Source organism: Hyperolius riggenbachi, chromosome 4, assembly GCF_040937935.1.
Source record: "Hyperolius riggenbachi isolate aHypRig1 chromosome 4, aHypRig1.pri, whole genome shotgun sequence".
Taxonomy (NCBI): Eukaryota; Metazoa; Chordata; class Amphibia; order Anura; family Hyperoliidae; genus Hyperolius; species Hyperolius riggenbachi.
Genome location: NC_090649.1, coordinates 209,824,275 through 209,968,453, shown reverse-complemented (window position 1 = coordinate 209,968,453; position 144,179 = coordinate 209,824,275). Strand labels below are relative to the sequence as shown.

The following is a 144,179-nucleotide window of genomic DNA, read 5'->3' as shown; positions in this document are numbered from 1 at the left end:
CTTCTGCAAGCTCCTACTTTTATAGAGGTAGGATGCAATATGGCTGCCTAATCTGGAATTTCCCTGGATCCCAGGTTCTGATTGGCTAAAGCTTCCGTAGCTCGCTATCTTTGACATTTAAAATACCCATAACACTTTTTTGTTTTGAATGCCTTAATTATCTTAACTTTGTGAACTAACCTCATTTGGAGTGTTTACAAATTCTGATCAGGTCATTTCTGACGCAGTTAATTAAAAATGGTCGTCACCAGCCATCTTGTCTGCTGGCTGACTTTTTGCCCCAGACATTGAGACTAAACAATGTCATTCATGACGCATTTCTGATAAAGTGTTCTCTGCTAATTAGGTTGGAATGTCTCTGTACTTTCCCAGGTCAGGTTGACACTATAACACTGTACACAGACCTGTAAGAGCCTTCAGCAATTTAGGACTTATTGAAACATACAGGGCTTCTAATATACTCATTTAAATATAAAGCTTATTATATAATTCTTCTTAAAACAATCATATAAGATATAATTGCATAATAAATCTTAATAATATAAAATCATGTTCTATATATTTTCCTTTCTTATAAAATAAATATAATAATGTCCACCGGCAGAGGTCAGCATTTCATCATAAAAATAACAAGCAATATTAATATTAATTATAAGACTATAAAACCGCCAGGTGGCATAATTGTCCTAATTATGGGACAACCTTGCAAAGTTCAGTATTTACATTCCAGAATGTTTCATAGTCAAAACATGGCATTATATTCTTGCTGTCTGTAATGGCCTTGTTACAAGTACATGTTGTTAACCAGCTGAGCGGTCTGGACGAGCTCAGCTCGTCCAACACCGCCAGCGGCTGCCGCTCAGGCCCTGCTGGGCCGATTTGAATGAAATAAAAAGCAGCACACGCAGCCGGCACTTTGCCAGCCGCGTGTGCTGCCTGATCGCCGCCGCTCTGCGGCGATTCGCCGCGAGCAGCGGCGAAAGAGGGTCCCCCCAGCCGCCTGAGCCCAGCGTAGCCGGAACAAAAAGTTCCGGCCAGCGCTAAGGGCTGGATCGGAGGCGGCTGACGTCAGGACGTCGGCTGACGTCGATGACGTCACTCCGCTCGTCGCTATGGCGACGATATAAGCAAAACAAGGAAGGCCGCTCATTGCGGCCTTCCTTGTTTATTCTGGGCGCCGGAGGCGATCGGAAGATCGCCTCCGGAGCGCCCTCTAGTGGGCTTTCATGCAGCCAACTTTCAGTTGGCTGCATGAAATAGTTTTTTTTTTATTTAAAAAAAACCCTCCCGCAGCCACCCTGGCGATTTAATCAGAACGCCAGGGTGGTTAACAATCTTCTAGCTTACAAATTAAAATAATCTTATAAGCTTCACAGCCTGGAATATGCTGAGATGTCACAGAGCATAGAACATTAAAACTTAAAACCTATACATATGACAGCTTTTCCTGCATAAATAAAACCGCTAGAATTCTGACAGTTTAAAAGAAATAAGATGAGGTGGCTTACCTCAATAACGAAATTCTTGTATAAACAAAGATTTTTATTTAGTACAGGCTGTGCTAAATAACATTCTTTGTTTATACAAGAATTGCGTTATTGAGGTAAGCCACCTCATCTCTGTTAAACTGGTTTTAATCTATTTTATAAATACTAGGGCACCTCTTTCCCTTTTACTGTGCTACACGTACCCCTCAACCTTCCCTGGTGTAGGGTTTCAGGCAGAACATCTGTGGTTATACCACAGAAGGTTACTGTCTCTCCTTACCAAGGAAAGCGACCACACCTAGGTCCGGCTGGACCACCCTGAGCGGAGTCGGGTTCATTGTCTCCACCTGCTTCTCGTGGCCGGTTGCCTCTCCCTAGCAACCCACCTTTGGGAGTAGTAACTTTACATCTCATTATTACCCGTTTTGTCTTGACTTACTGCACCATTGGGCTTCTGCTTTTGTTTCCTGTGCTGCGAACCCTCCCACGTTGTGACCATGCAGAAGCAGTAGACTGAATATACCTCCCCAGGCATAGTGCAGCCCAGAAGCTATAAGCAAGGAGCAGGTACTTCCTCTGCTGACAAATACCCCAGATGCTCAGAATCAGTCAACAATTATTATTATAATAATAATTATGATGACAAACACGTTTTAGCATAGCGTGATTGGTTTAATGAAGTAGGTAGGAATCCACTTAACCACTTGCCGACCGCACGCTTATACCGTGCGTCGGCAAAGTGGCAGCTGCAGGACCAGCGACGCGCTGCAGGCTGATTAATTAGGATTCCTGTCAAATCACGGCGGGGGGCTCCGTGAATAGCCTGCGGGCCGCCGATGGCGGCTCGCAGGCTAAATGTAAACACAAGCGGAAATAATCCGCTTTGTTTACATTGTACGGCGCTGCTGCGCAGCAGCGCCGTAAGGCAGATCGGCGATCGCCGCCATGTGACAGGGGACGTCCCGTCACTGGCTGCACAGGACGGATAGCGTCCTGTGCAGCCTCGATCGCCGGGGGGGCCAGGTAGGAGAGGGAGGGGGAGAATTTCGCCGCGGAGGGGGGCTTTGAGGTGCCCCCCCGCAACACCCAGGCAGGCAGGAGAGATCAGACCGCCCCTGCACATCATCCCCATAGGGGGGAAAAAAGGGGGGCAATCTGATCTCTCTGCCTGCAACCTGATCTGTGCTGGGGGCTGCAGAGCCCACCCAGCACAGATCACTCAAAACAGCGCTGGTCCTTAAGTGGGGGGCAGGGCCGGCCCGCCCATGAGGCGGGGTGAGGCGGGTTCCTCAGGCGGCAGGAAGTGGAGGGGCGGCACCAAATGAAATGACTGCATAGACGAGAGAGAGAGTGCAGGCTGCAGTGCAGACTCTGCAGTGAAGTCCGGCTGCTCCTGTGTGGTGCCCGACCGTGCCTCCGACCCCGTGCCTGCACACACCGTGAGTGACTGACCCTCCCTCCCCTCCGGCTCCGCCGAGACCGAGTCCGCCCAGACTGTCTGTGCTCTGGCTGAGTCACCCGCCCCGCCGCCCCCCATTAGGCTATGCACCGCCGGGACCGCCCGCTGCCCTGGGCGCAGAAGAAGGGGGGGCGCTGTGATAGCGGTGGGAGCCAGAGCCGCGGTGAGGGCAGCCCGACCTCTCCCCGGGCCGCCCTCCATGCTCCCTCCTCGGACTGCAGGCAGCAGAGTTAGCGCGCAGGGAAGCGCTGCTGTACACAGTTGTTACTCACCTCCCTGGATCCGATCGCCGCTCCCGCCCTGCTGGTCTCCTCTCTGCAATGTAGCCGCTGATACATTACACACGCTGCGTCCTGTTTACACAGGAAGCAGCCACGTGTGTATCAGTGGCTAGGCAGAGAGGAGACCAGCAGGGCGGGAGCGGCGATCGGATCCAGGGAGGTGAGTAACAACTGTGTACAGCAGCGCTTCCCTGCGCGCTAACTCTGCTGCCTGCAGTCCGAGGGGGGAGCATGGAGGGCGGCCCGGGGAGAGGGAGGGAGAGGGAGGGAGAGGTCGGGCTGCCCTCACCGCGGCTCTGGCTCCCCCCTCCGCCATTATGAGGGGGCACCTACCTACTTAACCTATACTGGGCAAGCTACCTATCTATCCTATACTGGGGGGCACCTACCTAATCTAACCTGTACTGGGGGTAGCTACCTATCTATCCTATACTGGGGGGCACCTACCTAATCTAACCTGTACTGGGGGCAGCTACCTATCTATCCTATACTGGGGGGCACCTACCTAATCTAACCTATACTGGGGGGCAGCTACCAATCTAACCTATACTGGGGGGCAGCTACCTATCTATCCTATACTGGGGGGCAGCTACCTATCTAACCTATACTGGGGGGCAGCTACCTATCTAACCTATGCTGGGGAGCAGCTACCTATCTTTCCTATACTGGGGGTCAGCTACCTATGTAACCTATACTAGGGGCAGCTACCTATCTAACCTATACTGAGAGCAGCTACCTATCTATCCTATACTGGGGGGCACCTACCTAATCTAACCTGTACTGGGGGCAGCTACCTATCTATCCTATACTGGGGGGCACCTACCTAATCTAACCTGTACTGGGGGGCACCTACCTAATCTAACATATACTGGGGGGCAGCTACCTATCTAACCTATACTGAGGGGAAGCTACCTATCTAACCTATGCTGGGGGGCAGCTACCTGTCTAACCTATGCTGGGGGGCAGCTACCTATCTAATCTATACTGGGGGCACCTACCTAATCTAACCTTTACTAGGGGCACCTACCTAATCTAACCTATACTGAGGGGCAGCGACCTAATCTAACCTATACTGGGGGGAAGCTACCTATCTAACCTATACTGGGGGCACTTATCTAACCTGTTTGGGGGGCACCTACCTACCTAGCTAGCTAGCCTATACAGGTGGCAACTATACTGGCTACCTATACTGGGGGCACCTACCTAACTAACCTATACTGGGGGTACCTACCTATCTAACCTATGCTGGGGGCAACTATACTGGCTACCTATATTGGAGGCACCTACCTAGCTAACCTGTACTGGGGGCACCTACTTATCTAACTTATACCGGGGGGGGGGTGCCTGCCTATCTAACATATACTGGGGGCAACTATACTGGCTACCTATACTGGAGGCAACTACCTGGCTAACCTATACTGGGGGCAACTTTACTGGCTCACCTATGCCTGGCCACCTATACTCGGGGGGGGGGGGGGGACCTATAGCTGGCTACCTATACCGGGGGGGGGGCGCAATTTTTACACCCTCGTCCTGGGTGCATTTTAGCCTAGAAACTGCACTGTTGCCGCCGGCCTCCGAGTCCGACGACTCCGAGCTCTGCGGCCTCTCCTGTCTCCTCCAAGGCTGCACGCTGGTGACGCTGCCTAGTGCCTAAGCCTGCTGATTTGATGGCGGCGGCTGCCGCCCGCTCTGCTGCCCTAGCTGCAGCTGATTGTCACGGTCAGTCACTGAGCAGCGAGCGCCGCCGACGTGACCGTGACGATGATGAGGCTGGCTGGCTGCCGCCGGCCGCCGCTCACTGGCCCAGCGCGAGATCCCTCAGATCCGAGATGGAGCATGCCCGCCGCAGACCGCAGCCGTCTGTCCCCTGCCAGTGCAGGATGCATGCTGGATGCGGATGCCCGCCCTTCGCCGCCGCCAGACCCGGAGGGAGACCCAATCCCCGGTGAGTCAGTCACTCACTTTGCTGCGTCACTCAGGCTTTCCTTCACGGACACGGTCGGTTGTGTGGGGGATGTAATGTTATGTAGAAATATTGGGGGGGGGGGGGGGGGCGCCTTTACGATCTTTGCCTCAGGCAGCAGAAAGTCCAGGACCGGCCCTGGTGGGGGGTAAAGGGTGGGTCATCAAGTGGTTAATCAGGATGAGAAATCCAGTATACAACAAGCTCTAATGCCCAACACTTAATTTCATCCAAGGGGGAAGTAGAATATGTACAGTAGGTATGGTGTGTGCCTTTACCCCTCCACTGGCCATTTCTAAGGATGCAGAAGCAAGCCAAAATAGAGGCGCCAGATGGCAAGGTGTTTGACACAGCAGTTCTGTTTCAGATTTAATAGCTACACCTTAATGAATTATGCTGCTTTGTGAAGGAAAGTGTGTCTGCTAAATGGCTTAAAGCTGCAAGATGCTTTATAAATCTATTTGAGGGTAGAAAAACACACTAGGCAGAATCGCATATGTGCTATGGGGAAAACTCATCCAATTCTGCATTGTGTGTTCCTTAGCTAAAGCCCCATCTACACTATGGGACATTGCAGCAATCCGGCGGCTCGATTAGCCGCCGGATCGCCTCTTCCGCGTCCCCGCCGCGTCCCCGCCGCATTCGATTCCCCGCTCGTCCCCGCCGGCGCCACTAATCTTCCGCTCGATTCCCTGCCATTGTCCCCTCGCGGGGAGCGAGCAGGGAATCGGCGGTGCGGAGATCCGTCCTGTTGGATCTTCTCAATCGATGCGGCTTGATTGATAAGGAGCATCGCGGCCGCATCTACTCGTGTAGATGCGGCTTAACAGTGTTAAAACGCTTAAAGCAGACTTGAACTCTTGCACAGCACACAATGAAAAGTCTTTATTCTACATATAGTCGCTAAATAAATTCATTGCACTGTGTTCAGTGTTTGTTTAGCTAGATCAAAGGGTCCAATTAGCTATTATGAGCAGCTGTGAATCAGAGCACTGTTGCTTTCTGCTTGTACAGGAAACAATCATAATATTTTTAGTACCCCCAGGAAAGTGATACTAAGTTAAATCTTGGGGGTGGGGATAGGGGGGTTAGGATTTCCATAAATTGTGTTTTTTTTCCTTAACTATTTATTATGCTGTGGCTAGTCTTTGAGAGAAAAGAGAAAGTTCCAAGCTTGGATCCACTTTAAAGTGTCATCTGATATATACGAAAAGACACCTTCATGTGTTATTTTCTATGTGTGATTATTTATTGTGACATGCACCTGATAAAATTCACAATGCAGTACTAACATTAACAACATGAACACACTAATAATGCTGCTAGATTACAATGCAATACCAACTGAATGATTGAAAATAATTTGCTATTGAGTAGAGGTGTTTATCATCGTATCTGCTGTAGAGTTCCTGTGGTAATAATGAGTCAGTGGCCATATGACACAGACAATCTCCGTGGGCGTAAGCTGTTTTTTAAAGTACTGTAAACAGATCTAGGGAATTATGGTTTCTTTAGCAGAGAACTGAATAAACAAAAGCCAGATGGCACTTTGTTAAGTCAGGGCATGGTAATAAAAAAAATATATATATATATATAAATGTATTAATTAATCTCTGTTTTGAACATATACAGTGGTATGCAAAAGTTTGGGCAACGTTGTTAATCGTCATGGAAAGCCACCAAAAGAAGGAAGGCAGGCACTCAGTAAAAACAGTGGACAATGGCAGCTGTAAATTGATGGTAAACCCCAGCAGAAGCTACGTGCTCTAGACAAAAGGCAAAGTACTGCAAATTCTTCAAAAAAGAACAAAGCAAAAAAGTCTGGCACTGTAGCTTTAATGGGTGAGCAGCAAGTGTACAAACCAGGTGGTAGAAAGTTCATAAATCACAACATGAAAGCTTCATAAATGTGGATGTTACTTATCGTGCTCTGCTGGGGATGGGAGGCAGCTGTGGGCGCCAGTGGGTGCACGGCCTTACGACCGTTTCACAATAGGGTGAGCCTTGCTTCTTCGGAGGCTAAACGTGCACCTTGTTAATCGTCATGATTTTCTTGTATAAATCGTGGTTGTTACGATAAAAAATGTCAGTTAAATATATCATATAGGAGACACACACAGTGATAGTTGAGAAGTGAAATCAAGTTTACTGGATTTACAGAAAGTTTGCAATAATTGTTTAAACAAAATTAGGCAGGTGCATCAATTTGGGCACTACAAAAAAATAAATAAAATCAATATTTAGTAGATCCTCCTTTTGCAGAAATTACAGCCTCTAAACACTTCCTGTAGGTTCCAATGAGAGTCTGGATTCTGGTTGAAGGTATTTTGGACCATTCCTCTTTACAAAACATCTCTAGTTCATTCAGGTTTCATGGTTTCCGAGCATGGACAGCTCTCTTTAGCTCACACCACAGATTTTCAATTATATTCAGGTCTGGGGACTAAGATGTCCATTCCAGAATTTTGTACTTGTTCCTCTGCATGAATACCTTAGTGGATTTTGAGCAGTGTTTAGGGTTGTTGTCTTGTTAAAAGATCCAGCCCTGGCGTAGCTTCAGCTTTGTCACTGATTCCTGGACATTGGTCTCCAGAATCTGCTGATACTGAGAGTAGAATCCATGCATCCCTCAACTTTGACAAGATTCCCAGTCCCTGCACTGGCCAAACAGCCCCACAGCATAATGGAACCACCACCATATTTTACTGTAGGTAGCAGATGTTTTTCTTGAAATGCTGTGTTGTTTTTTCTCCATGCATAATGCCTCTTGTTATGCCAGAATAACTAAATTTTAGTTTCAGCAGTCCACAGCACTTTATTCCAAAATGAAGCTGGCTTGTCCAAATGTGCTTTAGCATACCTCAAGCGGCTCTGTTTGTGCTATAGGCGGAGAAAAGGCTTCCTCTGCATACAGCATCTCCTTGTGTAAAGTGTGCCAAATGGTTGAACAATGCACAGTGACTCCATCTGCAGCAAGATGATGTTGTAGGTCTTTGGTGCTGGTCTGTGGGTTGACTCTGACTTCTCATCATTCGTCGCTTCTGTCTATCCGAGATTTTTCTTGGTCTGCCACTTCAAGCCTTAAAGCGGACCCAAACCAAACATTTTTTTAATTAAAAATATTTAGTTGCTCCACTCTGACACATACAAAGATAAGTAAACACTCCTTCAAACCTATGATCATTTCAATGCATGCTTTTCACCCTTCTCTTTTCATAACTAGGGTTATACTGGGGGCAGCCATTAGCAATTCCTCCATTGCCAGACACCATCTACTCCACCAGTTTGCCGGAAAAATCCCGGCAATTTGAAAGGAAGGGAGGGGTTCCTCCAATAAATGTAAACTATTTTATATTTGTCATCATGCAGCTGAAAAAAGGCTGCTATTTATTATTATAATTTAGAAAATAGATTTTATTTCTGAAATCTTTTATTTTTAATTTGGGTCCACTTTAACTTGAACTGAGCCTGTGGTCTTCCATTTCCTCAATATGTTCCTAACTGTGGAAACAGACAGCTGAAATCTCTGAGACAGTTTTCTGTATCCTTCCCCTAAACCATGATGGTGAATAATCTTTGTCTTCCGGTCATTTGAGAGTTATTTTGAGACCCCCATGTTGCTACTCTTAAGAGAAATTTAAAAGCGGAGGGAAACGTACAATTGACCCCCTTAAATACTCTTTCTTATAATTGGATTCACCTGTGTATGTAGGTCAGGGGTCACTGAGCTTACCAAGCCAATTTGAGTCCCAATAATTAGTTCTAAAGGTTTTGGAATCAATAAAATGGCAACAGTGCCCAAATTTATTCACCTGCCTAATTTTATTTAAACAATTATTGCGCACTTTCTGTAAATGCAATAACCTTCATTTCACTTTTCAAATAGCATTGTGTGTGTCTAAAATATGATCTATTTAACTGACATTTTTTATCGTAACATCCAACGATTTATACAGGAAAATCATGACGATTAACAACGTTGCCCAAACTTTCGCACCCCACTGTATACGGCCCAAAAAGGAAATCAATGAGATCAGCTAGCATGAGAAAGCCTTATCAGGTATTCCACAGTGTCAGATAGTGTTGGGCGAACACCTGGATGTTCGGGTTCGCGAACATTCGCCGAACATGGCCGCGATGTTTGGGTGTTCGCGCCAAACTCCGAACATAATAGAAGTCAATGGGGACCCGAACTTTCGTGCTTTGTAAAGCTTCCTTACATGCTACATACCCCAAATTTGCAGGGTATGTGCACCTTGGGAGTGGGTACAAGAGGAAAAAAATATTTTAAAAAGAGCTTATAGTTTTTGAGAAAATTGATTGTAAAGTTTCAAAGGAAAAAATGTCTTTTAATTGCAGAAAATGTCATTTTTCTTTGCACAGGTAGCATGCTTTTTGTCGCCATGCAGTCATAAATGTAATACAGATAAGAAGTTCCAGGAAAAGGGACCGGTAACGCTAACCCAGCAGCAGCACACGTGATGGAACAGGAGGAGGGCGACGCAGGAGGAGAAGGCCACGCTTTGAGACACAACAACCCAGGCCTTGCATGAGGACAAGAAGCGTGCGGATAGCAATGCATTTTGTCGCCATGCAGTCATAAATGTAATACAGATGAGAGGTTCGATAAACAGGGACCGGAAACGCTAACCCATCACAGATATTCATTGTTCATGTTACTTGGTTGGGGTCCGGGAGTCGTTTCCAATCGAGGATTGATTCATTTTAATTTGAGTCAGACGGTCTGCATTTTCTGTTGAGAGGCGGATACGCCGATCTGTGACGATGCCTCCGGCAGCACTGAAACAGCGTTCCGACATAACGCTGGCTGCCGGGCAAGCCAGTACCTCTATTGCGTACATTGCCAGTTCGTGCCAGGTGTCTAGCTTCGATACCCAATAGTTGAAGGGTGCAGATGGATTGTTCAACACAGCTACGCCATCTGACATGTAGTCCTTGACCATCTTCTCCAGGCGATCGGTGTTGGAGGTGGATCTGCACGCTTGCTGTTCTGTGGGCTGCTGCATGGGTGTCAGAAAATTTTCCCACTCCTAGGACACTGCCGATACCATTCCCTTTTGGGCACTAGCTGCGGCTTGTGTTGTTTGCTGCCCTCCTGGTCGTCCTGGGTTTGCGGAAGTCAGTCTGTCGGCGTACAACTGGCTAGAGGAGGGGGAGGATGTCAATCTCCTCTCTAAAGTCTCCACAAGGGCCTGCTGGTATTCTTCCATTTTGACCTGTCTGACTCTTTCTTCAAGCAGTTTTGGAACATTGTGTTTGTACCGTGGATCCAGAAGGGTATAATCCCAGTAATTGGTGTTGTCCAGAATGCGCACAATGCGTGGGTCGCGTTCAATGCAGTCTAGCATGAATTGAGCCATGTGTGCCAGAGTCCTGCCAGAATCCTCATCATCCTCTTGTGAGCGTTGTGATAGTTGTGATGCATCATAGTCGTCACCTTTTTCCTGGTCTGCTTCTGCTGACCATTCGCGCTGAATTGTGGAAGTCCAACGTGCACCGCTCTGGCCCTCGTCAGTGGTGGCATGAAATTCCTGCTCCAACTCCAGCTGTTCCTCCTCCTCTTCTTCGTCATAGCTGCTGAGGCCAGCGTTTCCTGAGGCAGATGGCCTGATGTTGGTATCATCACGCTGATCGTTTTCTCCTTCAGATTCCACTAGTTGCATCATGACAGCTGTTTCCTTGATTTTCAACATTGACTTCTTCAGTAAACACAGCAGTGGTATGGTAATGCTGACTGAAGAGTTGTCACTGCTCACAAGCAACGTGGATTGCTCAAAATTTTGGAGGACTTGGCAGAGGTCCAACATGTTGGCCCAATCGGATCCACAGAAGCTTGGCAGCTGTCCGGATGCGCCTCGGTACTGCACCGTCATGTACTGGACCACTGCACTCTTCTGCTCGCAAAAACAGGCTAGCATGTGCAGCGTAGAATTCCAGCGCGTAGGGACATCACACAGCAAGCGATGGTGGGGGAGATTGAAGCGCTCCTGCATCTTGGCGAGTGCCCCCGAAGCAGTACTGGAATTTCTACAATGTTTGGCCACTCGTCGCACCTTCAACAGAAGATCGGCCACGCCTGGGTATGTCCTCAGGAACCGCTGAACTACTAGGTTCATCACGTGCGCCAGGCAAGGGATGTGTGTCAGCTTAGCCAACCTTAAAGCGCGAATGAGATTACTCCCATTATCACACACAACCATGCCCGGTTTCAGGTCCAGCGGTGCCAGCCACAAATCCGTCTGTTCCTTTATTCCCCTCCAAATTTCCTCCCCTGTGTGCTGCTTATCCCCAAGGCAGATCAGCTTCAGCAACGCTTGCTGACGCATGCCAACAGCTGTGCTGCACTGCTTCCACGATCCTACTGCTGCTGGGTTAGCGTTTCCAGATGAGGTACAGCTTTGAGATGCGTTGGAGGAGTAGGAGTCAGAGAGGTAGGTGCTGCTGTTGTTATCCAGTGGGAGGGACGGCGGTGCAGCTGTTTGCAGCGTGGGCAACACCCGCGCCGTAGCAGGTGAGGAATCGCTGCCAGGCTCCACAAGGTTCACCCAGTGCGCGGTAAGGGAGATGTATCGACCCTGGCCGAACGCACTCGCCCAGGTGTCAGTGGTGAGGTGAACCTTGCAGGCAACGGCATTCTTCAAGCTTCGGGTTATTTTGCTGACCACGTGCTCATGCAACTCAGGCACTGCAGAGCGCGCAAAGTGGTAGCGGCTGGGAACCACGTAACGTGGGATGGCCACTGACATCATGCCCTTGAAGCTGTTTGTCTCCACCACTCGATATGGCAGCATTTCGCAGGCCAGAAGCTTGGCTATGCTGGCTGTTAGTGCCACGGCCCGGGGGTCATTTGCTGGCAATTTCCTCTTGCGCTCAAACATCTCCGAGACAGACAACTGAACCGTAGGGCTGCACACTGAAGTGCTGTTGTGTTTGATGAAGACTGGGAGACCTCAAGAGCACTATTCCGGAAAGTGACAGTGTCAGCGTCGTCTGATGTTTGTGAATGTTGTTGTGAACCACGCAATGGCTGGGCTACTGCTGCTGCTGAGGAGGGTCTGGTGGTGAGTCTGGTGACCCCAAGGGAGGCAGTGTTGCTGGTACCCTGTCCTGCCGCGTTTGCCCACAGAGTGGGATGTTTGGATACTATGTGGCGGGTCATGCTGGTGGTGGAGAGGTTGTTAATATTTTTCCCCCTGCTCAGGCGGGTCTTGCACACCTTGCAAATCACCATGGTACCATCCTCACTGCAGTCTTCAAAGAAAGGCCAGACTTTGGAGCACCTGCCTTGCTGGCGATTTCTGTTTGCGCCTCTTTTGCGTCTCACTTGAACTTCTACGCTTGTGGTGCCTGAAATTTCGCGCCGCCTACCTTGTGGCACAAGGCGAACTCGTGCAGCAGTGGGTTCTTCAACAGACTCATCTGTGCTGCTACGACGGCGATGTTCTCCTTCACATACAAAATCTGGGTCTGTGTCCACATTGTCCAAACCCTCCTCTTCCATCTCCTCAAACTCGTCATATGTGATTGTGGGCTGCCGCCGTGGAGTAGAGCTCCCCAGAACAACCTCTGCGCAGCTCACTCCAACGTCGTCTTCCAGATCTTCTCGGCCGACCTCCTGCAATTGAAACCCCTCCTGCCCAACTTGCTCTGGGATTTGGGTTTCAAAGTCCTCGGACTCGCCTTGCATTTCAGTGCGCGGTGCATTTCCCACAGTAAATGGTTGTGAATCCGGGCACAACATTTCTGGCTGTTCCATTGACCTTTGAAAGGTGGAAGTTTGTTGGGCTGGGAATAGCTCCTGCGAATACCCCATTGTGTCCTGAGGAAATTCTTCGGACTGGTTATTTGGCAGTTGTGTGCGTGGTGTCGCTGCCGGTTGTGTCAGCTTTGTGCCCAATGGCTCCTTGTAACTGGCTGAGGACTCGGACCTCGTGCGTGATGTGCTGGTGCTGTGAGGGTTGATTCCCTGGACAACATGGGCGGTATTGAGTGGGTTTTCTTCGGTGCTCCACTGTGGCCTGTACGTGAACCGTCAGGGGAAACACCTCTTCCCTTGCCCCTCCCTCTTTCACAGGATTTCTTCTTCATTTCACTTATCCTTAAAGTACACGCTGACTGGCAGCAGTACAGTGGCAGTACAGAAATGCTATACAGTGGTGGGTGAGCGGTGTACTACTATACCCAGCAGCGACACAGAGCACAATGCTATACAGTGGTGGGTGAGCGGTGTACTACTATTCTCAACAGCGACACAGAGCACAATGCTATACAGTGGTGGGTGAGCGGTGTACTACTATTCCCAGCAGCGACACAGAGCACAATGCTATACAGTGGTGGGTGAGCGATGTACTACTATTCCCAGCAGCGACACAGAGCACAATGCTATACAGTGGTGGGTGAGCGGTGTACTACTATTACCAGCAGCAACAGAGAGCACAATGCTATACAGTGGTGGGTGAGCGGTGTACTACTATTCCCAACAGCGACACAGAGCACAATGCTATACAGTGGTGGGTGAGCGGTGTACTACTATTCCCAGCAGCGACACAGAGCACAATGCTATACAGTGGTGGGTGAGCGGTGTACTACTATTCCCAGCAGCGACACAGAGCACAATGCTATACAGTGGTGGGTGAGCGGTGTACTACTATTCCCAGCAGCGACACAGAGCACAATGCTATACAGTGGTGGGTGAGCGGTGTACTACTATTCCCAGCAGCGACACAGAGCACAATGCTATACAGTGGTGGGTGAGCGGTGTACTACTATTCCCAGCAGCGACACAGAGCACAATGCTATACAGTGGTGGGTGAGCGGTGTACTACTATTCCCAGCAGCGACACAGAGCACAATGCTATACAGTGGCGGGTGAGCGGTGTACTACTGTTCCCAGCAGAGACACAGAGTGGCAGTAAACACAATGCTATACAGTGGTGGGTGAGCGGTGTACACAGAGTGGCAGTAAACACAATGCTATATAGTGTGGGTAAGCGGTGTACTACTGTTCCCAGCAGCGACACAATGACTGGGGGGACCCTGGCTAGCCTGGCTGGAGAGAGAACTACCCTGCCTGCCTACCCAAAGCTAAACCTATAGACAAATGGTGGAGAAATGACGTGGATCGGGTATTTATTTACCCGAACCACATGACCCGTTTGGCCAATCAGAGCGCGTTCGGGTCCGAACCACGTGACCCGTTCGGCCAATCACAGCGCTAGCCGAACGTTCGGGGAACGTTCGGCCATGCGCTCTTAGTTCGGCCATATGGCCGAACGGTTTGGCCGAACACCATCAGGTGTTCGGTCGAACTCGAACATCACCCGAACAGGGTGATGTTCTGCAGAACCCGAACAGTGGCGAACACTGTTCGCCCAACACTAGTGTCAGAGTGTCTGAAGGACTCCTATGCCCACCAGCAGTAGTCTTGGTGCTTTGTGTAACGATTGGTGTCAGCAAAACAGATTTTCTGATTAATGGTGATCTGCAGTATCACCAATAATACAGATGCTATACCTGATTATGTGGTGATCTGCAGAATCACCAATAATGCTAGTATAGCCAGACACAGGACAACCAATGTGAGATAGTGTTTGGTGCAACAGTAATAAGTAGGAGGAGATCTCCCGAGGAGCGGGTGACTCAGACAGTACTGCAGCCAATGATCACCTGAGGAGCAGGTGATTCAGACTGTACTGCAGCCAGTGGACACCTGAGGAGCAGGGACCACTGACTGAGCTGCAAAGGATGATCACCTGAGGAGCAGGCGATTAAGACTATACTGCAGCTAGTGGACACCTGAGGAGCAGGTGTTACAGACAGTGCTGCAAAGGCTGATCACCTGAGGAGCAGGTGATTCAGACTATACTGCAGCTAGCGCACACCTGAGGAGCAGGTGTTACAGAAAGTGCTGCAGCTGAGCTTCACCTGAGGAGTAGGTGAAAGCTACTAGAGATCCCTCACCAGTGGCTAGGCCCACCGGTGAGGACAGGAAGGTCAGACAAGCAGAGTAGGCAATGTACGGACAGATAAAGTACAAAGACAGAAGGCTGATTCAGTGTCACGTTCAGGCAGAGTCGACAACAGGAATCAGATGGGCAGAGGTACAGAATCAACAAGCAGGAGAATAGTCAAAGAAAGCAGAAGGTCATAACAGATAATACAATGCAATTAGTACTTTAAGCTATCAACAGAATCTGGCTAAGTGTGGATCCCCAGCTCCAGCTGGTTCCAGCACACTTTGGGATCTGACTGGGGTCTGAGCGCTAAAACATTAGCATTCGCAAAAGCAGACACGGGGCAACTGACAGACTAGTACTATATACACAGAGATGCCCCGCAGCGCCGCCCCCATCACTCAGCCAATCCAAAGTACCGTTGGAGTCAGCTGACTTGGCCGATCAGCTGACTCCCCTTCTATTCGCATAAAGGTACTGTTGCCTGGCACGCGCGCGCACCCCTCAATCCATGTGCAATAGAAGGACCAGGCAGAGCAGCAGCATGTAACTGCACGGCAGAGGCCGCCGGCTGATACGCGGAGATAGCCGCCATGCCACTTGCCTCTGTGGCGGTATCTCCGCTATCTATTACACTTTGCAAGTAGGAGGAGGCTATGCCTTCTCTGCTGCTGATGGTTTGAAGAATTGGCGAATAGAGTGGAGAGGTACCACCACACCCTTAAGGTTTATTCTGTTCATTATCAGCTCCTATCGCTGGGGGGCAGGGTTGTAAAAGGTTCAGGGGGCTTCACCTTTTTATATTCCTTTGTTAAAGGACAACTGAAGTGAGGGGTAAGTGGAGGCTGCCATATTTATTTCCTTTTAGGCAATACCAGTTGCCTGGCTATCTTACTGATCCTCTGCCTCTAATACTTTTACCCATAGGCCCTGACCAAGCATGCAGCAGATCAGGTGTTTCTGACATTATTATCAGATCTGACAAGATTGGCTGCATGTTTGTTTCTGGTGTCATTCAGACACTACTGCAGCCAAATAGATCAGCAGGACTGCCAGGCAACTGGTATTGTTTAAAAGGAAATAAATACAGCAGCCTCCATATTCTTCTCACTACAGCTGTCCTTTAAATCAATGAACAGATTGAAGGTGCTGATCTGCTACCATAATTAACACCCACGTATTTTATTTGCCCCATTTGTCCTGGTTATTACACCATTTAAATGATGTCCCTATCACAATGTATGGCGCCAATATTTTATTTGGAAATAAAGGTGCATTTTTTCAGTTTTGCGTCCTTCGCTATTTACAAGCCCATAATTTAAAAAAATAACAGTAATATACCATCTTGACATACATATTAAAAAAGTTCAGTCCCTAAGGTAACTATTTATGCTTTGCTTGTTTTTTTTACTGTAATTTTTAAAAAAATGCAAAAGTTGTATTTGGACATGTAGGTCTCTATTAAAGTAAATGAATGTAGGTGTAATTTTACTATTTGGCCACAAGAAGTTATTAGCTTCCTGCACGTGCTTTTAGTAAGCGAACAGGAACTAATGCATGTAAGTATAACTTACAGTGTTTACAAATGACCGCAGGCATCTAATTGATGCCGTGATCATTGACACAGGAACTAGAACAATGAATGGGAACTGCGTTCTTCCTTGTGCAAGCCTTCAGGTAGACTTTAAAAATTGGCCCCGTGACATCACGCCGCCACTGCTGCACTAATTGACCGGAAACAAAGGTAGAGAGCTGGGAGTGGGGCGGGAGAAGCCTGAATCCCGCTGCGCAGCGCTGATCACGTGCGGGACCCAGTAATAACACTGGAGTGACAGTTTGGCGCAGCCCGAGCTGAGCTCGGGCTTACCGCTTCCAGCTCCTGCAAAAACACCCTGTCTCAGTTGTCATTCACATGTTATTCTGAAAATTAATGGAGTCCTGCCAATTGCAAACAGAAATATTGTACGTTCATTCTAACATTTGTTTTAGATCTTTGATATTTATAAATGTGTTTGATCATACTACAAAGATCTTGCATTCCTACCTTTCACCCACAGTCCACATAACAGTGAGTGCTGTAAAAATGTTGTACAATTTTCATTGCTTTGACCTAGTGCACTAAAACCTGCTTAGCCATGCTACACTGTAAATATAGTAACCTTTTTCATTCACAAGACTCGCTGGTATCGTCAAGTAAATGTGCGTATGTTTCATAGGAAGTACGGTATACCAAATCTCCTCCCAATCAGAAATGCTGTTATGATCCAATACTGATTTCGCCCCACCCAAGATATCTTAATTTTTAAAAAACAAAAAAAACTTTCCCTGGAAACAGAAGTCTGTACATGTACATTAAAACATCAGCCTTGCTGTGATAAGGGCTGCGTGGTGGATTGCTCACATATCTGTGATCTGTTTCTACAGGGTGGCTCTGATAATCAGTGATCAGATAGGAAAGGAATGGATTATAGGGTTGCATGGAATAGATAGATTAAAACTAGTTACACACAAGACTATTTTCTGACAGATTAACTGCCAGATCGATTATTACCAAAAAGTTCAATCTGACTTATGTTCGATTTTTCAAACAATTTTCCATAGAAGTGAATGGAAAATTGATTGGAAATCAGATTGGACCTGTTGGAAATAATCGATCTGGCAGTAAATCTGTCAAGAAATTTTATTGTGTGTACCTAGCATTACAGGCAGTCCTCTAATCACTGTCAGTTGTTAATCAGCACTACAAAGCTAGGAACATTAAGGGGCCCTTGAAAGGCTGGGGACAAAGTGTGAGTGACATTAGAAAGCTGCTACACAGCATAGTGTGTGCTGGAAGGCTGTGGCACACTACTGGGATTACTTAAACTCTGCAACATCAAGCTTTGTTGCAAGAGTGAGCTTTGAAAGTATAATAACCTTTGTGCGCTGTGCAACTGGGATAGATACTCAGATTATAAAAATACATATTTGTATTTGAATATGTATGCTCGATTATTTCTGACAGGAATGGAGATCTGTGGAAAACTGAATCGTGCCAACCTTGAACCTTCTGTGCAATGTAATTCTGCATTAACATGTACAAGTAGTGTCTGGCAAGTTTTAATTGCTGAAATTCTTATGTTTTTATACAATACAATAATGTGTAAAGAATTTTTGTCCCATAGGATTCAAAGTGCATAGATGTGTCTCATATCAATACATAGTTGCAGGGTGGACTGGGTTACAGAGAAAATAATCAGGTGTTCCTAAATGCCAGACTTAACAGTTTGCTTTTCAGTTTGGATTTAAATGTTTCCAGGGATGGAGAAGTCCTGATTGGGTGTGGCAGAGTTCCAAAGTGTATGGGCAGCATGAAAGAAGGCTCTAGCTCCAACAGTTTTGAGATGGACTGTGGGGGTGACCAAGTTATTAGATCCTTTTGATCTGAGATTGTGGGAGGTGTGATGCAGTTTCAACAAGTCTTTTTAAATGTAAATACGGTAAGCCAATCTTAAGTTAAATTCTCCATTTTATGGGTAGCCAGTGGAGTGAGCGAAGGATTGGTGTTACCTATGTGGCAATGGGGGGTTGGCTTATTAACAACTTTCCAGCGGTATTCTGTACTAACTCCAGTCAGTGCAGGTCTTTGTTTGGGAGGCCTGTATAGAGAACATTGCAATAGTCCAGCTATAATGTAATGAAGGTATGAACTAGGGTTGGAAGATCTGCTGGAGGTATGAGGTGCTTAATTTCTGCAATGTTCCTTAGGGGAAAGAAGAAATGTTTAACAACAGCTCAGATTTGATTCCTGAAGTTTAATTCCCCATCAATCTGTACACCAGACTGTGCACAAAGTCTGAGCTGTTCAGGTCTGAACTCTCTATCCTTAGTGGTGCTGATTGAAACTGGATCTGCTTTGCTTTTGAACGCTGACCTCTGATGACAATAAACCTCAGTTTTGTCAGCTTTTAGTTTTAGCCTGTTATTATTCATCTACTCCTGAAGCTCAGCTAAGCATGCATTTATTTGTAGGGTAGGGTCTGTCACACCACGGATCCCCTGCTGCAAAGAGCAGAACATAGAAAAGGGGTCTGCAAGATACGGAAAGGAACCTACTGTACTGGGTATTCTAGTAAGTGGAGTTTACTGAATGCTCCTCCAACACCACTCTGGTGGAACTTTTGAAGTGAACTGCCAAGTTCACAAATAAATGTCTCCAGTACACTGGCTTGATCTAGGTCTAAATCCAGTTTAGGTAAATCAATTACTTTATCAAACATTTGGTTGTAAATTCCAGCGTGTTCATTGCCTCTGTTTTCAGACCATAAATTCATTGTGTATGAACATGACACTTTAACAGATAATCAGTGAAAAACTACCTCCAGAAATCTGTAATGTTATCGCTCCCTTTGTGTATTATGCAAGAAAAAAACAAGGCTCAAAATTTATTGCGGTTAATATGCAGCCAGACTTTTCGAGCAAAAAAAGATAACAGACAGAACATGTTGGTATACACCAGCTATAACAAAAAAAGATAACATCATCAAACTCATAAGTTGAACATCAGTAGTATGCCAATTAGTAAAAATGTGTTCGATTTTTGTTGTTTGTGGTTAATACTGTATTTCTTAACTTGGTATTCCTTAAAAGGAGTATATTAAAGGACTACTGTAGGGGGAAAAAGAGTTGAAGTAATCTAAAGAAGATGAATAGAGCGCTCCATAGTGTAAAACCAAAAGAAAAGTTTAATGTTGCGCAAGTAGATTCTACTTACAAGAATGAAGTTAAAATGACACATGTATTGCAGTAAAAGGACACAATGGCCTCGATTCATAAAAGTGCTGTCGGGAAGGTAACGTCGAGCGGGGAAACACCGCTGTCGGTATTTCCGCCTTCAGGGTGGTAATTCATAAAAATTTTGCTAGTTGTGACAGGCGTGCGGAGATATTCCGCTGTAGGCAGGCGTTAGGCTGTCGGGAGACATGCGGAAACAGGATAAGCAGGCGGAATCCCTCCATGCGGTGTTCTCTCTGCAGCTGCTTGGGAGGTCTGTCCCATTCACTGCAATGTATTCCGCACGCTTCTCGCCACATCAGAGGTAGCGGTAATACCCGTCCGCATACCGCTACCTCTAATCTTTGTGAATTGACATTTGTTACTTTGGCTATGATAATCACCGCGCAAGGCGGTGATTGATCACTCTGCTCGCGAATGTCGGCTTTTTCTGCGGAAAAAGCCTTTATGAATACAGATTTTGCTGTGTGGTCGGTAAAGTAAGCAGTTTTCAGCATTTCCGAATGCGGGAATGCTTTATGAATCGAGGCCAATCTGAAGAAGGCAGTGATGCCGAAACGCGTCATCACGCTAGAGGCACGTTGAGACAGAGGCCACGCCCCCCAGTAGTGAGAGGACCTTCCCAACTAACAGACGCTTCGCTGCTGGCCACAGCCTGGCGGAGCCCACGCCACCGGAGGGAGGACGTGTCCTTTTACTGCAATACATGTGTCATTTTAACTCCATTCTTGTAAGTAGAATCTACTTGCGCTTATTAAACTTTTCTTTTGGTTTTACACTATGGAGCGCTCTATTCATCTTTTTTAGATTACTTCTGCTTGTTATACCCTAAAAGGAGAGCAGCTCCATAAGCTTTGAGACTAATTTGATCAGTGTGAACTGTCTACGGGACCGCCAGACAATTTGTTTGTTTTTTTGTGGAAAAAGAGTTGAACCCCGGAGCTTCTAATGGTCCCCTGCAGATGTCCTGTGCCCGTGCAGCCACTCACCGATGCTCCAGCCCCGCCTCCGGTTCAATTCTGGAATTTCCGACTTTAAAGTTGGAAAACAGACCGTACAGTGGTTTTCCGACTTTAAAGTTGGAAATTACAGAAGTGAACCGGAGGCGGCACCAGAGCATCGGTGAGTGGCTGCGCGGGCACAGGATGTCTGTGGGGGACCATTAGAAGCCCCTGGTAAGTTCAACTCTTTTTCCCCCTACCCCCCTATAGTAGTCATTTAATTTTGAGAATAGTTATTTTGTTTATTTTCATTTTTTGCTTAAACCTAAAAAGTAACTGTTTAAGAAATATTTTTAATTAGAGAATTATCTAAGCTTCCCAATATCTGAAAATTAGAAATAGACTAAAGACTCTCTTTGAAGCCTGAAGACCTACGACCAGTGCTGCTCGGATACCCCTTTTCAAAATCCGGATCCGATTCGGATCCGGATACCCCGCTATCCGATCCGGGTCGGATATCCGAATTCAAAATTTTCCGATCCGAATCCGATTCGGATATCCGACCCTAGTATCCGATCGGATTCGGATATCCGTGTTTAATCCCGGAAGTGGCCTTTAAATTGCTTTAAAAAGGTTTTTTAGGGTATATGAGGCATGTAGCATCATAATTTTGAAAAGGTAAACACTGATGATGTGGGGAGTGGACTTAAAATCCCCCCCCCCAAAAAAAAATGGCTGTCAATCAACATCAGAGTGGTATCAGGAAGCAGTCGTACTGACGCAGTTGGGGCCTCCCCACAACTCGGACAGCACAGACACCTCCAAAAAAATTACACAGCTATTGTGTTTAGATAGTTGACCATGGCACTGTTGTAGGTACCACGGCACAGTAAAAAATTAGGAGAGGTTCCAGGAAGCGGTCGTACTGCCGCAGTTGGGGCCTCCCCACAACTCGGACAGCACAGACACCTCCAAAAAAATTACACAGCTATTGTGTTTAGATAGTTGACCATGGCACTGTTGTAGGTACCACGGCACAGTAAAAAATTAGGAGAGGTTCCAGGAAGCGGTCGTACTGCCGCAGTTGGGGCCTCCCCACAACTCGGACAGCACAGACACCTCCAAAAAAATTACACAGCTATTGTGTTTAGATAGTTGACCATGGCACTGTTGTAGGTACCACGGCACAGTAAAAAATTAGGAGAGGTTCCAGGAAGCGGTCGTACTGCCGCAGTTGGGGCCTCCCCACAACTCGGACAGCACAGACACCTCCAAAAAAATTACACAGCTATTGTGTTTAGATAGTTGACCATGGCAGGTACCACGGCACAGTTCAAAAAATAAGAACCTGGCTTCATGAAGATGGAGTCAGGAGGTTGTGGTGGTAAAGGGTGGTGAAGCAGGCATAGTGATTACCACTCAGCCACTTCATTTCCCCCTCTTGCCAACAACAGGGGCCAGGAACTCACCAACCGCCCAAGCCTCGTTCATCTTTAAAAAAGTCAGTCTGTCCACAGATTGGCCTGACAGACAAGAGCGCTTCTCAGTGACCACACCACCGGCCGCACTGAAGCACCTTTCCGACATAACGCTGGAAGGCGGGCAGGACAGCACTTCCAGGGCGTATTGCGCCAGCTCGCCCCAGATATCCAGGTGCTTCACCCAGTACTCCAAGGGGTCCACAGGGGTGTCGGTGTCAAGCCCGCTATAGGAACCCATATAGTCGGCCACCATCCGGGTCAGGTGCTGGTTCTGGCTTTGAGAGCCGGATGCTGCTGCAGGCACCTCCTCTGTAGGCAGCGGTACTGGTGTGGCATAGAGCGCCTTTGTCAGAGACAGCAGGTTTGTTGGGCGCCTGCTGATGCTGGATGCAGGCACCTGCTGCTGTGCTGGCTGGACTGAGACAGCAGGGGGGGTGGGAGTCCGGGGGAAGGCTTCCTCCAAGCGCCGAACCAGAATCCGCTGCAAGTCCCTGATTCGGCGCACAGGGTCTCCTCCTACAGGCAGGAACTGAGCCAGCTTCCCCTTCAGCCGTGGGTCCAGCATCAGGGTGATCCAGATGTCCTCCCGAGCACTCATCTCCTTCACCCTTGGGTCTTTGCGCAGGCACTGCAGCATGTGCACTGCCATGGGGAAGAGGGCTGCCATCTCTGCTGACCTATCATCTTCTGCACCGCTGACAGTGCTGTCGTCCTCCTCTGATTCCGGAGCCTCATCTTGCTCTCTCCACCCCCGCACTACTGCAGCTGCACTCCGCTGTGCCCCCTCCTCTTCAAGGTCAGGGACCTCCAACTCCTCCAAGTCCTCCTCCAACTCCTCCGAATCCTCCTCCTGCTGCACAGAGGTGGACTGTGAAGTGTGCTGCTGCTGCTCCTGCTGGATCAAGGCTTCCTCTCCCACTTCCAGCAGAGCATCGAGGGCCTTGTCCAGCATGCACACAATGGTCACCCACTCACACAGCGACGCATGGTCCCTGCTGACCATGTTGGTGGCCTCCAGGAAGGGTGCCAGCACATAGCACACCAGCTGCATTTTTCCCCACTCAGCAGGGCGGATGATGTCTGGGAGGTGGGTGGTGCCGGTCCCCAACAAGTTGGCATCCATGGTGGCTCTGGCCAGGTACAGGTTGACAGCCCGCCTCTGTTCAACCAGACGTTCCAACATCGCCAGGGTGGAATTCCAGCGTGTTGGAACGTCTATAATGAGGCGGTGCTGTGGGAGGTTCAGCTCCAGCTGCACGGCTGTAAGGGTCGCTGTGGCACCACCCGAGCGGCGAAAATGACCCACCGTTTTCCTTGCCGCTCCCAAAAGAGTGTCCATCCCCTGGTAGGTGTGCAGGAATTTCTGCACCACTAGGTTCAGGACGTGGGCCAGACAGGGGATGTGGGTGAGGTTTCCCCGCTGGGTGGCGGCAACCAAGTTTGCCCCATTGTCGGCCACCACCTCTCCGACTCTGAGGCCTCTGGGGGTCAGCCAACTCCTCTCTTGCTCTCGGAGCTTGGCCAAGACGTGGTCTGCTGTCAGCTTGTTCTTGCCCACCGTGACCATCTGCAGCAGCGCTTGGCAGTGGTGGGCCTTCACGCTGCTGTTGAGGCGGGGTTGTTTGGCGGCGGATGGAACCGGATCAGAGCTGGAAGCTGCTGCACTTCCCCTGACCCTGCTGCGGGGTGGCACCACCCACCGGGGTGATGATGCTGCTGTCTCCTCTTAACCCCCTTCCACCAAACTGACCCAGTGCGCGGTGAAGGACAAATAGCGGCCTGTCCCGAACCGGCTGCTCCATGAGTCCATTGTCACATGGACGCGCGCACCAAGCGCATGATCCAGCCCACGCTCCACGTTGGCCTTCACAAAGCGGTGCAGTGCTGGGATGGCCTTGCGTGCGAAGTAGTGCCGGCTGGGGATTGGCCAATCCGGCGCTGCGCACTGCAGGAGCGCACGCATCCGGCTCCCCTCCTGCACAAACGAGTACGGGAGGAGCTGGGAGGACATGGCCTGTGTCAGCAAGCCGTTCAGCTGGCGTATGCGACGGCTGCCGGGAGGCTGAGCCCTGACCACAAAAGAGTCACTCAGCAGGGTCTGGTGGTGGGGGCGTTTTAGGCTTGCACGGGAAGCTGAGGAGGGAACAGAGGAGACCACTGAGGAGGACTGGCTGCCTGAACAGGCCTCAGTGTCAGCAGGAGTGGCAAAGCTGGTTATAGTGCTCTGACCTCTGCAAGGGCCAGCGCCAGCTTCCTTCAGCCTCTTGAATTCCTGATGCTCAGGTTTGTGCTTATTGCCCAGATGGTTTATGAAGCTGGAGGTGCCATAAGTAGAGGGGTGAGACCCTCTGCTCAGCTTCACATGGCATAATTTGCACGTTACAAATTTGCTATCCAGTGAGGGCAGATGGAAAAACTGCCATGTTGGGGATTGGAGTTTTCCCTTACGTGGCTCAGAACGGGATGCTGCTGTGGATTTTCTCCCGGTGGTGGTTGGGGCCTGGGGTTGAGTGGTGCGGCTGGTGGTAGTCGTGCCACTGACAGATGGAGCAGCAGCCTGCGGGTCACGTATTCCATGCCCACTGCTGCTCCTGCCAATCCCTGCAATGCTCAACCTGCGTGCCATACACACTGAATCCTCCTCCTCAGAGTCAGAGCTGACATGCCCCTCCGGTCGCTGGTAGTCCGGGTCCTTCACCTCATCATCAAACTCCCCTTCGTCAAACTGCTGGGATGATGAGCCCGCCTCAAACTCCTCTTCTGCTGACACATCATGGACGGGCTCCCCCCCAACAATTACTGTCAGCATCTCAGACTCTTCTGTAAAGCCAATTTTGCTGAGAATATTTTCTCTAGGGCTAGGGCTGGTGGTGGTGGCCTCACTGTCACTGGCTTGCTCCTCATCATGCGCCATCTGCTGCATCACAGACACGGCGTCCTTCTCCTCCAATCTGTGCCGCTGACCCTGCTTGAAAATTGATGCAACACGCTGCTGCGTCTCTGCAGCGTGACTGCCAGTGGGTAGCGGCGGAATGCCTGATGCGGCAGAACTGCTGCCAGAGGCCGCAATGTTGCTCACTCTCCTTCTGGCCTTGCCCCTCCCCCGTCTCACACTGCCAGTGCCAGACATAGTACAAGACTCACTGTCACTGATGAGTCGACGTCACAGATGATGTGTGTGGGGTACTTGGTGCACTTTTATTATTGGCGGGTGGCGGCGGGCTTGGAAATGATCAGCAGATTGACAGACAGGAGTACAACAACTAAACACACTGACACTGCTCACTCAGCAGCAGCACAGCAGCAATAATCTGTAGTACTAGCACTGTCTGCAACTACACAATATAAAACCACAGTAGCAATAGTAATAGCAGCCCAGCCAGCAGCAAGGAGCCTGGAGTGTGTGCACACAGACACAGCACACACAAAGACACAGGACCTAGTAGCAGGCACAGGCAGCTGCTGCAGCTGAAAGACTGACTGACAAGACTGACTGACACTAACAAATTACACAGACTAGCTAAGCTAACTACAACACAGTAAAACAGTAAAAACAGAAGGTGTTTTAGTGTTAAAACGCTGGGTTATCACTGGGATAATGTACTTGCTTCAGCCAAACACACTGGACAAACTATCTCAGTGGCAGTCACAAAGCAAGGACGAGATTCTTAACATGGCCCCCTCCTTATATACAGGAGGGACTGGCCAAGGTTCCCCTCTGTGATTGGGTGCTTGGGCTTAGGCTGGGAGCGCTCTGATTGGCCGAATGACGTCATGGACATTATGTCCATGGTTACAGTACCCGGATTCGGATATCCGACCGGTATCCGTGGATATCCGGGTTATGCGACCAACTATCCGCATAGAGCTATCCGGATTTCCGTCCAGCTATCCGGAATCCGGATCCGATCGGATAGGCCTAAAAAGTTCGGATATCCGAGTCTATTCGGATATCCGGTATCCTGATGAGCAGCACTGCCTACGACAGAGTTACAGATTGCCCAGCAAGCTCATGGTGAACCACAACTCGTAGGAGTGTGTAAGGGGCTGAAAGAGACCAAAAAGCCTCTTTACTAAAATGCTATGCAAAACAGAAATTTGCCTTCTTAAAACAGAAGGCATTTGCAGTAATTCAGTTTGGAGTCCTATGCCATAGAGCCATATTAATCCATGTAAAGTACTGATGAGGATCAACCAATCCAAAACAGTCTGTATGCATGTTGGATTAGTTTGGCTCTACAATATTAACAAGCATCATTACATTCCAGGCGTTCTGGAGGTGTGTTTAGTTATCGGGGACAACAAAGAGATGATTTGCATATCCAGCAGTGATGCACTGTGGGACACCTCAGTGCTCACTCCAACCTGAATTATCAAACATACCTTCTCTTTTAAGAAGGCAAACTTCTGTTTGGCCTAAGTCAGTTGAGGGAAAACACATTTCACAAATCCAATAACTCAAATATGATTGAAACCAACCCGAAGTTTCTAATGTGCTGGTACTTAACCACTTGAGGACCACAGTAGTAAACCCCCCTAAAGACCGGACAAATTTTTACTAAAATGGCCACTGCAGCTTCAAGGCCAAGCTGCAGGGCCGGACAACACAGCACACGAGTGATTCTCCCCCCTCTTCCCCCCACCAACAGCTCTCTGTTGGTGGGGTCTGATCGCCCCCAAGTTGTTTATTTTTTTTAAATAAATATTTGTTTGTTTTTTACTATTTTTTACTATTTGTTTTATTTATTAATTTTTCAATCCCCTCCCTCCCCCCAGCCAGCCAATCCTGGCGATCGGCTGTCATAGGCTTCTGCCTATAAGAGCCGATCGCTCTCTTGTCCCCCAGGGGGACAGCCATGTCACACGGCTGTCCCCAGTACAGCGCTGCTGCTGATCGCAGCGCTGTACTAACTGTAAAGACGGTGGTTCCGCCATATAACAGCTATCGCTGCTCGGAGACTGAACCCGCCCCCCGAACAGGAGATGCCTGCGCGCGATCTCCTGAAAAATGCAGCCCCAGGACTTGACGCCGATCAGCGTTAGGCGGTCCTGGGGCTGCCGCCGCGGCCACGCCCATGGGCGTGGAGCGGTCTTCAGGTAGTTAACACCTTTCAGGGTAACAAAGTCCTAGCAGTAATGGATGTCCAAGAAGCTGAGGTGAGAGGGGACTCTCATCTTCATACCTGGTGGACCATTATTATGGGAAAAATGAATAAGTCTACCCAATCATATATATCCTGTAAATTGTATTTTTTCTCAAAATGACTAGTAGAGGCTATTTAGAGTTAAAAAAAAAACTCCAGAAATTATGTTCAGGGAAGAAAAATGTATCTAGTTGACTTATTGTTCAATTAATAACATATGAATGCCTTTCACCCCAAGGGCTGATTCACACTGCAAGAGCTTTTTAAGCGCCAGTGATTTTAAAAGCTCTTGCTAATGCAATGCTATGGGGAATTTTTACAAAATTACATCCCTCCAGTGAGAACACAAACATAGGATAACATTAGCAAGAGCTTTTAAAATCACAAATCCCTCAGAAAAGCTCCTGTAGTGTGCACCAGCCCTTACCTAGCAGTTGGTTACACACTGCTCAACAAAAGTTAAAGTGAACGTGAACTTTTGCACAGGACTAAAGAAATACATAGAGGAATACACCCTGTATATATTTAGAGAGTTTAGCTTGTTTAATTCCCCCTCATTTGTGTCTAATCATAAGATGTAATCTGATCTCTCCCCTGTGTCACTTGACTGCCTATGGCAGAGATGGCAAATAAGGCCATATGAAAGCACAGAAGGTTAACAATATGTCTGATACCATGAATCAGGAAGTAGAAACATTGTAGATTTATTGCAGGATTTGTATCAGCTGTAACAAAGACATGTTTTTGTTTAAAGGTTATTATGCTATTGCGCATCTTTTAGAGCAGAGTTCTGAGTTCAAGTCCGCTTTAAAGGAACACTTTGAAAGCACATCAGAGAATTCATTGTGAAAAAAAACATATGCTGGATATCTATACTGGTATGAACTGGGTAATGTGTTAGGAATGAAAGGATTTCCATTTGACTCCATTTGATGGAAATGAAAATGATCAAACTAGAGTGCTGAATTCAAAGATGCCCTGAAAAATAATGCTGCAGTTCTTGTCCATTTCACCCAAATTTCATTGCAGCAAAGCGAAAACGTAGGCAAGCATTTCATCACGATACCTAATGGCAGTCAAGGTGCTACCATCTATGCATCTCTCCATGGATGTGCCTCCCCAGACCATCACTGACAACCACCAAGCGGTCATGCTGAATGATGCTACAGGTAGTATAACATTCTCCAAGGCTTCTCCAGTCACTTTCAGGTCTGTCACTTGTGCTTATAGTGAACCTGAGTGTCAGTGATGGACCTGCCAATTCTGGTAGTCTATGACAAATGCTAATTGAGCTCCACAGTGCTGGGCAACGGGCCATCCTTATTATGAAGTCTGTTTCTGTGTGTCCAGAAACATTCCCACCAGTGGCCTCCTGTTGGCATTTTGTGGGCTCTGGCAGCACTCATCCTGTTCGTCTTTGCCCAAAGCAACACATAATGGTTTTGCTGATGGGTTATGAACACTAGGAGGCACAGCAAACCTTCTGGCAATGGTACATATTGATGTGCCATCCTGGAGAAGTTGGACTAACTGTGCAACCTCTGTAGGGTCCAGGTATCACCCCATGCTACAAGCAGTGACACTGATGATAGCCAGAAAAGGGGAGGAGCCTTCATTTGGTAAAAAATTCCTATTTTCATGGTCATCTCATTGTTTCTCCTGTAGTGCACCTAGTGCAACTGTATTTTCACTAACACCAAACCAACTTTGTGTGAACGGTTTGGGGATGGCAATTAACTGGTCTATTTTCCTAATGCACACAGAATGCAATTTCCAGTCTGATCTACGGGAATCAGTCGATTATCTCTGACATGTCTGATCAATTTCCAATCGAGAAAGGGATTGTTTTTGTGAAGTTATCATCAGAAAATCGTTCCCTGTATCGATCGGGAGCAGTTCAAACATGTACACAAGCTACAACTTCCTGTCGGATCATCCGTCAAGCGGACTGGAAATTGCATCGTGTGTTCCCAGCATAAGATGTTTTTTCATGAGCTAGACAAATGGGTCAAGACTTGTTTGAGCCGGTTCATGTGCCATATTGAGTGAGAATGGCTGGACTAGCACAATGACTAGCACTACAATCTACAACCAACTGATTGGTATCACACTATGGGCCATATGCAATTCACATTTTTCTCCTGAGTTTTCTCCTAGGTGATATTTTCAAACCTTGTTATAAAATGCCTTTTAAACCACCAAATATTCAAAATAGTTTTCATAGTTTTTCACTTACTTTTTGGTACTTTTTCAATTGTAAAATGATTAAAAGTTATTTTAAAGATAATATGAAAATTATCTCCTGGGAGATAACTCAGGAGAAAAAGTGAATTGCATATGGGCCAATGCATCAATCTTGTATTACCCCATACAGGCTAAAGAAGTTGGCAGAAATCACAGCTCTGAATGTCCCAGATATCATTACGGTAAGCTGATGGCTGATGCTTGATTTTGAGACAATTTGGGCTTGCTCATTGCTGTAAAAGTTTTGATAGGAAGTGCTACAAATTCTGAAATTAGTGTTTGATATTCTTTGGGCTGATTAGATGATAGCTGAAATTGGATGTATGATACTGTATATTCTCTCCTATCAATCTTCTGTCTAGATAAGGCTATGAGACGACATAATAAGAATTCAGTTCAAAACAGTGGGTTCCAGATAGACTGGTTCAGGTTAGCAAAGAGAAAATTGTCTTTCACATGCAATAAGTGTGTAAACAAACGTTGTATGCTCTATTGAGTTTATTACCTTTCTTACTTATATTAAGGTCATAACCTTGGCAGTTAGCCAGATCATTTGGTAACCAGATACATGCTGTGATAAACAGCAGCAAAAGCAGCCAACAAACCCACCCAGCTATTCCACACAGTTGACAGTCCATACAGCCCATGTTGCCGTAAACATCACATCCTCAGAGGACCTATGTGAGAAATTTGCTCTCTTATTCACATGCAAAGTCTCATTTATACGGTCTGCCATTTAAATCTACAGCACCTAAAAAAACTTGTACTGCACCTAAACCATGTAGAGCCATATAATGGATGAAAAAACAACCTCATGCCAAAAACAACCTTATGCCAACCTCAAGGTCTGACTTCAAGGTAATTATGGAAGAAGACAAATATCCTTCTAAACCTTTGCCAGACTACTTGAGACTTGGACCCTGGCCCATCACAGTTCATGTTCAAATACTGTGATCTGTTTAGACAAGCATTTCTTTCACAAAATAGTAAACTGTTCCAGGGAAGTTTCTCACTTGTCTGCAAGAATCAATCATCAGGTCACTACTCAAGAAACCATCCTTAGATCTGGACGTTTTGAGTTGCTAAAGATCTGTCTCCAACCTCCCCTTTCTGGGGAAAGTGTTTGAAAAGGCTGTCTATCTCCAACTTGAAGCTAGGCTCTCAAGGAACAACATCTTTGACCCACTACAATCTGACTTTGAGAAGGACCAGTTCTGCAATGATCTGCTGATTGGCCAGACATGGGGATGAATGTTCCATCCAACTGTTGATACATGGAATCTTGCTTAATTGGCTGCAAGAGTGATGTGGCATTGATGGTATAGTCATCCAGTGGTTCTCCTCCTTCTTGACTTGCAGAGCACAAAGGGTAGCCTTGGAGCCTTTCCAGTCCAACCTTATACCTTGAAAATATCATGTGTAATAAGGGTTCAATACTATTCCCTTTGTTGTTCACTATATACCTGATACCACTTGGAAATATCATCCAAAACATGGTCTGACATACCACTGCTATGCTGATTAGGGTTGCTCGTCGGATTCCGCAGAATGGAGATTTCCGCGATTCCGGTCGGAAATTGGCAATTCCGTTCCGGTGAGCCGGAACGGAACATCTATAGCGGTAATCGGAAAATTAGCGGAATTTCTATGCGGAATTCCATCGGAATTTAATCAGAAGCGTGTAAAAGCTGCATTTACTGTTAGTCAGAATTTTTAAGCCAATCAGAAGGATCGGAAGGGATAGACCCATCACAGAAGCTTAAAACATGCTGATTTCTGCACCAATTAGAGTCTTAACAAAAACCAACCAATCCTATGTTGGCAACCAGCTCCTAGCTACCTATCATCAGCTATCCCACCCATTTTGTACATAAGAGAGGTGTGACAGTCACGAAACTTGTGGGTTTCAGTCTGGTGTTTTGGAGAGAGGAGAGACAGACCCATATTAGTTGTTTCAACATGAAACAATAGTCTTTTTAAAGACTGTTAGAGAGAATTAGACTGAGTGTAAGCTATTAGTAGTAATAGCTAGGTGTATTTGTGAGAGAGTGACAGTAGATTGTTAGTTTGAATGATAGATTGAGTGATAGATTGTAGTGTAGTGTAGTAGTACCGGTAGTTGCTGTGTGGAGAGGGTTAGAGAGTCAGCCAGGCCGCAGGCTTAGTGTTTGACAGAGTGAGAGAGTTAGGTGATTGATTAGTTGAGTGTAGTGCAAGTTTTTTTTTTGTTTTCTAAGTTCATTTTTTTTTGTTGTTTTCTTTATTTTGTTTTTGATTTATTTTCATTATTTCACCCCCTTATTTTCTTCTTTGTTTTTTAGTTCAAGTTAGGTGGATTTATTTTACTTTGGTTCTGTCGCTCATACCCCTTCCCCAATAAACTTTTTGGCCCCAAAACAATGGAGCGAGAGCAGCAGCAATTTCCTGCCACTCCTAAAAGAAAATGGAGTGATGGTGGTGTTGGTGGATCACATTAAGTACGTGATCAGGTTGAGGGTGGCAGCAGCAGCAGGAAGCATTCCGCCCTGGTCAGAGATGTCTTCCGTGTTTGCACGCAGGAAAATTTTGACAGAGCAGCAGGCGAACAGAGTTGTTGATTATTTTCGATCAGGAACCCTCTACCCAGTGTGAGGAACTTGAAGCTAGTTGCAGCAGCACCAGTAGTGGCCAGGTTCCTCATGACCAGAACCCGACCGCAGATGCTTATCTTGATGAGGTTGTTTCCTCCCAGTACTCTCCTCCAGAATTAAAGCACACCTATGTCGATGTGAGAGATGTGCAGAAGAATTGGGGTGAGGCATTGGAGGAGACCATGGACCAAGGTCCCAAGAAGTGGTGGGTTCTGTGGTGACAGAAATGGCCCCTGTGTTTTCTTCATCCAGTAATCCATCACAACTGGGAGCTTGTGTCACCACCAATCAACATCACCACCAGTCAACTACAGAGGTGTTTCGTAGCCAGGTGGAGGGTCCAGAAGAGTCACTTATGGGTTCCAGTGCTTTGGTTGAACTGGATGATGAGACAGCTGATCCAACGTGGTCGCTATCTGGTGGGTTAGGCACTAGCAGGCGTTAGCAGCATGGAGAAACAGAGCAGACAGTTAGACAGCAGCCTGCAAGTGCTTTCCCGTCTGTCAGTACCCAACAGTCCGATGCTGAGCATCGATGTGCTAGAACAGGTCGCACCACTGCTCCACATGCACGCACGTCCCCTGCATGGAATTATTTTACTGTTCTGGAAGAGGATGAATCCAGGGCAGTCTGTTCTGTGTGTCGTAAATCGGTGAGCAGAGGCAAATTGGTCAGCGGGTTCGGCACTTCAGGGCTGATAAGCCACCCGCGCAACCACCACAGATGGGAGTTCGAATATGTAAAGAATTACAATAAGATGGGTGAAGGAAAAGCAGCAGCAACAGGCCCCTCCTCTTCTTTATCTAGTCGTCCTGTCCCTATCAAACCTGCTGAGTCCCATTCTACTTCAAATCCCTCTGCATGCCAGGCTGGAAGAGGGCTCCAGACCTCGGCAAGCACCTCATCACCATTGTTGGTTTCCTCTGAATCACCAGTGTTCCAGTCTCAGGCCTCTGTGCCAGAAATGTTGCAGAGGAAGCGGATGCTCCCTTCAACTGATCCGTTTGTTGTCAAAAATAATGCGCTCCTGGCAAGGTTGTTGGGCCAGCAGCTGCTGCCCTACCAGTTTGTGGACTGTGCCCCCTTCCGCAGACTGATGAACAGTGTTGCTCCACAATGGCGGATCCCAAGCCGCCATTATTTTGCCAGGAATGGTATCCCTGCCCTTCACCAGCACATTGTGGAGTGTGTCGGACGGTCTATGGATCACGCTGTCGGTGGCAAGGTGCACTTCACTATGGATGGCTGGAGCAGCAGGCATGGGCAGGGAAAGTATCTAACTTTTACCGCCCATTGGGTCACCCTCCATGGTGCTGCTGAGGAGGGTGTAAGATCTGGGGCATCTCAGCTGGTGGTGCCGCCACGTGGGTTGAAGGGGAGGCCTGTTCTACTTCCCTCTGCTACCTGTTCTGTCCAAGGCCAGTCCGCCGTTGCTGAGCCTCCCAGCAAGTGGTCCCGCTCCTACACTGGTCTGCAGCACCATCAATGCCAAGCAGTGCTGAAACTTGAATCCATGGACGAGAACAGGCAAACCGGATCTGTAATCCTTGCAGCCTTACAGGATCAGATTCGGCAGTGGCTTTTCCCCCGAAAACTGGAGACAGGTGTAATGGTGCCATCATGCTGGCCGCTATTTCTGAAGGTGGCTACACTCACTTACCTTGCTTGGCCCACGTCTTCAACCTTGTAGTCCAGAAGTTCTTACGGACTTTTGATGGGTTGAAGGACGCTGTGGCCTCAGCACGAAAGGTGTCAGCCCACATCCTTCGCTCTGCAAATGCCACCTTGAAACTGCTGCAGCGCCGCCATAGCCTGCTGCAGCACAGGCTTACTTCTGATTGTCCGACGAGATGGAACTCCACCCTCCACATGCTGGAGAGGTTGTGGGAGCAGCGAATGGCAGTCAGGCTATACCTGTCTCAGACATCTTCCTCCAGAACAGGGCCACTGGACTACATTACTGGGGACCAGTGGCAGCTGATTGGACAGGTGTGTAAAGTCTTGGAGCCGTTTGAGCAGGCAACAAAATTGGTCAGTAAGGAGCACTGCAGCATGTCAGAAGTACTCCCTATTGTCTTCATGCTGGACAAGGCTCTTGACAAAGTGCTCTGATAGGGGGAGGAAGCCCTACTGAACAGTGGTCAGTCAAGTGGGGGAGTGAGTGAGCATGCTCAAGTCCTAGATGAGGAGGCAGAGCTTGTGGAAGCGGAAGAGCCCATTGTCCGGGGATGGGAAGAAGATTCTGATGATGTGGAGCTGGAGCATGACGACAGTTCTGACAGCCAGGAAGAGGTGATTAATGGCAGACAGCTCTTCCCTATGGCTGCGCATATGCTCCAGTGCCTCTGTAAGGACCCCCAGTTTAAAACTTTAAAATCAAGGCTCGACATGTGGGTGGCCACCATCTTAGATCCCCGGTGCAAGGGGAAAATGCGGCAGTTCATAACCCCCTCCCAAGCAGACGCCAGGATGAGCCACATCCGGGATGCCTTTCTTCGTTGGGTAGAAGATGCGTTTCCTGAACCTGTATCCCGGGCCCAAGCTACCAAGCCTCATCATACTCAGCAAAGGTCTGGTGGTCCCACTCCCAGCAGCAGCACCAATAGCCAATCTGTGAACCTGCTGTGTATGTTGAAGGAATTTTATCAGCCAAAGCACCACCAGTTGGCAAAGTAGTCACCGCCAGCGGCTGGCCCATATGGTGAATGATTACTTGGGGTCGGCCAGTGCTCCAGACAATATGGAGAGTAATGATGACCCCATGGAGTATTGGACAAAACAACTGGATACCTGGCCTGAACTCGCTCAGTATGCACTGGAGGTTCTTGCATGCCCCGTTGCCAGTGTTCTTTCTGAGCGAGTAGTTAGTGCTGCAGGTGGGGTGGTCATTGACCAGCGGACCCGTTTGTCCACAGACAATGTGGACATACTAACATTCATAAAAATGAACAAATCATGGATCAGTGATAATTACAAGGCCCCTTTCATTGATTCATGATGAAGATTAGACAGACTAAATTAAAATTTTGCTGTTTTTCAAGCCTCAAATGGTCTCCCTCTCAAACTCTGCTGCCTATCACTATCATCGCATATTTTTGCATTTTAAGATCATAAAAATGCAGCTTTTGCAGCTGTCCGACGTTATAGTCTATCCTAACTCTATGCTTTTGGCCAACGACTACTCCTGCTGCTCCAAAAAATAATTGTAATGATTGCCGTGGAACCACCTCTAGGTCCCTTGGCCTACGCCAACTCCTGCCGCTCCCAAAAAAATTATAATCACTGCTGTGAAACCACCTCTAGGTCCCATGGCCTAGGACAACTCCTGCTGCTCCAAAAAAAAAATTATAATGACTGCCGTGAAACCACCTCTAGGTCCCTTGGCCTTCGACAATTCCTGCTGCTCCAAATAAAAATTGTAATGACTGCCGTGGAACCACCTCTAGGTCCCATGGCCTACGACAACTCCTGCTGCTCCAAACAAAAAATTGTAATGACTGCCGTGGAACCACCTCTAGGTCCCATGGCCTATGACAACTCCTGCTGCTCCAAAAAAAATTGTAATCAGGATTGTGATTCAGCCATCACTAAAGCCAACGTTATCAGCAAAAGGAAACATCCATAAGGTTCCCTTTAACATTGTGGAAATTGTTCCACCGGAATGCAGAATTCCGTGGAATACTGCAGGGATCCGCCGGATTGTAGCGGTAGCGGAATTTCGTTATAGCGGAATGTGGAATTGCCGCGATATCGGAAATCGCCTTTTCTGATCATCCCTCATGCTGATGACACTCAGCTATATTTATCATTCAAACCTGTTGTGACAGACCTTATTTAAAAAAATAAATCAAAAAGATATGCTTGGCTGTGATTAAGGAGTGAATGAATGACAATTAGCTTAACCTTCCTAGCGTTCTGGATGAGCTGAGCTCGTCCAGAGACGCTGGAGGGTGCGCTCAGGCCCTGCTGGGCCGGTTTTAATAATTTTTTTAAAAAAAACACGCAGTAAGCACTTTGCTTGCTGCGTGTTGGAGACGATCGCCGCCGCTCGCCGCTGATGCGCCTCTATCCGTCGCGTAACGAGCGCCCCCCCCCCCAGACCCCGTGCGCTGCCTGGCCAATCAGTGCCAGGCAGCGCTGAGGGGTGGATCGGGTCTCCCTGTGACGTCACGACGTCGTTGACGTCACGACGTGCGTCGCCATGGCGACGGGGGAAGCCCTCCAGGAAATCCCGTTCAGAACGGGATTTCCGGATGGGCCAATGCGCCGGCGGCGATCGGAGGGGAGGGAGTGACGCCGCACAGATGGGGCAATCATGTAGCTAGCGCTAGGCTAGCTACATGAAAAATAAAAAAAAAAAAGTGCAAAAAACGTTCCCGCGGCCGCAGGGCCACGGGAATCAGAACGCCAGGGAGGTTAAACCAAATGCTGACAAAACTGAAGTTCATGTCATCAAAGGTTAACAATTAGAAGCAAAGCAGCTCCAGACTCAGTCAGCAACACTGAGGATAGGAAACTCAGACCTTATTAGTTTTTATTCTGTGTACAGCTTGGAAAAAATTTAGCACCTTATACCTTTAAGGGGCCCATACACTGGTTGATTTTAGCCATCAATTGATCGATCTATTCTATAGAATCGATCGATCAGAAATAGATTCTATCAAATTCCCCATTCGATCGATTTGTGCCGATTTGGATCGATTTTGATCGATTTGATCTATGTGACAGAATGGAAGATCTAGGTCGATCTGATGGCCCATAGAGTTGCATTAGATCTAATGGTCCAATAATGCATTTAGATCGATTTTCAATAGATTTCCAATAGAATTCATTCTGAAATCTATTGGAAATCTGTTCCTAGTGTGTGGCACACATCAGATAGATTCCTGTCAGATTCGACTTGACAGGCATCTGACAGAAATCTGATGGTCGAATCTGCTGTAAATCTTTAAGTGTATGGCCACCTTTAGAGGATCTTCCAACCCTAGTTAATGCCTTTATCACATCACAGCTGGACTACTGCAATGCCCTCTATGCAAGCCTTTGAAATCAGGGGCGGCGCCAGGGGGGTGCAAGGGGGTGCTCGAGCACCCCCTAGAATTGTCCAAGCACCCCCAAAGCACCCCCTGGAGTGAACTGACTTCAGGCGTCTAAAAGACGCCAAGTCAGTTCACAGCGGCAGCCCGAAGCAGCAGAGCAGGGCTACGGTAAGATGGCCGCCCGGAGCCCTGTTCTGCAGACTTCGAGTCTGCAGTGCATGGCTTCGGGCGGCCATTTTCCCGTAGCCCTGCTCTCTGCATGCAGGCAGGAAGTCTCGTCGTGACGTCGGGAAGGAAGAGGATCGTGGGCGCGCGGGCGCTGCGCGCCACAATGAGGTCGGGACTCGGGACAGGAGGTCGGGAAAGAAGGTCTTCTGGCTGTAGGTGAGTAAATGGGTTTTTCTTTTCTTTTTCAGGTGATGCTGATTGTGCATATTGGGGTCATATCTGCTACGGATTGTGCATATTGGGGTCATTTCTGCTACGGATTGTGCATATTGGGGTCATTTCTGCTACGGATTGTGCATATTGGGGTCATTTCTGCTACGGATTGTGCATATTGGGGTCATATCTGCTACGGATTGTGCATATTGGGGTCATTTCTGCTACCGATTGTGCATATTGGGGTCATTTCTGCTACCGATTGTGCATATTGGGGTCATTTCTGCTACCGATTGTGCATATTGGGGTTATTTCTGCTACCGATTGTGCATATTGGGGTCATTTCTGCTACCGATTGTGCATATTGGGGTCATTTCTGCTACCGATTGTGCATATTGGGGTCATTTCTGCTACCGATTGTGCATATTGGGGTCATATCTGCTACGGATTGTGCATATTGGAGTCATATCTGCTACCGATTGTGCATATTGGGGTCATATCTGCTACCGATTGTGCATATTGGGGTCATATCTGCTACCGATTGTGCATATTGGGGTCATATCTGCTACCGATTGTGCATATTGGGGTCATATCTGCTACCGATTGTGCATATTGGGGTCATATCTGCTACCGATTGTGCATATTGGGGTCATATCTGATAACGATTGTGCATATTGGGGTCATATCTGATAACGATTGTGCATATTGGGGCCATATCTGATAACGATTGTGCATATTGGGGCCATATCTGCTACCGATTGTGCATATTGGGGCCATATCTGCTACCGATTGTGCATATTGGGGCCATATCTGCTACCGATTGTGCATATTGGGGCCATATCTGCTACCGATTGTGCATATTGGGGCCATATCTGCTACCGATTGTGCATATTGGGGTCATATCTGCTACCGATTGTGCATATTGGGGTCATATCTGCTACCGATTGTGCATATTGGGGTCATTGGACGTTTTTTGTTAAAATCTGCTCACATTACGTGTATTTTCTTGAGAAAACCTGCACAATTATGTGAATTTTCTGGGAAAAGGGTCACCAAAACTTGGGCCCTCTGTCTTTGCGTTGCACTTTTAAAGGGAACCCGAGGTGAGAATAATATTGAGGCTGCCATATTTATCTCCCTTTAAGCAATACCAGTTGCCTGGCTGCCGTGCTGGTCCTCTGCCTCTTATTCTTTCAACCATAGACCCTGAACAAGCATGCAGCAGGTCAGGGGTTTCTGACAATATTGTCAGAACTGACAAGATTAGCTGCATGGCTTGTTTCTGGTGTAATTCAGTTCACTACTACAGCCAAATAGATCAGCAGGGCTGCCAGGCAACTAGTATTGTTTAAAAGGAAATAAATATGGCAGCCACCATATCACTCTCACCCTGGGTTCACTTTAAATTACAGTTAGCCCCGCCCTCATCCGGTCATGACCACGCCCATTTTTTTCACGCGCCGCAGGTTGTAGCCACACCCATTTTTTGCCGGTCGTCAGCTCCCCCGGAAATTGGTCCAGCACCTGCATAGCACCCCCTAAAAAAATTTCCTGGAGCCGCCACTGTTTGAAATAAACAACTGTACTGGATGCAGCTAGTACCGAATGCTGCTGCAAGGTTGTTATCAAGCTATCCCCACCATTGCCACATAACACCAATCCTTTGCTGATTCCACTGGCTCTCTAAAACAAAATGGAGAATCCTCTACAGCAGTGTTTCTCAACATATTATTGGTATGTACCCCTTTTAAAGCCCTGTCCTCACCAAGTACCCCCTAGCATAGGAAACATTATCACAAGTACCCCTTGACAAAAATAGATTTAATTGTAGTACATGATAAATGGTTCTAAGCAATTTCCAAACATTTACTATTGCTTTTAATTAGCTAAAACACTAATTTGGTGTTAAATAAGATTTATCATTTTCTAAAACTCTAAATTTCTTATTCTTGGTTAAGTATATCAAGCCCGAGTACCCCCTGGAACCATCAAGTACCCCCTGGGGTACATGTACCACACGTTGAGAACCTAGGCTCTACAGAATTGGTATACTAAAGGTAGCAATACACTGGTCGATTTGCCATCAGATTCGACCAACAGATAGATCCCTCTCTGATCGAATCTGATCAGAGAGGGATCGTATGGCTGCCTTTACTGCAAACAAATTGTGAATCGATTTCTGCAAGAAAACGATCACAATCTGTGATGGTGGTGCTGCCGCTGCCCGCCCGCACACATTACCTGCTCCGACCGGCGCGACTCCCCCTCTGTCCCCGCAGCTTCTTCTCCACGCTGGGTTCCGGACTGGCTGCTGCTTCATTGAACTTCCTGCTGGGTAAGTTTAAACAGTAGAGGGCGCTCAATGAAGCAGCAGCCGTCCGGAACCCAGCGCGGAGAAGAAGCTGCGGGGACAGAGGGGGAGTCGCGCCGGCCGGAGCAGGTAATGTATTGCCGCTAGCGTTGGTCGTCGGGCATCGAACGCCGCTATCGATGCACTCCCGACCCGCCGGCGATCGAGGGAAATCTTCCGCACGGACGGATCGACGGGAACGATTGATTTCAGATGGAAATCGATCGTTCTGTCAGCGTTTGCGCAACGATTTCACCGCAGATTCGATCACAGTGATCGAATCTGCTGTATATCGGCGGCAAAATCGTTAGGTATATGGGCAGCTTTACATTCAAATCTGTACATGATCTAGGCCCCAGTTACCTGAAGGACTTGTTGCAACTGCATCACACTTCTGATAACCTCAGATGAAGAGGATCTAATAACTTGAGCACCCTCGGAGTCATACTCAAACGTTTTGGAGCCAAAGCCTTCTGTCACACTGCCCCTACCCTTTGTAATGCCTTGCCACACCCTATCAAGACAGCTCCAATTCTAAAGGCGTTTAAATCAAAACTGAAAAGTCATCTGTTTAGTCTGGCATTTATGATCACGTTACTTTCTCCCCTGTAACACATCACCAACTGAAACTTTGTACTTATAAGGAATATACCTGTTTTTAATGTTGATTCCGCCGAGACCCGAATCCGCCGCTTCCAGGTCTTGGCGCTTGTACCCCGCCGATGACGCTGCCGGTGGCTCACAGGCCGCACATTCTGATAGGCGGAGGATGCGTTCCCAGTAGTGTTGGGCGAACATCTAGATGTTCGGGTTCGGGCCGAACAGGCCGAACATGGCCGCGATGTTCGGGTGTTCGACCCGAACTCCGAACATAATGGAAGTCAATGGGGACCCGAACTTTTGTGGTTTGTAAAGCCTCCTTACATGCTACATACCCCAAATTTACAGGGTATGTGCACCTTGGGAGTGGGTACAAGAGGAAAAAAAAATTAGCAAAAAGAGCTTATAGTTTTTGAGAAAATCGATTTTAAAGTTTCAAAGGGAAAACTGTCTTTTAAATGCGGGAAATGTCTGTTTTCTTTGCACAGGTAACATGTTTTTTGTCGGCATGCAGTCATAAATGTAATACATATAAGAGGTTCCAGGAAAAGGGACCGGTAACGCTAACCCAGCAGCAGCACACGTGATGGAACAGGAGGAGGGTGGCGCAGGAGGAGAAGGAGGCCACGCTTTGTGAGACACAACAACCCCGGCCTTGCATGAGGGCAAGAAGCGTGCGGATAGCAGGCTTTGTACCGCCATGCAGTCATAAATGTAATAAAGATAAGTGGTTCAATAAACAGGGACCACGCGGCAACGCTAACCCAGCAGCAGCAGACGTGATGGAACAGGAGCAGGCGCAGGAGGAGAAGGCCACGCTTTGTGAGACACAACAACCCAGGCCTTGCATGAGGGCAAGAAGCGTGCGGATAGCATGCTTTGTACCGCCATGCAGTCATAAATGTAATAAAGATAAGTGGTTCAATAAACAGGGACCACGCGGCAACGCTAACCCAGCAGCAGCAGACGTGATGGAACAGGAGGAGGCGCAGGAGGAGAAGGCCACGCTTTGTGAGACACAACAACCCAGGCCTTGCATGAGGGCAAGAAGCGTGCGGATAGCATGCTTTGTACCGCCATGCAGTCATAAATGTAATAAAGATAAGTGGTTCAATAAACAGGGACCACGCGGCAACGCTAACCCAGCAGCAGCAGACGTGATGGAACAGGAGCAGGCGCAGGAGGAGAAGGCCACGCTTTGTGAGACACAACAACCCAGGCCTTGCATGAGGGCAAGAAGCGTGCGGATAGCATGCTTTGTACCGCCATGCAGTCATAAATGTAATAAAGATAAGTGGTTCAATAAACGGACCACGCGGCAACGCTAACCCAGCAGCAGCAGACGTGATGGAACAGGAGGAGGCGCAGGAGGAGAAGGCCACGCTTTGTGAGACACAACAACCCAGGCCTTGCATGAGGGCAAGAAGCGTGCGGATAGCATGCTTTGTACCGCCATGCAGTCATAAATGTAATAAAGATAAGTGGTTCAATAAACAGGGACCACGCGGCAACGCTAACCCAGCAGCAGCAGACGTGATGGAACAGGAGCAGGCGCAGGAGGAGAAGGCCACGCTTTGTGAGACACAACAACCCAGGCCTTGCATGAGGGCAAGAAGCGTGCGGATAGCATGCTTTGTACCGCCATGCAGTCATAAATGTAATAAAGATAAGTGGTTCAATAAACAGGGACCACGCGGCAACGCTAACCCAGCAGCAGCAGACGTGATGGAACAGGAGCAGGCGCAGGAGGAGAAGGCCACGCTTTGTGAGACACAACAACCCAGGCCTTGCATGTGGACAAAAAGCGTGCGGATATAGCAGCAATGCTTTTTGCCGCCATGCAGTCATAAATGTAATACAGATGAGAGGTTCAATAAACAGGGCCCGGAAACGCAACACCATCCCAGATGTTCATTGGTCATGTTACTTGGTTGGGGTCCTGGAGTGTTGCGTAGTCATTTCCAATCCAGGATTGATTCATTTTAATTTGAGTCAGACGGTCTGCATTTTCTGTAGAGAGGCGGATACGCCGATCTGTGACGATGCCTCCGGCAGCACTGAAACAGCGTTCCGACATAACGCTGGCTGCCGGGCAAGCCAGCACCTCTATTGCGTACATTGCCAGTTCGTGCCAGGTGTCTAGCTTCGATACCCAATAGTTGAAGGGTGCAGATGGATGGTTCGACACAGCTACGCCATCTGACATGTAGTCCTTGACCATCTTCTCCAGGCGATCGGTGTTGGAGGTGGATCTGCACGCTTGCTGTTCAGTGGGCTGCGGCTGCATGGGTGTCAGAAAATTTTCCCACTCCAAGGACACTGCCGATACCATTCCCTTTTGGGTACTAGCTGCGGCTTGCGTTGTTTGCTGCCCTCCTGGTCGTCCTGGGTTTGCGGAAGTCAGTCTGTCTGCGTACAACTGGCTAGAGGAGGGGGAGGATGTCAATCTCCTCTCTAAAGTCTCCACAAGGGCCTGCTGGTATTCTTCCATTTTGACCTGTCTGACTCTTTCTTCAAGCAGTTTTGGAACATTGTGTTTGTACCGTGGATCCAGAAGGGTATAAACCCAGTAATTGGTGTTGTCCAGAATGCGCACAATGCGTGGGTCACGTTCAATGCAGTCTAGCATGAATTGAGCCATGTGTGCCAGAGTCCTACCAGAATCCTCATCATCCTCTTGTGAGCGTTGTGATAGTTGTTGTGATGCATCATAGTCGTCACCTTCCTCCTGGTCTGCTTCTGCTGACCATTCGCGTTGAATTGTGGAAGTCCAACGTGCACCGCTCTGGCCCTCGTCAGTGGTGGCATGAAATTCCTGCTCCAACTCCAGCTGTTCCTCCTCCTCTTCTTCGTCATAGCTGCTGGGGCCAGCGTTCCCTGAGGCGGATGGCCTGATGTTGGTACCATCACGCTGATCGTTTTCTCCTTCAGATTCCCCCAGTTGCATCATGACAGCTGTTTCCTTGATTTTTAACATCGACCTCTTCAGTAAACACAGCAGTGGTATGGTAATGCTGACTGAAGAGTTGTCACTGCTCACAAGCAACGTGGATTGCTCAAAATTTTGGAGGACTTGGCAGAGGTCCAACATGTTGGCCCAATCGGATCCACAGAAGCTTGGCAGCTGGCCGGATGCGCCTCGGTACTGCGCCGTCATGTACTGGACCACTGCACTCTTCTGCTCGCAAAAGCGGGCTAGCATGTGCAGCGTAGAATTCCAGCGCGTAGGGACATCACACAGCAAGCGATGGTGGGGGAGATTGAAGCGCTCCTGCATCTTGGCGAGTGCCCCCGAAGCAGTACTGGAATTTCTACAATGTTTGGACACTCGACGCACCTTCAACAGCAGATCGGGCACGCCTGGGTATGTCCTCAGGAACCGCTGAACTACTAGGTTCATCACGTGCGCCAGGCAAGGGATGTGTGTCAGCTTAGCCAACCTTAAAGCGCGAATGAGATTACTCCCATTATCACACACAACCATGCCCGGTTTCAGGTCCAGCGGTGCCAGCCACAAATCCGTCTGTTCCTTTATTCCCCTCCAAATTTCCTCCCCTGTGTGCTGCTTATCCCCAAGGCAGATTAGCTTCAGCAACGCTTGCTGACGCATGCCAACAGCTGTGCTGCACTGCTTCCACGATCCTACTGCTGCTGGGTTAGCGTTTCCGGATGAGGTACAGCTTTGAGATGCGTTGGAGGAGAAGGAGTCAGAGAGGTAGGTGCTGCTGTTATCCAGTGGGAGGGACGGCGGTGCAGCTGTTTGTGGCGTGGGCAACACCTGTGCCGTAGCAGGTGAGGAATCGCTGCCAGGCTCCACAAGGTTCACCCAGTGCGCGGTAAGGGAGATGTATCGACCCTGGCCGAACGCACTCGTCCAGGTGTCAGTGGTGAGGTGAACCTTGCAGGCAACGGCATTCTTCAAGCTTCGGGTTATTTTGCTGACCACGTGCTCATGCAACTCAGGCACTGCAGAGCGTGCAAAGTGGTAGCGGCTGGGAACCACGTAACGTGGGATGGCCACTGACATCATGCCCTTGAAGCTGTTTGTCTCCACCAATCGATATGGCAGCATTTCGCAGGCCAGAAGCTTGGCTATGCTGGCTGTTACTGCCACGGCCCGGGGGTCATTTGCTGGCAATTTCCTCTTGCGCTCAAACATCTCCGACACAGACAACTGAACCGTAGCGCTGCACACGGAAGGGCTGTTGGTTGTTGTGTTTGATGAACACTGGGAGACCTCAAGAGCACTACTCCGGAAAGTGACAGTGTCAGCGTCGTCTGATGTTTGTGAATGTTGTGAACCACGCAATGGCTGGGCTACTGCTGCTGCTGAGGCGGGTCTGGTGGTGAGTCTGGTGAACCCAAGGGAGGCAGTGTTGTTTCTGGTACCCTGTCCTGACGCGTTTGCCCAAAGAGTGGGATGTTTGGATAGCATGTGACGGCTCATGCTGGTGGTGGAGAGGTTGTTAATATTTTTCCCCCTGCTCAGGCGGGTCTTGCACACCTTGCAAATTGCCATGGTAACATCCTCAGTGCAGTCTTCAAAGAAAGCCCAGACTTTGGAGCACCTGCCTCCTTGCTGGCGATTTCTGTTTGCTCCTCTTTTGCCTCTCACTTGAACTTCCACGCTTGTGGTGCCTGAAATTGCGCGCCGCCTACCTTGTGGCACAAGGCGAACTCGTGCAGCAGTGTGTTCTTCAACAGACTCATCTGTGCTGCTGCTACGACGGCGATGTTCTCGTTCACAAACAAAATCTGGGTCTCTGTCCACATTGTCCATACCCTCCTCTTCCATCTCCTCAAACTCGTCATATGTCATTGTGGGCCACCGCCGTGGAGTAGAGCTCCCCACAACAACCTCTGCGCAGCACACTCCAACGTCGTCTTCCAGATCTTGTCGGCCGACCTCCTGCAATTGCAACCCCTCCTGCCCAAATTGCTCTGGGATTTGGGTTTCCGAGTCCTCTTCGGACTCGCCTTGTATTTCAGTGCGCGGTGCATTTCCCACAGTTAACGGTTGTGAATCCAGGCACAACATTTCTGGCTGTTCCTCCATTGACCTTTGAAAGGTGGAAGTTTGTTGGGCTGGGAATAGCTCCTGCGAATACCCCATTGTGTCCTGAGGTAATTCATCGGACTGGTTATCTGGCAGTTGTGTGCGTGGTGTCGCTGCCGGTTGTGTCAGCTTTGTGCCCACTGGCTCCTTGTAACTGGCTGAGGACTCGGACCTCGTGCGTGATGTGCTGGTGCTGCTTAACCCACTGCTGGACGCTTGAGAGGTCATCCAAGTAATTATCTGGTCCTGTTCTTTTGGATTTGTGAGGGTTGTTGTCCTGGACAACATGGGCGGTATTGAGTGGGTTTTCTTGGGTGCTCCCCTGTGGCCTGTACGTGAACCGTCAGGGGAAACACCTCTTCCCTTGCCCCTCCCTCTTTCACCGGATTTCTTCCTCATTTCACTTATCCTTACAGTACACGCTGACTGGCAGCAGTACAGTGGCAGTACAGAAATGCTATACAGTACCACTATTCCCAGCAGCGACACAGAGCACAATGCTATACAGTGACGGGTGAGCGGTGTACCACTATTCCCAGCAGCGACACAGAGCACAATGCTATACAGTGACGGGTGAGCGGTGTACCACTATTCCCAGCAGCGACACAGAGCACAATGCTATACAGTGACGGGTGAGCGGTGTACCACTATTCCCAGCAGCGACACAGAGCACAATGCTATACAGTGGCGAACGAGCGGTGTACCACTATTCCCAGCAGACACAGAACAGTACACAGAATGCTATATAGTGTGGCTGAACGAGCGGTGTACCACTATTCCCAGCAGACACAGAACAGTACACAGAATGCTATATAGTGTGGCTGAACGAGCGGTGTACTACTGTTCCCAGCAGACACAGAACAGTACACAGAATGCTATATAGTGTGGCTGAACGAGCGGTGTACTACTGTTCCCAGCAGACACAGAACAGTACACAGAATGCTATATAGTGTGGCTGAACGAGCGGTGTACCACTGTTCCCAGCAGACACAGAACAGTACACAGAATGCTATATAGTGTGGCTGAACGAGCGGTGTACCACTGTTCCCAGCAGACACAGAACAGTACACAGAATGCTATATAGTGTGGCTGAACGAGCGGTGTACTACTGTTCCCAGCAGACACAGAACAGTACACAGAATGCTATATAGTGTGGCTGAACGAGCGGTGTACTACTGTTCCCAGCAGACACAGAACAGTACACAGAATGCTATATAGTGTGGCTGAACGAGCGGTGTACTACTGTTCCCAGCAGACACAGAACAGTACACAGAATGCTATATAGTGTGGCTGAACGAGCGGTGTACTACTGTTCCCAGCAGACACAGAACAGTACACAGAATGCTATATAGTGTGGCTGAACGAGCGGTGTACTACTGTTCCCAGCAGACACAGAACAGTACACAGAATGCTATATAGTGTGGCTGAACGAGCGGTGTACCACTGTTCCCAGCAGACACAGAACAGTACACAGAATGCTATATAGTGTGGCTGAACGAGCGGTGTACCACTGTTCCCAGCAGACACAGAACAGTACACAGAATGCTATATAGTGTGGCTGAACGAGCGGTGTACTACTGTTCCCAGCAGACACAGAACAGTACACAGAATGCTATATAGTGTGGCTGAACGAGCGGTGTACTACTGTTCCCAGCAGACACAGAACAGTACACAGAATGCTATATAGTGTGGCTGAACGAGCGGTGTACCACTGTTCCCAGCAGACACAGAACAGTACACAGAATGCTATATAGTGTGGCTGAACGAGCGGTGTACTACTGTTCCCAGCAGACACAGAACAGTACACAGAATGCTATATAGTGTGGCTGAACGAGCGGTGTACTACTGTTCCCAGCAGACACAGAACAGTACACAGAATGCTATATAGTGTGGCTGAACGAGCGGTGTACTACTGTTCCCAGCAGTGACACACAATGACTGGGGGGGACCCTGGCTAGCGTGGCTGGAGCGCGAACTACCCTGCCTGCCTACCCAAAGCTAAACCCACAGACAAATGGCGGAGATATGACGTGGTTCGGGTATTTATTTACCCGAACCACGTGACAGTTCGGCCAATCAGAGCGCGTTCGGGTCCGAACCACGTGACCCGTTCGGCCAATCACAGCGCTAGCCGAACGTTCGGGGAACGTTCGGCCATGCGCTCTTAGTTCTGCCATATGGCCGAACGGTTTGGCCGAGCACCGTCAGGTGTTCGGCCGAACTCGAACATCACCCGAACAGGGTGATGTTCTGCAGAACCCGAACAGTGGCGAACACTGTTCGCCCAACACTAGTTCCCAGTACACCCTCCGCAAAGGTAAACAATAGTCAGCTGACTCCAGTCAGCTGACAGATCGGTCTCAGCTGACTTTACAGCTGACACCTAGGCAGGGCCTTGCTGTGTGATTGGATGTGCGGGTGTGGCCTGCAGAGTGCTCTCAGTCATCGCCCCCGTGATAAGCATAGCTTTGGCTAGTTGCTGGGTGTCCTCTGACTTGTTTGAGGATTATTGGATATTCTTGTTTGCTTCCTGATCTGACCACTGCCTGTTTACTGGATACTCTTGTCTGCTGCCTGAACCGACCACTGCCTGTTTACTGGATATTCTTGTTTGCTACCTGGACTGACCACTGCCTGTTTACTGGATACTCTTGTTTGCTGCCTGGACCGACCACTGCCTGTTTACTGGATATTCTTGTCTGCTGCATGGACCGACCACTGCCTGTTTACTGGATACTCTTGTCTGCTGCCTGGATTGACCATGGCTTGTCACTGGATACTTCTTGCATGCGATCTGGACTGGACGATAAGTATACTCATATTATCCCTGTCAGTATTGAACAACTTTGCATGCTGTCTTAGATGAACTGTGTCACATACTGGCTAGAGCATCAGTTGCCTATTGAATAACCCTGCATGAACTGTCTCGTAACTTGGATCATCTATTATCTGTGGAATAACCTTGCATCGAGTCTTGCTTGAACTGTCTCATATCTGGATTATTATTATTATTTAGTATTTATATAGCGCAGACATCTTACGCAGCACTGTACAGAGTATATAATCTACTTACTAACTGTCCCTCAGAGGAGCTCACAATCTAATCCCTACCATAATCCTATGTCTATGAATGTATCATGTAGTGCATGTATTCAAGTCTAGGGCCAATTTAGGGGGAAGCCAATTAACTTATCTGTATGTTTTTGGAATGTGGAAGGAAACCGGAGTGCCCGTAGGAAACGCACATAGACACGGGGAGAACATACAAACTCCTTGCAGATGTTGACCTGACTGGGATAAGAGCCGGGGACCCAGCTAACCACTACGCCACCATGCTGCCCATTACCTGTGGACTTGCTTGTCATCCCTGCCACTACTGACACACGACGCTGATAGCCTCATCCTTCTGAATCTGAATCCTTCTGAGTATGATTGATATTGTAGTTTCCTAGTAAAATCCACAAATCTACCAGTTATGTCAGTAATTTTGATTGTGTGTCTTTGATTGTGTCAGTTTAATTGCTCACTGGTGTCGGTTTAAAGCTGCGTTCACAGTACCCATTACATTGTGTTTCCTGTGACAGCAGGAACGCAACGGAACAGTTCACTTTTACTATTAACATGCATGTTTAGTAGTAAAGGTAACAGTGCATGAAGTGTGTTACGATGTCACAACTCATTATACTGCATTGCACCTGCCGCACTGAACGTCGCTAAGGTGGTGCATTGCAGTGCGGTAAGCCAGGTTACAAAGGGGCCATTAAACCGCACAGCAATTCACCACTGTGAATGGTCTGTGCAGTAGCAGAAAAGCATTTAGCATGGGTTAAACAAGTCACTGCCAGCCATCCGTCTGAACCAGTCCTAAGGTATAGGGTTTAATTGTTTTAAAGGACTTGAACTTTTTTATAAAATTTAAAACCACACATAGTGGTACATAAGCTCATCTATGGATACATCTGCAGAGGTGTCTGTATCCACCTGGGTCTGGTTCCTGTGTCTCTTCTCCTGAAGCTGGACTGGAAGTGCCCATGTTGTTGGCTGCAGTGCATCTGAACTGGGCATGCATGGGTCTCTTCATGTACAGGTCCTTCTCAAAAAATTAGCATATTGTGATAACGTTCATTATTTTCTGTAATGTACTAAAAAAATTAGCATATCATGAAAAGGTTCTCTGAACGAGCTATTAACCTAATCATCTGAATCAACTAATTAACTCTAAACACCTGCAAAAGATTCCTGAGGCTTTTAAAAACTCCTAGCCTGGTTCATTACTCAAAACCGCAATCATGGGTAAGACTGCCGACCTGACTGCTGTCCAGAAGGCCATCATTGACACCATCAAGCAAGAGGGTAAGACACAGAAAGAAATTTCTGAACGAATAGGCTGCTCCCAAAGTGCTGTATCAAGGCACCTCAGTGGGAAGTCTGTGGGAAGGAAAAAGTGTGGCAGAAAACGCTGCACAACGAGAAGAGGTGACCGGACCCTGAGGAAGATTGTGGAGAAGGACCAATTCCAGACCTTGGGGGACCTGCGGAAGCAGTGGACTGAGTCTGGAGTAGAAGCATCCAGAGCCACCGTGTACAGGCGTGTGCAGGAAATGGGCTACAGGTGCCGCATTCCCCAGGTCAAGCCACTTTTGAACCAAAAACAGCGGCAGAAGCGCCTGACCTGGGCTACAGAGAAGTAGCACTGGACTGATGCTCAGTGGTCCAAAGTACTTTTTTCGGATGAAAGCAACTTTGGATGTCATTCGGAAATCAAGGTGCCAGAGTCTGGAGGAACACTGGGGAGAGGGAAATGCCAAAATGCCTGAAGTCCAGTGTCAAGTACCCACAGTCAGTGATGGTCTGGAGTGCCATGTCAGCTGCTGGTGTTGGTCCACTGTGTTTTATCAAGGGCAGGGTCAATGCAGCTAGCTATCAGGAGATTTTGGAGCACTTCATGCTTCCATCTGCTGAAAAGCTTTATGGAGATGAAGATTTCATTTTTCAGCACGACCTGGCACCTGCTCACAGTGCCAAAACCACTGGTAAATGGTTTACTGACCATGGTATTACTGTGCTCAATTGGCCTGCCAACTCTCCTGACCTGAACCCCATAGAGAATCTGTGGGATATTGTGAAGAGAAAGTTGAGAGACGCAAGACCCAACACTCTGGATGAGCTTAAGGCCACTATCGAAGCATCCTGGGCCTCCATAACACCTGAGCAGTGCCACAGGCTGATTGCCTCCATGCCACGCCGCATTGAAGCAGACATTTCTGCAAAAGGATTCCCGACCAAGTATTGAGTGCATAACTGAACATAATTATTTGAAGGTTGACTTTTTTTGTTTTAAAAAACACTTTTCTTTTATTGGTCGGATGAAATATGCTATTTTTTTGAGATAGGAATTTGGGGTTTTCATGAGCTGTATGCCAAAATCATCAATGTTAAAACAATAAAAGGCTTGAACTACTTCAGTTGTGTGTAATGAATCTAAAATATATGAAAGTCTAATGTTTATCAGTACATTACAGAAAATAATGAACTTTATCACAATAAGTTAATTTTTTGTGAAGGACCTGTATATGCCCACTAGAAACTTTCTTGCATGCACAGTAGAGAACTCCCACATGCCCAGTTCAAATGCACTTGTTCCTGTGCATTTTGTGAGCTTGCAAATGTCCGGTGCTCATGAGCTCCTCCATGGACTCGGGCGACTGCATCCCAGTTGAAAAAACCTGCAGAGGGGAGCAAACGAGCACATCTCCATAGGTAAGTATACATATCACTGTATGAGTTTCGCATACCACTGTAGGAATGGCGTACCTAGGGCATTTGAAATCCAGTGCTGGGTATTAAATTAACCCCTCCCCCAAAAAAGGAAAGGAGTGAGCGCAGCATGCTTAACTGGGAATTAACTGGATCATCTCATGTTAATTCCAGTAAATTCAAAGCAAAAACAAAGCTGACAAGTCCAATATTATGTAACATCTCTAATACGCTCTTTGATTAACCTCTGCCCTGATAATACTGTTAATACACCAGCAAAACTGGTTGACCTTCAGAGTGCTGCTGTGTACTGCCTCTAGCCCAGGCACATTTTTATGGCTGCAGGCCACATTCCCCTAGAATGCGGGCCGCAGCTAGGGTGTCTCCCTCCCTTCGGAGAATGCATGCGTGGGGAGAGATTGGGTGGTCACTCACCCAGTTGCACTTTCCAACTGCAATTTCCATGGCAATAGCGACATTATGTTACACACTAGTATGTACTGACAGAAGGTCACATGACAACGCCATTGACATGGGGATAGGTGCTGGAGAGTGCGATTGGCTAAGCTGATTATCATACATGCTGTGCATGTATTTTTGAATGGACAATGGAAGGTAGAAGGCGAGAGGAGCCAGACCGGCTTTATAGCGTCTTTGGGCCAAATCCGACCCACGGGCCGTAGTTTGCACAGGCCTGTTCTAGCCTCTGCTATATAATGATATCATGCTTATGAACAATAGCTCTGCTACGGTACTTTAGATGATGCCATGCTCCATGCATTAATGAGGAACTGTAGAGAAAATAACGTAATTAATAAAAACGTTTTTTGCAATATTCATTTATAAATTATTTAGTCAGTGTTTGCCCACTGTAAAGTCTTTCCTCAATCCAATTTTTACTCCGAAATTTATCACAGGTGGCAATGTATTAAGTACTGGCAGGTGATCTCCGTGGAATGTTTGGTTACTGAGAGTTCTAATGCCAGTAGAAAATATTCCTGGTCTCCAAAAATGCTCTGGAGGGAGAATTCTGCATACCTAAACAGCCTAGGCTAAACATCACTGGAAGGGCAGGCTACATACAATGTACATAAATATGTAGCTATAGGAAGTATTTTTGATGCTGAAACAAGGAAAATTACTGTAAAGTTGGGTATCCTGAATAATTTGCTGCAATCTACTATAGTTTGTTACAATTCCTCTTTAGTTACTACATAACACTTCACTCTAAGGATCGTTGATATGATAATGTTGCTGCTCGATGACACTGTATACTATGCACTATAAACTAATTGGGAGCAATTTTGGTAAAGACTCAGCTATTTCTATGGATGTGGAGAGTAAAGGTGCCCATACACTGCTTCGAATTCCCGCCAATATACAGCAGATTCAATCACTGTATTCGAATCTGCTGTTAAATCGATAACGCAAACGCTGACCAATCGACTGATTTCCATCCAAAATCGATCGATCCAGTCAATCTGTCCCATCGGAAAATATCTCTCGATCGCCGGCGTGTCAGGACCGCGTTGATAGCGGCGTTCGATTGGCCAACGACCGACAAAGCAATACATTACCTCTCCGCCGGTGCGAATCCCTGCTGTCCCTTCTCCGGCTGGCCATCTTCTCTTCACTTCCTGTCCGGGGAAGTTCAAACAGTAGAATATCCCCTCTACTGTTTGAACTTCCGCTGGTCACAGGACGTGACAGGAAGTAAAGAGAAGATGCCCAGCGCGGACAAAAGGAGCAGCAGGGATTCGCACCAGTGGAGAGGTAATGTATTTCTGGGAGCGGCAGCTCCACAGATTGTGAATCAATTTCATGTTGAAATCGATTCAAAATCTGTGTGCGGTGTATGGGTAGCCAATAGATTCCTCTGTGATCTGTTGGTCGATCTGGTGGCAATCGACTAGTGTATGGCTGCCTTAAGGCTACGTTCACAATGGTGCATTGCAGTGTGCCATAATGGCCACATTGTAACACAGATTGCCGCATAGCAATGCACCACCTATAGCGATGTTCACAGTGCAGCAGGAGCATATGCATATGCAATATAAAGTCATGCGGTATCATAACGCACTGTTACCGTAAAATTGCGCATGTTAATTGTAAAAGTGAAGCATACTTTTCATTGTCTGTATACTTCACTGTATCCGATGCAACATGCGGGTAATGTGTGGTGCTGCTTTTCCAATCCGTTGCATTCGTGCTGTCACAGAGCAGGGATGATCTCTGAGCTTAATCATGAGTGATTTCTCGTGATTTAAATGAGGATTAATTACAGCAGCTGAGTGGCGGTGATTGGAAGGGTTATTTAGCCATAAATCTGCGTCCTCCCCGCGCTCCATATAGGTCCATGTGTCCTAATAGTAGCGTGCCAAGCCTCGCTGCCGTCACTTCCTCCTTCCGACTTGAAGGAGGAAGTGAAGGCAGCGAGGCTTGGAACGCTACTATTAGGACACATGGACCTATATGGAGCGCGGAGAGGATGCGTATTTATGGGCAAATAACCCTTTCAGTCCCCACCGCTCAGCTGCTGTAATTAATCCTCATTTGAATCACGAGTAATCACTCATGATTAAGCTCGGAGATCATCCCTGCCACAGAGAACGCAACAGCCACTGTGAACTAAGCCCAACTGCTTTATATGGATCTCCTTCCCTTAGCTATGGGCTCTCTAAACAACCTTTTGGCATTAGAGCAGTTGTTCTTAACAGCTTGGCTGATTCTGGATGCTGTATTAAAGGGATTCTGAAGTGAAAATACATTTATGAGATAATAATTTGTATGTGTAGTGCAGCTAAGAATAGAACATTAACAGCAAAGGTATGATATTCTTTACAGTACAGGAAAAGTTAAAGAGAATCTTTACTGTCAGATTTGTACAGTAAAAAAAAACATACCAATCGAGTCACTGTGATCTCCTGGAACCCTCTTTGCCGTTTCCACTGCTCCACGCCGCGATCCTGGCTTTTAATCGCCAGTTTTAGGCAGTGTTTACAAACAAAAAACATATCCGCTAACCAGGAAGTGATGTTTGTGTGTGTAACAACATGTTACAGTATACTACAAGTTTGTATTACATAGTGAATTATCTGCACTCCAGTCTGGGATGTGACAGGTGGCTCCCTCCCCCCCTCAGCCTCACAAACTGCATCACAGACAAGCTGAAACTGAGAGCAGAGACTGTCTGTGAGGAGTAAACAAAGCACACGGACCCTGCAGGGGGCGTGCATAACTTGTATTCATTACAACAATGGCAGCCCATTCCTCCCTGGGTCGACAAAGCTTGACAAAGAAAAGAAGATTAGATATATTACAGAGACAGTGCAACTAGAAAAGGCTGCAGTAATCCAGACCACATTAGAACAGGTATAGGAACTTCCAGGATAGAAGAAATAAGGCTGAAAATGTTGTTACAGAGTCTCTTTAAGAAACTTCAGATGTTATCTATGCGAAAGAGCTTCTCTGAGCTCTACGACTAATTTAGTAGGCTACAGTGTTATTTTCAGAAGCACTTATACATAAAAAAAATAGTGAAAGACAATTTCAGATAATATTTTACTGCAGGGAAGTTTGAAGGGTCATTAGCTCTGCTCTGTTTCATAGTTTAAAATTCAGAGTGTAGTTTGTAAACTGCAAATATTAGAGAATGCTGCGATTATAAAAAAAAAAACCTATATAAACAAAAATATGAGACTCTTTTCTTTGTTGCTAATTTTCTATTAATTATCCATACTACACATACAATTCATTATATCATAATTTGTTTTGTTTTTTTCAGTTCAGTGTCACTTTAAAGAGACTCAGTAATGAAAAAAAAAGTCCCCTGTGGGGTACTTACCTCAGGAGAGGGAAGTCTCTGGATCCTAACGAGGCTTACCCCATCCTGCTCGGTAACACGGTGGTAACGCTGGACCCCCCGAAACTACAGCGCCTGCAATATTTGTCTTCCCTGGCTCTAGCACAGGCGCAGTAGCGGCTCCACGATGGGATCAGGCTGGAATAGCCGATCCCAGTCTAGTAGAGCGGACAAAACTGGGATCGCTATTTCCGCCTGACTCTGATCAGAGAAAAACTACTGTGCCTGCGCTGGACCCGGGAATGTAAATATTTACATGCCCGTAGTTGGTGGGCTACTAGCGCTGCCACCGTGGGACAAAGGAGGACAGGGGAAGCCTTGTTAGAATCCAGAGGCTTCCCCCTCCCGAGGTAAGTACCCAACAGGGGATTTATTTTTTTTCGTTACAGATTCTCTTTAAGGATTTTTCTGCTAAACCTTGGCAGCTCACATATGCTCCAGCTTCCTGCTGCATGCCACTAACCTCTCTGCTTTGATTGCTGCTGGATACTGGCTGTTGTAGCGGACCTTCACTCAGTATCCTCTTAACACTGAAGTTTTTTGATGAGCTAAAAGTAAATAAAAATGTTACTTCAGCATTGCTATTCAGAAATGATTAGAGACGATGAAAATAATTCCAAGTTTGAAGTAGATATTCTGCTAATTTTAATGCATATTTAGGCAGCTTGAAAATGTACCTCTGAAATGAAGCCACGGCAAGATCTGAGGCACCCATTTTCAAGCTGTATAAATTTCCATTAAAATTAGAATAAAATCTGCATCAACTCAGAATTATTAGCATTTCATTGACCATCCCAAGATAATCAATAAACTGCTTATTTTATGAGTTGTTTCAGAATAGCATACAACTGTGCCAAATTCAGACCCCTTTTTGTTTTAAATTTGACCTACTTTTAATTTGCATACTATTTGCAGCAAGACTGGAAAATTAGCATCTCAGTCATGGCTCTATTTTGATTACTAAACTATTATCATGTCGTATTCTTAAATCTCTGCCTGGAGACAGGTACTGCAGAAATACTTTTCCTCCCCCCTTTCCTTTGAATAAACGATGCTACACGTTTACACGTTTGTATTCACATATCAGTCCACAGTGTAGTATTGAGTATATACCGCCCTACTGAGGACGAGAACAGGTCTCTGCAACGCTGTGATTTGTATTGTCTCCTGTATAATAAAGTTATCCTTGTTCGTAAGGAGCCTTCTGCTGGAACTCACGGGGAGAAATGGAATGGAAATAGGGAAGTGGGCGGGGCCAGTGTCACATGACAGACGGCCACAAGGATCAGATGCAGCCAGACAGAGCACAGTGGGACTGTGGGTGGGAGGCTGGGAGCTAGCTGAGAAGCATTGTGGCTTGCGAGGTTTATACAGTGTCATTAATTAATAATAATTAGGGAGACTAGGGCAATTACACAGTGAGCTTGTAACCTGGTAACCGTGTGCAAGACTGCATCTAAAGTACCTGATACGATAAGTGGAACTGCTTAGCATTGCTAAGGAAGGTGCATACAGAAAATCAGACATATGGGAAGCTGAAGACTATTTTTATATAGATGCTAGGTAATAAATGCAGCTTATATAATAGAAAAGAAAGGAGGTGCTGGGATAGCCTAGAAGATGATGAAAACGAATAAGATATCCTGATAATTAGCTGAAAAATCATCTGAAAGACAGTGCACATGGATCACCAGGCAGATAATGACAGTAAGATAAATATAATGTACTTTTTATTTGCATGGCCTAGCTTGTTTATTAGACAACTATAAAATAGTCTGCATTTCATCATGAATCAGTGAATATGGACTTTAACAGGTGGTTGCTAAATAGGCAGGTCTCATAACTCTGGAAAGATCATGAGACTGGCAAATATGCTACAGAAAGTTATCAAAAATAAGATTAGCTAATGTTTTACAATGAATGACTTGGGTAAATTTCCAGGACAAATTTGTTATCCTACTTTTGACAAAGAGAGCTACAGTACAGCAGATAGGTTAATAGCACTTGTCTTAGGGCTCGTTTCCACTAGTGCAGTGCGAATCCCTGGGATTCCACCGCTGACTAAATCGCATGCGGATGCGATTCCGCGTGCGTTTTTTGCCGCGAATTCGCATGCGATTTCGCATAGGCAGGGTCTATGCGAATTTAACCATGTCACTGCCTGACTCAATTTGTATTACTTTTCATGCGAATTCGCGGCAAAAAACGCACGTGCGTTTTCCCTATTAAATACATGGGCTGCAATTCGCCTGCATTCCTCACGCAGGCGAATTCTGCAGGCCCTACCGTGCAGAAAAATCCTGCACAGAAAAACGCAAGAAAACAATGACAAGTGGAAACAGTCCCATCCACTTTCATTGCCTATGCGAATTCGCATGCAGGCCACGCATGCGAATTCGCCCTAGTGGAAACGGGCCCTTATTGATATCGCTATGGTAAATAAGTTTGCCTCCTAGGATTATAGCAATTTGCACCTTATAACTGCTATTTATAGTGCTCAGTTAAATCTCTAGTCTGAGTAGTTCTTTGGGTGTATGTTTGTGGATAAAACAGGTTTAAATAAAACTAGAAATAGCTTTGTAAAATGTTCACACGTGGATGTGGACATTACTTTTTTTTTGTGTATTGCCTGGTACACACGACAGACATGTCAGATTGACAGTTGAATCGATAATTTCCATCTTGTCTGATCTGCTTTCCATTGAGGATGGGATTGAATTTCAGATCAGTACTGAACAAAATTGATCCTGTTCTTGATCAGGAGCAGATTGGATATTATCGTTTTGTCCTGTCGATCTGCCTTGATTTTTATTTTTTTTTATTGGAGTTCCATGTTTTGATATAGAACCATTTAGGCTAGGTTCACAGTGGGACATTGCGTTGTGGTGCGACGCTAACGTCACAATGCAAAATTACAACGATCAAAAAAGTCATAACGCACATTACCATTGCCGTTGCATATAGTAGGTACAGTGAAGCATACAGGTTATGAAAAGTATGCATCCCTGTATCTGTTAACGTTTGTATTTAGGGATGACGCACTGCAGCAGTGTGTTACCATACCGCAACGCTAACATCGCACTGTAAACGTCGCATAGACTTATCACTGCGCTAACCAGCGTTATTAGACTTTCTAACGCGCGACCATAACATCATATTGTGATTGTGATTGAATTTCAGATCAGTACTGAACAAAATTGATCCCGTTTGATCCTAGCCTTCCTAACAGCTGTTGCTACCAATGTCAACGTTTAGATTTTTTTCACATATTGAAATTCCATATAAAGAATAGGATATATATATGGAAATGCCAATATTCCTGAAACGGAATACAGCAAGGCTTGGTTCAGACTGCAACAGACCCAGCTAGCACAGTAGCAAATCTAACTGGTATGGATGTACTGTTCTTGAGGTCCATTGTATTGTCTGCTGTACTTAACATAATTTAAAGGAATACTATCGATACCCAAGTGTTCTAAAATGACATAAGTGTGCAAATAATGTCTAAGTAGCTGTGTAAACATTTTCCTACTTTTCATGTTAAATATCAGAGGCAAAAGCTGTAATTTATTGAGGGTAGGATTTAGCTATATTGGGACAAATCAATTGCAGATGGGGTGTCTGCTTCAATGCACAGCCAGAGTTGCATATCAGACTACAGAAAGCAAATATCAAACATATCAAACTCTGAAAGCAAAAACCATATGAAAAGCTGTGACAATTAGTTACATTTCCTCTGCTCTCTTCAGACACCTCAGTCAGAAGCACAGGACACAGGAGCTGCAGCTGTTCTCTCTGTCACACACAGAGCTACATATAGTTAACTGATCAAGTGTGAGGGGAATTTCCCCTCTACTCATGGCTCAGTCAGCCATCAGTTTGTCAGTAAAGTTTGAAAGTATTTTGCTAACAGTAAACAATGAAGTTGCTACTAAAATGTATACAACAGTACTTAGCACTGCAGCACTTCCCAAACAATTCCTGTGTCAATTGAAAAAAATATGTGAATCGATAGTATTCCTTTAACTACATAACACAGATAGGGAGCAGACTTGTCTCAATTTTGTGGCTGTATTTTGGGTTTGCGGTGCTCTATTGCTTTTTTCTGCATGCAATATTCTGCATTCATTTGTGATTTTTCAGATTGTGGGTAAACATTGGAATCGGGGATGCAGGCGCTGTGCAGGAAAAAGCAGAAAGCTATCAGATTTAAAATCTAAGAAAGAAATACAAAGGTGGAATGCAGAGAATATGCCATTAACTACAATGACCTGTGCGGCAGTGTCCATCTTGTCATGTGTTTGTATTGAATGAAAGGATTTAATTGACAGAGTGTGTGGACCAGCAAGTGCATTTTGCAGTGTGTAGCAAAACGCACAGGATCCAGAGTGCTCCCTGCAAGTCAGGTTTATTTACATACTGCAGAAGTCTTTTGAAGCCAAAATGCTGCACATTACACCCCTCTCTTGAGCTAATGGACCCATACAGGGCAGTTTCTAGGCTAAACTGCACCCAGGGCGAGGGTGTAAAAATTGTGAACACACACACACACACACACACACACACACACACACACACACACACACACACACACACACACACACACACACACACACACACACACACACACACACACACACACACACACACACACACACACACACACACACACACACACACACACACACACACACACACACACACACACACACACACACACACGTGAACCCTTACTGTTTAGGGACAGCCACAGGTCACAAGTAGATCTGCCTACTTAAAGAGAATCTGAAGCGAGTGTAAAACTCGCTTCTTCTCTTATATTCAGCAGGGGCATGTGTGCCCCTGCTAAACCGCCGCTATAGCGCCGCACAACGGGGGTCCCTTACCCCCCAAATCCCCTCCGTCCTCGCCGGGGATCTCTTCTGCATAGAGGCAGGGCTAACCGCTGCAGCCCTGCCTCACGCGCGTCTGTCAGCGCGTATCTCCGCCTCTTCCCCGCCCCTCTCAGTCTTCCTTCGCTGAGAGGGGCGGGGGAGAGGCGGCATTGCGCCGCTGATAGACGCGCTGTGAGGCAGGGCTGCAGCCATTAGCCGTGCCTCTAGGAGAAGCAAAATCTACGACCAAGTTGGTCGTAGATTTTGCAGAGGGGAATTGGGGGGGTAAGGACCCCCGTTCAGCCGTGGGATAGCGGCGTTTTAGCAGGGGCACACATGCCTCTGCTGAATATAAGAGAAGAAGAGAGTTTTTTTACTTGCTTCAGTGTCTCTTTAACCTCCTTGGCGGTAAAGTCGCGCAGGAGGTTTTCTCTGGCCCTGCTGGGCCGATTTGTTTAATTTTTTTTTTTGCTGGACGCAGCTAGCACTTTGCTAGCTGCGTCAGCACACCGATCGCCGCCGCCCCGCGCTCGATCGCCGCTATCCGTCGCGCCCCCCCCCCCCCTAACCCCGTGCGCTGCCTGGCCAATCAGTGCCAGGCAGCGCTGAGGGGTGGTTCGGGACTCTCAATGACGTCCCGATGTCGGTGACGTCATCCCGCCCCGTCGCCATGGGGACAGGGGAAGCCCTCCAGGAAATCCCGTTGTTTGAACGGGATTTCCTGATCGAAGCGGGCGGGGGATGCCGCTGAGCAGCAGCTATTGGATATAAGAAATTTTTTTTAAAAAAAAACTGCTGCGCTCCCTCCTGGCGGAATTTTTTATACCGCCAGGGGGGTTAATAGTGACCAGCCGCTCATCCAGGAAAACACACAGGCGACGAGAGCCCGGAAAACCGACTCCTCCATGGGGGCTGTGCACTGACAACCTGCAGTACCGCTACAAGACATCAAGTGTCATCACGTGGTGGTGACATGATGATGACTTGACGTCTGACGCAGGCAGCCCAGGAGGAGTCAAGGAAGGTGATCGCGCTGGTGATCGTCTCCTTCCATTTGGCTGCAACGTTACCAGCTTCCTAACTGTTATGTCCTTCTACCTGCGCCCCTCTTCTTCTACTTGCTGATCTGCGCCCAGGGCGGTCGCTCTGCCCAAGAAATGGCGCTGGACCCATACACATCAAATATTATAAACAACCTGAATAAGAAAATAAGTAAATGCATATTCTAGAAATCATTCATGACTAAACATCTCATTCAATTCCCTAGAGGCTAAACAACTCGGTTTCCAAATTCACCTCACTTCCTGAAAAACTTCCCTCCTCCCTATTGGATCTAGGCTTGTGGTTAATCACTTGCCATTTCAACTGTGCCACTACATGCCCATTCTGCCAGTAATGGCTAGCAGTTAGAGTGCAGTCATTACACTAATCCATGCAAGTTTAACCTGTTGAGTGCCTCCTCATCCTGCTCCTCATTTCAATCTCTGTGTGGAGGTGGTGAGCCACTATAGGGATTGTTCACTGGCTGCCAGGTTGCTCTACCTGAATTGATAGACAGCAGAAACATCTTCCTTGTTCATTAGTAGTTTTCAGTTAGAATTGTGTATGAATATGGTGGTTATTCTACATAGCATTTGGGTTTAAAGGTGAAACTTGAAACAGAACAGCAACACTACTACATGGACCTTTATGGGGAAAGGCACATACCCCTATCCCTATGGTCAGTGAGATGCAATTAATTATGACTTAAAGCAGATTTTATACAAAATTATGTAGTTTGAAAATTAACAAGTCAAGTCCTGCAGTGGCTTTATTCAATCGTTCCATTTTCAAGCCACATCAGTTTATTTAAAAATTAGCACAACATCTGTATCAGTTATTTGCATATCCCTAATTCCCAAGAAGACTGCGACTGGTTCCAACTCCTTTTTTATAATTTTGCAGTTGTCTTCATCTTTTCATCGCTGGGAGAGCAGTGCTAGTCCTTCATCTGCACCTCATGAGATGGTCACTACATCCTATCCCCTCTAGTAGTTATCTCCATGGGAAGGTAAGGGGAGTGATTTTGATTGACAGGGCCACTTCCCATTTAGCAAAACTGATATCTATTCTGTATTACCTGGCCCTATTCCAAGCTGCATACAGTTTGCATGCAAGCTGACATTATTGGTATCTCATTGCCCATGTCTAACCATTTCTATAAGTGACCAATTATCTTCTGCTACTTGAGGGAAAGGTTGTGCCACACCCCATTATCTGCAATTCCACTGGCTACTCAGCTGGTAATCTGACTCTTCGGGCCCCTTTTACACTTGCAGGTGAAGCCTACAATTCATTACCCTGTTTTACTGCAAGGGGCCGCAAAAGCAATGAAAGTCTATGGAGACTTTTACACCTAAAGTGGTCTGTTCTGGTGTGCGCTGGAAGTATCCGATCCGACATAAGGGCTGCAGTGTGTTACCGCAAGCAACGCAGTAAGAGTAAACAACGGAGCACGGTGTGGCGCGCATGTGTGGACCCAGGGACGGATCTAGACCAAGTTGCGCCTGGGGCAAGGTCAGGTTTTGGCGCCTAAAGGTCAGGTTTTGGCGCCTAAACTGCCATGCCCCATGCCAATTTTGTCCCCTTTTTATAAATTCAACAAACTGCGCCTGGGGCAAGAGACCCGCCTGCCCCCCCCCCCCCCCCCCTAGATCCGTCCCTGTGTGGACCAATGGGAATCCAAGTTCCACTTCCTGCCCAGGGAGCACATCACTGAACAAGGGCGGGCCTATGCATGTGACCCTGTTGCCACACCGTGGCTCAGGGTCATATGAAGAGAAGGATAAGTGCAGTGATCACATCGGTATAATGTAAAACTGGCCTCAAAGTTAAAGTTGTCAATAGATTTCATCTTATTCTCATCCAACTTCCTGCATGGATAATTTGGTGCACAGATTATGAAGTAAAATAATAGTAAACTCAGACATAATCTTTAGTTTTACTGACTTTGCCATTTCAGTTTGTGTTCATCTAAATAGTCAGAAGCCTTACACATGTGCTAAACTGAACATACAGTGAGGTGCGAAAGTTTGGGCAACCTTGTTAATCATGATTTTCCTGTATAAATCGTTGGTTGTTACAATAAAAAATGTCACTTAAATATATCATATAGGAGACACATACAGTGATATTTGAGAAGTGAAATAAAGTTTATTGGATTTACAGAAAGTGTGCAATAATTGTTTAAAAAAAAAATCTATTTACTAGATCCTCCTTTTGCAGAAATTGCAGCCTCTAAACGCTTCCTGTAGGTTCCAATGAGATTCTGGTTGAAGGTATTTTGGACCATTCCTCTTTACAAAACATCTCTAGTTCATTCAGGTTTGATGGCTTCCGAGCATGGACAGCTCTCTTTAACTCACACCACAGATTTTCAATTATATTCAGGTCTGGGGACTGAGATGGCCATTTCAGAACGTTATACTTGTTCCTCTGCATGAACGCCTTAGTGGATTTTGAGCAGTATTTAGGATCGTTGTCTTGTTAAAAGATTCAGCCGTGGAGCAGCTTCAGCTTTGTCACTGATTCCTGGACATTAGTCTCCAAAATCTGCTGATACTGAGTGCATCCCTCAATTTTGACAAGATTCCCAGTCCCTGCACTGTCCACACAGCCCCACAACATAATGGAACCGCCACCATATTTTACTGTAGTTAGCAGATGTCTTTCTTAGTGCTGTGTTCTTTTTCCTCTATGCATAACACCCCTTGTTATGCCCAAATAACTCAATTTTAGTTTCATTAGTCCACAGCACCTTATTCCAAAATGAAGCTGGCTTGTCGAAATGTGCTTTAGCATACCTCAAGCATCTCTGTTTGTGCTGTGGGCGGAGAAAAGGCTTCCTCTGCATCACTCTCGCATACACCATCTCCTTGAGTAAAGTGCGTTGAATGGTTGAACGATGCACAGTGACTCCATCTGCAGCAAGATGATGTTGTAGGTCTTTGGTGCTGGTCTGTGGGTTGACTCTGACTATTCTTACCATTCGTTGCTTCTGTCTATCCAAGATTTTTCTTGGTCTGCCACTTTGAGCCTTAACTTGAACTGAGCCTGTGGTCTTCCATTTCCTCAATATGTTCCATAACTGTGGAAACAGACAGCTGACATTTCTGAGACATCTTTCTGTATCCTTCCCCTAAACCATGATGGTGAACAATCTTTGTCTTCAGGTCATTTGAGAGTTGTTTTGAGACCCCCATGTTGCTGCTCTTCAGAGAAAATTAAGAGAATGGAAACTTTTACAATTGACCCCCTTAAATACTCTTTCTCATAACTGGATTCACCTGCGTATGTAGGTCAGGGGTCACTGAGCTTACCAAGCCAATTTAAGTTCCAATAATTAGTTCTATACAGTGGAGGAAATAATTATTTGACCCCTCACTGATTTTGTAAGTTTGTCCAATGACAAAGAAATGAAGTCTCAGAACAGTATCATTTCAATGGTAGGTTTATTTTAACAGTGGCAGATAGCACATCAAAAGGAAAATCGAAAAAATAACCTTAAATAAAAGATAGCAACTGATTTGCATTTCATTGAGTGAAATAAGTTTTTGAACCCACAGAGTGGTTAGACACTTCTACTCAATTAGTCACCCTCATTATGGACACCTGTCTTAACTAGTCACCTGTATAAAAGACACCTGTCCACAGAATCAATCAATCAAGCAGACTCCAAACTCTCCAACACGGGAAAGACCAAAAAGCTGTCCAAGGATGTCAGAGACAAAATTGTAGACCTGCACAAGGCTGGAACGGGCTTCAAAACCATTAGCAAGAAGCTGGGAGAGAAGGTGACAACTGTTGGTGCGATTGTTCGAAAATGGAAGGAGCACAAAATGACCATCAATCGACCTCGCTCTGGGGCTCCACACAAGATCTCACCTCGTGGGGTGTCAATGGTTCTGAGAAAGGTGAAAAAGCATCCTAGAACTACACGGGAGGAGTTAGTGAATGACCTCAAATTAGCAGGGACCACAGTCACCAAGAAAACCATTGGAAACACATTACACCGCAATGGATTAAAATCCTGCAGGGCTCGCAAGGTCCCCCTGCTCAAGAAGGCACATGTGCAGGCCCGTCTGAAGTTTTCCAATGAACACCTGAATGATTCTGTGAGTGACTGGGAGAAGGTGCTGTGGTCTGATGAGACCAAAATAGAGCTCTTTGGCATTAACTCAACTCGCTGTGTTTGGAGGAAGAAAAATGCTGCCTATGACCCCCAAAACACCGTCCCCACCGTCAAGCATGGGGGTGGAAATATTTTGCTTTGGGGGTGTTTTTCTGCTAAGGGCACAGGACAACTTAATCGCATTAATGGGAAATAGGACGGAGCCATGTATCGTGAAATCCTGAACGACAACCTCCTTCCCTCTGCCAGGAAACTGAAAATGGGTCGTGGATGGGTGTTCCAGCATGACAATGACCCAAAACCTACAGCAAAGGCAACAAAGGAGTGGTTCAAGAAGAAGCACATTAAGGTCATGGAGTGGCCTAGTCAGTCTCCGGACCTTAATCCAATAGAAAACCTATGGAGGGAGCTCAAGCTCAGAGTTGCACAGAGACAACCTCGAAACCTTAGGGATTTAGAGATGATCTGCAAAGAGGAGTGGACCAACATTCCTCCTAAAATGTGTGCAAACTTGGTCATCAATTGCAAGAAACTGACCTTTTTTATCGTAACAACCAACGATTTATACAGGAAAATCATGATGATTAACAAGGTTGCCCAAACTTTCGCACCCCACTGTGTCTGAGGCAGCTGTCTGGGGTTGTCTCAAGAGAATCTAGCATGTCACTGAAAGGCCCAGTTTGCTGATCTTTAAATCCTTTTTCAATCAAACTTTGTGATCACCAGATGTTGCCTCTCAAGTGATTTATACAGAGGGAGTAGTATACTAGCTTCTTAAGTTTTTATTTCCCATTTTAGGCATCCAGATTTTCATTGGCTTTAGCTGCCCACTGCTTGGCAGAATTAAATAAAGCTGGTGATCTTCATTCCTCTCACTACTGTGAACTAGTAAACTAGCCTCTTCCATGACCACAATGTAGATGGTTTTCTTCTGGTAGATTGCAAGGGACTTCTGGGTAGATCCCACACTGCCCACCTGAGCGATGTATGTGTTGTGCTCTGTCTTTGACATGGATGAGCTTTAGTGCAATATGCTGTTCTGTTTTGAAGTTTTGCACAGCAGTGTGGCGGATTGTGATGTTGCAAGGTGGGGAGCAGTACATTTACAAGCATTATGTGCTATTATAATTTTGCAAGACTCTGAGCATTATATTGTAAGCATGATATTGTGTCTCTATTTGCTCAAGCAATATTCTATTTGGCTTACTGCGGAGTACTCTATGATCTGCATCTAATTGACTGGTGGTTAGTGGTAATCGCTCATGTACTGCAGTTGTGGCTTGCATTTGTACATAGATTCTACCTGGCAGATCATTTTACAGTTCATAATTTTCAAAGTAGTTCTCAAGCTAAAAAAGTGTGGCCACCTCTGGCCTAGATATTTGGGAAGTGCTTTGTCAGTGCCTACTGTTAGTATAAACCAAGCCATAGACATGACCAGGCCCCATTAGTAAAAAATATTTTATACTGGTATTGTGTATGATTTTTCAATTGCTGCCTACTTCACCAGTGTGAAATCTGCCTACTTCACCAGTGGTGTGAACCATCCCTTAGGTGCACGCATACACACTTACTGTCACCCATAGGTAATGGGAATTGATCCCTAGGGTGACAGCTCTTGGCATAACCTCCTATAGAGATGTCCCTTGAGTAACGTATGCTGTTCCTGTTGGTGTTCCTTATCTTTAAGTGATCTTGTGGGTCACCTGTTACATACACTGGATTCTTTGCCAAGACATCCCGGAACCGCTGCTTTGGCTGTTTTCTGTCTAGAATGTGTAGGAGTTTATCTGTGACCTTTTTGAATTTGCTACAATACCACAACAAACTTGAACCATCCCTGCTTTGTTTTAATACCACTTTAAAACTCATTAGTGCTACTTGTTTGTGTTGATTAGTGTGCAAAGCCTCTTAAGATCAAATTGGATACGCTTGTTATTTCAGTCTCTGGTGACTTTGCATGCTCAGTGTTTTTAATGGGGAAATCTGAGGTAACTTTCAAGCAGCAAGTTATTTGAAGGGCATACAAAGCAAGTGTTTAAAATGTAATAGTGTACCTGAAGGGAAAAAAAAGTCCCTGTGGAGTACGCGCCTCAGGACCCTAAAGAGGTTTCCCCTGTCCTCCGGCTCCAGAGTGGATCCAGCGCTGAGACCCCTAAAGATCCGCTTGTTGCTGCTCGTTGGGAGCCCTGCTCAGGCGCAGTATAGGCTTCTCCTTGGGCTCCGGTGGAAATAGCTGAGCCTGATCGGGTCTGCTCTACTGTGCAAGTGAGAGCCGTCTGTGCAGTGTAGCAGACCCGATTGAGCTCAGCTATTTATCCCGGGGCCAAGGGGAAGCTGATACTGTATACAATAAGAGAAAGGCACTCCACAGGCAGGAACTTGCATTCAAGTTTAATAGCAATGTCAGTACACTACTTGTTAGAGGCTCCACCATTCACCCTGATGAAGGACGGAGCCCATAACATGTACTGTACTGTACTGTACTGATATTGCTATTAAACTTGAACGCAAGTTCCTACCTGTGGAGTGCCTCCTTCTAACGTATCTAGTATCACTGTTTGAAGCAGGGGTGGTGAACCTGCTTGGAGGAGCACCAGCGTTATTTAGCTCTCCTGACTGAGGATTGAGCTAACATAGGAGTTCCCAACTCACCTGAATTTGAAGCTGATACTGTGCCTGCGCAGGAGCTCCGATGTACAGTAAATATTATGGCCATGTGCTGTTGGGGAGCCAGCGCTGGATCGGGCTGACTGAGGTGGATAGGGAAGGCCTCATTAGGATCCAGAGGCTTCCCCTTCCCGAGGTAAGTACCTGATTTTATGTGTTTTTTATTTTAAAATACTCACAGGTGTAATAAGTTGTAATGAAGAATTTTTGCCAGCCATGTTGAATAAATAATTAATAAATGCTCTGTCATAGTCTCTCTGAGTTATTCCTAAGTACATTACAAAAAAAAAGTTAATTTCAGTTTGGAAATACCAAGAGGGAAAGTGAGGACTAGATATAAAGGGAACCTAAATAAGGGGGGCAAAAATAGATATTTTCCTCAGTAGTGGGATGGAGGCTTCTCTGATCCTACCACAGCCCACCATTCGAGTGCAGTATACCTCTATTCAACAAAAGCATGCCAAACAGGTTTCCTCTGGCTGTGGTGAGTGCATCTAGGCTGTGCATGAGCGGCTTTGTTCTGCTGGGGACATGTAGAAATGAACTCGCGCATGCCTTGTCCACGGCCGTGGATAAGCTGTGGCTTATCATTGTGGATGATGGCCTAATTATACAAGCTTCAGTTAAAGCTTTGTGAAACTCTGAATACTTCTAGTGACTGGACTGCAAACGGGGCCTCTGCTATGCTAAATTGCTTGCTTGCAATCTTTTATTACTTTGCATGTCACATTGTCACATAACCATCATAACCTGGCAGCTGAATTGACATTTTGCTTGCATCACTCTGCGACTAGGATTGCTTTTGATGATATTGACCTTTCTCAACCTGCTACGTGAATGCCATCTATTTGCATATCTGCTATCAATCTGCGAGTGGGATTGACTATATGTTGTGGAAGAACATCAGAGTTTCAGCTTATATGCCTCTCCCAATAGATCTGGATGTATCTTTCCTATATGTGCATCTCCATGGAAATTTCCATTAGGCCATTACACAATAGGACATAAGTACCAGGACCTTTATTAGTGCACCTTGAAAAATAGGACTTTTGCCAGAGCGGAGGACTGCAGCCTCCTGAATAAGGGTGTGGGTAGCTATGGTGTTACACTTCTCTTCTCTTGGTTTTAAAAGTAACCCTCTTGTTTGTGATTACATGTTGTTTGGTATAGGATTTGTTAGATGTATTTTGATATAATTAAGGATTTATTTATTTTTTTGCATGCACCCAAGAGTATATATATATATATATATATATATATATATATATATATATATATATATATATATATATATATATATATATATATATATATATATATATATATATATATATATATATATATATATATATATATATATATATATATATATATATACAGTGGAGGAAATAATTATTTGACCCCTCACTGATTTTGTAAGTTTGTCCAATGACAAAGAAATGAAAAGTCTCAGAACAGTATCATTTCAATGGTAGGTTTATTTTAGCAGTGGCAGATAGCACATCAAAAAGAAAATCGAAAAAATAACCTTAAATAAAGATAGCAACTGATTTGCATTTCATTGAGTGAAATAAGTTTTTGAACCCCTACCAACCATTAAGCGTTCTGGCTCCCACAGAGTAGTTAGACACTTCTACTCAGTCACCCTCATTAAGGACACCTGTCTTAACCAGTCACCTGTATTAAAGACACCTGTCCACAGAATCAATCAATCAAGCAGACTCCAAACTCTCCAACATGGGAAAGACCAAAGAGCTGTCCAAGGATGTCAGAGACAAAATTGTAGACCTGCACAAGGCTGGAATGGGCTACAAAACCATTAGCAAGAAGCTGGGAGAGAAGGTGACAACTGTTGGTGCGATTGTTCGAAAATGGAAGGAGCACAAAATGACCATCAATCGACCTCGCTCTGGGGCTCCACGCAAGATCTCACCTCGTGGGGTGTCAATGGTTCTGAGAAAGGTGAAAAAGCATCCTAGAACTACACGGGAGGAGTTAGTGAATGACCTCAAATTAGCAGGGACCACAGTCACCAAGAAAACCATTGGAAACACATTACACCGCAATGGATTAAAATCCTGCAGGGCTCGCAAGGTCCCCCTGCTCAAGAAGGCACATGTGCAGGCCCGTCTGAAGTTTGCCAATGAACACCTGAATGATTCTGTGAGTGACTGGGAGAAGGTGCTGTGGTCTGATGAGACCAAAATAGAGCTCTTTGGCATTAACTCAACTCGCTGTGTTTGGAGGAAGAAAAATGCTGCCTATGACCCCCAAAACACCGTCCCCACCGTCAAGCATGGGGGTGGAAACATTTTGCTTTGGGGGTGTTTTTGGGCACAGGACAACTTAATCGCATTAACAGGAAAATGGACGGAGCCATGTATCATGAAATCCTGAATGACAACCTCCTTCCCTCTGCCAGGAAACTGAAAATGGGTCGTGGATGGGTGTTCCAGCACGACAATAACCCAAAACATACAGCAAAGGCAACAAAGGAGTGGCTCAAGAAGAAGCACATTAAGGTCATGGAGTGGCCTAGTCAGTCTCCGGACCTTAATCCAATAGAAAACATATAGAGGGAGCTCAAGCTCAGAGTTGCACAGAGACAGCCTCGAAACCTTAGGGATTTAGAGATGATCTGCAGAGAGGAGTGGACCAACATTCCTCCTAAAATGTTTGCAAACTTGATCATCAATTACAAGAAACGTTTGACCTCTGTGCTTGCAAACAAGGTTTTTTCCACTACGTATTAAGTCTTTTATTGTTAGAGGGTTCAAAAACTTATTTCACTCAATGAAATGCAAATCAGTTGCTATCTTTTATTTAAGGTTATTTTTTCGATTTTCCTTTTGATGTGCTATTTGCCACTGTTAAAATAAACCTACCATTGAAATGATACTGTTCTGAGACTTTTCATTTCTTTGTCATTGGACAAACTTACAAAATCAGTGAGGGGTCAAATAATTATTTCCTCCACTGTGTGTGTGTGTGTATATGTATGTATGTATGTATGTATATGTATGTATATATATATATATATATATATATATATATATATGTGTGTGTATATATATATATATATATATATATATATATATATATAGATAGATAGATAGATAGATAGATAGATAGATAGATAGATAGATAGATAGATAGATAGATAGATAGATAGATAGATAGATAGATAGATAGATAGATAGATAGATAGATAGATAGATAGAGATATAGATAGATAGATAGAGATATATATATATATATATATATATATATATATATAGAGATATAGATATATATATATATATATATATATATATATATATATATATATATATATATATATATATATATATATATATATTATTCTCTTACCACAGAGCCTTGCTGTTGTAATACAAACAAAATGGGTTTGACAATGTCTTGCTTAAATAAGCAAGACCTTCCCTGGAAAAGAATCTCATCTGGGTGGCAGCCAGTGTGTCATTTTTAGCATTGATGGTGCCTTTTCAGATGTGCTTTCTACTCATGCCATGTGCATGCATCTCCTTACTATCTTGGTTCTAGCCTTTTGATCTGTATGCTGATAAGACCAAATTAAATTAACCCTCTACACACCACCATGTTTTTGCTGACCACTACCTCTGCATAGTACAGGGACTACAAAAACATTGGCTGTCTGATCCCTTCTGCTAAAAACAAAGAAACAGAGATTATTAGTACAAGTTGTATTCTTTATTTATTGTATTAATAAAGCGCCAACATATTACGCAGCGCTGGACATTAGTTTAGGTTACAGACAATATTTAGGGGTGACATACAGCAAAATGACAATACCTGAATACAAGAAAGACCAGATCTTGCAGCACAGTATGAGTACAAGGTAATGCTTAGTCACTGGAGGGGAGCATGGAGATTAGTCAAGTTAGGTTCACTCAGATGCATAGCATGGGTTCACAGTAATGGAGGTGCATGATCAGGTAGGACCCAAAATGAGGAGGACCCTGCCCAAAGGCTTACAATCTAGAGGGAGAGCTAAGGACACGAAAGGTTGGGGACCAGAGTTCAGCTGTGAGTTTAGAGCACTTGTGAGGGGTAGTAGGCCAGAGTGAAAAGGTGAGTTTTGAGGGCCTTCTTGAAGATGTTGAAGGAGGGGGCTGCCCTAATGGGTGGAGGTAGAAGTCCTGGAGGCATGCATGGGACTGGGTGAAAGCAGAGTGAGCGGCTAGGTGTGTACCTCTGAGTAAGATCGGAAATGTAGGTTGGACAGGTTTTGTGGACAGATTTGTAGGTCAGACACAGCATCTTGAATCTGATTCTGGACTGGATAGGAAGCCAGTGGAGGGGTTCAAGGAGGGGATCCGCCGTGGTGGAGCGATGGAAGCAGTGGATAATTCTGGCTGCTGCATTAATGATGGACTGCAGTGGGGCTGTTCGGGTCATAGGGAGACCAGACAGAAGGGCATTGCAGTAGTCAAGGCGGGAAATTATGAGGGCATGGGTGAGGAGTTTGGTGGTGGCAGAGGTCAGGAAAGGGCGAATCTTACAGATGTTACGAAGGTGGAAGTTGCAGGACTTTGTGAGGTTTTGGATGTGGGGAGTGAAGGAGAGTGCGGAGTCCAGGGTGACACCCAGACAGCGGGCTTGAGAGGTAGGGCGAATGGTAGTGTGGTTAACAGTGACATGCACATCTGGGAAGTTGATGGATGTCCGGGGTGGGAAGATCATAATTTCCGTTTTGTCTAGATTTAGTTTCAGGAACCTAGCGGACATAGCTAGGTTCTACAAAAGAAAGACAGAGGGACTACCGTAGGTCAAAAACTGGGACTAACTAAAGACTTCTGCTGGAAAATGGGAATTTTCATCACGTTTGCTGCAATAGCCACTAAGGTCACTAACTGTGAACAGTTTAGGGCAGTGATGGCTAACCTTGGCACTCCAGCTGTGACAAAACTACAAATACCATCATGCCTCTGCCTCCCCGAGTTATGCTTAGAGCTGTCAGAGTATTGCAATGCCTCATGGGACTTGTAGTTCCACCACAGCTGGAGTGCCAAGGTTAGCCATCACTGGTTTAGGGCCTGGAACCCAGTAAAAAGAGCTATCGCAATCGCTGGCGATTTGTGGTAGCATTTTGCAAACGATTTTGGGAGCGTTTTCCCTGTTCCAAGTGTTTTTTTTCACTGTGTGCATTGTCCTTGTAGGGGCATGGGCGGAGCGATCGCGTCATCCGTGACGCGATCCACCGCCGGCGCCTGTCTCCGCTCACCCGCCACAACATCCCGCCGGCCATACGGAAGCGCCGGCGGGATGTTAACCCGACGATCGCCGCATACAAAGTGTATAATACACTTTGTAATGTTTACAAAGTGTATTATACAGGCTGCCTCCTGCCCTGGTGGTCCCAGTGTCCGAGGGACCACCAGGGCAGGCTGCAGCCACCCTAGTCTGCACGAAGCACACTGATTTTCCCCCCCCCCTGCCCCCTGATCGCCCACAGCACCCCTCAGACCCGCCCCTGCCCACCCCCAAGACCCATGTTTACACCTAATCACCCATCAATCACTCCCTGTCACTATCTGTCAAAGCTATTTTTTTTTATCCCCCCCCCCCCCCTGCCCCTAGCTCCCTCCTGATCACCCCCCACCCCTCAGATTCTCCCCAGACCCCCCCCCCCCATGTACTGTATGCATCTATCCCCCCTGATCACCTGTCAATCACCCATCAATCACCCCCTGTCACTGCCACCCATCAATCAGCCCCTAACCTGCCCCTTGCGGGCAATCTGATCACCCACCCACACCAATAGATCGCCTGCAGATCCGACATCAGATCACCACCCAAGCGCAGTGTTTACATCTATTCTCTCCTCTAAACACCCACTAATTACCCATCAATCACCCCCTATCACCACCTGTCACTGTTACCCATCAGATCAGACCCTAATCTGCCCCTTGCGGGCACCCAATCACCCACCTACACGCTCAGATTGCCCTCAGACCTGTCACTGCTACCCATCAGATTAGACCCCTATCTGCCCCTAGGGCACTCAATCACCCGCCCATACCCTCAGAACGCCCTCAGACCCCAGCCCTGATCACCTCGCCAGTGCATTGCTTGCATCTATTCCCCCCTCTAATCACACCTTGAGACACCCATCAATCACCTCCTGTCACCCCCTAGCACACCTACCCATCAGATCAGGCCCCAATTTGCCCCGTGTGGGCTCCTGATCACTCGGCCAAACCCTCAGATCCCCCTCAGACCCCCTTCCGATCACCTCCCCAGTGCATTGATTGCATCTATTTTCCCCTCTAACCACCCCCTGAGACACCCATCAATCACCTCCTGTCACCCCCTAGCACTCCTATCCATCAGATCAGGCCCAATACAACCTGTCATCTAAAAGGCCACCCTGCTTATGACCGGTTCCACAAAATTCGCCCCCTCATAGACCACCTGTCATCAAAATTTTCAGATACTTATACCCCTGAACAGTCATTTTGAGACATTTGGTTTCCAGACTTTTTTTTTTTTTTTTTTTTTTTTTACAAAGTGTCATTTTTCACTAACTTGTGACAAAAAATAAAATCTTCTATGAACTCACCATACTCCTAACGGAATACCTTGGGGTGTCTTCTTTCTAAAATGGGGTCACTTGTGGGGTTCCTATACTGCCCTGGCATTTTAGGGGCCCTAAACCGTGAGGAGTAGTCTACAAAACAAATGCCTCAAAATATAATAATAATAATAATAATAATAATAATCCGAACATTTATATAGCGCTTTTCTCCTGTCGGACTCAAAGCGCTCAAGAGCTGCAGCCACTGTGACGCGCTCAGGAGGCCACCCTGCAGTGTTAGGGAGTCTTGCCTTGAACTCCCTACTGAATAGGTACTTGACCTAGCCAGGATTCGAACCCTGGTCTCCCATGTCAAAGGCAGAGCCCTTAACCAGTACTCTATTCAGCCACTACCAAAATGACCTGTGAATAGGACGTTGGGCCCCTTAGCGCACCTAGGCTGCAAAAAAGTGCCAATCGTGGTATCGCCGTACTCAGAAGTAGTATAATGTGTTTTGGGGTGCATTTTTTACACATACCCATGCTGGGTGGGAGAAATCTCTCTGTAAATGGACAATTGTGTGTAAAAAAAAATCAAGATTGTCATTTACAGAGATATTTCTCCCACCCAGCATGGGTATGTGTAAAAATACACCACAAAGCACATTGTACTACTTCTCCTGAGTACGGCGGTACCACATGTGTGGCACTTTTTTACACCCTAAGTGGGCTAAGGGGCCCAAAGTCCAATGAGTACCTTTAGGATTTCACAGGTCATTTTGCAACATTGTTGGTTTCAAGACTACTACTCACGGTTTAGGGCCCCTAAAATGCCAGGGCAGTATAGGAACCCCACAAATGACCCCATTCTAGAAAGAAGACACCCAAAGGTATTCCGTTAGGAGTATGGTGAGTTCATAGAAGATTTTATTTTTTGTCACAAGTTAGCGGAAAATGACACTTTGTGAAAAAAAACCAATTAAAATCAATTTCTGCTAACTTGTGACAAAAATAAAATCTTCTATGAACTCGCCATACTCCTAACGGAATACCTTGGGGTGTCAAAAATCAATTAACCCTTCGCACTCTCACATGCAAATGTTCAAACAAATGCATTCACAGATTTACTTATCCAGGCACAACTGTTATCCCTACAGCTAAATTAAAAGCCAGGGTTTTAGTTCACAGAAGAATGCATTCTTATGCTTAGTCACCTATACTGCGTAGAAGTACCCAGGTAAACATAGGTGTCCTAACTCTGGCCCTGTAACATGCAGGGCCAGAGTTAGGACACCTATGTTTACCTGGGTACTTCTACGCAGTATAGGTGACTAAGCATAAGAATGCATTCTTCTGTGAACAAAAACCCTGGCTTTTAATTTAGCTGTAGGGATAACCGTTGTGCCTGGATGAGTAAATCTGTGAATGCATTTGTTTGAACATTTGCATGTGAGAGTGCGAAGGGTTAATTGATTTTTGCTGTTTCTAGCCACACCCCCTTCAGCACCTCCCTTTCCTTAATAATTTATTTAATGTCCTAACTAGAGGCGATGTGCCTGGATATATGTATGTTTATTCTTATCATTGACCCCTGTGGCTAGGGTCCAATTCGGTGCACTCCTCCCTTCCCCTGTATGTTTGTCAGCACGCAGACAGCTTATGCTGGTGTATGCGCATGGTGCACATGGACACATAACGTTAGCTCCCTTGTGCGATTGGTAAGATGCACTGTCTTTCCCAGGAGAGGAAGTTAGGATGTGTGCTCCTAATCCATTGATAGGTTTGATGCAATGAATGTGTTTGCATGTCTGCACTATGCATGTTACAGGGCCAGAGTTAGGACACCTATGTTTACCTGGGTACTTCTACGCAGTATAGGTGACTAAGCATAAGAATGCATTCTTCTGTGAACTAAAACCCTGGCTTTTAATTTAGCTGTAGGGATAACAGTTGTGCCTGGATGAGTAAATCTGTGAATGCATTTGTTTGAACATTTGCATGTGAGAGTGCGAAGGGTTAATTGATTTTTGCTGTTTCTAGCCACACCCCCTTCAGCACCTCCCTTTCCTTAATAATTTATTTAATGTCCTAACTAGAGGCGATGTGCCTGGATATATGTATGTTTATTCTTACCTTGGGGTGTCTTCTTTCTAAAATGGGGTCATTTGCAGGGTTCCTATACTGCCCTGGCATTTTAGGGGCCCTAAACCGTGAGGAGTAGTCTGGAAATCAAATTCCGCAAAATGACCTGTGAAATCCTACAGGTACTCATTGGACTTTGGGCCCCTTAGCACAGTTAGGGTGCAAAAAAGTGCCACACATGTGGTATTGCCGTGCTCGGGAGAAGTAGTACAATGTGTTTTGGGGTGTATTTTTACACACACCCATGCTGGGTGTGAGAAGTCTCTCTGCAAATGGACAATTGTGTGTAAAAAAAATTAAAAAATTGTCATTTACAGAGATATTTCTCCCACCCAGCATGAGTATGTGTAAAAATACACCTCAAAACACATTGTACTACTTCTCCTGAGTACAGCAATACCACATGTGTGGCACTTTTTTGCAGCCTAACTGCGCTAAGGGGTCTAAAGTCCAATGAGCACCTTTAGGCTTTACAGGGGTGCTTACAATTAGGCACCCCCCAAAATGCCAGGACAGTAAACACACCCCACAAATGACCCCATTTTGGAAAGTAGACACTTCAAGGTATTCAGAGAGGGGCATAGTGAGTCCGTGGCAGGTTTCATTTTATTTTTTTTGTCGCAAGTTAGAAGAAATGGAAATTTATTTTTTTTTTGTCACAAAGTGTCATTTTCCGTTTACTTGTGACAAAAAATAATATCTTCTATGAACTCACTATGCCTCTCAGTGAATACTTTGGGATGTCTTCTTTCCAAAATGGGGTCATTTGGGGGTTATTTATACTATCCTGGAATTCTAGCCCCTCATGAAACATGACAGGGGGTCAGAAAAGTCATAGATGCTTGATAATGGGAAAATTCACTTTTTGCACCATAGTTTGTAAACTCTATAACTTTTACCCAAACCAATAAATATACACTGACTGGGTTTTTTTTAATCAAAAACATGTTTGTCCACATTTTTCGCGCTGCATGTATACAGAAATTTTACTTTATTTGAAAAATGTCAGCACAGAAAGTTAATAAAAACCATTTTTTTTTGCCAAAATTCATGTCTTTTTTGATGAATATAATAAAAAGTAAAAATCGCAGCAGCAATCAAATAGCACCAAAAGAAAGCTTTATTCGTGACAAGAAAAGGAGCCAAAATTCATTTAGGTGGTAGGTTGTATGACCGAGCAATAAACCGTGAAAGCTGCAGTGGTCTGAATGGAAAAAAAGTGTCTGGTCCTTAAAGAGAATCTGTATTGTTAAAATCGCACAAAAGTAAACATACCAGTGCGTTAGGGGACATCTCCTATTACCCTCTGTCACAATTTCGCCGCTCCCCGCCGCATTAAAAGTGGTTAAAAACAGTTTTGAAAAGTTTGTTTATAAACAAACAAAATGGCCACCAAAACAGGAAGTAGGTTGATGTACAGTATGTCCACACATAGAAAATACATCCATACACAATCAGGCTGTATACAGCCTTCCTTTTGAATCTCAAGAGATCATTTGTGTGTTTCCTTCCCCCTGCATCTCTCATGCACTGAAGTTTCAGGCTGCTCTTTTCTTCCTGCAAACAGCTTTGCCCTTGTCTGAATTTCCTCAGTATGTGAAAGCCCAGCCAGCTCAGAGGACGATTTATCCAGCTTGTAAAAGATAAGAGAGAAGAGAGAAGCTGCTCTAATCTAAATAATACACAGGCAGTGTGCACAGAGGGGCCTGGAAGGGGAAGTTCATAGCAGAACCACAACACTGAAGAACTTGGCAGCCTTCCAGACACAGGCCGACAAGTCTGACAGGGGAAAGATACATTGATTTATTACAGAGACTGTGATAGTAGAAAGTGCTGTAGTAAGCCAGAACACATTAGAATAGCTTTTGGAACTTGTAGGATGATAAAAAACAGGATGCAATTTTTGTTACGGAGTCTCTTTAAGGGGTGTAAAGCCCACGGTCCTCAAGTGGTTAAGGTTATTGCTGGAGATGTCTGAATTCAACAATGTTGAGTGAAATTGTGGTTGAAAATACTTTAACAATTATTCTTTAGTTTTCAGAATTTTTAAAATTATTTATAGAGCTCAGAAAAAAACAATATAGTTATGTAAAGTAAAGTAATTTTTTTTTTTCCTCCATAAACAGTTGCACAGCAAAAGAAGCGGAAACTTACCAATGTGGTAATCGGATTCATCTTTCTCCTCAGTGGTATTGAATATGGTCTGTATCAGTGTAGCTTGTTATTCACTGATTTGTAAATAAATAGTCTGCATATTACACGTTTGTACAGATGCAAGTTAGGCAGGGTTCACACGTGGCCTAGTTCGTGCACGTTTGTATACGAATGCTTGTAGTGTGCAAAAACCCGTGTGTTAAAATATGTGCGCGATTTCAGAGTATTACAGTGTGAACACTGCCTTATGTTTGGTGCTTTCATAATATTTCTGGTAGGATGTTTTTTTATTAAGTGCCTTTTATAATGCCACAGTTAATGAAAACAAATAAAAATAAACACAGATATTTTTTCACCTATTCTTCTTCTCATGGCTCAGCTTGTGACTTCTCCTCAGAAAAGGTTTAAAGGAATGCTATCGATTAACATGGGTTTTTTTTTAACCTGAGATTGAGAGAGTTCCTGAAGTGCTGGTAAATAATGATGTATACATTTAATTTGTTTATCTTTTGTTTACTGTATCAAATTCCTTTCACTCTGAACTGAGGGCAAGTCTGCTGAAATCTGATGACTGAGTGAGCCATGAGGGGAGGGGGAATTCCCTCACAGTGCATCTGTTTAACCCTGTGTGTGAGAGAGAAAGTCCTGTATCTTTGACTGAAGTGTCTGAAGAGAGCAGAGGAAATGTAACTTGCTTGTATTTGTCTGTGACACCAAAGCTTTTCATACTTTTTTTTTCCCCCCTTTTAGAGAACAATACTCTCTAGTCTGATATGCAAAAACACAACACTAGCTGTGCATTGAAGCAGACACCCCTTTTGAGAATGATTTGTTCCAATAGAACTAAATCCTACACACAATGAATTAAAGCTTTTGCTTCTGATATTTAACATGAAAAGTAGGAAAATGTTTACACAGCTACTTAGACATTAATTGTACATTGTCATTTTAGAACACTTGGGTTGATAGATCCCTTTAAGATGAAATGGGGCCCTAGGCATGATAGCAGTTTTTGCCCACCACTGATAACCTTTTTTTTTTTTTTTTTGGGTTGGGGTGCTAGCGTACACCAGGCCCCTAGACCCTCTCCAGGCCGTAGGCAACTGCCTAGTTGGCCTTGTGGATGATGCTCTTCTTCTCCTGTGAGACATATTTTTAGCAGTATACTGTATTTATTTCTATAGACTGTGTGGCAATTCATTTCCCTTCACTGCACTGAGAAATGACATTTTTTTCCCCTTTTTTCAGCTGTGATCCTGCCCACTGTGTGGATGTACCTGCAGAATCTGGATGCACAGCCGTTCTTCCTGGGTCTTGTGCTCTCTGCCTTCAGTCTCACTGAACTCTTGTCTGGTCCTCTGTTTGGTCACTGGTCAGACAGAACAGGCAACACAAAGCATGTCATCTTACTGAGTAACTGCTTTGAGATTGCAGGCAAGGCTTTGTTTTATCATTTTTCCAGTTTACTCAGCAGCTCAAGTATAGTATGACCTTTATTTGTGATTTGCTAATGTTAGCAGTGCAATTTAATAGCTCAGTTTTGGGAGGGAAAAACCTCCAATGTACATTGTATCTGCATTGTTCATGCCAGCTAATTCCAAGTATAAATGTACTTACAAATGCATTAAATCAGCACTCAGCTTTTCCCTGGACGATAATGCATTGAAAGTGCAGGTTTTGCAGTGATTTAGAATATGGTGGATTACAAGTGTTAATAATGCTTCAAAACACTGGTTGACATCCACCAAAGCTAAAGCGCCCACTATCAGAAGAAACTTCAGTGGCGCCATTATAAATTGCAGCTATACAGTGAAATTCGGGTGTCCGCACCACCCAATATATAGGGGGTGCCTGATAATATATATATATATATATATATATATATATATATATATATATATATATATATATATATATATATATATATATATATATATATTATCGGACGTTGCAGGTGCCCAATTTTCAAAGTATAGCTGAGATTTATAATGGCACGCCCTAACATTATCGTGATTGGTGGCTGCGGTCTGTTAAGGTTGGGCTTGGGGGGGAAGGTGGTTAAGGTTAGGGGTGGAGTGGGGTGTTTTTAAGGGTCAGGTGAGGAGGGTGGTGGTTAAGGTTGGGGGGTGGTTAAGGTTAGGTGTCTTAGGTGTGTGTGTGTGTGTGTGGGGGGGGGGGGGGGTGGTGGTGGTTAAGGTTAGGCGCGGGGGGGGGGGGGACACGGTTAAGGTTAGGCATCAGTAAGGGAGGGTTCTGTGTGAGAACAGTGTTAGATTAAGTTGGAGCAAAATATTGGTAGTATTTACCTATATTTTACTTCCGTAAAATCTTCCGTTCTAAAACGTAGAATACTGATAACTGTTACAGATATTCTTATAGCTGAAATCGGGCGCCCAATTTTCCTTGACCCCTTTTGTCATGAACACCACTAAAGATCATACTGTAGATTTCTAACTGGGAGTTCAGACCAGCTTTTATCACATTACTGTATGTAAGGCAGAGGGTATATGCAGTTCTTACTGGACACCTAATAAGCTTGAATGACTGAAGAAGAGACCCAGAGCTTAAAGGGAAGGTCCAAGCAAAATAAAAATGAGTTTCACTTACCTGGGGCTTCTACCAGCCCCATGCAGCCATCCTGTGCCCTCGTATTCACTCACTGCTGCTCCAGTCCCCCGCTGGCAGCATGCCGACCTCGGAGGTCGGTGGGCCGCATTGCGTACATTTTTACGCATTGCCGCTAATGCAGGAACATTAACACATACATTTTACGTATTAGTGGTGAAACGCATAAAAATGTACGCATTGAACCGGTAATGCGTAAAAATGTATGTGTTAATGTTCCTGCACTAGTGGGAATGCGTAAAAATGTACGCAATGCGGCCCGCCGACCTCAGAGGTCGGCAAGCTGCCAGCGGGGGACTGGAGCAGCAGTGAGTGACTACGAGGGCACAGGATGGCTGCATGGGGCTGGTAGAAGCCCCAGGTAAGTGAAACTCCTTTTTTTATTTTGCTTGGACCTTCCCTTTAAGCAAGCAGACCTTTGGTGGCCAGGCTGGAAGTGCTCAGCGCTGATAGTTAATCAGAGATCAGCTAGTTTCTTCAAAAAGCCAAAATCTAAAAAGCTTTCTGTATCACTATGAAAGCTTTCCAAAACGAGTACGAGAGGATTCGGCGTGGGAGACTTGGGTGCAGGATACAGCCAATATATGGCTTATCCTGCTGCAAAAGTTCCCGGCGACATTAAATACTATTCCCTCTCTTTGGTCCACGTGGGTGGTGGGGAATGAGGTAATTCGGCTTCCAGCAATTGCTGGAAGACGAATTACAGTGTTTTAAAAGTAACTTTAGATCAGTCTTCCGACGGCGCCAAAGGTACTCGCTGTGCGCTGCTATAGCCGTAATTTCTATTACGGTCTACGGTGACGCCGGGTGCGCCCAAGTCTCCTGCGCTGGAATAGCAGTGTTCGTTCCAAAACTAATGTAGAACTGTACAGTCTCTGTAGAATTGTGTATTTTTTTCCTGTTAAACCATACCAGCTGCCTGGCAGTCCTGCTGATTCCTTTGGCTGCAACACCTTAACAAGCATGTGGCTAAACCTATGAGACTTCAGTCAGAGACACCTGATATGCTGCATGCTTGTTCAGGGTCTACAGCTTAACGTACTAGAGGCAATGGATCAGAAGGGCAGCAAGGCAGCCTCCCCATCCCTCTCACTTCAGGTTTCCTTTAAAGGGTATCCGAAGTGAAAATAAACTGATGAGATAAACCATTTGATCTATCCTCCTTCTCCTAAAAATTACTTTTTTAGGTATCTGGCAGTTTTATTTTAGATTTAAATCTAGATTTTACGCTTTTACTGTTTCATTGTCTCTGCTCAATGACACATTCATTGAAGTATGCCAGAGATCAAATCTATGAATTAATGACCCTTTTTATCTCTTTCCTGCTCTCAGAATCCATTTACTTACAGGAAAGTGTTTTATGGCTGTAATTATTTATCAGTGAGGGTTACGCTATAGTCTGACCCAGTCCGACCTGGTCCTGTCCCAGAGATAAACTGTCACTTGCAAACCTATTGTTTAATTCTTTCAGGCAGAGAAAGGAAAAAAAGGAACACAGCATAGTCAGTTGTGTGCTTGGCACTGTACATACACATGTCTATCTCATCATGTCACATGTCCCCTCGGTTGTCCTTTAAGCCATGGAGAACCCAAATCACCGGGATTTAGTGGTAAGCCTAACGCAAATACCCCAACACTATAAAGTCTGTTCAGAATATTATGTTGATTATGCTACTTAAAAACACAAGGTATAGACTCCGCTTCATGTGAGCAAGAAGGTTCTCCCAAGTAGGAATGAGTGAGAGCGATGTTGCGGAAAGCAACATTGTCCAAGAGTGTGCATTGGGTGAGGGGGAGTGGGAGGCCACAGCCTTCCTTCTGATGTTCTTCATGTGGCTTTCCTTCTTTTTACACTTCCGCCTCCTAAACCGTAACGTCCTCTCTGAAGGTGGAAGTGAGAGCATGGAACATGGCAATGGAAAGCAAGTTAAACCCCGAATATACTCGAAAGGTGTCCACTAATGATACAATATAGATAGACTTCCTAAAATATCCACTCAAAGTGTATTCATTCAGTGTAAACTCCTACTACATAGATTTGGTAAGATTGGACAATCAAGATTGTATCATTACTGGTCACCTTAAGGAAGCATATTTTTAATGCAGCTTAAATGCCCTTTTAATTTCTAAGACTCTATTAGTTCACTTTGCAAATGTAGCGTCTATTTTTCTGTTTCTGTTGTATGTAGCCCTTCACTAACTATCGCCTTTGTTTTCTTGTGATAGGTAACTTTATGTACTTTGTTGGAATTTCTAAGTGGTTTCTCCTGGGTAGTCGCTTGGTGGCAGGTAATAGCAATATTTGAGATGACATTGTAGATCTTTGACTAAAAGTTAAACTACATACCGTACACACTTTAGATTTCTCTCTGCCAAAACAATTCCTTACACTCCTTAAATGGTCAGAAACCCAAAGTGTGTACAGGTGTTCCCTGATGTTACCAGCCTCCCTTTTAGCAATGTAACAGGTTGGATCACTTTGCCCCAATTTTCTTCATTGCCTGCTAAAATTTTAAAGGAGGATCCCGCAGTGTGGTACGGTTCACATCTTTACCCTAACCTTTGCATTGGACTGCACATGTTGCTTGACCTGGAGCCGAGCAACATTACTTTATAGCTCAAATTTTAAAACTGCCATCCAAGATGTCTAAGTGGAAACAAGGTCTAACAGTCTCCTAGTGGCTATCGCTGCTGGGAGACGGAGCGGCGTGCGCAATCTCCTGTGACACACGCCCCTAGGACTTTACTCCAATCGGCGTTAGGCAGTCCTGGGGTTGTTTAGAGGTTAAAGTCAAATTTATGTGACATTCATATGTAAAATACAGACAACTTTTACTATTCTAAAGGCCATAGATGCATAGATTTCACCCCAATGTGGCAAAGAGATCAATCCATCTTTGATTTCAATCTTATCAGAGAGGTAGCGATATACACACACACACACACACACACACACACACACACACACACACACACACACACACACACACACACACACACACACACACACACACACACACACACACACACACACACACACACACACACACACACACACACACACACACACACACACACACACACACACACACACACACACACACACACACACACACACACACACACACACACACACACACACACACACACACACACACACACACACACACACACACACACTTTCTGTTTTCAAATCTAGCCAACTGCAGTGCTGCACTGTTCAATTTATTGCAATGCTATGGACCATAGATCTACCACTGCTCCCCGCTGTGTCCAATCGACCGAAACTTACTGTCTGATCCTACCATAATTTTGTTATGAAACATTAAAATGATGATCAATGTGGCTCATTGTGTCACAGATAACTAGCAGATTCAATTGTATTGATTGAATCTGCCAGTAAAAAATCGATGGGTTTTTGGCTTACTTTAGGGGCCCGTGTCTATTGTTCTTTCATGCTTTCTGTGCACAGACATTTTCCAGTGTACAATACAATTGGGCTGAAGGGAGGTGTCAATAGGCAGGGTCAAAAAAGCAAGTTAACCCTTAATCTACATACAGGTAATTGCTACCTTGAGTTTTTTTTCCCCTTTTTCAGCAACCACTGGTTGCAAGTGTGACTTTCAAACTATGAGCGCCAGCGGCCGGCGCCAGCATAGGCGGTTATAGGAATTACGGCTGTAGTGGTTCTCATTGAGTAATTTGGGCGCAGTCAAAAGACTGAGCACAAATTAGTGTAAAAACACAGTAATTTGGCCACAATCGATAGCTGGAAGCTGAATTACATGTTTCCACCACTATCCATGGCGGCCTGGAGGGGAAATATTAATTAAAGCCGCCAGGACTTGTGCAGGAGCAGGGTGAGATGTTTACAGGCGTTACCCTGCTCCCAAATCTCAAGCGGCCGATTCCTAGGTATGCTTCAAACTATGTCTGTCTCAACTTCATGCTCAGAACAGAATGCCTCACAATTGACTATCGAAGGTAGACTTTCATAAGATAGGAATGCTTCTTTTCCAGTTAGAATGTTCAGATATTCAGTTTGATGACAGTGTTGTTTAAAGAATGATGATATCTTTGGAGCAAATTACAATTCCAGTAAATCCATCTTCTATGTTCATAATAAAATCATGCGCCCTTACCTTGGACATCCAAGTTGATACAACAGTATTATTCTTAACGGGGGCTTTTTCTAGCCTCTTGAAGCCTGTGTGTCCCTTGCCGCAGTTCCACTCTGCTGCAGTCTACTGTCCCTGGCTTTTGTGCATGCGTGCCTTGTGTGATCACACTCCTTTGGCCGGGAGCGTTCTGTGCTTTTGCAGTAGCACTATGCAGTGTGCAAGCACACACCGCTCCAGGTGCACCCATGCATAGAAGCCGGCAACCCAGCGGGTCGCGATCATTATGGAAGACAGCAGCAAAGCGGAGCTGCGACGAGGGACATGCATACTTTCAGGTAAGTAAAACAATATTGTTGTCACCTCGGATCTCCTTTAATTTGTATTTCTGGGTGCACCCTGTTTCTACTTTAGACCCATTAGTAAACACAGAGGAGACAACTCTAGCAGGAAGAAAGATCTGCACAGCAACAATACAGGCATCAGGCCAATCTCACTTCAGGCTTGCATACAGTTCCATAAAGTAACAGCAGTGGATGTGGATTGTTCTATTGCACTCCACAGCACAAGCTGTATTTTTTGTTCTACTCAGCAACTACAGGCTGATCCTGTCTTTTTTGTTTTTGTAAGTTAAGTACCTTCTGTCTCTTAAAAGCAGGTTGCCCAGTCTACAGTAACACTCCGCTTGTTTTTTGTCCTAACTAATAAGAAATCAATCTGTTTAACCTTACTGCTCCGCTGATGTTACAACTTTCTTAAGGCTCATACACACGGGGTACGGCCGTCGCCGCAACCACGTGGCACGCGCGTGTTGCGGCGACGGTTCGTCCGTGTGTATGACGCGCGCGCCCCGAACCGTCGCCCGTCGGAGCTGTCGCCAGGCGATTGACATGTTCAATCGCCGGCTACAGCCGTCGCCGCAACATCGCCGGAACTGTCGCTAGCCCCGCATGTGTATGCGGGCTAGCGACAGCTACGCACACACAGTACACGGAGCATCCGGCGGGGGGGAGGAACCTCGGCGACAGCTCCCGCCGCATTGCTAATCCCTCTGCTGCCGTGTGTATGCAGAGGGACTTGGCGACGAGCTGTCTCCGAACTGTCGCGCACACGCTCCCGGGTGCAGCGACAGCTACAATTGTCCCCCCGTGAGTACTTAGCTTTAGAGAACCCAAGGCTGCCGGGAACACAGAAGAGTCACACAGTCTATATGTGCAAAGTATCCCAACAGACTCAAAGTTGTAGTTAAAAGTGTTTGTGTCTGAATTTATGTTTGGGTGGATTTGGCCCTGAAATCACAGAGCATCCTGTATAGAATTTGTAATGTGCCAAATCAGTTTTTTGCTTTCTTTTTAGATCTTCTTTCCTTAAATTAAGTGATTTTTAATTAATCACTTAATATGTGCATATGAAGTGTTCATGTAATTACTAGTATGTACATTATTTTCGGGACAGGAAAATATTGATTTGGCACTTAAACCTTTATACCGTAAACTCCCGGGTTTTGTGTGTCCCTCCTCCATTTTTTTTATTTTCTTATACAGATATTAGGATTGTAGAAATAGTTGTGTTCTTTGTCATGTTGTGTCAAATATTTACACAGTACTGTTTAGTGAAACTTTTTTCTTGTGTTTTTGTTTGTTTGTTTAGGTATAGGTGCTGGAGCTGGGGCTTCTATATTTGGCTATTTGACTCGACATTCTAGTCATGAAGATCGTGCCCCTGTCTTTGCCATGGCAATGTCATGTAGACAAGCAGGACTTTTGATAGGTGAGTTGCTTTATTTGTGATAGAAAAAGTCTAAATGTGGAAGTCTGTCTTGCAATGTCAAATTCAAATAAAGCCATATCTAGTAAACAAAAATGAATTGTAGTGAGTGAGCAAACAAGTTCACCAACTGAATTAATAGTATCGACCAATATGTAGAGAAAAAGTGCAATCATTTGGGTAACTTGGATGCTTTCACATTGTTGTCTTGTTAGCTGTTTTATTACAACTTAGAGGTATTGCTTCAGATTAGTGTCATACTGGAGGTCAAAGCTTTATTGAGGACTAAGTTTCTGTTAGATATTAATCTTCAGAAGCCTCCTTCCTCAGGGTAGCACCTATGTTCTTATGTGCAAAAATACAGAAGACGGAAAGGCCCATATAGCCTGGTCTTAAATTGTACGTTGTAGAATATGTGGGGCTTGCAGATCACTCCTCTGGACATTCTAAGAGGTCAGCCATGCTACTGTTAGATGTTCTTATATTGTTTCATTTGATGTTTCAGGTCCTGCATTTAATATCTTCTTAAGATACTGCACCTTCCAGCTTGGACCATTCCATGTTGACAAGTTCTCTGCACCTGGAGTAAGTACAAAAGGCTATACCATTTTATTCTGTCACATTCAACCTATACTCTTCATATTTCTGTTGACCTAAATAAAACTGCTGTGCAAGTTCTCATTCCAATTCCTAAGTGCACGGTTTACAGTGATTACTGGTTCTATACACTCTGCCCTTTTTATTTACTGTGTGGGAAGAATGTATTACTGGCACCAAAATGCGGCTTGGGAGGTGACAATAGCATCCGCCAGGCAGTGGCGCAGCTAAGGAGCTGTGAGCCCTGATGCAAGTTTTACAATGGGGCCCCCCAAGCACTCTATACATAGCAATTGATACGGCGCACCAAAATTTGACTGTGTCAGAGGTGCAAGAAGGGAATGGGGAACAGTTTGTTAAAGGGAAGGTTCAGGGACAGTTGAAAAAAAATAAAAATCCGAATCCACTTACCTGGGGCTTCCTCCAGCCCGTGGCAGGCAGGAGGTGCCCTCGGCGCCGCTCCGCAGGCTCCCGGTGGTCTCCGGTGGCCGACCCGTCCTGGCCAGGCCGGCGGCCAGGTCGGGCCTCTTCTGCGCTCCATTGTGCGTTCCACGCCGGCGCTGACGTCATCGGACGTCCTCCGGGCTGTACTGCGCTGAGCCTGCGCAGTACAGCCCGGAGGACCGTCCGATGACGTCAGCGCGCCGGCGTGGAACGCACAATGGAGCGCAGAAGAGGCCCGACCTGGCCAGGTCGGGTCGGCCACCGGAGACCACCGGGAGCCTGCGGAGCGGCGCCGAGGGCACCTCCTGCCTGCCACGGGCTGGAGAAAGCCCCAGGTAAGTGGATTCGGATTTTTATTTTTTTTCAACTGTCCCCGAACCTTCCCTTTAAAGATTACCACTATTCAAACTTTCTATAGAAATGATTATTATGAGCGAAGGACCAATAGAGAGCTAATACTGTAGTTGAGGGAGGGCCCTTCGGGGCTCCTCTGGCCCAAGGGCCCTGATGCGGTCACAACCTCTGCAACCCCTGTTGCTACGCCCCTGCCAGGGTCACAGGCAATGTGCTCCTTTCAATCGTCATTCAGTGGTAAAGAAGTGGAAAAAGCCATAATTTGAAGGTAAAATCAGAGTCTGGTGTTTTCAGTCAATGCAATGATCTGGTCTGAGTGAGAGACGGTTTTATTTATAAAACAGGGATCCAGCAAAGCCTGATCACTCATACGATACATTTCTGGATGTGAATCATGGCTCAAAGGAGGTGTCTGAGAACCTCGGAAGTTATTGATGCCCATAAAGTTGATATAGATTACAAGATCATCTCCTCCAGACAACCTTCAGATTGTGTACAAATTCAGGAAAAGTACAACCATTGTTACCCTACCCAGCAGAGGTTGACTATCAAATATATTAGTATCTTTGAATTTCCTGCTGAGGTGTGGGTCCAGATCAAAGGATGAAGCTCTAGAAGGGAACTGAAAAAGATGACATGCCTATGCTAAGGGGTCTACTGCCCCTCAAACTAACTTTCATGCATTAACAGATATGCCTCCCATGAATCAAACAATACAGACACCTTCCCATGTTGCTATAGACCGTGGGCATGTGATATACTAGGAGTCTTATGTAGAATACATTGCCAGTATTTGGAGACTCAAAGATAATATAATTAAGGGGCCCTGAGGAGTCCCACTGAATTGCTCAGAATTCGTTAAGGTACAAATAGACAAACTTTTAACATCCAAAACTACCGCTTGTAATAGTTTCAGCTGAGTTTGACATCTGTGCAGCCATCCCTGTCTTAATCTGAATGCAAGCAATTGGCCGAGTCAGATATCTACAGCCTATTGCTTTGTTCCATGCACCTCCTGTCTCTTCTTTCCCACTTCTGTCCATAGAATAGTACATGCTGCTTTGCCAATGTGCATATCAGTGCCAAGCAACAAACTGTCAGTTGAAACTGAAAGTATCACAAACAATTGTTTCAGACTACAGAATCTGCATCTGTACCTGGATTTAGGCTGCATGTGCTTTCTAGACTTTATGCTGTTACGGAGAATTTCAAGGATTCTCATTGTTTTTTAATTATCATTTCAGATTTTTATGTGTGTTCTATGGACTCTGATACAATTCATGGTCATGTTCATGTTTTATGATGGTCCACTGAATGGTGTAAAGTCGAAAAACGAAGAACAGGAGCCTCTTCTAAAGGACGCTGATCTGCCAAGTTCGTTGTATGGCTCTGTAAACTCCCCTGATCTGAAAGATCTCTCTGCTATGGAGAATGCAACCTGCAGCTCATCCTGTCCAACCACCAGTGATCACCTTTACTCACAGAATGATGATCGGGATGGAAACTTGCCAAGTGTTAAACCAGTGATTGGTGAGAATACATCTGGATTTCATATAGCAACGTTTCTTCTATTGATGTAATTGTAATTAGCATTTCAAAATAAGTAATGTGAATAATAAAGTGTTTGTCATAACGTCATTTGGAAAGGTGGACAGGTAAGATGCATCTCTGCTACTTTGCCAAAGTGAATCCAGTATTGCCAAAGGGAATTGAACACCTATAGCAAGACCACAAAACTGTTCTATGTGGCACAACAGAAAATTCAAGTTTTGTAAAAAAAAAAAAAAAACTATTCTGCAGGCTGTATAGCCTCACCTGAGGTATGGAGCCCCGATCACTGCTGGTCAGCTGGACCCGTGCGTATGAGGTTTTTACAAGTTCTGTTGTTTTGAGGCTGTCCAGAAACTCCCACCTTGCTGCTGGAGTGATTAGCATCACAGGACACAGGACAAGAAGCTTTGTTATTGATTTTCAATATCTTTTCGTTTGGTTGTCTAAAACTACATTTTGCCTGTTCATCATTGGCATAAAAATACAAACATCAACTGCACTAAAATGCCAAAAATAAGGCCAAAACCCACCCCAAGCACATGCATGAACAATGGTTGGTTTAGGGTAGAGCATTCTACTGATACTTTTTTTTCGGTACCCTGAAAAAATTGAACTAGTACATATTCTATATGATAAAATCTGTGAAAATTAAGGTGTGCTCATGTGCTAGGCTAAAATAAAAAAAAATAAAAAAAAAGCCATGCTTTGAAAACACACTCCTAATTATTCACCCTCTTTGCTGATGAAAGGCATGGTTTATCTCTTGGTAATTAGCGCAATAAAACAATTAGAGGTTACTGAACTTTCTGCGGATGGGGACGGTCGGCAGGTCTGCTCAAACAGGCCAATTTAACAACTTTGAATGTAAAATACAAGGTAAAATTAAAGTTTATTTTAATAATGAAACAGATAGTCGGCATACATTTTTCATGTGCTATAGAAATGTCCTGAGTGAAAAAAAGGTGCTCGGTTCACTTTAAGGAAAGGGAGGTGCTGAAGGGAGTGTGGCTAGAAAACAGCAAAAATCTATTAACCCTTTGCACTCTCGCATGCAAATGTTCAAACAGATGCATTCACAGATTCACTCATCCAGGCACAACTGTTATCCCTACAGCTAAGTTAAAAGCCGGGGTTTTAGTTCACAGAAGAATGCATTCTTATGCTTAGTCACCTATACTGCGCAGAAGTACCCAGATAAACATAGGTGTCCTAACTCTGGCCCTGTAACATGCATAGTGCAGACATGCAAACACATTCATTGCATCAAACCTATGAGTGGATTAAGAGCACACATCCTGACGTCCTCTCCTGGGACAGACCGTGCATCTTACCAATCGCACAAGGGAGCTAACGTTATGTGTCCATGTGCACCATGCACATACACCAGCATAAGCTGTGTGCATACTGACAAACATACAGGGGAAGGGGGGAGTGCACCGAATTAGACCCTAGCCACAGGGGTCAGTAACAAGAAAAAAATATATATCCAGGCACATCGCCTCTAGTTAGGACATTAAATAAACTATTACGTTTTTGTGCCTATTTGTGCGATTGGTAAGATGGCACTGTCTGTCCCAGGAGAATACGTCAGGATGTGTGCTCCTAATCCATTCATAGGTTTGATGCAATGAATGTGTTTGCATGTCTGCACTATGCATGTTACAGGGCCAGAGTTAGGACACCTATGTTTACCTGGGTACTTCTGCGCAGTATAGGACTCGTTGTGGACCTACTATGGACCTCTGAAGGACTTGTTGTTCTCTTACATATCGTGGCTTTTGGATTGGCCTCGATTTGTTCATTCTGTGGCTGTGGACCACACGTTGCGTTTTTTACTATTTTGCGTCGCTGTTCCCTGGCTCTGGATATTATGGACTTACTTTTGGACAAGCCATCACAATACAAGGGCTTTGGCCCCTTCAAATTAATGTGTATGATCATGCATGTGTTGTTATATGTCCCTCTTTTTCTTTGGTGGTCTGTCGTTCACTCAGCTATTGTGGGTGTGCGGCATGCCACTGGCCCTTTAAGACTATCTGGGCATTTTATGCAATATATATGAGTTGTCCTTAGATGTATTGCATTTAGCAGCATTTATTATCTTCTTTGCAGAAGTTAGTGCAGTGTTGATTTCAGATATGGCAGCGTGCATAGTAGCGTATTATTTTCTTGTCTAGTACCTATTCGCTCAGTATATACTTCTGACTTCCTGTTTGCGCTCCAGCGTGGTCCTCTTGCACCTTCCTGGCCTCCGTCTGGCGATCTGCCCTACTGACGTCACGTGTGACGCTGCGTCTGGCGCGCACACGTGACTGTCCTTCGTCCAATATTTAAACTGCCGTCTGACGCCAGTTTAGTGTCCCCCTCGCTCTGTGAAAAAGCGGCGTGACGGCCGCGATACTGGTGGAGAAGTCCACCGAGGGCTCCCCTTTCCGGCATACCCCCGACCAGGCATCTCTGACCGCCTAAGTATACCTCTCGTGCACGTTCCTCTGTAGTTGCGCACTTTCATGCTGTTCCCCTCAAACTATGCACGTTGCTGTTAGCACTTTATTTACTATTATATAGACGTCCTGTGGTTGTTATATTATGCACTTTTTTGTATATGATGCACTTTTTTTTTATATTTTTCATTATTATCACTATTGCTTTTAGAGGTTATTGAACCCGGGTTCATACAGTGAGTGGATGCTCTTTTTGAGCACCCTCACTGTTTCTATGGTACATACTATATATAGATCTATATTGTTGATGCCTCTATATATTATATGATATTATATTGATATACATTATATTTATTAGGAGGGTATGCCGTGTTCTTTTTAATGTTTTTATGCTTTTCTTATTGGAACGTTATTGATTGAATAAAATTGTCATGAATTATTTACATATAAACTAGTGTGGTGCTGTTTCTATGAGCTATTTTTTTCTATGTTCAATTGTATATTCTGCTGTAGTAGAGGGAAGTGTATCTACAGGACTCTGTCCTGATCTGTTGTCCATCGGAGCGAGTTCTCATTCCTTTAGGTGACAACCTTTGTGTGTATGTATGCACCTTTAAATCGGACCTGAAGATATTTGGTTTCACTTTACCTGGGGCTTCTGACAGTCCGCTGCATTCGACCTGTGCCCGCGAAGTTACCAAATGTTCCCCTGCTGCGGCTCACTATCGCTTCTGCCAGTCAATGACCGCTGCACCCGCACATCCTCGTTCACGCTCCCGTCGTCCGGGGAGCAGTGCGTAATACCCTATTAGTGCAGTGCTTGGGCATGGCAATTTTACTGCTGCTTTGTACATCAGGTCCATAAAGAAAAAACATTGATGCTGATAAATAAGATTTCTATCAGAATAACATGCAGCATTCTGTGTGGTATCGGTAGGCCTGGGCTTACTTTACAGGAACCCATAGACACAGATGTCCTGGCACCCTAGAGTTCTCTCTCCATGAACCTACAAATCTCCTGTGCTGGCTGGCCCCGCTGTCATTTCTCTTACTTCTCTTGCCCATCATGGGTTGGTACAAGTGCCCCTTAGCATTAGGTAGCCACAGGTAAATTCAGTATTCAGTACCTAGAGGTGCCCCTGACTGGAAATCTCATCAGTGGAATGCCGAGAGCCGGGTAAATAACCTCTCCTTTACACTCAGGGGAGCAAGCCACCTTTCCTTCATCAGGTGCCTGTAGGCATGTGCCTACAATGCCTTATAGTAAATCTGGCCCTGGATATTGGCCAATGTGTGCGCTAATGGTTGCCATGTAGACATTCTGTATGTCTGTGAAGTGTATGCTCCACTGTATGTGTTGCAATGATAATATGGGATGCAAATCTTCAGCACTCTTGCAATCATATTTTACAGGTTGTGCAATGCAACATGTATAGTGTGAAAGTACCCTAAAGAGCATAAATCATTGACCACTATTTTCATCTCACAATTCGTATAGTAAAAGCCTCATTTTGTATGGTGAAGGGGCTATATTGCAGTGCTTGTACTACTGATCCTATTATTCCACTTTAGGAATTGATTACTGTCTGTTGTATTTGTTTTGTTACTTTGACATTTTCTATGGTTGTCCCATCAAACTACAACTCATTCATCCCAAAACACAGTGACCATGATTGCAATCTTTCATTTGTGAATTTACTATAGGATTTATTTTACCAACATTTCTTATTGCAGGACTGTTGCGGGAGGAGATTGTAGTGCTTTTGGCAGCTCAGTTTGTGACATTCTTTAATCAGACCGCACTGGAGGTGAGTATGGATTTGTTTATATATAGTGAGGGAAAGAGGTATTTGATCTCCTGCTGATTTTGCTTGTTTGTCCTATGGCCAAGAAATGGCCAGTCTATAATTGTAATGGTGCGTTTATTGTAGCTATGAGACAATAACAGCAAGAGAACCCTCAAAAACCCAGTGACCCAAAGTCAGCTTGTGCATTGTAATGAGTGAAATAAGTATTTGATTTCCTATCAAAAGATGACTTAGTACTTGGTGGTAAAACCCTTGTTGGCAATCACTTGGGTCAGACATTTCTTTTGTAGTTGGCCACCAGGTCTGCACACACCTCAGGAAGGATTTGAGCGCACTCCTCTCTGCAGATCCTCTTTAACTTAGAAAGGTTTTGAGGCTGGTGTGTAGCAACCTGAACCTTCAGCTCCCTCCATAGATTTTCTATTGGATTAAGATCTGGTGACTGGCTAGGCCACTTCAGGACCTTCATGTGCATCTTCTCGAGCCACTCCTTTTTTTGTCATGGCCTTGTTCATGGAATACCCATCAATGACTGATTTTTCAATGTCCTGGCTGAGGGAAGAAGGTGCTCACCCAAGATTTGAGGGTACATGGCTCCGTCCGTTGTCCTTTTGATGTGGAGAAGGTGTTCTTTTCCCTTAGCAGAACCTCCATTCCAAGCATAATGTGTCCAACTCCATGTTTGACAGAGGAGATAGTGTCTTTGGGGTCATAGGCACCATTCTTCCTCCTTCAAACATTGTGAGTTGAGTTGATGCCTAAGATCCTTGTGCAAGTCTAGCCTTGTGCAGGTCTACAATCTTGTACCTGGCATCCTTGGACCTTGGACGGCTCTTTGGTCGACCCTTTGGTCGGCTCTTTGGTCTTGGTCATGGTGGCTAGTTTTGAATCTGATTGATTGCTTCTGTAGACAGGTGTCTTTTATACAGGTCCTGTAACAAGCTGGGATTAGGAGCACTCCCTTACACCAAGTGCTCCTAATGGTAACTTGGCTGGTTACCTGCATACAGTGAAGAGATCTGGGAGCCTGAATTTGTGCTGGTTGTAGGGTATCAAATACTTATTTTGCTTGTTACAATGCACATCGAGCTCTGACTTTTAGGCACTTGATTTTTTGAGGGTTCTTTTGTTATCTTTCTCTCTCACAGCTACAATAAACCTGCCATTACAATTACAGACTGGTCATTTCTAGGGCAAACGAGCACAATCAGTTTGGATCAAATACTACATTCCCTCACAGTACATAAATACTTCAGTTTAATGTACAGAGAAACTGAGTGTAATCTCTTTCTATATTCTCCTGCAGACATTGGTCACTCCGCTAGCCCAAATGTATCTTGGATTCCAGGACCTGCAGAACTCGCTGCTGTATTTTCTTTGTGGAGTGGAGGTGTGTAATGTAGGCATCAGGTGCTGTCATCATAGGTAATTAGTACTGAGTGGGAGGAAATACAAGAGATAGTTTAGATAATGTCATCACAAGCATGTGCTTGTTGTAAACTGATGTCATCTGATGAGTAATGAGCCTGAAGTAATTGTATCTTGTGACTGCATCATGGGTTACAGTAGATAATTAACTGGCATGCACACAATATAGGGAGCAATTTACAAAATGCATATATGAATAGAGTGATTATGGAATAGAGAAATCTAAAAATCCCACGATATCCGTACACTGTGAACTGCAGATCACTGCCAGCATTTAAATAACTAATGCTTCATTTTTGTACCTTAACAAAGTTTACCTTCCACATAGTATCAAACAAATCAGCATCACTTGTTACGCTCTTTGGATTTTTGGACTTGTACCCATCCAAATGCAACTTAAAGCATAACCCCGCTTGGGAAAAAAGTCATCTACCGTATTTGTATTCCAAAAACATGTGCCCATGCATCATATCATGAAACGGCACATTGAAAGATAAAATGGGGACGCAAAAAATATACATTTGTACTTGTTCTGTCCATCAACAGCGTACAGTTCCCTTTTCTGCAAGGAAACCTCATTCAGCATGCTTAGAAAAGCAAAGCTGTCTGACTCTGCAGACAGAACCAAAAAGGTAATTTTTAATAGCATTACATTTCGATAGGTGTGTGTGGTGATAATACACAGTGGAAAAAAGGAATCAACAGTTTCTTAAAGGTGCATGCTATGCTGTAAGTCACTCTTACTGTGCCATGGTCCCTGACATAGAGACTCTCGTCCACCTTCTTGTAATTTTCTCAGTGGTACAAATTTACTGTGGAACGATTTCCAACAAACTAGAAAACCCTCCACCAAATATACAATATTTAGGAATTAATAGATTATGCTAGTTCCACTATAGTAACTGCTGTATTATGCTGACATGGTTTTAAAGGACAACTGTAGTAAGAGGTACGTATGTGGAGGCTGCCATATTGATTTCCTTTTAAGCAATACCAGTTGCCTGGCAGCCCTGCTGATCCTCTGCTCCTAACACATTTAGCCATAGCCCCTGAACATACATGCAGCAGATCAGGTGTTTCTGACATTGTCAGATCTGCCATTAGCTGCATGCTTGTTTCTGGTGTTATTCAGACACTACTGCAGCCAAATAGATCAGCAGGGCTGCCAGGCTACTGGTATTGTTTAAAAGGAAATAAATATGGCAGCCGCCACACCTCTCGCTACAGTTGTCCTTTTAAAGTCAAGTGGCTTGATAAAAGGTCATGGAAGACTAGGTATATCTTGATGGTATGCCGGGGTATTTGTCATCAAATAACAATTAGGGAGTGTTGTCCTTTGGAGTACACTGGTCAGTAGCAGGTAGATATCCCTAAGTGTATTATGTGGTAAATTAACTTTGGGGCAGAACTGTACGTTTTTCAGCAACGCTTACCATTCTGTAACATTGATGTGTTTCTGAAATTGCCACAATAGTGGACAGAAGCACACTAGTGTTTTAGGCCCTAATGACTTAATAGTTGCAGAAACTGTTCTTACTGTTTTTGTGATGAAAAATCGGACAGTCTGTGAACTCCTTGGACTAAAGAGTTTATGGGGTCTGTTCACTCAGACCTCTGCTGGAGGAGAATTAGCCATTCATCCGTGCCTATTATCCTCTATGGCACACTACAGCACACACTGATTGCAAAAAGTGATGTAAATTCCTTGCATTCCTTAGGTTCTGAAGGTTCTAGATATAACGCGTGATAACATGTGAAATGCTTTGCTCAATGGAACAGGCTTATGATATTGTGAAATGTGGAAATCTATATTAGCGGTGGAAAAAAGTGATAAAAAGAATGAGATAACGTGTGGTCTATGGTTTGGTTTCTGTTACATGGACAGTGGTATATAGGCTATTCATTCTTTATTCACTGAATAATGTTTCATCTGTGATTCTAGTGTTGCATGTCTAAAGCATATAATAAAATATTTAGAAAGAAAGAATTTATTGAAAATCTCCAAACTAACCAAAAGGTATTTCTTTCGAGTTACCTCAGCTATGTCTCCTGCAGTCATTGCAGCCTTATGTTGAATAGTGTCCTGAAGATGGATCAGGGAACCTCATAGCAATGTCTCCTGACGAACGAGGTTCCCCGATCCATCTTCCTACCAGCAGGAACATGTGATGGCACACAAATAGCTCGAACAGGAGGTCAAACAATCGCAGTACTTTGCGTGGGAGTCTTCTGGGATCTTAAAGATCGAATCCATCGTGACAGTCGTTATTACCGCACATTGAAAAATGTAATTCATGTAATTGCATGCACATTGCCAAGCCCTGAGATCACGGAAACCATTGCTAGTCACTCAAAAGATCGCCGGCCGGAAAAATTGCCAGTCAGAAAAATCGGCGTGAAAATGTTTTGCGGGCACGGACCTTTAGAGTGTACCTGGGGGATGAACCTCTGGTTAAAAAAACCACATACTTATCTAAGAAGAGCGAAGCCTCTGGATCCTGTAAAGCAGTGTTCCCGAACCCTGTCCTAAAGGCCCCCACCAACAGTGCATGTTTTCTGGAAATTCACAGAGGTAGTTAATCAGCTCTGCTGAGGCACTAATTACCCCATGCTTACTACAAGAAAATTTATGCGTGCTCAACACCAAGCTTAACCCTTACAAGTCTGGCTGTGCAAATCTGGCTAAATTGGCTTATCATGAGGCATTGCTCATGCAAAAATGCATCCGCTCCCGCATGCCAAGCTTTGCAGGGTCAAAAACTAATACCGCGAAGCGGTTGCCCTGCGGGAATTAGTTCATGCTACATAGCACTATCCAGGAGCGCCACGGGGAGGCTTCCCAATGCCCCCATACAACCGGGGGGACTGCGGGGCCCCAGGCTCTCTCACTGCCTAGGGACCACAGTGTTACCCCGGAGGGGGAGGCTGGGTGGAGCGGACGACTCCCCCAAGCGTGGCCAGCGCCGGGGGGGGGGGGGGCCATCCGTACCCACCTCCCAAAAATTAAAAACAGGGGGCAATGGGAAGCCTCCTCGTGGCGCCCCTGGATAGTGCTATGTAGCATGAACTAATTCCCGCAGGGCAACCGTTTTGCGGTTTTTGGTTTTTGACCCTGCATATTTAGGCATGCGAAAGCAAATGCATATTTGCATGAGCAATGTCTCGTGATTAGCCAATAGGCCAAATTTGCAAAGCCAGATTTGTCAGGTTCACTTGGTTGATGCACACATTTTCTCTCTGTTGTAATTAGCATTGCATTTTCTTTTCTTTGGAGGCAAGTGGTGAATGGCTTGTTTTAGGAGGTGAGAGCCCTGGAGCAGGCTATTTGTGCCTGTCCTCCCCTTATGTGTCGCGCACAGGTCATGCGCATATAGCAGAACTTAATGGACGTTAAGGTAAGTGCCTGTTTTTAATCTTGGGAGGTGTGTGCGGGCGGCTCTTCCCGGCGCTGGCCACGCTGGGGAGATCGCCTGCACCCCCCAGCCTCCACCTCTGAGGTGCTGCTGTGTGGGTTCCAGGTGGTGAGAGAGCCTGGGACCCCCGCGGCCCCCCGGTTGTATGGGGGCAATGGGAAGCCTCCTCGTGGCGCCCCTTGATGGTGCTATGTAGCATGAACTAATTCCCGCAGGGCAATCGTTTTGCGGTTTTTGGTTTTTGACCCTGCATATTTAGGCATGCGAAAGCAAATGCATATTTGCATGAGCAATGTCTCGTGATTAGCCAATAGGCCAAATTTGCAAAGCCAGATTTGTCAGGTTCACTTGGTTGATGCACACATTTTCTCTCTGTTGTAATTAGCACTAATTACCCCACCTGTGAATGTTTGTGGTTTTCTGCAAAACATGTACTGCTGGTGGGCCTTGAGGACCGGGTTAGGGAACACTGCTGTAAAGGCTTTCTACATCATCCTCCAAACCCCCGCTGCCACTTGCGGACCCCCCAAATAAACCCAACAAGAGCTTGTTGGATTGAAGATCCAGGACGCGCTTCACTTCATGCAGCCATGCTTGTGCAGGTGAAGCTCGGCCTCGCTTGTGAATCAAGAGGGGCACAGTCGGGATCTTCCAGAGGGTCCTGGTGAGCAGCACGGAGGAAACCTCTACAGGATCGAGAGGCTTCCATCTTCTTAGGTAAGTATGTGGTTTTTGACTCAAGGTTCGCCTCATGTTCACCTTAAGCCTCAAACACATATACAAGGACTGTCGCCCAGGAGGGATCTAGGTCAAGTATTAGCTAGCATGTGCATGTAGTTCTACAGGCATCTCAGTTGTTGGTGATGTTGCAAATGATAAGCTGGAATTGTTTGATATGTGAGTATTTTTGGAGTGTACTGCGGTTCAGATAGGAGTTGATGACAGTCGTTAGATTATAAAATGATATGTCACAAAAGGTTATTTACATAAGATAAGATAAGATAGGAAGCAATAGTATGAAGTGAAGTACGTGAAATTTAATCTGTTGTCTGTGGTCACATGTAGATAAGGTCAAGGTCCAGCTCTGATACAGGCTTCCAGAGAGGGGATGGGCACCCATTTATATAGAGTATAATCAGCACCTTTATAGTGTTGACAGTTTCAGAATGAAATCCGAATGTTTGTGAAGCTCCTCACCAGAATTTATGTACATAGGGTTTAAAGAAAACTTGTAATAAAAAAAAAAACTCTCTGGGGGATACTTACCTTGGGAGGGGAAGCCTCTGGATCCTAACGAGGCTTCCCCTGTCCTCCAGTGTCCTGGCAATCCAGCGCGGTGACACCCCCCCCCCCCCCCCCCGAACAGCGGTGGGGTAAATATTTACCTACAGCGATCCTGAGCAGGCAACTAGCGGCTCTACATTCGGCTACATGTAAGAAAAAAAAAAATGGCTAAACACCAGTTTTAAAATGTATAGTTCGTGTTTGTTTGTATCACTTTCATATTACCAAAGACAAGTTAATCTAAAAGTTTTATACATACCTGGGGCTTCCTCCAGCCCCTTCCACACCGATCACTCCCGCGCTGTCTTCCTCCACCTTCTCGTTGTCCCAGTATCGGCCACATCAGTTTAGCCAGTCGGAGCAAGTCGCCACAGCGTGCCCCCCTCCCCCCCCGTCTCCTTCCTACGGCTGGGAGCGTTTTGCGCCTGTGCAGTAGTACTGTGCAGGCGCAAATCTCTCCCGGCTGCAGGAGCGCGGTGGAGCATGCGGCCGCGCCCTGACTGGCCAAACTAACGGGCTTCTACCACGAGGAGGAGGAGGTGTCGGAAGACGGCATGAGAGCGATCCGTGCAGAGGGGGGCTGGAGGAAGCCCCAGGTATGTATAAAACATTTAGATGAACTCGTCTCGGGTTTCCTCTAAGGACAAAAAAAGCTGTGTTTTGGCAGACCTACATAGGATGATAACATTTTAGCACCTTGTAATACATTTTAAACCATGCAGGATGTAACTTGAACTACTGTAAATCTGTCCATTGTGTTAATAATCACATTACTACTTCCTGTATTTTTGTACACTGCAAAATGTTTTTGTTTTTTTAAAATAAGATTCAGGATGACTGTAAGCAGTGAAGGTACATTTTTTTTCCTCATTTACGCATACATACATTGCAATGGCAGTATCCAGCCTGATTGGCAGTTTCCAGCCTGGAGACTTGTGATCATTACATAGATGACATTACTTGTGGACAAATGCAAGTAGGATAACTGTATGGGCAATAAAAAGTATGGAAACAAGTTTTATTGAATATTCTGCTTGACTGTAATTTGGCTTTCTTTACACTGCAAAGTTCTCCCTTAAATGGAACTTAAGTGCGAAAGGGGAAATAAATCAATACATTGCGAAGTGGGAAGTAAAAAAATAGGAGAGATCAAGAAATTATTGATATTCTCCATGTAATTTGTTTATATTGTTTGATCCATTATCAGCCTGCAGGTGATCATTTTTACTAATGACAGACAAGAGAAACTGGACAGCACCAACTGCTATTATTTATAACCACACCCACTAACTAAAAGGTTGTTTTTTTTTTTTTTTTTATAGATATACATATGCATAGAGGGAGATACGTGTTGCTTGGCAATTGGAAACCACTTTTATTTCCCACAATGCAACAAGGCTTGCAGACAGGAAACTGTCAGGACCTAGGTCCTGACATCACACAGAGTGGTTTCATCACAATGTCAGCCATACAGACTCCCCTGATATACTCAAGATATACGGTTAGAAACATTCGTGTAAGTTGCAGGAGTAATGTCTGTTCCATGGTTGTGGTGACAAAGGTGTTTTATTCACAACAGTTATATACAGTGCTGCTCATAATTCTTCAAATGCCTGGCAAATTTTGGCTTAAAATTACTTTTATTCAACCAGCAAGTCCTTTTTTTTTTATGGGAAATGACATAGGTATCTCCCAAAAGATAATAGAACGATGTACAAGAGGCATTATTGTGGGGAAAAAAAATTCTCAGCATTTATTTACATTTGAGAAAAGTGCCCAGTCCAAAATTATTCATAACCTTCACAAACTGTCAGTCTATGGGAAAATCCAAAGTTCTATGCCATTCCAAATAGTCCAAGCTGTTCTAAAGCATCCTAATTACCGTGATTAAACATTGAACAGCTGTTTTAATCAACTCAACAGGTGAAAAACAGCAGCTCTCTGCAGTTGGTTTGTGGACAGTCATGGCTAAGACAAAGGAGCTCAGTGAGGACCTGCAGCTGCGCGTTGTGGCTGCTCACTAGTCAGGAACAGGCTACAAGGCCATTTCTAAATGTTTTAAAGTTCCAGTGGCTACAGTGCAAAGTATTATTAAAAAATACAAGATGTTCCACTCTGTGGAAAATCTCAGAGGATGTGGTCAGAAGTAGTGTTGGGCGAACATCTAGATGTTCGGGTTCGGGCCGAACAGGCCGAACATGGCCGCGATGTTCGGGTGTTCGACCCGAACTCCGAACATAATGGAAGTCAATGGGGACCCGAACTTTTGTGCTTTGTAAAGCCTCCTTATATGCTACATACCCCAAATTTACAGGGTATGTGCACCTTGGGAGTGGGTACAAGAGGAAAAAAAATTTAGCAAAAAGAGCTTATAGTTTTTGAGAAAATCGATTTTAAAGTTTCAAAGGGAAAACTGTCTTTTAAATGCGGGAAATGTCTGTTTTCTTTGCACAGGTAACATGCTTTTTGTCGGCATGCAGTCATAAATGTAATACATATAAGAGGTTCCAGGAAAAGGGACCGGTAATGCTAACCCAGCAGCAGCACACGTGATGGAACAGGAGGAGGGTGGCGCAGGAGGAGAAGGCCACGCTTTGAGACACAACAACCCAGGCCTTGCATGAGGACAAGAAGCGTGCGGATAGCATGCTTTGTACCACCATGCAGTCATAAATGTAATAAAGATAAGTGGTTCAATAAACAGGGACCACGCGGCAACGCTAACCCAGCAGCAGCACACGTGATGGAACAGGAGGAGGCGCAGGAGGAGAAGGCCACGCTTTGTGAGACACAACAACCCAGGCCTTGCATGAGGACAAAAAGCGTGCGGATAGCATGCTTTGTACCGCCATGTAGTCATAAATGTAATAAAGATAAGAGGTTCAATAAACAGGGACCACGCGGCAACGCTAACCCAGCAGCAGCAGCAGCAGCAGCACACGTGATGGAACAGGAGGAGGCGCAGGAGGAGAAGGCCACGCTTTGTGAGACACAACAACCCAGGCCTTGCATGAGGACAAAAAGCGTGCGGATATAGCAGCAATGCTTTTTGCCGCCATGCAGTCATAAATGTAATACAGATGAGAGGTTCAATAAACAGGGACCGGAAACGCTAAACCATCCCAGATGTTCATCGGTCATGTTACTTGGTTGGGGTCCAGGAGTGTTGCGTAGTCGTTTCCAATCCAGGATTGATTCATTTTAATTTGAGTCAGACGGTCTGCATTTTCTGTGGAGAGGCGGATACGCCGATCTGTGATGATGCCTCCGGCAGCACTGAAACAGCGTTCCGACATAACGCTGGCTGCCGGGCAAGCCAGCACCTCTATTGCGTACATTGCCAGTTCGTGCCAGGTGTCTAGCTTCATGCCCGGTTTCAGGTCCAGCGGTGCCAGCCACAAATCCGTCTGTTCCTTTATTCCCCTCCAAATTTCCTCCCCTGTGTGCTGCTTATCCCCAAGGCAGATCAGCTTCAGCAACGCTTGCTGACGCATGCCAACAGCTGTGCTGCACTGCTTCCACGATCCTACTGCTGCTGGTGCTGGGTTAGCATTTCCGGATGAGGTACAGCTTTGAGATGCGTTGGAGGAGAAGGAGTCAGAGAGGTAGGTGCTGCTGTTGTTATCCAGCTGTTTGCGGCGTGGGCAACACCCGCGCCGTAGCAGGTGAGGAATCGCTGCCAGGCTCCACAAGGTTCACCCAGTGCGCGGTAAGGGAGATGTATCGACCCTGGCCGAACGCACTCGTCCAGGTGTCAGTGGTGAGGTGAACCTTGCAGGCAACGGCATTCTTCAAGCTTCGGGTTATTTAGCTGACCACGTGCTCATGCAACTCAGGCACTGCAGAGCGCGCAAAGTGGTAGCGGCTGGGAACCACGTAACGTGGGATGGCCACTGACATCATGCCCTTGAAGCTGTTTGTCTCCACCACTCGATATGGCAGCATTTCGCAGGCCAGAAGCTTGGCTATGCTGGCTGGCTGTTACTGCCACGGCCCGGGGGTCATTTGCTGGCAATTTCCTCTTGTGCTCAAACATCTCAGAAACAGACAACTCAACCGTAGCGCTGCACACCGAAGGGCTGTTGGTTGTTGTGTTTGATGAACACTGGGAGACCTCAAGAGCACTAGTCCGGAAAGTGACAGTGTCAGCATCGTCTGATGTTTGTGAATGTTGTGAACCACGCAATGGCTGGGCTACTGCTGCTGCTGAGGCGGGTCTGGTGGTGAGTCTGGTGAACCCAAGGGAGGCAGTGTTGCTGGTGGTACCCTGTCCTGCCGCGTTTGCCCACAGAGTGGGATGTTTGGATAGAATGTGGCGGCTCATGCTGGTGGTGGAGAGGTTGTTAATACTTTTCCCCCTGCTCAGGCGGGTCTTGCACACCTTGCAAATCGCCATGGTAACATCCTCAGTGCAGTCTTCAAAGAAAGCCCAGACTTTAACTGGCTGAGGACTCGGACCTCGTGCGTGATGTGCTGGTGCTGCTTAACCCACTGCTGGACGCTTGAGAGGTCATCCAAGTAATTATCTGGTCCTGTTCTTTTGGATCTGTGAGGGTTGTTGTCCTGGACAACATGGGCAGTATTGAGTGGGTTTTCTTGGGTGCTCCCCTGTGGCCTGTACGTGAACCGTCAGGGGAAACACCTCTTCCCTTGCCCCTCCCTCTTTCACCGGATTTCTTCCTCATTTCACTTATCCTTAAAGTACACGCTGACTGGCAGCAGTACAGTGGCAGTACAGAAATGCTATACAGTGGTGGGTGAGCGGTGTACCACTATTGTCAGCAGTGACACAGAGCACAATGCTATACAGTGGCGGGTGAGCGGTGTACTACTGTTCCCAGCAGACACAGAGTGGAAGTAAACACAATGCTATATAGTGTGGCTGAGCCGTGTACACAGAGTGGCATTAAACACAATGCTATATAGTCTGCTATATAGTCACCCCGAACAGGGTGATGTTCTGCAGAACCCGAACAGTGGCAAACACTGTTCGCCCAACACTACTGGGAGGGAACGCAGATTTTAGTACCTAAACACACGATACAACATGTTTTCCGGGGTCGGACTCTGAGGCACATACAGATGGTCCCGATCATCATCCTCATCATACAACTCTTCTCCTGAGTCTGACCCACCCACCACCTCTGCCACCCCAACATCCCCAGACACAGACCCCTCATCGTCCTCAACATTAACTTGGGATGCTGGCCTGAGCCAGACCTCCTCCTCCACATCAGGCCCCATCATCTCCTCAATGGCAGCCCTCATTAATCGCTCTGGCGACGGACTGATGGACACAACGTTCTCCTCCGGGGAGGGCTGCTGCTGACCACTGGCTGCTGGGGTGGATGTTATAGCTTGCGTGGGGCGTTGGCTGTTGCTGTTGTTGGGAGTGCTGCTCACAGCGGAGGTCTCTGGGGAACTCATGTTGAGCTCATATAGTGGTTGACGGTGAGTGGAGTATTACTGATCCCAGCAATATACACACTGACTGGCAGAGTACGCAATGCTATATAGTGTGGCTGAGCGAGGTACACAGAGTGGCAGTAAACAGAATGCTATATAGTGTGGCTGAGCGAGCGGTGTACCACTATTCCCAGCAGACACAGAACAGTGAACAGAATGCTATATAGTGTGGCTGAGCGAGCGGTGTACCACTATTCCCAGCAGACACAGAACAGTGAACAGAATGCTATATAGTGTGGATGAGCGAGCGGTGTACCACTATTCCCAGCAGACACAGAACAGTAAACAGAATGCTATATAGTGTGGCTGAGCGAGCGGTGTACCACTATTCCCAGCAGACACAGAACAGTGAACAGAATGCTATATAGTGTGGCTGAGCGAGCGGTGTACCACTATTCCCAGCAGACACAGAACAGTGAACAGAATGCTATATAGTGTGGCTGAGCGAGCGGTGTACTACTGTTCCCAGCAGACACAGAACAGTACACAGAATGCTATATAGTGTGGCTGAACGAGCGGTGTACTACTGTTCCCAGCAGACACAGAACAGTACACAGAATGCTATATAGTGTGGCTGAACGAGCGGTGTACCACTATTCCAAGCAGACACAGAACAGTGAACAGAATGCTATATAGTGTGGCTGAGCGAGCGGTGTACCACTATTCCCAGCAGACACAGAGTGGCAGTAAACAGAATGCTATATAGTGTGGCTGAGCGAGGTACACAGAGTGGCAGTAAACAGAATGCTATATAGTGTGGCTGTGCAAGCGGTGTACTACTATTCCCAGCAGACACAGAGTGGCAGTAAACAGAATGCTATATAGTGTGGCTGAGCGAGGTACACAGAGTGGCAGTAAACAGAATGCTGAGCGAGCGGTGTACTACTATTCCCAGCAGCGACACACAATGACTGGGGGGGACCCTGGCTAGCGTGGCTGGAGCGCGAACTACCCTGCCTGCCTACCCAAAGCTAAACCCACAGACAAATGGCGGAGATATGACGTGGTTCGGGTATTTATTTACCCGAACCACGTGACAGTTCGGCCAATCAGAGCGCGTTCGGGTCCGAACCACGTGACCCGTTCGGCCAATCACAGCGCTAGCCGAACGTTCGGGGAACGTTCGGCCATGCGCTCTTAGTTCGGCCATATGGCCGAACGGTTTGGCCGAGCACCGTCAGGTGTTCGGCCGAACTCGAACATCACCCGAACAGGGTGATGTTCTGCAGAACCCGAACAGTGGCGAACACTGTTCGCCCAACACTAGTCAGAAGCCAAAAGTGACACCTGTGCTGGCCATGAGGATAGCGAGAGAGGTGAAAAATAATCCAAGCATCACCACCAAGGCCATCCTGGTGAATCTGGACTCTGCTAGTGGCAATGTCTCAAGGCAGACAATCCAACGGACACTGCACACTACTGGTTTCCACGGATGCAGACCAAGGAGTACGCCACTTCTCCAGATAAGGCACACAAAAGCTCGCTTGGCCTTTGCAAATGCTCATCAGGACAAAGAAGAAGACTTCTGGTCTTCTGTGTTATGGTCAGATGAAACAAAAATTGAATTGTTTGGTCACAATGATGTTTCCTTCATTTGGCGTAAAAAAGAAGAAGCCTTAAACCCAAAGAACACCATCCCCACTGTCAAACATGGTGGTGGGAACCTAATGCTTTGAGATGTTTTTAGCCAATGAACCAGGGAACCTAATCACAGTAAACGGAACCATGAAAAAAGAGCAATACATGAGGATTCTCAATGACAACATCAGGCAGTCTGCAGAGAAACTTGGCCTTGGGCACTAGTGGACATTTCAGCATGACAATGACCCAAAACAAACAGCAAAAGTAATGAAGAAATGGTTAGCAGACAACAACATTAATGTTTTGGAGTGGTCCAGCCAGTGTCCTGACTTGAATCCAATTGAGAATCTGTGGAGGGAGCTAATGATCAGGGTGATGGCAAGAAGACCCTCCAACCTGAAAGATTTATAGCTCATTGCTAAAGATTGAATGGGCAAAAATACCTGTGGAGACATCCAAAAAGCTGGTCTGCGATTACAGGAAGCTTTTGATTGCTGTAATAGCCAATAAAGGCTTCTCTATTGATTGAGAAGGGTTTGAATAATTTTGGACTGGACACGTTTTGCTCAAATGTAAATAAAAGCTGAGAAATGTGTTTTTTCTCCACAATAATGCCTCTTGTACATCATCTTATTATCTTTTGGGAGACGCCTATAACATTTCCCGTGAAAAAATAAATTGCTGGTTGAATAAAAGTAACTAAGTCTAAATTCACCAGGGGTATGAATAATTATGGGCAGCACTGTAGATAGCGAAATGGCAAAGGACTTATACCAAGTTTTGATTGTAACATACAGTATCTGTTAGTTGCAGCTGAAAGGCACTTGTTACTGGCAGCTTGGGATGATGAGTATGCAATTTAGCCACCCGTGGAAAAGAGGCCTTCGTTTTGCTATTGCATTTGAGATACCGGTAATATAAGGAAAATGCTATAAACTTAGGCATCAGTCTTTTATTATCTTTTTGAAATGTGTGTGGGAAAAAACAATCCATTTAGATTCTCGTGATAGACTGTTGCAGTTACGACTGATTATGTTGGAAGTATCAACAGGATTGCTTAAGCTGCAGTATAGTAAAGCAACTACAAGATGTCACTGTGGATGTAAAGTGCTGCTATGGTATCTATGGTATTGTGATTTCTTGTATTCATTCTCTGTTCCTCTCTGTTCTAAGTAAGCTGCATTGCCTTATGGTTGTGTATGATTTATCTCTGCACATTTTCTTCAGTAAAGAGTTCTAACTTGTTATACTGGGTGCCTAACTACGTTTACGGAACTATTCTTCTCCTTCAGATTAATCCCCTAATTGAATTGATTTTGGGTATCTCTGCAGATGCTGATTGGTTTCCTTGTTGTCCACTTCCTCAGCCGTTGCTGTAGAGACCGGCTTCTCCTGGCATTTGGGCTCTTTATCTCCAATATCTCCTGTATTTGGTGCCTCATATTCTTGGCAAAACCCAAAGGTTGACAAACATTATTTTCATTATTCTGTGTTCAGTCATTATTGTACAGTACATGCTTTATTTTGAAAATCACAATCACAGTTCATAAGTTATGCTTTTTTGTTATTTGAAATAAATACTCTGTGCCTTCATTTAGGCCTCTTTCACAGTGGGACGTTGCTTTTGATGCGACGTTAAAGTCGCACATCGTGCCCCTAACGCAGCGCATGTAGGTTATGAAATTGGACGGTATTTTGCATTGCGTTGTCTCTTGGTGCGCCGTTTTCGTCGCATACTGATGGAACGAAAACGGCGCATGTGTTACATTTTTAAAAGACCAAAACATTACTGAGCATGTGCAACACACAACGCAGAAGATACATTGCTAAACGCACAGCATGCAGCACTTTTTAATAACGTTACACACTAACGCAACGTGTGCACTGTGAATGTCGCACAGACTTTGCATTGCTGTGCGTTACTCTGCGTTAAAAGTATTTTATAACGTGCGACTTTAAAGTCGCACTGTGAAAGAGCCCTTACTGTAGTTTGTGTTGTCAGGATTTTATACCATAGAGCAGGTAGATTAAAATGCAGAAGTATTTCTAATATGTCTGCTTTTGGCATCTTTTTTTAAAGTCTTTATTTAAGAAGAAGGTTTTTACAATAAAGCCATTGGAAAGAGAGCAGTACAATGTTCTAAGTAAATAAGAGTACATAAGATAAGATGCAAAAGGAACAGTGATCCAGGAATGATATTAAGTACTGCTTTCAGCATTTTATGTAATACTAGCACTGAAGCCCGTAAAAAACAAAACTGGTGCCGGAGAAGTTCCGCTCGGCGACTAAAAACCGTTGTGCGTGTCAGTCTGCAGACTCCGCACACTAAATCCCACCGCCACATGCGGGAACACGGTGACTGCAGCAACAGGGAAGTTATTCTATAGGATACATGTACAGGTACATCTCAGTAAATTAGAATATTGTCAAAAAGTTAATTTATTTCAGTAATTCAGTTTGAAAAGTGAAACTCATATGTATATAGATTCATTACACGAAGAATGATGAACAAGGCACTATAATAATCTTACTTTCTAAGGTAATTTTGAGTTTACAATAGTTTAAAGCCATAATTGGCAAAATGAAAATAAATGCTTAAAATAAACAACAACAACAAATATTTGTAAAGCGCTTTTCTCCCGTAGGACTCAAAGCGCATAAGCATGGCTCAGACCATCGTGGTACAGAGGAAGAATTTTAGAAGTCCGGAAATGCCAGGCTAAACAGGTGGCTTTTCAGTCTGAATTTGAATAGCTCCAGGGATGATGCTGTCTTTACTGGGTGTGGCAGGGAGTTCCAAAGAGTAGGGGCAGCATGACAGAAGGCTCTGTCTCCAGATTTTTTGAGGTGCACTCTGGGAGTGACCAAATGTATAGAACTTGCTGATCTGAGGTTGTGAGAGGTGTGGTGCAACTTCAGCAAGTCCTTCATGTATCCAGGGCCCAGATTGTGCAGGGATTTGAATGTCAGCAGTCCAATCTTGGAGTATTCTCCATTCTACTGGTAGCCAGTGCAGTGAGCGAAGGATCGGTGTAATGTGACAGTGGCGAGGCTGGTTTGTTAGCAATCTGGCAGCAGCATTCTGCACTAATTGCAGGCGACGCAGGTCCTTTTTGGGAAGGCCAGCATAAAGGGCATTGCAGTAGTCCAGCTGTGATGTGATGAAGGCGTGAACTAGGGTTGGAAGATCCTCTCAGGGAATCAGATGTTTAATCTTTGCAATGTTCTTCAGATGAAAGTAGGAAGATTTAACTACAGATGAAATGTTTCTGAAACTCCATTCCCCATCGATTAGTATGCCAAGGCTGCGCACAAGGTTGGAGCTGTTTATGTCTGAATTTTCAATCCTTTATTGGTGTTGCTTTAGGATAGAGCTGTTTTGATGGCGAGCGCCAGTGTTGCCAACCGTCCATCAAAATACGGGCAGTCCGTTTTAATCACCTCAATTTTAACAATGTCCGTACTGCCCGTATTTTTCACTCACCATGTCCGTCTAAAACTGTTAATTTTGCCAGCTTCTCTTGTGCGTATGCGTAACGCACATCATTACCGCGCACAGCAAGTCCTTCCGAGAAGCCACAGCATCTAAGATACCTTGCGCGGCCTCCTCCAGTCAGCAGTCTTCTCTTTCCAGTCGGGGACTCTCCAGCCAATCTCAGTAACAGCCGAGTGATCCTGCCCACACAGCCCCAGCGTCCAATTCCCGGCCAGCAAATAGGAGAGGAGACAGCTCACCTGCAGTGCAATCTTCGTTCTGTCTCTGCTGTTTGTAGCTGGAGCCTCTCAGCAGATAAGTCCTTTATCTTCCAGCTGCTACATTAATTCACGCTCCTGTCAGCCATGAGGCAGCCGATGTAGTGATCAGCTGGGTTCTGGAATGCCTTCTTGGGAAGCTTAGCGTGGGGCTTGCAGAAGGGCTGGGAACAGGGCAGCGTTTCTCCAGGCAGGGCTGACTGCAGAGGGATAAAGAGGCAGCGTGGAGACTCCTGAGTACACAAGCATATTGCTATATTTCTATGCATTTTATTTTGCATAGTGTATATACTGGTGAAATGTGCTGCTGCTGCTGCCACCCCATGGTGTATATAGTGATATGTGCTGCCCCCATAGTGTATATAGTGATATGTGCTGCCCCCATAGTGTATAGTGATATGTGCTGCCCCCATAGTGTATATAGTAAAATGTGCTGCCCCCATAGTGTATATAGTGATATGTGCTGCCCCCATAGTGTATATAGTGATATGTGCTGCCCCCATAGTGTATATAGTAAAATGTGCTGCCCCCATAGTGTATATAGTGATATGTGCTGCCCCCATAGTGTATATAGTGATATGTGCTGCCCCCATAGTGTATATAGTGATATGTGCTGCCCCCATAGTGTATATAGTGATATGTGCTGCCCCCATAGTGTATATAGTAAAATGTGCTGCCCCCATAGTGTATATAGTGACATGTGCTGCCCCATAGTGTATATAGTGACATGTGCTGCCCCATAGTGTATATAGTGACATGTGCTGCACCCATAGTGTATATAGTGACATGTGCTGCACCCATAGTGTATATAGTGACATGTGCTGCCCCATAGTGTATATAGTGGCATGTGCTGCCCCATAGTGTATATAGTGATATGTGCTGCACCCATAGTGTATATAGTAACATGTGCTGCCCCCATAGTGTATATAGTGACATGTGCTGCCCCATAGTGTATATAGTGATATGTGCTGCCCCATAGTGTATATAGTGACATGTGCTGCCCCATAGTGTATATAGTGACATGTGCTGCCCCATAGTGTATATAGTGGCATGTGCTGCCCCATAGTGTATATAGTAACATGTGCTGCCCCATAGTGTATATAGTGACATGTGCTGCCCCATAGTGTATATAGTGACATGTGCTGCCCCATAGTGTATTTAGTGACATGTGCTGCCCCATAGTGTATATAGTGACATGTGCTGCCCCATAGTGTATATAGTGACATGTGCTGCCCCATAGTGTATATAGTGACATGTGCTGCCCCATAGTGTATATAGTGACATGTGCTGCCCCATAGTGTATATAGTGACATGTGCTGCCCCATAGTGTATATAGTGACATGTGCTGCCCCATAGTGTATATAGTGACATGTGCTGCCCCATAGTGTATATGGTGATATGTGCTGCCCCCATAGTGTATATGGTGATATGTGCTGCCCCCATAGTGTATATAGTGATATGTGCTGCCCCCATAGTGTATATAGTGATATGTGCTGCCCCATAGTGTATATAGTGACATGTGCTGCCCCATAGTGTATATAGTGATATGTGCTGCCCCATAGTGTATATAGTGACATGTGCTGCCCCCATAGTGTATATAGTGATATGTGCTGCCCCATAGTGTATATAGTGATATGTGCTGCCCCATAGTGTATATAGTAATATGTGCTGCCCCATAGTGTATATACTGGTGAAATGTGCTTCCCCCATAGTGTATATACTGTTAATGTGCTGCCCACATACCTTCAGCTATGTTTGTCTCCTCCCAAAATTCACAAGAAGTTTCCTCAAAAGCCCGCTACTGACTCTGCCCCCAAACTCCGCCCCCTGTCCGTCCAAACATTGGAGTGTCCAGATTTTTTTTACCATTTTGTCCAGGAAAAATAAGAAATTGGGTTGGCAACCCTGGCGAGCGCTGACTTTGGACAAAAATGATCTCAGTTTTGTCAGCATTCAGTTTCAACCAGTTATCTTTCATCCATGCCTGTAGCTCAGCTAAGCAAAAGTTTATTTTTGGAGTAGGGTCTGTTCCACCAGGTTTGAAGGACAGTTATAGCTGTGTGTCATCGGCATAGCAGTGGTACGTCAGGCCATGTCATTGGATAATTGTACCTAGTGGCAACATGTAGATTGCAAACAGCAGAGGGGATAGGATTGATCATTGTGGCACTCCGAATTGTAGAGGTGCAGGTTTGGACATGCTAGGTCCTAGGGATACTCTCTGTGTTCTGTCAGTCAGGAATGATCTGAACCACTAGAGGACTGATCCACTGATTCCACAGTACTCCTGCAGTCTGTTAAGCAGGATTTCATGGTCAACTGTATCAAAAAGCCACTGAGAGATCCACCAGGATTAGGATGGAGCATTCCCCTCTGTCCCTTGCCATGAGCAGATCGTTGCAGACTTGGATGAGGGCTGTTTCACAGCTGTGGTGTTTCTTAAAGCCAGATTGTAGAGGGTCCCAGGATGTTGTTTACTGACAGCCTGGTTTCAAGTTGCAGATAGACAGCCTTTTCAATAACTTTACCTAAGAAGGGGAGGTTGCAGACAGGTCTGTTGCTGCTCATTGCATCTGGATCCATGGAAGGTTTTTTAAGAAGGGGTTTGATGATTCCTTCTTTTAGAGAGGTAGGAAACCTCCCTGCTTGCAGAGAGCAATTTACTATTTTGTGAAATGCTGGACCAAGCAGGTCAGGGCATTTCAGCATATGTTTAGTTGGTCCAGGGTCCAGGTCGCAGGTTGTCTGAGATATCTTCCTCACTAATACTTTTGCAGTCAGTCCAGGGTGTTAGGTTGTTCTTGCAACTATTTCCAGGAGTTGAATAAGTCTTATGCCTCATACTCACGAGGCACATTTGTGGACTGTCGCGACAGGCCAGCGACAGCTCGTCGCCAGGTCCCTCCACATACACACGGCGGAGGGACCTGGCAACTGATGTGGCGGAAGCTGTCGTTGTTGCTCCTCCCCCCGCCGGAAGCCCAAGGTATTTACTGCTTGTTGCTGTCGCTAGTCCGCATACCCACGCGGACTAGCGACAGTTGCGGCGGAGTTGCGGCGGAGTTGCGGCGGCGACTGTCGCCAGGCGATTGACCACGTCAATCGCCTGGCGACATCAGCGACGAGGAACGGTTCGGGGTGCGCGCACGTGCAACATCGCATACTCACGGGCGACCTGTCGCCGCAACACACGCGCCGCGTGTTGCGGCGACAATTGTAGCCCGTGAGTATGGGCCATTAGGTGCTGTGGACTGAATGAGAGAGCGAATAGAGGATATTTTGTCAGCAAAGTAGCAAGCAAATTTCTCGCATAGCTCCTTTGAGGGAGTTATAGTAGGGTTTAGACAGGATGGGTTACAGAGTCTATCAACTGTGCGGAATAGTTGGGCTGGCCTGTTGGCAGCCTTTGCGATCTCCTGTGATAGGTAGGAGGATTTTTTCTTTGTGATCGCATTTTGGTAGCTTTCCAGGTGAGAGACGCGGGTGTGTTTATCTTTTGAATTCTGAGATTTTCACCACTTCCTTTCTAGTCTGCGCACTTCTTTCTTTAGGTCCTTTAGTGAGCTGTCAAACCACCATCCATGGAGTCTGGGTCTGCGCAATGATTGGTTAATGTGTCGAAGTTGAGGATGTTCTGAACGTGCTGGGGTGAGACATCTTTCAGAGAACGGTATTTTATGAGTTCTTTCCCTCTGTGTTTAATCGCTGGTGCTGTCAGAGAGAAATGGATGGTGTAGTGGTCTGACCATACCACTGGGTTTATATCCATGTGTGATATTAAAAGTCCAGAATGAAATATAAGATCCAGGGTGTGCCCTTTCTTGTGGGTGGGGAGGTTGACAGCCTGAGAGAAACTCAGTTCACTCATTATGAGAAGTAGTTCACCTCCTAGGCGTGAGTCGTGATCATCCACCCATGCATTAAAATCTCCCAGGATAATCCATCTAGGGTGTTCCACTGTAAGGAATCTTTATGGTGTACTGTACAAGTTTAACTTTTTGAATTTAATTGCTGAAACTATCTTTTTGATGATACTCAACATTACAACTATATGTATGGTAAACGAGAGGGAAAGAGTAAAGCCAGAGTCAGCATATGATACTACATGTGATTGATCGGGGTACAGAAACTGGTGAGGAAAAGTGTGGTAGTCTCCAATAGAAACTAGGATTCAGCTTTGAATCAATTGTCTATTGTGAGTGTGGCTGCTTCCGTCATTGTAAATCTGTCCCATTATTGCACAGAACACATATTCATAACTAGGTGGAAGAGGCCAGAGGTTACAGAGCTGTCATGTTGCCAGTCTAATGATTTACTTTTCCCATCCATCTTTCCAGGCCCGGATTTACATCACAGGAGCCTATAGGCACAGATATCCTGATACCTTAGACGTTGCCATCCATTAACCTGCAAACCCCCACCAAACTGCTGTGCATGTGTGCTGGCTGGCCTATCTGTCACTTCTCCCTTATTTCCTTTGCTCTTTATAGGCAGTTACAGGTGTGCATTGCATTAGGTAGCCAGAGTTATCCTCAGTATTAAGTGGTAGCTACTAGTGCCTTAAGCCTAGTACACACTAGCAATTTTGATAGGCCAATAATTGGTCAATTTTACCACCTACATGTAGTATGACCAGTTACCTATATAATCTGCATAGAATAGAAAATCTGTTTGGCCCTCATACTACATGGAGGTGGTAAAATTGACCAATCTTTGGCCAATCAAAATTGCTGTACTAGCCTTTAGGCTGAAGGGGAATCTCGTCAGTGGAATCCCGAGAGCTGGGTGCCTGACCTTTCATTCAGGCTCTGCTCGGGACTTTGCATAGGGAAAGAGGGAGGGAGGCACACAAGGAGGGGACTTAGCCACCTTTCCATCATCAGGTGCCTGTAGGCACGTGCCTACAGTGCCTTATGGTAAATCCGGCCCTGCATCCTTCTACATTTGTATATTAAACTACTTACTGTGTTGCTCAAAAAATGGGTTAAGAAAACTGTAAACTTTTATCTTTGTCAGTTATGAGTCTTACAATGCAATGGTCTCACTGTATCATCCTGGCAGACATTCTTCATAATATATGCATTCCATTCAGATTTTATTTTAACCATATATGTTTTTCATTTTCTTAAACTCATGACAGGAAGTTATGGACTTCTGCTGGCAGAGTTCATAGTTGGGGTTTTCCTACAAGTTCTTGGGCTGCCTTTCATATCAGTATCCCAGGTGTCTCTGTTCTCAAAAGTTACTGAAGAGAAGACTCAGGGTGAGTTACTCCACTTTCTTTACTACAAATTGCTGAATAATGTACATTATATATTTCGATAGTGAATGTGAATAATAATGAATGTAATAATAATAATAATAATGACTGCCTGAGCTGATAGGTGTGTGTACAGCTGCCCCCAAGCCACGAGCGATCCGCCTGGTGGATCAACTCACCCCACGCAATGGCCAATCATTGTCTGCGCTGCTCTGCCGCCTGCCACGTGGTATCACGCATGCACTGCTCTGTCGTCCCCCAGCCCCACCCCTTTCCCTGCATAGCAACAGAACGCATCATCGGCTACATAACAGACATGCGTCTGTACAAGCTGGCCAGCGATGTCACCATCCCTGACGGGTGACAAAATCAAGGTGCGTGTACGTAGCTTAACAAAACAGTATAAACTTCCATTCCTGCACCTCCATGCTTTACATACATTTATAATACCGTATTTACTCGGATATAAGTTGACTTCATGTATAAGTGAAACCAAATATTTGACCCTCTTAAGCTGACATTAAGTATAAGCCTACTTAGGAAAGCAGTGCCGACAGGAAGACACACTAATGGGTGATGGCACTGTGGGAGCGATGGCGTTTAGTAGTGCAAATTGTCACAGTAGAACCTGCATTTTACAGGACTAAAAGGCAGAAATTTAGATCTGACCCGTGTATAAGTCACCCTCTATGATTTACTTAAACAAATCATAACTCAATTAGACTTCTACTCAAATATATATGGTACTTTGTCAGACTCTTTTCCCATCAGGCACTACTAGGGGCTGATTTAGCAATTTAGGTGCAAAGAAAATGGAGGGAAATCAATAAGGTCTCTCAAGTGTCCCTGCGTCCTGTCCGTGTGTCAGTGCTTTTGTGCTACTGCGCATGTCAAGCACTGACAGCCGTTAGGACAGGGTGGCCAGCTGGCCGAGCGGGCGGGTGAGAGAGTGTGCGACCAGCGGGTGTGCGTGCGTGTGCAACAGGCGGGAGCGCACGTGACTAAACGGGCTTAGGTCACTAGTTAAACAATATTATTGATTGGTCAGCCAAAGCAACTGATGCAGTTATCGATGGATGGAGTGACCTTAGTAAATTAAGGCAATGGTCTATGTATAATCTGCATATTTTGTTTTCCTGTTTCTTGTTACATCTCCAGTTTCACTCTTCTGTTTGCCCTCCATGTTATCACACATACTAATGGCCTCGTTTTCTAGGCCCTGCAAACACAAACTATTAGCCAGGCAGCTATGTAACAGCACCTTATAAGATACAGCAGACTTGGACTGCATTCTTTCTAATCTATCTTTTCTCAAGCGGTAAGGGTTTTCACCATGCTCCTAGGTTATATCAGGACATGGCTACCTGCTGCAAAGTTATCAGATTTCAGTTTATGCTAGTGCAGTCTGGTGAAGCACCCTCAGTAACAAGACATACTGACGGTTACACCTTGCTGTAATTGCATGTTGTAACTATATTAAAACAAACTGCTGCCTTCTTTTAGGACCAAGTTTACGTTTACAATGTGTTGACTCCCAAAATGGCATTTCAAATTTGTCAAGTATGCTGTCAGTTTGTTATAATTATTATTATTCTTATTTATTGTATTTATAAAGCGCCAACATATTACACAGCGCTGGACAATAAATATATACAATGATACAAGGATGGCAGACATAACAAGGTTATAAAACATAGAACAAAGTTATACATGCAAATTGTACAAAATACATGATCATGTGATTTGGGCTGGTTAGGTAGGCCCAGTAATACAAGTACAGGCTGTCATAGGACAGGAGCACATGATCCTGTAGATTACACAAGGGAATGGAGGACCCTGCCAGAGGCTTACAATCTAAAGGGTGGGGTGGAAACACTAGGTGGGGATGTTAAATATTCAGTAGAGAGTTACTGTGTGGTAGGAGGTAGGTAGGCCATCATAAAGAGGTGGGTTTTGAGGGCTTGCTTGAATGTGTAGAAAGAGGGAGCAAGTCTGATGGGTGGTGGAAGGGCATTCCAGAGGGTGGGGGCAGCTCTTAAGAAATCCTGCAGGCGGGCATAGGAGTGTGAAATGCGTGGGGTGGTGAGGCGAAAGTCGTTGGAGGATCGGAGAGGGCGACCTGGTGTATACCTGTAAACAAGCTCCGAGATGTAGGTAGGGCAGGTTTTGTGCACAGATTTATACAATTATGTTCTTCAGTAGACTCCACAGCTCCTCAGCTCTACATACTGAGAATGCAGTTCACAATTCAGACTACTCTGTATGGTTTCCCTTTGTGTGAGTTTGCTTCAAACCTCTTGTCATAGAAGCACTAGAGAGGTGACATTTTCATGTACAGTATACTTTTCATCCAGTATACAAATAAAAAAATCTTCTATCTCCATTTCCCATTTTTATTTTTATTCAAAGTGTGCTGATCTGCCCAATAAAAGTAATCTGCATCTGATCAGCCTTACTTGACCATAAATTGCTGCCCACCAAACTTTCTTGAGACCTCATCAGTCCTCTGCGCACCTCCCCAGTAATATACATGCACTTGTGTGATGACATCATTGCACATGGTATGTAGGTAAACAGCCTAGAATGCCAGGATGTTCACTTCCACCCCCTGCTTTGTTCCAATCAGAGCGCACAGGAGTGTGTGATGTTGGACGGGTGTGAGGGCTATGGTGTCATCCATGAGGAGGACATTGCCAGAAGGCACAGATCCTGGATGTACAGTAACTTCAGTGGCTATGGCAATGAGAAAACAGCTGGAATAAAGATTAATTCAGCCAGATGAGTATGCATTTTTAATGTAAACATTGACCCTACCTCACCCTCTGCCACCAATGTCAGGAACATTAATATGAACCCCTAAGTGCTCAGTTAAACCATTTATACAGTAGGTTCACTTTGAATATTACTACACATTTATACACTGTGTATCTGCCAATTACAGTACATTATGATTCAAATATTGCACACATTGAAGCTTTTGAATTGTATTGTACAGGTTCTGTGGTTAAACTTGGCAGGAATTGTCTCAATCTGAGATCAGTGTAAGACTTCTGCTTTGCACTATGCAACTATGCTGTGAATAACTTTGCACGTCCCACTTTTTAGTACATGTTCCACTGTCACTAGGAACAACACTGTTTATTTTGCATTGCCAGAAATGCAGACATCAAACCAACAAACGTTGATTTTGGCGTTGATGTGACATGATGAGATAGACATGTGTATGTACAGTGCCCTGCACACAAATAACTATGCTGTGCAACTTTTTTTATTTCTCTGCCTAAAAGAGTTAAATATCAGGTATGCAAGTGGCTGGCTCAGTCCTGACTCAGACAGGAAGTGAGTACAGTGTGGCCCTCACTGATAAGAAATTCCCCTTTTTTTACCTCTTTCTTGCTCTCAAAAGCAAATTTCTTATCAGTGAGGGCCACACTGTAGTCACTTCCTGTCTGAGTCATGAATAAGTCAGCCACTTGCATACCTGATATTTAACTCTTTCAGGCAGAGAAAGAAAAAAAAGTTACATAGCATAGTTATGTGTGTGCTAGGCACTGTGGATACACGTTTATCTCATTATGTCACATTTCAGTTCGGGTATCCTTTAATGACAATATACATGATTTATTGCAAGCTTTCGAAACGTTAAGTTTCTTCTTCAGGCATTGTACAGAACTGGATCAAAACTGTACAATAAGAATTGCATTTTGCATTGCCAGTGAATCATACATATCTTGGGTGTGTCTATGTAATCCAATTTACTTTTTATGCATTGTTTGGATTTCAACTGAATGAAAAGTTGCTTATTGGCTAATGCCAGCATTTTTTATTTATTTTACACTAACTCTTGTTTCAAACAAATGTTATCGAAAGCTCAGAAATGGCTTAAGATTTAGCATGGTGTGCTTCGGGGATACCTGAAGGGAGAGTTAAATGGAGGCTGACATATTTATTTCACTTTTTAAAAAATACACATTGCCTGGATGTCCTGCTGATCCTCTTCCTCTAGATTCCTGTCAGATTGGACTTGATTGGACAGAAATCTATCTGATGGTCGAATGTGCTGCAAATCTATAAGTGTATGGCCACCTTTAGACGCTGAAGAAGCCTGCAGATCAGGTGTTTCTGCCATGCTTGTTTCAGGTGTATGATTCAGACACTACTGAAGACCATAAGATCAGTAGATGCCAGGCAACTGGTATTGTTTAAAGATAAATATGGCAGCCTCCATATGCTTCTCACTTCAGATTCGGTTTAATGTATAGAACTTTCTCTAGCCGTCATACGGGACACTGGAGACGTGGCTCCGCCCATCCAATTAGTGGAAACCACCTGAAAGAGTAAAAAGAGTATTAATAGCCCCCACCCTCCCCTGGCTCCTCAGTGTAATTTGGTTTCCGTCCCGGAAACACCGAAGAGGAGTAGCACCCTTAGTTTTTATTATTTTTTAGCTTCACTAGGTGGTGAGGCCAAGAGAAGACCGGGTGGCTGGGGTGATCGTTGTGAACGCTAAGTGGCGTCTCTTTATGCACCCGGTTTTCTGCCGAACGCGGTGTTCGGATGTCAATCCCTCTGCCCTCCTTATGCATTTGTGCGGGCAAGGATCGTGGGACTCTCCCCCAGCTGCTTGGCATGGCAGCACTGCGCATGCAGGAAATCCCTGGGCCACAAGCGATGGTTGGGAAGCTGGCGCTGGTGGGGGAGTCTAATATAGGAGAACTAGGCAGCATAAGAAATGGAACTGCTCCTGTTGTTCTCCCCCATGCTGGAAAGATGGGATCACAGACAAGAGGCTTCCCAGTCTGTTCCAGCAGCAGAGGTGACTGCATTAACCATGCTGGAGAGATGGGATCACAGGCAAAAGGCTTCCCAGTCTGTCCAGCAGCAGAGGTGAGTGCATTGACCATACTGGAGAGATGGGATCACAGGCAAGAGGCTTCCCAGTCTGTCCAGCAGCAGAGGTGACTGCATTAACCATGCTGGAGAGATGGGATCACAGGCAAGAGGCTTCCCAGTCTGTCCAGCAGCAGAGGTGAGTGCATTAACCATGCTGGAGAGATGGGATCACAGGCAAGAGGCTTCCCAGTCTGTCCAGCAGCAGAGGTGAGTGCATTAACCATGCTGGAGAGATGGGATCACAGGCAAGAGGCTTCCCAGTCTGTCCAGCAGCAGAGGTGAGTGCATTAACCATGCTGGAGAGATGGGATCACAGGCAAGAGGCTTCCCAGTCTGTCCAGCAGCAGAGGTGAGTGCATTAACCATGCTGGAGAGATGGGATCACAGGCAAGAGGCTTTCCAGTCTGTCCAGCAGCAGAGGTGAGTGCATTAACCATGCTGGAGAGATGGGATCACAGGCAAGAGGCTTCCTAGTCTGTCCAGCAGCAGAGGTGAGTGCATTAACCATGCTGGAGAGATGGGATCACAGGCAAGAGGCTTCCCAGTCTGTCCAGCAGCAGAGGTGAGTGCATTAACCATGCTGGAGAGATGGGATCACAGGCAAGAGGCTTCCCAGTCTGTCCAGCAGCAGAGGTGAGTGCATTAACCATGCTGGAGAGATGGGATCACAGGCAAGAGGCTTCCCAGTCTGTCCAGCAGCAGAGGTGAGTGCATTAACCATGCTGGAGAGATGGGATAACAGGCATGAGGCTTCCTAGTCTGTTCCAGCAGATGAGGTGTGTGCACTGATAGTGTTTTTTTGCAGGGATATATACTCATATTATGCAGTTTAGAGTGTGATTTCACCTGTGTTTTATCATTTCCCGCTATCTATATCATAGCAAGCTGAAAGTAAAAGCGGGGGAGGTATAGGATAATGTTTGGAGAAGCCAAGAACTAAAAAGGTTGCTATTGCAACATTAAGCTTCCCCAGTATTATAACGAGATGATTTGTCAAGCCTGCACTAGATCTATGAGTGCTGTAGTGATTGACAATTTATACAAAGAGGTAATGGAGTCTTTCAGGGTAAGGAAAGCCCTGAGCAGTCTTAAGGAGTCATTTGTTTCCTATGCTAGATGCAGAAACTAACATTTTGCAGGGATGTGCACTCATATGTTTAAGATTAGAGAGTGATTTTCCCTGTATCTATTTTTTTCTTTTCTCCTATCCTCTGTGTCCATGTGATCTAGCTGTGAATGTTAAGCAGCAGGTGGGGTGAAGGTGAATTGTTGCCATTGCAGCAATTGGCTTCCCCAATATTAGAACATGATGATTTGTCAAACCTGCACTGAAGCGATGGTGATTGACAATTAAGGGGTAATGGAAACTTTCAAGAAATGAATCTCTGGTTAGTTTTCAGGGAGTCCCTTGTTTCGAATTTGACTTCGAATCTGTTTCGATTACGACTTTCAGTCGGTTTCGATTATGACTTTCAGTATGTTGCGATTATGATTTGTCTGTTGCGATTATGCCTTTGTCTGTTGCATTTATGACTTTGTCTCTTTCGATTGTGACTTCGAGTCTTTCGATTGTGACTTCGAGTCTTTCGATTGTGACTTCGAGTCTTTTGATTGTGACTTCGAGTCTTTCGATTGTGACTTCGAGTCTTTCGATTGTGACTGAGTCTTTCGATTACGACTTTGAGTCTTTCGATTACGACTTTGAGTCTTTCGATTACGACTTTGAGTCTTTCGATTACGACTTTGAGTCTTTCGATTATGACTTTGAGTCTTTCGATTACGACTTTGAGTCTTTCGATTATGACTTCGAGTCTTTCGATTATGACTTTCAGTCTTTCGATTACGACTTTGAGTCTTTCGATTACGACTTTGAGTCTTTCGATTACGACTTTGAGTCTTTCGATTACGACTTTGAGTCTTTCGATTATGACTTCGAGTCTTTCGATTATGACTTTCAGTCTTTCGATTACGACTTTGAGTCTTTCGATTACGACTTTGAGTCTTTCGATTACGACTTTGAGTCTTTCGATTATGACTTTGAGTCTTTCGATTACGACTTTCAGTCTTTCGATTACGACTTTCAGTCTTTCGATTACGACTTTCAGTCTTTCGATTATGACTTTCAGTCTTTCGATTATGACTTTCAGTCTTTCGATTATGACTTCGAGTCTTTCGATTATGACTTTCAGTCTTTCGATTACGACTTTGAGTCTTTCGATTACGACTTTGAGTCTTTCGATTACGACTTTGAGTCTTTCGATTATGACTTTCAGTCTTTCGATTACGACTTTCAGTCTTTCGATTACGACTTTCAGTCTTTCGATTACGACTTTCAGTCTTTCGATTACGACTTTCAGTCTTTCGATTATGACTTTCAGTCTTTCGATTATGACTTTCAGTCTTTCGATTATGACTTTCAGTCTTTCGATTATGACTTCGAGTCTGTTTCGATTATGACTTTCAGTCTTTCGATTATGACTTCGAGTCTGTTTCGATTATGACTTTCAGTCTTTCGATTATGACTTCGAGTCTTTCGATTACGACTTTCAGTCTTTCGATTATGACTTCGAGTCTACGACTTTCAGTCTTTCGATTATGACTTCGAGTCTTTCGATTATGACTTCGAGTCTTTCGATTATTATTATTTATTATTATTATTATTTTTTATTTATATAGCGCCAACATCTTCCGTAGCGCTGTACATAGTACAAACAAATAATGGGGAACAAATATACATAAGAAATACAAGACACTGTACAGTCATGACATTGAATATAATAAATACAGATACATACATAGTTGATATGTAGTCGGTACATATGCATATGTTAAAATTACAGCAGTATGAGAAACACTAGGAGGAGGTCCCTGCCCTTGCGAGCTTACAATCTAGAGGGTAGTGGGGAGGAAACAAAGGGGAAGGAAACACCAGGATTAGTGGGTGAGCCAGTGTGCCTTCAGTGCTGCCTATAGCAAATTATAGGCTTTTCTGAACAGGTGTGTTTTCAGAGTACGTTTGAAGGTTTCCAGACTCGTGGCATGACGAACCGGCTGAGGGAGAGAGTTCCAAAGGAGAGGGACCGCCCGTGAGAAGTCTTGGATGCGAGAGTGAGAGGAGGTGACTAGGCTGGAGGACAAAGGGTCTCCTGTGAGGAAAGGAGGGTCCGAGCGGGGAGGCATCTGGAGATTAAAGAGGAAATGTATGGAGGCGACAGCTTGTGTAGAGCTTTGTATGCAAGTGTGAGAAGTTTAAACTGGATCCTTTGGGCAACTGGTAACCAGTGGAGGGATTGGCAGAGAGGGGCTGCCTCAGAGGATCTAGAAGAGAGGTGGATGAGACGGGCCGCAGAGTTTAGTAGGGATTGGAGAGGTGCCAGTCTGCTTTTTGGTAGACCACAGAGTAGGGTGTTGCAGTAGTCAAGACGGGAGATGATTAGGGCATGCACAAGCATTTTAGTTGCTTCTTGTGAAAGGAAGGGACGGATTCTGGAAATGTTTTTGAGATGTAAGTAGCAGGAGGTAGTTAAAGTGTTAATATGTGGTTTAAAGGAGAGCTCAGAGTCCAGAGTTACCCCTAGGCAACGAGCTTTGGGGGTTGATGCTATTGGGGTGTTCTCTACATTGATTGTGACAATGGGAGGTGGAACAGAGAGTGAAGGTGGAAATATCACAATCTCCGTTTTGCTCATATTGAGTTTAAGGAAGCGGGATGACATAAATGTAGATACAGCGGATAGACATTTGGGGACTTTTGATAGTAGTGTGGAGAGGTCTGGGGCAGAACAATAAATTTGGGTGTCATCAGCATAGAGGTGGTATTGAAACCCAAAAGAGCTTATTATCTGTCCCAGGCCATGGGTGTAAATGGAAAAGAGGAGGGGTCCAAGGACGGACCCTTGTGGTACTCCCACAGACAGTGGGCGTGGAGAGGAGTTGGTATTGGCATAGGAGACCATGAAAGAACGTCCAGACAGGTAAGAGTTGAGCCAGGAGTGTGCTAGGCCCTTGATTCCCAGTGTTGAGAGGGTCTGGAGAAGCAGGGTATGATCAACAGTGTCGAAGGCAGAGGACAGATCTAGGAGTATTAGTACCGAAAATCTGCCTTTGGCTTTAGCAACTAGGAGGTCATTGGCAACCTTAGTGAGAACAGTTTCCGTAGAGTGTTGAGGGCGGAAGCCAGACTGGAAGGGGTCCAACAGGGAATTAGCAGAGAGAAAGTTAGACAACTCTGAGTAAATGTGGCGTTCCAGCAGTTTGGAGGCAAAGGGAAGGAGAGAGACTGGGCGGTAATTAGAAAGGGCAGTAGAGTCTAAAGAGGGTTTTTTGATTAGTGGTGTTATGATAGCTTGTTTAAATGAAGAAGGGAAAATGCCAGTTGAGATGGAAAGGTTAAACAGTGTTGTTAAAGAGACTCCGTAACAAAAATTGCATCCTGTTTTTTATCATCCTACAAGTTCCAAAAGCTATTCTAATGTGTTCTGGCTTACTGCAGCACTTTGTACTATCACAGTCTCTGTAATAAATCAACTTATCTCTCTCTTGTCAGACTTGTCAGCCTGTGTCTGGAAGGCTGCCAAGTTCTTCAGTGTTGTGGTTCTGCTATGAACTCCCCCTTCCAGGCCCCTCTATGCACACCGCCTGTGTGTTATTTAGATTAGAGCAGCTTCTCTCTTCTCTCTTATCTTTTACAAGCTGGATAAATCGTCCTCTGAGCTGGCTGGGCTTTCACATAATGAGGAATTACAGACAAGGGCAAAGCTGTTTGCAGGAAGAAAAGAGCAGCCTGAAACTTCAGTGCATGAGAGATGCAGGGGGAAATAAACACACAAATGATCTCTTGAGATTCAAAAGGAATGCTGTATACAGCCTGCTTGTGTATGAATGTATTTTCTATGTGTGGACATACTGTACATCAACCTACTTCCTGTTTTGGTGGCCATTTTGTTTGTTTACAAACAAACTTTTTAAAACTGTTTTTAACCACTTTTAATGCAGCGAGGAGCGGCGAAATTGTGACAGAGGGTAATAGGAGATGTCCCCTAACACACTGGTATGTTTACTTTTGAGCGATTTTAACAGTACAGATTCTCTTTAAAGCAGGAATGAGGGGGGAGGAGAGCTGGGGGATAAGATGAGGGAATAGGGTCTGAGGCGCATGTAGTAAGATGAGCTTTAGAGATTAGTGAAGAAAGACGCTGTTCAGTTAAGGCAGAGAAGATTGTTAGCAGGGAGGGGGTTTGAGTGGGTGAGTGGTTATGTGGAGAGGGATAGTTAATAGTAGGGGAGCTGCCGGGAGGAGAGGAAAAAGGAAGAGGTGATTGGACCGGTGAAGAGGGTTGCTTTTGAAAGCTGTTCTGTAGCGTTTCAATTTTGCTCACAAAATATGCTGCAAAGTCTTCTGCAGACAAGCTTGTGGTTGTAGGGGGAGGGGGGGGGTGGAGAAGAGAGTTGAAGGTGTTAAAAAGTTGTTTAGGGTTATGGGATTGTGAAGAAATAAGTGTAGAGAAGTATGACTGCTTTGCAAGTGAGAGAGCGTCCCTGAGCTGGAGCAGCGTGTTTTTATAGTGGGCGAAGTCATCTGCATTGGAGCTTTCCTCCACTGCCGTTCTGTTGCCCTGGACTGTCTTTTCAGTTGTTTGATGGGTTCAGTCAGCCAGGGCTGTCTGTTGATGCGGCGGGGGCTTGAAGTTGGTGAGAGGGGCGGCTGTGTTCATGGCAGCAGAGACTGTGGTGGAGTAGTAGATGGATGCTGACTCGGGGTCAGTGTAGGATGACAGGGAGACCAGGGGTTTTAGAGAATCAGCTAGGGAGCAGAGGTCGAGGTTGTGATAATTCCTGCATAAGCGTGATGGCTGCACTACAGTAGCTGGAGGAGGCAGGGAGGGGCTGATTGTAAACGTTATGAGATTGTGATCTGAAAGGGGGAATAAAGAGTTATTAAATGTGGAAACGGGACAGAGCTGGGTAAAAACTAGGTCCAAAGTGTGGCCATCTTTGTGGGTGGAGGTTGAGGACCATTGGGAGAGGTCATAGGATGAGGTGAGTGAGAGGAATTTTGTGGTAGTGGAACAGTTAGTGTCTATGGGGATGTTAAAGTCCCCAATGATGATGGAAGGAATGTCAGTGGATAGAAAGTGGAGAAGCCATGTTGAAAAGTGGTCAATGAAGGTGGAGGCTGGTCCAGGAGGACGGTAGATGACAGCAACCTGGAATTGGTGAGGGGAGTAGATGCGGACAGCATGAGCCTCAAAGGAAGAGAAAGCATGAGAAGGTGCAGGTGCAAGCGGTGTAAAGGAGCAGTGTTCGGAAAGAAGAATTCGAGTCTTTCGATTATGACTTCGAGTCTTTCGATTATGACTTCGAGTCTTTCGATTATGACTTCGAGTCTTTCGATTATGACTTCGAGTCTTTCGATTATGACTTCGAGTCTTTCGATTATGACTTCGAGTCTTTCGATTATGACTTCGAGTCTTTCGATTATGACTACGAGTCTTTCGATTATGACTTCTAGTCTGTTTCGATTTTGACTTTCAGTCTTTCGATTATGACTTCGAGTCTTTCGATTATGACTTCTAGTCTGTTTCGATTTTGACTTTCAGTCTTTCGATTATGACTTCGAGTCTTTCGATTATGACTTCGAGTCTTTCGATTATGACTTCGAGTCTTTCGATTATGACTTCGAGTCTTTCGATTATGACTACGAGTCTTTCGATTATGACTTCTAGTCTGTTTCGATTTTGACTTTCAGTCTTTCGATTATGACTTCGAGTCTTTCGATTATGACTTCTAGTCTGTTTCGATTTTGACTTTCAGTCTTTCGATTATGACTTCGAGTCTTTCGATTATGACTTTCAGTCTTTCGATTATGACTTCGAGTCTTTCGATTATGACTTCTAGTCTGTTTCGATTTTGACTTTCAGTCTTTCGATTATGACTTCGAGTCTTTCGATTATGACTTTCAGTCTTTCGATTATGACTTTGAGTCTTTCGATTATGACTTTGAGTCTTGCGATTATGACTTTCAGTCTTTCGATTATGACTTTGAGTCTTTCGATTATGACTTTGAGTCTTTCGATTATGACTTTGAGTCTTGCGATTATGACTTTGAGTCTTGCGATTATGACTTTGAGTCTTGCGATTATGACTTTCTATCGGTTTTGACTTTGTCTGTTTTGATTTTGACTTCGAGCCTCTTTCGAATTGGTCTGCAAACCTGTTTCGAATTGGTCTGATATACAGGCCGGCACTTTACCTATGCTGGCTGTGGAGATTGAAAATCTTGTAGAGAGGATATAAGTGGATGCAGAGCAGAGGGTTTCGAGATGCTGAAATCTTAGAAATATATGCAGTAGGAATTTAATGGATATTGACAATCCTGCTCTGAGGGCCAGTGCGGTTGTGTGGCAGAATTGTTCTGCATGGGAATTTACTGCCCATACGGTTCTGTGGACCTATGCATAGTACTGTGTCGTTTTGGCAGAGTAGTGCTCCAGGGTTGTGGCCCTTCCTAGTTATGTCTTTTCAGACTACTTGTTTATCTCTCCAGTGTCCCGTATGACGGCTAGAGAATGTTACAGTTAGACTTACCGGTAACTGTATTTCTAGACGTCATACGGGACACCGACCCACCTCTATTCCTGTCGCACTCTCTTACGGCTATTGGATTGGGGGTTTATGGGTTACACTTCTTTTGAGGTGTCTTTTATTTCCTCTCCTCTTCTATGTGTTTTAGTTGGAAGTTACTTTCATTACACTGAGGAGCCAGGGGAGGGTGGGGGCTATTAATACTCTTTTTACTCTTTCAGGTGGTTTCCACTAATTGGATGGGCGGAGCCACATCTCCAGTGTCCCGTATGACGTCTAGATATACAGTTACCGGTAAGTCTAACTGTAACATTTTGTCCACTTCAAACCATGCTTAAAACACCAGTAACCTACTGATCAGGGGCCATGCAGGCAGGGATGCAGGACCTTATGCTAGGTACACACAATACAATTTTCTGGCAGACTTACCTGCCAGATCGATTATTTCCAACATGTCCTATCTGAATTTCGATTGATTTTCCATATTTTTTTTTTTTATCAATTTTCATAGAACTGAATGAAAATCGATCGAAAAAAACAATTGGAAAATAAAAAAAATAGATTAAAATTCATTCATCGGGCGTGTTGGACATAATCGATCTGGCGGGTAAGTCTGCCAGAAAATTTGTATGGTGTGTACCTTGCATAAGATTTGCTGGCAAATGCTACATTTCCAAGGTTGATTTTTGAGTACAATGGACAAACAAAGTAGTGTTCCTTTCCTAACATTTCATGACCTTTCTGTTTTACTCTGCTAATCCAAAACATTATTGCATGTGCAGTAAATAAGACTTAGGCCCGGTTCACATTAGCGGTGGCCGTCCGGAATCGCCGTGCCGGAGCCGGACCGCTTGCAGAACGGACGGAACGGACGCACGGCAATAGCAATGAAAGCCTATGCGTCCGTTCACATGCGTCCGTTCTGCCGGACCGGATCCGGACCGGATCCGGACTCCGGCGTCCGTCCTAACATGCGCTATTTTTTGGTCCGGCTCCTTCGGCAGCCGTATCCGGGGCGGAGCCGGACTGCACCATCCGGCCAATGGAAACCAATGAGAACCGGAGAGCGCACAACACACTGGCTACAAAAACCGGACGTTCTACCCCACTTCCTATGCATTTTGGATGGGGACCACATGGGCCCAGCGTTCAGGTGGGGCAGCAGCGATTTCATGCTGGAGCTCTAGGCAGCAACATGTCTGATTAGTCTGATAACGAGGAGGCGAACAACAGAGAATTCCCAGGTATACGAGTAAAAAATGCCTGGATCCATGGTCCCATCTGCAGTCTCTGTATCCACGGATGGTCTCCACACGTCCACCTGTCTCCAACAATGACCCCAGACCCTTCTGCTGACCTCCCAGACCCCAGGTAATAACAGGTTGTTATCTCCTTAAGAAACCGGATCCGGACCGCAACCGTGTTCACACCGCACGGAAACCGGATGCAAACGGACCGGATCCGGACCGGATCCGGATAGGAACCGTACGGATCAGGTCCGGTCCGGATACGGTGCGGTCCGGACATCCGGTGCGGTTTTGACAAAACCGCAAGTGTGAACGGGGCCTTATTTGTTATGGTGTGAAAAGGGTCCACAAACTAGAAAAAAAAGTGGTTGGCAAGTCTTTCCAGACATCCATTGTTATACAGCTGAGCCAACTGGTGGCCAGATGTGGTTTTCCACTAATCCATTAAGTTGAATAATTTGCCATTTTGAAATATGGTACACTTATGCTGGGATTACACGGTACGTTTTTCAAGTTTGATTCGTTGCGCGATCTATTAGCCATTCGATTTTTTTTTTTCTCGATTCTCTTATCTTCCACTCATTTTTCTTATCTTTTTTCCATTGACTTCTATACGAAATCGAGCGGAACATCGGACATGTCGGAATTTTATCATCGAAGGCATTTATCGGAACGATTCTTAGCAAAAAATGTACCGTGTAATCCCAGCATTACATACGCTAACACTTGAACTACAGATGGCACATGTGTATGTGTTGTTCACGCTGGCAACCTCCATGTGAATTTCACTAAAGGTTTCCTTCAAAAGGTTACACCTAATGCACAAGTTGATGTTCTGGTCTTCTCACAGGGATGCAGGGGAAGGATGTAACAGTTTTCAGAGCCAAATTGCTGCCACTTACATGTAGTGTACAGGTGTACTTTGGCATAAGTGCTTATAGCTCAATAATGGCAGAGATAGCCTTATGCTCATGTGTCATTAGTGACCATTGGAGATGTCTTACAGTTCTTTCTCACTCTATGAATCTGCAGGTTTCAGCCATGGGATTCGGCGTTCAGTTGGAGGTGTAGCCACCATTCTGGGGCCTCTGTGGGCAGGAGGTTTAACTCAAGATCTGTATATCATGCTGGGAGTGATGATGGTTCTGCTAATTCTGATAACAGTAAGCACTGCACACTAGCTCCTTCCTTTTCCTAGAAATATTTATTCTCATGTTTTGCTTCCCAACACTCTCTCCATATCCATACATTCCCTTCCTGTTTTATGCTATAGAGTATTTACTGTGTAAAGTTATATTGCAGTGTATGTGTGTACTAAAGTATATAAAACCGTTCGGTATTCAGTAGCTTAGAGTGTATTTTACAGACAAAAGCGGACAATCGGATGCTAGGTGCAATATTTCTGGCCAGAGCACACATCTTTATCCTCCAGCTTTCATTGCAATATTTCCTGAACTATGGGATGCGAATAACTGGTAGGACTCATTGCAGGTGGTACATTGCAGGGCACGGTGATGTAGTGGTTAGCGCTATCGCCTTGCAGCGCTGGGTCAATGGTTCAAATCCCAGCCAGGTCAACATCTGCAAGGAGTTTGTATGTTCTCCCAGTGTTTGTTTGGGCTTCCCCCGGGCACTCCGGTTTCCTCCCACACCCCCAAAACATACAGATAAGTTAATTGGCTTCACCATAAATTGGCCCTAGACTACGATACATACACTACACAATACATACATAGATATGACTATGGTAGGGACAAGATTGTGAGCCCCTCTGAGGGGATAGTTAGTGACAAGACAATATACGCTGTATAGCGCTGCGTAAAATGTTGGCGCTATATACATACTAAATAATAATAGGGTACAGCAGAGCTCTACAGAACTGCATTGCAGGGGATTCCTCTTTCTCCAATGTCTCCTGTTGCAGCAAAAGTGAGCCTGCTGAAAGTGTTTTTAAAGTTTTATCTTCCTGATGGAGGACCATAGAACCAAATGTCTATGGGGGGTTAATTGTTTTACAACTGGACTTTCTAGTTTGATATCAAGATATACTACAACAAACACTATCAAGCCATTTTTATTATTTGTAAAATTTCAAAGGAAGTGCCGACCACCACAAAATGTACAGCAGGCTTTTTTCATGAATACTTTGTACATTGTACATTTTATTTACATTTTGCCCAAATAAATTACATTTATATGTATGTTAACGCGGTCAAATCCTGTGACATATCATTTTTTTAATAGGGCCCACAATTAGGTCCTATTTTACTTCAAGGGCAATAGTCAATAATTGAAGGTTTCCACACACAATACAGTTTGTAGTAGATCAGCGAAACAATCAGTGGTTTGAAGCATTAAAATTGCTGTTCAAAACATATATACAGGGTATAATAACACCAGTGTATACATATCCTGTGCTTCCTATCAGCAAAAGTCTACATAGAGTACCGTAATTGAGATACAGCAACCCCACATATCAGGAACATGGCCTGAAAATCTGTATAATCCCTCTAGTTTTTAGATCTAGGTGGCCTATATACGGTAAGTGGCTATGCTGAGCAGAAAGCAGGGAAGAGGTGATGCAGAGCTTTTAGTGTGAATACGTTCTCATGGGTGATATCAGATCCCCAGCAAATCAGTTTTTCTTTTTATAGCGTGTAACCTGTAACTTTTTACAGAAACTTCTAATCTTGGTGTAAACTCACCTAAATTATAAAGGACAGTCATGGACTGGAGATGCCTGGGGGTACAGTGAGGGACCATTTCTTTGTAAATTATTCATTTGGGCAGTTATGAAAATATTTACTGTACTTATAACTCCCATCTCCCTGAAAAATTGTGATACTGGGTAAATTGCAAATGAAAACAAAAAGTAGTGATTTGCAGATTATGAAAACCCTGCATTTAAAGAATACCTGAACCAACTTTGAAAACAACCTATCTTAGTAGTGGGAAGCCTCTGGATGGTCCAGAGGCTACCCGGTTATTCCTACATCTCACCATTAGTAAGGTCCATAGTTCAACAACCCAATGAGTATGATTAATGCATGCCAAATCAAAGTGCTTGGGCCTGGAGGTTAAAATGTATACACAATGGACTTCCTTCTACTGGGCCAGCATGGACCATATTTGTGCATGTCCAGTCCAGATGTGCTCATCCACCATTGGGAGTGTGGCCAGAAGATGAAAAGGGCTGTGTTGGAACTGTGGGGTCCATGAGGATCCAGGAAACCCCTGAACCATCTACAGTAGAGGTTTCCAACTACTGAGATAAGTAGAGTTATCTAACCTTTTCCCCGCCCCATTTTCAATATTGCTTAAACTGAAAATACTACAAAGACAACAGTGCAAATATTAAAAATGAGAAATTTGTTAGGATTGCGTTCAAAGAAAGGACAGTGGCCTTTCTATAAGGCAGCATAAATTTAGCATAAGGGGTCATACCATTGCCTCTAATTTACATTTTCTACAGTGTTTTAAAAAATAAATCTGACAGTTTTTTAAATCATTTTAGTGACCTTTTCCTTATTTATTTCTAAATCCTTAGTTTTTTTTTTTTTTTTATAGATTTTTAATGTCCTTCCAAAAACACCTGAACTCCCTTTGCTACTGTAATTTTCTGGACAAACTTAAGATGCATCTAAACTTTAGTTAATAGTGGGTTTTTTTTCTACAGGTACTTGTCAGCTTTTCCTACAAATATCTTGTGGGTCCATCCGCATCAAAGACTGAATCATCATCTAGTCCAGTCCAATCCTGAATCGACACTGATATCATTTTATTCATGTATCATGGATCACAAGCTGCTGAAACTCCATCCACTGACCTCATCCAAATGACATCTGCAATTTTATGATTCCTTTTAGGTTTTTTTTCATTGTGATTATTTGTTGAGTGAAAATAATTTCCATAAGCACTTAGTTATATGTTGTCTGGTGTTTGCAGCCAGCAGAACAGTGTTTGTAGAACACACTACTGATAGTGGGCTTCTACTTTCCACAACTATGATGTGGCAGACAGCCACCCTTTGCGGTCACTAATCGCCCTTTGCGGTCACTAATCGCCCTTTGCGGTCACTAATCGCCCTTTGCGGTCACTAATTTCTCTATGTGAGATTTTACTGATCTGTTCTCCTTGTTTGTTAGATGTCACTTTGCATTAATAAAGCCTTGTACACATGCTAGGTAATTCTCAGCCAAAACAATTGTATTGGGCTATCTTGGCCAAGAATCTAGTGTGTGTACTGGGGCCCCATGATCGATCACGAAAGGATAACTCATTTCTGAGCACATTGCGTTCCTTTGTACCCCACGCTGTGGTACACCGCTTGCTCATTTTTCACAAATTGCTCTGGTATGGTTGAGCACATTCTGCAACACTCCTTCCCTAAACTGTCACCCTCACAACTGATGAATGGAAATTAAGGTGACAGAAACTTCATTTGTTTATGAGGCTTAAACTCTGAACATTGTTTGTCTCCAGTTTTGAGACATCAGTTGTAGATGTTGTAGTGTCTCCAAAAGGTAAATCAGAAGCCCCAAGGTGTAGCTGGTTTGGGAGATGCACACTGAGTGTGACAGCACTGATTGGTATTACCATAATACTTTGGCTCCCATGATACCCAGGGCCCTGAATTGAAGTGAAGAAAAAAATCTTCAATGTATCCTTTTACTATTGTGTTAAGGGTAAGGAGACTGCAAATCCACAAGAATTCACAGCCTAGTAAAAGTAATCAGATTGGATTTATTGTGTTCCATTCATTAATGCTGAAGACAAGTCAATAGCCAATTCAGAAGAGAAAGCTACTAAACCTCTAAACAAATAATGTTAAAGCCATAGCCCACCCTAGCAATTTTTTTTTATTTTTAGTAGAGTTGAATAAGGGGACTAGGCCATTACTCACTCAGTGAGGACACATTCCCTTTGGAAATCCCTCTAGCATGCACAAAGCTGGCAGCAGAATGGAAATTCCTGACTAGAGAGAGCAGAATTCACTCTACAGCCCCTCTCTATGCTGCTGCAAGACCAACTCTTTGTTGCCAGTACTAAGGCTCAGAAATTTTTTCTTATGAGACCAAGCTGCAGTGCTTGCCACAAAGAGTTAATTTTTTTAAGTAGAGGAAAGGGGTGGGAGAGGTCAGGTGATATGTTCTCATAGAGAGAGACTGGCTGTGTCCTTCTCTTCTTCCCTCTGACTACTTCACATGTAGGTGGTAATGAAGTCTAAACACTGTTCTTTTCGGTACAACTGCACTCTCCTCTCAACAGGAATTTAAGCTGCAGGACTTAGCCAATCAGCTGTGTTAAGATATTTATTGTAAAAGGTACAGATGTACTATGCACAAAATGTGCATAGGAACTAATGCAGGTTTATATGCTGTGCATGTAAACTTGGGATGATGAACTGAAGCTCTAGAATAATATGACATAACAATGAGTATGATCTGTTAATAAAATGTTAGTTCTCAGCTGTCTTGCAATGCATGTTTTATATAAAGCATTTCTGTTATAAAGAGCTCTCCGGGAAGTGTGGGGTGGGCTTGATGTAGCGCCGCTTCTCAGCGTCATAAAGCCCATATCCAATACCAAGCTAGAACTACTTGGCATAAAAGCAACTTCCTGACCCACAGACACACTCCTGACCAGAGATGGTCAATCCAAGCTATTCCAGATTATATTCACATTTATAGGCATATTGCAGCTTGGAAATGTGACAAATTCAACAGGAAATGTATCTGATTAGCCTAATTCCAATCTGCACACATCTTGCATTAAATTTTCATGCAAGCAGGAATCTGTACCATACCACTGACCATCTCTGCTCCTACCAGTACTAAATGGTTCAAAACCATCCAACTATAAATGGGATTTGAAAGCCTGATAATCTTTCAATGAATTAATACATTGTAGTGTTGCCCATAGATGGGGCAAGAATGATCTGATTCTCATCCTAATCCGTTCACCTTGAATAAAATATTTACCGGTATGTTCCATAATGTAGCCTTTATTTTTGCTAGTTCAGCAGAGATCTGATTGTGGTCAACTTCCTGCTAGTTAGACGTTTTACATACATGCTAATTCATATCCAGATTTTGTTTTGTTCCAGTTTTGGTTGAACATGCTAGAATATGAGACTGTAGGCATCCACCCTTAAATGGCTTATACCAATAAATTTGTGTTAACATGCTTAATAATAGTAAACGGTACACAATACATAGCATTCACTGCAGGCATTTTTATTGGTTTTTACAGCAATGTGAAATAATGATAAATCATGTACTATCAAATTGCTTTCTCAGAAGTTCTACAAGGCAAAAATAGGTGACTGTAGGTCATTATGTATAGTTGCTCCTGAAATATATTTCATAGAGGTCTAAGAAAATAATGGGGCATCCAAAGTATGTAGTGATTCAATGTCTGGACTCTCCAGATAATATGCATTATTGGAGTACCAAAAGTCTTGTGGAAAATGGAGCCTTTTTTCTGCGTATCTCAGTCAGCTGGTTCCTTGGTCCAGTATATGTCCTGACCAGAGGAAGTCGGTGACCTTTGAACCAGATCTAGCTACATGCACTGTCAGTGCCACTGCTCTCTCCTCTCTTCCAACGTTCCCGCAATTGCAATATGATAGCGGGAGCGCAGAGATCGGTGTCACTGAGCTACTGCACATGTCTGATCTACTAGATCTGGTTCCAAGGACACAGACTTCCACTGGTCAGGACCTATATTGAATCGAGTTAACAGCTGACTGAGCCTCCCGGCATAAAGACTACACCCTGATAAGTGATTGCTCAGGCCCCGGGACCTACAGATGGCTACTGTTTCCCGGAGGCTTTTCGCCTTGGTATTTTTTTAAAGAACAAGCGACACCCATGCTAACCTAGAAATAAAAAACACATATATAAGTAGATACATTCTACTTCTACTTACATAACAGATGTATTGTGCTATCCACGAAATGATTCCTGTGAATTTTACAAAGGAAAAGCAGAAAATCCTAGTCTAGGCAGGGGCCATCTTGCCAAGCTAATGCTGACTCTTGTTTTCCCCTCTCCTTTCTCTTGCTCATTGTGTATTCATTAGCTGCCCCCCTCCCAGAGTCTTTTTTTTTTTTATTTACACATCCAATCACTGAGTCACCTCAGCCTTGCTTGTAAACACAAGTGATCAGCTAGGCAGGGAAATAAAAGGAAGAGGAGGAATATATTATAGATAAAAAAACTCCCAGCATTCAACTTTTTGGCACTGTTTGGCACTAGGGCCAGTGCTCCTAAAGAATGTGATAACTCCAAACCATAACAGCAAAAAAAAAGTTTTGAATGCAGTATCAGCATCTTTATCACTTAATACACTCAGACCAGTTGCTGTTGAAATTAGATTTTTATGGTGACAATACCGCATTAACCTTCCTGGCGGTAAGCCCGAGCTGAGCTCGGGCTATGCCGCCGGAAGGCACCGCTCAGGCCCCGCTGGGCCGATTTGCATAATTTTTTTTTCCTGCACGCAGCTAGCACTTTGCTAGCTGCGTGCAGTGCCCGATCGCCGCCGCTACCCGCCGATCCGCCGCTATCCGTCGCGCCGCAGCCGCCCCCCCCCCCCAGACCCCGTGCGCTGCCTGGCCAATCAGTGCCAGGCAGCTCTATGGGGTGGATCGGAATCCCCTATGACGTCACGACGTCGTTGACGTCATCCCGCCCCGTCGCCATGGCGACGGGGGAAGCCCTCCAGGAGATCCCGTTCTTTGAACGGGATCTCCTGATCGTCGATCGCCGGCGGCGATCGGAGGGGCTGGGGGGATGCCGCTGAGCAGCGGCTATCATGTAGCGAGACTTTGTCTCGCTACATGAAAAAAAAAAAAAATTAAAAAAAAAAGATTTGCTGCCCCCTGGCGATTTTTTAGCAAACCGCCAGGAGGGTTAAACAAAGAAGGGATGGTTGAGGAGTTCACTTGAACCCTTGCTGCAGCAATGCCCTGTTATGTGTTCTGAGGGGAGAGGTCCTAGATGGTGAATGCACTGTGCATGCAGAACTGTGTTGAAATGCTGTCAACATATAAGTCAATCACAGGCATTTGTATGCTTTACTGTTCCTAAAATTGTTCAGTAAATGTATACAACTAAGATGTCAAAATCCATGCTCCACTCCACTTGTGGGCTATATAGTGGGTCCTGTGGTACCCATAATATTCACATCTATCACATATAAATGCTGCTGGACTGTGCTCTCCACTTCCTAGAAAATGACAGAAAACTTCACATAGCGTAATTCTGCAAGGCCCAACTTTTACACACTGCACCCGTGTTTCAGTGAAAAAGTGCTCCACACGTTGGGCCTTGCAGAATTACGCTATGTGAAGTTTTCTGTCATTTTCTAGGAAGTGGAGAGCGCAGTCCAGCAGCATTTATATAACTTTAACTAGAAAAGTGTGACAGCGATCCCAGTGGTGTGTTGTAAAGACTTTCATTGTGGTGGACATTGACTTTGTGACAGCACAGCCTATTCGTTGAATATTCACATCTATCACATAGTGTGGGTGCCTGGCAAGGTTTGGTATAATATATGTCTATTTCTACATTATCTACTTGAAGAAACACAGTAGACATGGGTGTATGCCTTGCAGAAGACTATCTTTAGATGTACAGAATTAAATAAGATTTTGTAATGAATACAGTAAAGTTTACTTCTTAATCAGCACCTGTCTGAAGTGCCGGCTATGACTTGGGGTTGAACAAGGTCTCATTCAGTAGATGTGGCACCTGTATAAATCGTTAAGGTGCACAGGAGAGATCTCACTGCTCACGTTATAGATTGTGACTTTTGTCATACTATCTGAAGGACAAAATGACCTTCTAAATATGGCTATCTGGGGGGGCATATCTCGCTACCAAATACTATTATGAGGGGTCAATGGGGAGGAACAGGCCTCATGGAAGAATACTACTATGGGAAGCAAATCTGATTACTGAATACAGCAGAGTACCAGTTATCCAGAACTCAACTAACCAGAAGTCTCAACCAACCAGAACTAATCTCCAGCAGTACTCACAGTGGTGAAAGCCAAATCTTTAGGCTGTTTGTGGGCTCTGCTGTGGTTAAAGACTGGGTTCCACGGCTTCCCAAAGGTTAATATACTTTTAGTTACTGTATTTAACATTTAAAATAGAGTTCATGGTATGTATACAGAGTAGGGAGTTGTACTGTATTAACTAGGCCTATTTTTTTTAACATTGTCTCAAGCAACCAGAAAGCACACTTATCCGGCATCAGCCAATCCCTGTGGTTGCCAGATAACGAGGATTTCACTGTGCTACTCTCTTGGGGGCACACCTGCCCTGTTGACGATTGTAGAATATCAGTAAAGCTACTGATATTCTAATATCGCCTTATTTTATCCTCACACTGAACTCTCCCCTACCTACGCCTAACACTGCCGCTATCCAGTGCTGCTAATTGGAGTCACTGAAGCATCCCAGAATTTGGCTACTCATTGGCCAAACTCAACAACCGCTACCGGGTTTTCATGTAGTAAATCCCCAGTGGCTGGACCGTGTACTAGCTGAGGGCTCTGCCTGATACAGGTGACCAGGGTTCGAATCTTGGCTCTTCCTGTTCAGTAAGCCTGTACTTATTCAGTGAGGAGACCTTGGACAAGACCTGCTAAAACTGCTACTGCCTATAGAGTGTGACTGCAGCTCTGGCAATTTGAGTCTGCCAGGAGAAAAACACGATATAAATGTCCTGTGTCTTGTGTATTTCTGTCCTGATTATGTCTTGTAGAAAGTATGTCAATGCAGCCTTATCTTGAAGATTGATCCATTCTGTTGGGAGCCAGAGATTAAAAAAGAGGTCACATGAACCTGGACAAAAAAAGATATATACCTTAACAAATGCAATTGCAGAGAGCATTATTTGTTTGGGTGTGTCCACAAACCGGTAGTGAGTACATGTATTTTGTGGAAGCATCACTGCATAAGCTGGAATTTTCCAGCAGTTCCTTTATAATGGCTGAAGGCACTGGAAATGGAGAATGAAAAGTTGTGTATATGTGATGTGTCCTCAGGAGCCTCTCCCTTTCCTGTGCTGGCAGTGAGAAAGCTGCTGTATGATCTCAACAGAGGGACTTTTTCCCGCTTCTATTTGTTCTTTGCTAACCATTAATCCAAAGTGTCTGTTCTATAAAAATAACAGAGAGATGTGCACGACACCTATAGGATGTGGCTATACTGACACAGGCTGACTGTATTGCAAACTAGGTAAATATGTACTATGTTCACCAGACAATGACACCTGCACTATTTACAGCTTCAATACATTGTACCATACTGAGTGCCCTAAAATATCTATTGCAAAAGAAAAGATTCTCAGATTACTGATGGAGATTAAAGAGGAAGTCTAAAGTCAATAAATCTTTACGTTCAAGCAGAGTACATGTACCTAGAGGTGTGTGACAGGCAGGTACTTCAAGCTGGTATAGTGATCAGTATACATAACCGCCAAAGGGCTTATCTCACATATACAGTAGAATCTCGATATAATAAACACCTGTATGACCAATTCTGATATAGTAAAACACTTATCCCCATCATGCAGGAGAACAGAGGCGCCAAAAGGATAAAAGGAAGCTAAATGAGCTTAAAAACCAAATTCTTGGTAAATAGAGGAGGTAGTGGTGGACTTACCTCCTCCAAGTAGACACACAATGACTGTAGTAAAGACAGTCAATATATTTTATTTATAAACTTCATCCCCATCATATATATATATATATATATATATATATATATATATATATATATATGCATGCATGCATGCATACATACATACATACATACATACATACATACATACATACATACATACACACACCCCGTTACCTGCAAGAGATCACTGTGGCCTGTAAGAGGGGAGGCTTTGGCGCGCAACCAATCAGGCGTGGGTGCTGGCACCAGACCGGCCAATCACAGTCATCCGCTGCTCCTTTTGCTAACTGGTGCCAATGGTCTCGTGGGCAGGACCATGGCACCATCATTGGGCCAATCAATGCACTTTTTTCAGTATCAGATGTCACTACTACTGATCAAGGGCAGCGATTGGCCCAATGATGGTGCCGTGGTCCCGCCTGCGAGACTATCGGCGCCAGTTAGCAAAAGGAGCAGTAGGCAGCTGTGTCTTGTGCCAGCACCCCTGCCTGATTGGTTGCGTCAGGCACCACCGGTCAAATAAGCTCTACTGGAAACAGGTCTTCGCGTTACCTCCAGACTGTATAAGTAAAGGTGCCCATACATCGGACGATATATAGGCAAATCAATGAAGAAACAGATGTCTCTCTGATCAAATCTGATCGGAGAGAGAAATCTGTTGCCTGCCCATACACCACAGGCAGATTCCCAATCGATTTCAGCGTGAAATCACTTAGGAATAAGCCTTGTGACACCACTTTGCCACCCCCGGTGCAGTCCCCCTAATGGAAGATGTGCGCCATGCAGTATACTTCACCTGTCAGTGTCTGCCGCTACCTCCGTGCTCTGTCCATACTCACCCACCCCCCTCCACCCCCAGAGATGGTTACTGGTGCGTTCGTCGCTCGTCCCAATGTTAGCCCTACCTCTTGCAGCATGTCCAATCGATTCATGCAACCAATTTTGGGCCAAAATTGGTTGCATCGTCGATTGGGCATGTTCTTGACAGCACCACCAAGAGCATACCCAAGTCGCTTAATGTATGACCACCTTAAGTTGGTTAGAGATAGTGTTTAAAACAAGATAACTTGTAAAGGATAACAAGATACCTTATAAAGTACACAACTGTAAAGCTAGAAATTAAATTCCTATCAAGTGAGAAGCCTAATAATGCTTCATGGAGTTCTCCTTTATGTGTGCTCTCTTAGTCAGGGGTCACACTTATAAGAAGCGCCCACGATTGTATTTTTCTGGTCGTTTTTTTTTTTTTTTGTCCAACAAAAAACTCCAGAAACTCCTCAAAAAACTGGAAATTCATTCATTTGGTAAATGGCATGCAGAAATCACTTTGACAAGTGTGAACAACCCCAAAGAGTGATACAGTTGTTCTGTGCCTATTAGGCTGGTAGGCAATAATGCACATTAAATTTTGGTTCCCAGAATCTCTCCCGCAATCTGTATGTTAAATGAATTTTTTGCAATATAATCAAAATGCAGGGGCTGCTCAGAAAACAAATTTTTAATAGTGCCCATTCACAGAAATTGTAGTATCATCCACATTTATGATTGGATTCAATTAAAGTGAACCTGTAGCTTCACAAAGTGCAACCATCATACCTGTAAAGTGGACGGAAATGGTAAAATTGTGTGTGACCACATACAAGTGCTTTGAAGTCTTCCCTATAGGCTGTGCCCTGCTTTCCAGTTCACCCAAATGATGATCAGCTTTCTAGGACTCCGGAAGTATTTCTCACTTTCTATTGCAACCAAAGCAAGTCCCAACTCTATGGTACCCTTATATGTGTGACCCAGGACATGCCGTGCATCCCAGCAGTGCATCCATCATGTGTAGTCCCCAGCCTGCAGAGTATGAGAAAGAAGAATGCTTTCGTGCAGAGTATGGCAATGAAGCTAGTGTAGAGGGTTGATAATTGTTAACTTACCTTCTCCTAGTGCATCGAAAAAATTATCAAGTCTCCCTAATAGTCTGTCCCAATCACCTAACAGTCTATATGAGATTTCCAGTTCCCCTAGTAGTGTGCCTGACCTTACCAATCCTCCCATTATTATTTATTTATTGTATTTATACTGGACAATAAATAGGGATACAATAATTAGGGGTGACATACAGCAAAATGACAATACCTAAATACAAGAAAGACCAGATCATGCAGCACAGTATGAGTACAAGGTAATGCTTAGTCACTGGAGGGGAGCATGGAGCTTAGGCAAGTTAGGTTCACTCAGATGCATAGCATGGGTTCACAGTAATGGAGGTGCATGATCAGGTAGGACACAAAAGGAGGAGGACCCTGCCCAAAGGCTTACAATCTAGAGGGAGAGGTAAGGACACGGGAGGTAGGGGACCAGAGTTCAGCTGTGGGTTTAGAGCACTTGTGAGGGGTAGTAGGCCAGAGTGAAAAGGTGAGTTTTGAGGGCTTTCTTGAAGATGTTGAAGGAGGGGGCTGCCCTAATGGGTGGAGGTAGGGAGTTCCATAGTGTTGGAGCAGCTCTTGAAAAGTCCTGGAGGCGTGCATGGGACTGGGTGATGTGGGGGACGGTTAGGCGAAGTTCATTGGAAGAGCGGAGTGAGCGGCTAGGTGTGTACCTCTGAGTAAGATCGGAAATGTAGGTTGGACAGGTTTTGTGGACAGATTTGTAGGTCAGACACAGTATCTTGAATCTGATTCTGGACTGGATAGGAAGCCAGTGGAGGGATTCAAGGAGGGGATCCGCCGTGGTGGAGCGATGGGAGCAGTGGATAATTCTGGCTGCCGCATTCATGATGGACTGCAGTGGGGCTGTTTGGGTCATAGGGAGACCAGACAGCAGGGCATTGCAGTAGCCAAGGTGGGAAATTATGAGGGCATGGATGAGGAGTTTGGTGGTGG

The 144,179-nt window shown here is 45.2% G+C and overlaps 1 protein-coding gene across 1 annotated transcript; it reads left to right on the top strand.

Moving 5' to 3' along the window:
• The first annotated feature begins 56,710 nt into the window (after window positions 1–56,710).
• On the top strand, window positions 56,711–136,811 carry LOC137570647 (major facilitator superfamily domain-containing protein 8-like). The gene is made up of 13 exons (XM_068279346.1): window positions 56,711–57,132; window positions 78,964–79,038; window positions 80,240–80,425; window positions 83,843–83,905; window positions 87,385–87,504; window positions 88,007–88,086; window positions 90,141–90,426; window positions 94,626–94,699; window positions 96,006–96,089; window positions 109,204–109,333; window positions 116,766–116,888; window positions 131,642–131,772; window positions 134,286–136,811. The coding sequence occupies exons 1-13, from the start codon at window positions 57,108–57,110 to the stop codon at window positions 134,367–134,369; spliced, it is 1,461 nt and encodes a 486-aa protein (XP_068135447.1). The 5' UTR covers window positions 56,711–57,107; the 3' UTR covers window positions 134,370–136,811.
• Window positions 136,812–144,179: the final 7,368 nt, after the last annotated feature.

Excerpts from the sequence above, each read along its gene's own strand:
- LOC137570647 (XM_068279346.1), top strand. The coding sequence starts at position 57,108 with ATGGATCACCAGGCAGATAATGACA. Across the intron at positions 79,039-80,239 it reads CCTCAGTGGTATTGAATATG|CTGTGATCCTGCCCACTGTG; the intron begins GTCTGTATCAGT and ends CCCTTTTTTCAG. Across the intron at positions 94,700-96,005 it reads TTAATCAGACCGCACTGGAG|ACATTGGTCACTCCGCTAGC; the intron begins GTGAGTATGGAT and ends ATTCTCCTGCAG.